Source organism: Cygnus olor, chromosome 10, assembly GCF_009769625.2.
Source record: "Cygnus olor isolate bCygOlo1 chromosome 10, bCygOlo1.pri.v2, whole genome shotgun sequence".
Taxonomy (NCBI): domain Eukaryota; kingdom Metazoa; phylum Chordata; class Aves; order Anseriformes; family Anatidae; genus Cygnus; species Cygnus olor.
Window position 1 is genome coordinate 21795406 of NC_049178.1, and position 139345 is coordinate 21934750.

Sequence of the window (139345 nt, forward strand, 5' to 3'; positions counted from 1 at the left end):
GGGCCAGCCCATCGCAGTGCAGGCACTGGCAGAGTGCTGCCCCGGCACTTCGGGGGCTCTGTGGCACCCCGCTGCCAGCTGTGGCAGCCGGGCACCCTCAGTGCCGTATGGCCTCCTCCCCAGCCCGCGGCGAGCTATCGATGGACAGAGGAGCAGCTGCAGCTCCCTCGCGCACCGCAGGCCCGGCTGGGTTGCTCTTCATGGGGGGAGAGCAAACCTGACGACAACTAGGATTCTCTGCAACATCTGTTTCTGTTTTTCTCCCTCCATCTGGCCAACAAAACCACGAGGGCCCGTGGCTCGGCTCCGGCGCTGCACGTCCTGTCGAGAACGGGTCGGGGCCATCAGCGGCCTTCGGGCCTGCACCTGCGTGGAAGGCGCTGGGTGGTTCAGACGGCCAGAACCGCACCACGGTGAGCTGTGCCCTGCTGAAGGACAGAACGCTCAGGAGTTAAAGCCCATTCTTCTGAAAGGTCCAGAAGTTGACCCTTCTGCCATCGACACGTGAACTTGCGCTAATCTAAACAAAGGTCTGGCCCAGAATGACCATAATTGTGGCATCCGCTCTGGGAAACAAGGAAGAAAGCCCAGCAAGATGCACGCTAACAACCAGCACAGAAGTGCTTCGCCCTCCACCCCACGGCACCCAAGAGGGCAGCGGTGGCGCTTGGGCAGGACACGGTGGGGGGCAGGTGGGGCACCAGCACCCAGCACCACAGAGCCCAGCACCCTGCTCCTGGCGCCCTCCTCATCCTCCTCCTGCTCCTCCACCAGCCTGGATGAAATCACGTCTCACGGCCGGTTTAGCTGGCAGTTTTTTAAATTACTTCCTTGCACTTTCCAGAAGGCCAATGAACTGTAGCGGAGCTTTCTGGGCGCTCGCCAGTACACATCCCTGAACTAAAACAACGCAATCCTCAGCTACATCATCTCCCCCCGGCTGGCGGTGCTGGGGCCAGTCCCCGCCGCCCTGCACCCCTGAGGCAGCTGGTGAAGGCCCACTGCCTCGGCACCCCGCTCAGAGCACTCAGAGCACAGCCGCAGGGCCCAGAAGCTGCCACTACGGCAGCGAAAGCCCTGCTGGACCTGGTTAACACCAGACTCAGCATCTGCCCCGGGGGTCACAGCAGAGGCGCAGCTCAGCAGGGTGCCCGCACCCCCAGCACAGCACTCCCGTGCCCGCACAGCGCCCGGGCAGCGCAGCCCAGCCCTGCCAGCTGCCCGCTGCGTGCCCACAGGCCGTGCTCTGAGAAATGTGTGTTGTCCCGGGTAGGCTGGCTTTGGTGGGAAGAAAATCAGCCTCGCAGCCCTGCCTGCCCACCTCAGGCAGCAGCGGGGCTTGACTTCGTTCCTTTCACCTCCTGTCAGAAGTGCAGGCTGGGCAGCAGAGTGCATTAATCAGTTCGGTTCAAAGTTATTTGTAAACAATGCAAGCTAATGGACTGTTGAATGTGAGATTTGTCCCCAAAAGACCTATGAACAACGTATAACTTCTTACAGGAAACAGCCATTTATATAATTCCTGTGAACTTGTGTCACCGCGCTGGGGGAGGAGGGGGTGCATTAGTCATGCACTAGCAGATGTTTTGACTTATGTAAGGCTTTAAAAATAAATAAATAAATAAATAATCTTTTACTTAAAAAAAAAAAAAAAGACTGTGTCTCACCCTGGAGGCTCCCTGAGTGACGCCTTGCCCTGGGTTGTTTGTTGTCACAGAGCCTTGGGACTGTGGAGGAAATGGCTGACGTGGGGCTCTGCTCCGTCGCGGGTGCATCACATCACAGCGTGCATCGGCCTCGAGACAGCTCGCACCTCGTAAGGTCGCATCTGAAGCCAGCTCACACCCCAGTGCAAAACAATTGGAGAAACCCCGAGACAGCGCATCTCCCTCCTGACAGCCTGCTGCTGTCCCAAAAGCTGAGCACTGTTTGCAAGCCCTGCAGAGTGCCTGTAAGCCACGGAACAAACGCAGGGCTGCTAGCTCCGTTAGCTCCACACGTGCTGTCCTGCTGGTGCTTCCCTCACACCCTTGCCATGCTGCTCCCAAGGCCCCAGGCCTGGCATCCCCACAAATTTAGCAGTCAGGTGGGTGCCTGGGTCAGAATTAGCAGTCAGGTGGGTACCTGGCCTTTGGGTGCTGACCACATGCATTATTAGCTTTAAAGGTCTGGATAAGTTTTGCCCCACTGCTGGTGCTTCAATGCTAGGACACAAACTCCATGGCTTCAGTAGCATCAACGCACTCCGAGTATGGGTCTCAGATTTCTGGGGAGGGAGGAGGTGTCTTTATGGCAGGCAGCAATGCTGTTCTACCTCCAACAGCTACCCTTACCTCGATGTGTGTTTAAATACTTCTGCAAATTCCATATCCTGTGCTTTGCTCCCAGGAAAAACTTAGAACAGAAAGCTTGGACAGCTGCTGTCTTCCAGCTGGGTAACCAGTGAAGCGATTCCACATGCCATCAGCGCTGACGAGTCTTTCAGCCCTAGCCGCAATCATAAACACGTTTCCAACTCCACAGCTCTGCAGTATTTACAGAAGATGGATAATGCTGCAGTCCCTAAAGCTTGCTAAAATCTGGTTTCCAACGTCTCCACAGATAGTGAGTCTATAGGGGTATATTAATTTTTTTGTTTGTTTTCCTTTTCTCATTTAAACAAAAGTGGGGAAAACTCTTACTTTTCGCTTGCAGTGGGGTGTGCCCTGCAGTGCCCAGCTGAGGAGCAGACAAGTTCCCTGCCGGAGCAGGCAAGCTCCGACCCAACGGCCAGGCAGGCTGGAGGGCAGAGGGAAAGGAGGCAGCCTGGGGAGACGCTGTTCTGGTCACGCACCGGAGCGGGAGGGAGACGTTTGAAGAAAAATAAAGCAATTAGAACTCAAAAAAGAACGTGCTGAAACCCAGCACAAACCACAGCGGTGCTAGCTGGTGCCAGGTTTTCCCCACACAGACTACCTGTCTCCAGGCAAACCCAGGGCAATTTGCCATCTGAAGAGTGCATTACCAGTTTCAAGAGTCGACCTCATCTGTCAGATCCTTTCCCCTCTCCGCAGTGGGGTGAACATGTGCCCCCAGGGAATGTCCCCAGGCCGTGCGGCGCAGAGGACAGCCTCAGCCTCCACCCCGCGATGCCAAGGACTCCGCCGGCTGCTGCGGCTGGGGACCGCAGCACTGCAAGCGAAGCATGCTGCATGTGGAAGGCATCAGGGAGAAACGGGTGAGTCCCCACCACAAGTGATGAGGGTGCAACTAACACGGATCCCTGTCGACACACAGCAAGCCACCTGGCAGCAAAGCCGGGCGGCGTGGGCAGACACAGCTCCTGACAGCTCACCACATCCCACCGCCGCGCAGGGGCTGCGCACCCACTGAGCGTGAACGCCCCCGGCCACCGCACCACCCTGTGTGCCGCCCTGCGTGCAGTGGCCACCATCAGCAGCACCCACAGAGCTATTTTGGGGCCAACTGGGCTCACGGCTGCATCACCAGCAAGGCCACACAGAGGGCAGGATGGGATGCATGGCCCTGTGCCTGAGATCACTGCAGGCTCTGGACGTGCCACAGCACATTGCTCCATTTTTGCTCTAAACGTAGATGAAAACTCTTTACATCATTTGCTAAAAGCACTTTGATGTCTTTAAACAGGAGGAAAAAATTAAATATATTACTAATTTGGCTTATTTAATTCAGTCAGCAAGACTGAAAGCACTTGCCGCACTCTGAGTCCAGGTTCAAAGCATTAATCAATCTAATTTCCGCCACCATTTCTTCTCCATTTCACTTCTGTGTCATCTTTTCATTCATTATCTATGAGCATTACAACTGACAGGCTGCCCTTAGGTGCGTCTTTAAAGCACATGCAGTGAATGACCATTGGCTCCACCTAAATATTGAATGATTGGATCCACCTAAATAAAAGGTAAATTACCCTGAGAGCATTTCTTGGCAATTAATTATCCAAAAGATCATTGGAGGAGGCCAAGATTTCATTCCAGTGCTTCAGAGCGGGCTCATGGTGTATCACGAGCCCTGCAGCGAAGGGAAGTGCGGTGCTGCTGCGGCTCCCCCCCTGCGAGCAGCGGCCGTGTCCGTGCCACAGGGATGCCACAGGGATGTCCCCGCACTGCCTGGTGCTGTCCTGCTGAGACCCCGGCCCCGCAGGGAGCAGCGGCCCTGGCAGCGCGGCTGCTGTTGATGTTTGCTGCTTTGCACCCCGGCAGCCACGGCACCGCCCCGTCCACGCAGACCCCGTTCATCCTCCTGCGCACGACTTGCATACAGAACCAGAAGAGGCTTCCTCCTCTGCAGCTCCTGCCCCGAGAGCTTTCCTGACCCTGGCTGCTCCAGCTCACCTTTCCTTCACACCTCCATTTCTGCCCCACACTGCCCTTTTTTCTAGATCACTTGTGGCTTGCAAGTCTTGATCACATTAATCCCTGCGGGCCTGAGTCACCACACATGGCCCTGGACAAGCTGCCTCCTGCTGCTTTGGTGCCCGTAGACTCTTTGGGCCCAGATTAATCTCTTGTGTTTGTACAAATGGCAGTAATGGGAGCCACTGAGTGGGTCTACAATGTGATGCAGATAAAGATGCCCATCTTTCAAAAACAGTTTTAATTCATTTGTGAAGTGCTTTGAAACCTTGATCTAAAGCCTTGCCTCTCTCAGATAAGAGTGTCACCAGCTTCAGTCAAGAGACAGATTGAAGGATTTGTTCCCAAAAATACCATGAGTTCTTCCTCAGTGGTCCCCAGTGATTCAACCAACTTCAAGTCTTGAAATGCCATCTGAAAACGATGCTCTGGTTTCCAGGTGATCGCCTCCCACCCATACAAACATCCTTCCCTGTGCCTACGGCACCCTTTTTGTTTTGTGAACTGCCAGGGGGAGAAAAGAAAAAAGGAAAAAAAGAAAAAAGGAAAAAGCTCATCAACAGCATACCTGCAGGAACAGCTTTGCTCCAGGGTCCGCTTTCTCCTGCTCAGCACAGTCAGGAAGCCCTCCAGAAGCTGGCAGATGGAGCCAGGTGGGCACAGCGCAGCCCACGCGGGCATTGCTGGCCAGGGACACGGCGATGCTGCGGTACGAGGAGCCAGGCTCCTGCCCCCCGTGGCGGGCGCAGCCCCACACAGCCCCTCCGGGAGGCTCAGCTCCTTTCCCCACATGCCCACATCTGCATGTGGCTTTTTTCCAGACAGGACAGGAGCTGCTCTTGCTCGAGACAGAAGGCTATGGGCTTGCACCACGCTCCAGAGGAGAGGGCAAAAATGCACAGGGTGCTGCCCGGCCTGGAGTTATATCCCACTGTTTGGGCGGCCATTCCCACCACCCGAAGCACTGCACAGAGCTGTCCTTTCTTCTGCTTTCGCTTGCCTGTTTTGGCTTCACCTCCCACTGCAGGACTCAAGAGCTCACAGCAGGTGCACTTACACCAATCTCAGCTGCTAAGGCAGAAGGCCCCTTCCTACCCTTCCCCACCCCTCCCTTAATGACTTCCCTTCAAGAGCAGGAACAGATCTCTGCCCAGGTGTGCCGATGGATTTCAGGTGTTTCAGAAGACCAGCACAGGAGACGGCCCTGCCCCGGGGTTTGCTGGAGGCTGTTCTCTGGGAGCAAGGAGCTGTGCTGGCTCCGTGCGTGGGCACTGTCAGTGCTGCCGCAACGCCCAGCCTGTGCCCGCTGCCGCGGCTCCCGGTGCTTCCCTCAGGGAAAGCACGAATCCCGGGGAAGGGAGCTGGGCCACCACCCACATCCAAATACTTTCCCTGACCTCGGCCACCGATCTTTAATAAATCTTTTCTAGGGCTAACTTAATCTTCAGCCCGAGGCCGCCGGCCGGCCGCAGCCCGTGGCCGCGCTGCCACCTGCTGGGCGCGGAGCCGCCAGCGCCGGGCCTCGGCGGCCTGCTCGGCCCCGGCCTCGGCCTCGGCGGGGGCTCCGGGCTCGGCGGGGGGCTCTGGGCTCAACAGGGGGCTCCGGGCTCAACAGGGGGGCTCTGGGCTCAACAGGGGGCTCCGGGCTCGGCGGGGGGCTCCGGGCTCGGCGGGGGGCTGCACATCGGCACCCGGGGGAGCCAGGCACAGGCAGCGCTGGCACCGGCGGTGCCCGAGTTCACCAAAACAAGGATTTTGGGCACGGAGCGCTGATGAAGTGACCGCCTCGACGGCGGAAACACGGCGGTGGGACGGGCGGCCCGCATGGCCTCAGCTGTACGCGTGCTGAGGGCGGCGGCAGCCCCACGGCCAGAGGCCCACCGACCACCGGCCCCTCACGGAGCTCTGGGTGCCCACCCGGCGCCAGCGAGCCCAGCGGCTGGAGGGGCTCGGGAGCACGTACCGCCGTCCCCCTCTGCCCCTCCGGGGATAATTAGTGCACGCATAATCGGCTTTCAGAAGGAAAGCAAGCCTACTCTGTCAGTGCTTCCCTGCCAAAGCAACTCTCTCCATTTCAAGAGAAATACTAATCTCATACTCCTACACAAGCGAGTGCTAATGCGCTAAACTGCTTAGAGGTGCTTACAGAGTGAAGTGTTTGGGGAAAATGTAGGCGCAGCGACAGGCAATCTAGTCATGATCCCCCCAAAATACATCAGGTGGGAGCAGGGGGAGGCACGGTTGACGCTGAGGATGCAGCAGGGGAGCGCTGCGCGGATGCCGCCATGCACAAAGCCTGCTCACATGGGCAGGGGCAAACGTGTCCCTGACAGGGCTCTGAGCCCAGCACAACAGCACAGCCCTACTCAACTTCATGGTTTGGGACAGGGAACCAGAAAGTGCTCCTTGTGTGTCCCACCTTTGCTTCTCTGCAGCCCAGGTCTCCTCACCCAGGATGCTGTGCCCTGATGGGGACAGTGGCTTGGCCCTGCGCTCCCATGGGACAGGCACAAGGGACATGCCCATCCCCACGTGGGCCGTGCAGGATGCTTTTGAGCATTTACAGGCCACCTAAATATCACCTTCCTCCCCCAAACTTAGAGACTCACCAGGTCTTTCAGAATGTATTCAGTGTTTCCATCGGCAGTACAACGGCTTGACTTCAACTCTGGGTCAGGACTGAGGAGGTGACACTCAATGCCAGTGATGAAAACCTCTCCTGGAGGCGAGGAAAGCCCAGCACCAGCAAAACGAGCACTGGCGTTTTTGCCCAGCTGCTCCGGAGCTCATCCCACAGTGCCCACACAAGGGTGGGGAGAAGCCCCCTGCACTGGGGGACGCACCTGGCCCCCAGCCACCCCAGGGGCTGGAGGGGCTTTGGCTGCATTTGAGAGAGAAAAAGCACATCAAAAGCATGACGAGAGCTTGACCCCTCTGAGAAGCCCTATAGCATCCGCTTGGTTTCAGCCAAGGAGGTCCACGATGGAGCTCAGAGCAAGGTCAGGAGGGGAAGGGGCTGCCCGTGCCTGCCAGCCCCCCCCGGACACGGCCCTGCGCGTGGGTCTGGCCATGCTGCTACTGGGCCCCCAGAGCTCCGGTGATGGCACAAATGGCTTCGCAGCCCCTGCTCACTGCCCACGGGCACTGACCATCGTGGCGTAACCGCAGCATTTACTGCAGCACACACACGCACACAAACTTAAGAGTTAAGCTGACCTGGCAGGAAGAGATATAAAGATAATATATAAATACACATCTCAGAGGTGCCTTCACCCTGGAAACAGCTACTTTTTTTAGCAGTTTCACTGGCCAGCGCGAGAAGCAGCAGGGGGAATCCCTGCACTCCTTTTGCTGCCAGAACGGCCTCAGCGCTCGGGGAGAAGTCAGCGTCTGGTCCCAGCGCTCAGAGGCTGCTCAGGCCTCAAGCTTGAGCAGGACACGTTCTGCTGCACCATGCTCTGCACACGTTCTTTAGCCTAAACTGCCATAGGTTCAGCGCCTTTTAATTAACAGGTTTATTTCGTTGATCTTTCTCCATTTCTTTCCTTTCCCATCCCAGCCACATGAGCGTGGCAGGTTTCGAGCCAGCCCACACCAGCTCCGGGTCTCAGGGGGCGCGTGGCGGTGCTGGGGGGGGGGGGGGGGGGGGGCTGGAGGTGCACACCCAGGGCTGAGCTCGGCCTCACGGCATCCCCGGGGCCTCCCCTTCTTTCACCCCAATTCCTGCAGGGAACATCAAGGCAAAGATTGGGTCAAGTAACAGAGGGAGTGTGCCCATTTGGTGGTTTTTGTGTTTTTTTTCAGAAATGCACTTTAAATAAAGAAGAAATGAGAGCTCAGGAATGCAGGGTACATCTATAATGGTGTAAATCAGCACAGGTCCTCCCACATCCATGGAAATGTGCGAATTTACACCCACATAGAGTTTGTGGTGTGTTTTTTTTTTAATTGGCCTACATCTTCTTCACTGTGTATTTTCACCATATGTCCAGAGCTGAAAGGAAAGCGTCCATCTGTGCTCTCAGCGGTTCCTCTAAACAAGCACCCCACCGTCAGGTAAGTCACTGTCACCAACAGTGGGCCTGTCTGCAGGACGGGCAGGGGAAGCAGCCGGGAGGCCACGGGGTCCCTGCCCAGCCCCGAGGCCCAGCTCCGAGCACGGGGTCGGGGAGGAGACGCAGAGCTTGGCAGAGCCACCGGCACCAGGCAGGGACACGCCAAGGAGGGACAGGGACACGGCGCCAGCCACACGCGGCTTCCCGGGACGGCAGCGAGGCGGTGAACACTCTGAAACCACAACGGGTGTTTTTGAGAAAAGTTAAGCAGTTTTATTCAACAGGATGAGTCCACATCCGACCAGTGGCTCCATCTACATGGCATCATCAGCATACAGGACAGAGGACCCAATCAGACACTCTAGCTGAACGGCATCTCACCATACGTTACAGAGACAACACCCACAGGGAGGACGACGACCGTTAGGAAGGGCAGCCAACCAGCAGGGTCCTAAGGTTTCCTGGCACAACCAAAAAACCCCTCAGACTACGCAACCCAGCCACTCAGAAGCAGATCAGACTCGGGACACCTAGTGCCGCACCGTGAAAACCACAACACTGCTAGTTAAATAACACAGCCCAGGATTTACAGAAGTGATCTGTCGGGTGTACTTCAGCCTAAGGAAGGAAAGCGCACTGCCATCACCGCCCGGGGACAGACGTGCTCGCACTCCTCGCCAAAGCCAGCGCATAGAAGAGAGGGGCCGGGGCACAACGGCCCTGCAGCGGCACTGCCGGGCCCGGACACCTGGGCCGAGCACGGAGCTGCCTCGGGAGCAGCTCGGCGGGGGCAGCTGCGGTCCCGGGCGACCCGCAGGGACCCCCGGGAGGGTGGCACCGGCTCTGCACAGCAGAGAAACAACCCCGTGGAGCTGCCCTCCTCTTCCTCCTCGGGGCTTGCCCGGCGTCCCCTAACCGCTGCTAGGCTGCAAATTTTCACAGCTTGAGTGAACAGCTCTAGGAACTCTTAAAGCCTACAGTCTTTGAGCCTTTAAAGAGGTATCAAGGATCAGGATAAAGTCACTCATAAAACGTGAGTGGGTTCCAGTTATGATACTCCTACAATGTGTTTAAATTTTGTGCCAAGTTACAGAAAAATACATTTTTCCCCCTTAAATTTACAGTAGTTAAAACTACAATTGGAATACCGTATTAAAAAGGGGTAGTTTATTCTTCAACAAAATGTCTTGGTTTTTCTTTTCTTTAAAAAAAATTTAAAAGGATTTTAAAAGCAATCACCCACAGCACAACGTAACTGTACAAAGGAAATCATGATGTGTACAGCTCCAAGTACATTAATTCCAAGCATTTGTTCTGGTGCTCAAAAAGGCACTTAAAGATAAGAAAACAATTGTATTAAAAACCCACAACAAAACAAAACAAAGGAAAACAAATGCAATAATTTAATAGAAAAACACTGGAATTTGTACCGTATCTTTAAAAGAAGGGAAAAAAGAAAAAACAATAAACATGGTTTTGCTATCAAGTCGTATTTGAAAGTATATAAAAAAAACAGACGACTGGCAAAGTGAATGTTCTCCAAGAACTAAATGGAAAAAAAAAAGAAGTTACTGGCAACGAATACACAACTCTCGTGCCAAGTGGGTTTCTTCCCTCCCCTAAGAGCCCATTTGCTGGTTCATTGCTAGAACAGACTGTGTGAACATCTGCTGCCCATAATGACAGAGGCGTTGACCTCGGGGTTAGTCTAAGTTTAGGAAAGGGGGGGAAAAACTATGAAGAAAAATAAACATCAATATGAACTAATTGTGGTAATTACAAATGTCAACTATGTTAATAGACAAGTACGTAAACACCATTTCCCCTTATAGCATTATACTGAGGAACAATGACAGAACCACTACATACAGTACTTTTTCCCCCACACTGTACACTGAAAGGTTAGGTTTCTGTTTTTTTATTTCTTTAACATTACTTTTTACATTGATCTATCTACTAAGTGCAAAGATTTGGTGAGTGGCATTGGCTTTCATCTAATCTTACCCTATATTTTGTACAGCTTACATTTTAACAGTTACTTTCCAGCACTGAAGCAAGTACAGCGATACATAAACGGACCGGACCAGGCGAGAGACAGCCGGAGAGGCAGGTGTGGCAGGGACACATGCTCGGGCACCGGACACGGAAAGCAGCAGCCCTCCTGCCCGGAGGGGCTGGCGCCGCGCGCCCGCACCGAGGGCGGCCGTGGCTGTGACAGCACAACCCGGCATCGGCCCACCGGCTCGGAGAGAGGAGAGGAGGTTGACGGGAGAAAAAAAGCTGTGGACGGGGGAAGATGACCGCTAGATGAGGCAGGAGGGCTTGCTGAGGGACAGACAGAAGTCAGATACTGAGAGGAGGGGATGGACATGAAGGAGCTGTTAGCGCAGATTTCTGTGCAGCTGAGACTCACGATGGCCTGTTTCACGCTGGGGTTGTGTGTGATCACGTGGAAGGGACCAAATTAAAGCACAGGTCATTGCGTGGAAATCTGTACAAGAAGAAAAAAACTGCAGGAGAAGTACAGAGTGTCTTGATTTCAGCATTACAGAGAGACTTGGTTATCAGACAAAATACCATGCAATCCCCAGCTCTTTCTGCATATTTTTTTTTCTCTGGGTTAAATGTTTAGAGGAAAAACAAAATGTAAATTATTTTGCATAAACTCAAACTGTTGTATTATATAGTACAGTACAGAAAGTGCAAAATATCACCCCATCAGATCGGTTACGCATCTGATATGGTCAAATATGGCTCATGCTTTTCATGCAAGAAGACGCAATCTGAATCAAGACCCTCATGTACTGCTGTGCAACTTTAAATAAAGGAGCGTTACTGTACCAAAGCCTCCTTGCCTGTTTAGTCCCATTTGTTGAGATATTCATTAGTTTAAAAACAAAACCAAAAACAAAGTGTATGGGGAAAGTGAAATGAAGCATCTCAGAACTGTATGTTACTCTGTTTATGCTTTACCACAGGTTTGTCACCAGTCCTTGTTCATTCTGAAGTCTTCAAGAAAATTGCAGTTCAGAGGACCCCGCTCGCCCCCCAGCGCTGCGCTGTGACTGGGGCAGCAGCGATGCTCCTCGCCCTGCAGAGCCTGGGGAGCGCCCGGTCCTGCCGGCCGGGCCGTCACGGTGCGCACAAAGGAGTCTCAGGACTCGGCTTGAGAAGACTCCCAGCCGGCCTGACGAACACTGCTGTCATTTATGCATTTTCAGCTCTTCTCCATAGGCCAAGTAGTGAATAAAACCCATTGTATCTTCCTTTTTTTTCTCTTTTTAAATGCCAAGAGTTGCAGAATATAACTCTCAGGATCGGCCTTGTATTGCTCGACACACGGTTGCAATGTATTTCCACGCACGCACACGCAAACAGCCTGGGGGGAAAAAAAACAAAGCAACAAAAAAAAAAAAAACACAACCCAGCATCTCTAGCGAGGATGTTTCAGAGCCAGTTTCTGAGGTAAATCTACTTTTTAAAAAAAAAAAGTCACCAAATTCTGTACACTTTTGTAATATATACTTCTACATATAATGTGTATTCTCCAGTGACAACATGTAGACCTGCCGTCTCCTTCTGCCGCAGGGCTGCAAGCTTGGGAAGAGTTTCCACACGGATGGGGGTGTGCGCGTACACACGTGCGCACACGCACACGCACCTAGGTATGTACCACCAGTCAGGCCGAGGCGATGCACTCGCTCCCCCCCCGGGAGTCTGCTCGGGAGCACGATGCTGACCCGCCCTTCGGCCGAGCGAGGCCGGGCGGAGGCGCCGTCCCCGCTCCCCCCGCCCCGCGGCGCTCCCCGCGCCCAGCCTACATGGTGCCCGATTTATCCGCCGAGCTGCTGGGGAAGAGCTTCTCGGTGGGGGTGACGGCGGGACTGCCCACCCCCGAGCTGCTGCTGCTGCTGGAGCGGTGCTGCACCACTGGCCGCACCGGCCGCATGGGCGGGGGCCGCAGCTGCGCGCCGGCCAGCCGGGCCGACAGGGCCGGCTTGAACGTGGTCATCATCTCCGTGGTGGAGCTGCTGCTGCGCCGCATGGCGGCATCGGGGTCGCGGATCAGGATGGTGTGGAGGGGGCTGGCGGGCTCCGAGTTGGCGGCGCCCAGCGGGGGGTTCTTCATGGGCTCCAGCGTGTCCAGCACCACGTCGGGAGCCTGCTTGGCCGTGTTCTGCCGCTCCAGCTCCCGCAGCTCGTTCAGCGCTGTGCTCATGGTCTTCTCGATGTCCTGCGAACACCACCGAGAAAGGGAGGTCAGCATCGCGGCCCGCCCCGCAGAGATGCCCCTATCCTAGTGTCTGCGTGTCTGGGGGGTGGCTGGGGGGCTGACCAAAGATGGGGCCCCTCAGGCTGCTGGGCAAAGCAGGAGGTGGTGAAGTAGATACGGAGCCCAAAGTCTGGCAGCACAAAGGCACCCACTGACTCTGAAGTCAATGGCAGTTCGGTCACCAGCTCCAGAAGCAGCAACTCCTGCGTGCCATGACTGATGCTGTGCCACCAGCCCCGATATCCTGCCCACCGGTCCCTGCAGGAACCAGCCCCCCCAGAGTGGCACCTCCCAAACCACCGGGGCCGCGGTCCTGGAGCACAGCATCCCTGGGTTTGCCCAAAGAGATCTGCCAGAAAGGGAGCCCAGTTCAGTGAAAAATGTCAATTTAAAGCAAATTAGGTAAATTGCCTACAACTGTAGTGCTGATCTTTTCATTCAGAAATAAAGAGACCCTAATTTGCCTTCACCTATTTCAGCCTTAACTGAATTAAGGCAACTTTAACTCAGAGAGACCATCTGCAAAGTGATTGAAGTCAACTGAAAAAAAGTAACTCTAGTTAACTCTGCTCACTGTCCTTGTGTAGACAAGTCCTTCATTTTTCTAACGTATACAGCATACTTGGTAAGCCTCAGGTAATGTTCAGTAGAAGGAAATTAATTATCAAGTTAGCTCCAATTAATTATATTAAACTGTGCAGAAAATGAGTGGAAATAAACTCCCAGAGCTAAGCCTTAGGACTACCAAGTTCAGCAGTCCTACAGACTTCAAGGTAAATATTTATTTACATCAGCTGAGTGAGAACGCTTCCCGCAGCTCTAAAACAAAAACAAACAAAACCAACAAACAAAACCGAGAAGTGAACAAAACAGGGCATTCGCCCATTCCTCCGGAGGCACCCACCGCCCTGCCCTGCCCCGCAGGTGGGAAACGGGGCCCTGGGCAGTCACCAGCACGGGCACCGCTGCAGGGCGGGAGGCCGCTGCCCGTCAGCCGAGCCCCAGGGATCGGTGCACACAGTTACGCTGCCCCAGCCCTGACGTGGTGCCCCCGTTCGAACCCCCCCCCTTGGGATATGCAGTAGGCTACAACCAGAACTTTGTAATTTTGTTCACGCCAAGTGTAAGCTCTTGATGAACAGAGAAGCTGGGTAGCATGCTGCAGAGCAAGCGAACAAGGAGCATGACTGGTGGAAAAGCAGACAGGACAGTAAAAGTTCTTTCTTTCTGCGATTACCATTAATTACCCCACTGAAAACAGCTGATTCTACACATAATAACCTGCCAAACCCCACACAAGCTCCTTCCGTGTGGTGGGCAGTGGTGTCCCCAGCAGCTGCCCTTCTCCACGTGGGCATCACCCCCTGTCCCACCGCCGTCACTCCTGGCTGAGCGCGGCATGAAGCCAACAGCCTGGGAAATGCTGGAACTGGGGACTCTGCACAGCCCCACCCACACTGAGACACTGGAAAATTCGGCAGTCTGCTCCGTGGAGGGACCACACTCCAAAACGTTAATAGGTTTAGTGTAGCCTGGCTGAGGACCCCCAGAGAGCAGTGAGTAGAGGAGGCCTGCAGGCTATGCTGAGGTAACATGCATGGAACGAGCACTGGGGAACTGATGGCAAATGATGCTGCTGCTGCTGAATAGCTGGGGGCATCCTGTTGTGATTAGGATAACGTTTTGAGGTCCTAGCTACCAACAGCCAGAAATTAACCTGAAACGTTTTCCTCCATGCACTGAGCACCTACCAAATTCTGATTTGACAGATCCGGTTTTCCCCTTTATGAAGTGCCTGAAGAAGATAATGCACTTCCCTCCCTGGGGGAGCCAGGGGCTGCCAGCGCATTTCAGTGGTGGATCGAACATTGCTGTCTATTGTCTCGAAGCAACAAGGTTTGTGGGAAGAGGCAGTATCTCTTATTAGACACACCAATACAGCTGAAAAAGCAGGAAGGCCGTTGGCTGCTCTTTTCTGTCTTTAAATCATCACAGCTACAACAGCACCATCACTCTGAAGTGCTTTGAGATGAAAGGGGCTCTGCAGTGTTCACCCAGTGACTTTTATTTTACCTCTGGATCCCTGGGCACCGAGAGCCACTTCACAACCCTCTTACCTCAGCAAGCGCTTCTGCTTCTAGAGATTTCTGATCTCCGAGACTACTGTGTCTAGTCGATCCACAGGTCGATCTCAGCGGGTGGCCATCAGACAAGGCCTTCCTGTCTGGGAAATTGATGCTCCCTGCACTGCCGAATGTCGCCATTCTGCGCTTTTCGGGGCTCTCAATCCTGCCTCTGTTTAGAGGTATTTTGTGGGGGCTGCTAGGGCAGGCAGCTGCTCGAGGAGGAGTGTCTATGCCAGGACCCATCCCTCGGGGCGGGCTGTGGGTGTCCCCCCCGCTTCGACGGCGAGGGATAGCTGCGCCGTCAGACCTCAATCTCACTCTGCAAAGAATTCATCACAAGACTAGGTCACCGTCCGTCAGATAGAAGCATCTGGTTGCATGCTGTAAGACAATCTCTCAGCTCTGAAAAGTCAGATCAAACCGAACTCAAGCCCTTCAGCTCCAGAAGACTAAAGCAAGAGGTGAGACAGACATTTTAGCCAGTGCCAAGAAAGAGACAGCATTGACAGCGTTGTACCTTTTTTAGTTGTTAAGATCTACATTAGCAATCCACACGAAAACCCCTTCCATGCTCACATTATTCCACAGAACACAGTGGAACTTTCCCTTCTGTCTGGCCCTGCACAACACACTGACTTCTCCCTGCACGTGACCGTGACCGCCTCTGTGTTTGCAGGAAAAAGAGTTTCCCTACCGGCCCATTACTCCGCCGAAGCCGTAGTCCACAATATGATCTGTCGGCGACTGGATGTCGTTCTTTGAGGAGGCTTTGTCATCCAGCAGAGGCCCGCTGCTCGCCTCACTGTCTGCCTTCTGACTCAGGCTGTCGGAGAAAGCATCATCCCTGGGGAAAAAGAGAACCCTCTCAGGCTGGCACATGCAAAGGACCCTGGAACCTGCCTAGAGGCAGAGCAAGCAGTGAACAATGCCAGGTACATGCACAGGCTAAGACCAATGTTACGTCTGCATCGAGCCGCTTTGAGTAGTCAATGACAGACGGGGTCTAGGCACACGAAGTACAGTATTTAGTCTTTGTCTTTACCAGCTTGAACTACAAACAATCTACAGCCAATACGTGGAGAGGCATACAGGAACAGATACAGATTTCTCACAGAAGTCATTAAACCTGGGAAAATCTGGCCACCTATTTGGGGAGCTAAAGATGGACCCTGCGTAGGTAGGAGATTTTGACATCCTGAGTCTACACACCGCCTTTACTCACATGTCTTGCACCACAATGTACTGGTGGGGTATGAGACCATCCACACCGTTGTGTCTCCCTTCCCACCAGTCTTCTGAGGCCCGATGGTACAGGAGGAGTGAGGCCCCCTTCTTAAAGGACAGCTCTCGTGGAGATCGTCCAATGTAGTCAAACTTTGCTATGGCTTCAATCTGCTCCACTTCTGCAAAGGAGGGAAGCACAAGCAGAAAAGTTCGGTACAACCATCATGAGGGCACAATAAATCCTAGAAACAGCCACCTCACCTGAACAGCTCTAATCCTGCTGCCCTAGCTTTCCAAAAGCATCTTACGTGGAGCACAAACCACCTTATTTTTAGACTGATCAATTCCTTTTGTTCTTCCAGCCTTCTTAGAATTTCTCTCAAACTCACAAACTACCAGCAACCACAAAAAGCTGCAGACCAGATGGGGAGCAGCTGAAATTTCTCTGTGTGCATATGGCATCCTCAACTGCATTCATATTTTCTTCCAACAAAGTAATTTATTTGGTTACAGAATCCCATTATCTTCCGGATTGGGAACTTGTCAAGCTGTGTCAGATACAGCAATCAAAGCCCCATTTACCTTCTCTTCAATTCCCTCCCTTATCCTGGAGACAGTTTGGCCTGAATTATTGATGAATAATGAATCTCCTTTTGGGGATCCCCACAGAAACGATTATACCAGCTCTGGCCGGGCAGCTGCTCAGCACCACAAACTCATTCACATCTGCAGACCCTTCCCAGCACTCTACCTCACACTTTTTTCTGATTTAAGCTCTACCAAATGCCAAAATTTTACAAATTTGCAGGATTTACAAATTGGGAGCTCAGGGTCTAAATTTCAAGAGGGCTGAGGCAGGAGTTCACTTTAGGAGGTCAGCGAGCACATCGGGAGCTCTGAGCCCCTGGCCCAGGGCATCACAGCGGGAGCTGCTGGCACACCCCAGCACATGCCTGGTTTGCTTTTAGCTGCCCATGGAGGGGCACAGCTCTTCTGCAGATCTGTTTCCAGCTGGGAGCACTGAACCCTAGAGAAACGGCTGCAGTGACTGACTGCGAGGCAGAAAGCATTTCCCTCTGGATGGGAAGGGAGAGATCTATGCTCGCTTCCTTCCAAGACTGAAGTAAAAAAGCAGGCTGCCCCCACCCAGCTAGCTCTAACAGCTAGCATGCAAACAGATAGTCTAACTTCATTGTTTGAGATACCCGATTGGTTTTAACCCTCATGGGGACTTAACGAGACTGGGACACCTGCTAGACAGAGCAAATTAGCCCAGTTCCCTTAGATTTGCCATGCTCTCATTAAAAATAGGGAAAATTGATCTGTTACATCTGCCTCATCGTTGAACCACGGGCTCAGCATCAGGATGCACCCCACCGCTCTGCTCAGCCACAAAATGTGCAGAGGGGGAGCCATTGGAAAAGGACGTGGGAAACACTGGATCTGAACCATACTCCCTTCTCTGTCTGAGGTTGGACAGGTTGCTTCAGCAGACAGGTTTTCCTCAGCTTAAAATATGAGTCTGCACCAATGCAAACCCCACCGTGCTCGGGACTGCCACCGCAGGATCAGTGCAGAATGCTCTCTTGAGGACACGCGGTGAAGGGCTTTCAGAGCCCTGATAAGATACTGAGTTTCACAGCAGGGAGGGTGCACGAGGTGAGGAGAAGGAATATGGAAATTCACAAACTAAAGCTCCTCTTCTCCACACTTGCACTACAGTTAATCACCCAGAAACTCCAATCAGAGCTATTAATGTGACCACCCAAGCATAAAATTGGCTAAACAGCAGCTTGCTCTCCCCCCTTCATCTTCTCATCCTCACGGCTCCCGTTTGTTCCTAACATGCAAAAGCGTGGAGGGCGTTTTGTGCCGTGAGCTGTCTGACCCCCTGTGGTAGCTGGCCAGCCAGCCCTCCTGCCACCCCGGCGAGCCTCAGGACAGCGCCTGCGTTTTGTCAAGGGCAGGGGGCGAGGGAACAGCAGCCATCAGGAGAGGCACACAACGAGGTGTCCAGCTCCACAGCACCCTTCCAAGCAGCAAGGCCCCACAACGAAAACGCTGCCATGTGGCTGCACATTTGCTGTCCCTCAGCAGCACCAGCTCAGCCGCTCCCACCCTGCGCCGGAGCTGCAGGTGCCTCCAGGGGCAAGGCAGCCCATCGCTTTCCTCTGCTCCGGGCACCGCGTTTTGTAACGAACACACTTCTTGTCCGACACTGCCAGCGCTCCATTTCCACGCTCACCTTTGTGATCAACATGAGCTTCAAAGCTTACCGAGAGCTATGAAATGGCTCGTTTACACAGAGGTGCGGGCAGACACCAGCTTACAGAAAGCTGGGCAGGAAGCTTCTCCAGAGTGCTGTGAGACACTGATACACCCAGCCGCAGAGGATGCACAGCTGGGTGCAACCAGCCGCATGCTCCCAGCTCGCAACATGTCCTGCTTTGCCCTCCAGAGCCAGCTCCACAGGTCTGACATGAGCAAAAATGAGCACATGGGTGCCAAAGCACCAAAGGAAACAGAATTGACAGGGAACAAAACCAGGGTGCAGCAATCTGAACACAGGTTCTTTTTATTTTTGCCAAGAAGATGGCTGTTTGAAAGGATATGATCCACGGCCTGACAAAGTCAGCAGACTCCCTCTCTTGAACAGACTTTAAATGGGGCTGCTGAGCTGAAGTTCTGTTCCCACAAGGCATCCCAGGGCCTAGAGCAAGCAGAGTTGGTCCCCAGGCACAGGTAACTCCCCTGGCTCCCCCCTGGCTCTCATGAGCCATTTCACACAGCCAGTCCTTACCAGCACACGGCATGTAAGGAAAGATGACAAGGAGAAGAAAAAAAGTCGTATATGGTATTAATGGAATCTCATAGGATAGCTGCATAAAAACAACCCCTGTATCCTCCCACAGAGTCAGACTGCAGGAAATGTCCATGCACATCCTATGACGAAAACCTGTAAGTAATGTTAGTATGCGTAACCAAACCTACAAGCATCATCCACCACTAACGCTGAGAGACACCAGTCCAGTTTAATGCAATTGAGGGCACAGTGCTTTCCTGCATGCATAGTTTTTCTAACACAGACCCAATTCTCTGCTGCTGATGTCTGTGCTTACCGTCATCACTGGTGTGTGGCTCCGTGCCATTGTCATGGTCAACTTCGTCAATTGTGCCTGGCTCGCTGTGGGGGCTGTCACTGAAATAAAATACACGGTGCTTTAAAAGAAAGAACGAGATTCTGTTCTCAATACAATTAGCAAAATTAAGCTGAGGGAAAATCTGGCCCCAAGAAGTTCTGCTTTTCATTTTTGTAGGACTGAGATACTCATTTTAAATCACAAATCTTTGGACTTGCTTTGAGAACAGCAGACACTTGCACCACAACCTTCAGGCCCAGAACTTCATGTTCTGTTGCTTGTGCATCTTACTCATATTTGGAAAAACAAATCAGCATAAATAAGAAGTAAAATTTTCCACTCACTCATTCACAATGATTTTTACCATTTTATCCTCAACTTTTGCACACCTAATTCATAATGTTTAACAGAAATAGATGTAAAAAGGCATGCTGCTTCTGCAGAGAGAAAAATTCCTCCCAGTGCTGTGCTCAGCCTGGGCTCAGATGTCCTGAATATCAAGTCTGAACTTCCTCAAAGCCCTCTTCATACACCATCCTCTCAGGGATCCCCAGAACCCTTCTCCTATACTCATGTGAGCTGGAGTGAATTCTCTGTCTACAAGGAATCAAGGCAAAGCCCTGCATTTTGTCACAGCTTCACTCTTAATTTACATTGCAAGATAACCCCAAGGAGGGGAGATGGCTTTGCTAAGTTCTGCAAACAATGAAGTTCTGCCCTCACTCCTTACCAGTACTCCTCCCCTCCAGTCATGCACTTCTCGTAGACAGGTCCTTCCAGCTCTCTGTGGCTGGGGAAGATGCCCTCGTGGTTGATGATGATGGTTTTGATGACCTCATTGACATGGGCTTGGCAGGACACCGGATCCTGCCCATCTGGAATGTGCATCAGAGTGGGCCCAAAGCAGATGGCCAGGTTGTAGGGATCCATCATGTTCTCATCGCTGTACTGTGACAAGCTGCAAGCACAAGTGTTAGGGAAGTGCAGTGCCCACTTTCCCTGTCAGCTCAGAAAAATCTCCTGCCAAACTTCCCATCGCCCAAAAATCATCACTGAGTTGCACACCTCCCCTGAACACACTGCAACGGTCAGGCAAGGCTGAGGAAGAAGCAAAATACAATTCTCCATGGCAATACCAAAATGATTCATGCAACAAAGAAAGGGAAGCCCTGAAAAAAGGCAGACATGAACAACTTAGTGAAAGAGAGTAAAAAGAAAGAGACTCACTGATTGAGGAAAGCAAAAAGATATCTCATGACAACGATGACAGCCCGGGGCAGAGTGATGATGATTTGCTGAATCTGATGCACTCTCTCGGTGGGATTCTCAATTTCTGGAACACACAGATAGAAAGCACTTCTTTAAACCTTCCTAGGACCAGACAACACAGCACCAGAGGGACTTGTTCCAGATCTAGTAGCCTACTATGCAAGGAAAACAATAGTACTTTTCCCAATTTGATCCACTGGTTTGGCACTAAGAGCAAGAATCATACTGCTCTTCCACAGGTGAATTCATATGTATGTTCAAGATTTAGCTTAAACAGCAAATAAAGACATGTCCACGGTTACATTTTTAAAATGCCTGCTTACATTTAGTTAATTCCTCAACAACTACCCCATCTCTTAAAAGCTTCAGTCAAATATGGCACTGGAAAATGGTGCCCTGTTTGGTGTTCTAGTCCAGATTTTAAAATTAGTTTTTTATTAACTTTACTCCTTCATGGGTTTAACCATCAGGCCCTCCTCAGCTCTTCTGCTTAAGTCTCCCACCAGCTTTAACAGGAATTTAATCTGAGTTGGCACTTTAAGATTCTCTCCTCCCCTCCACAGCAGTGCACAAAGCCCAGAGCTGCTAAAGGAAAACCACTTCCTTCTGCTGGAAGGAGGGTGACGTTAAGCTGTCTTGCTTTCAGTGCCAGATCCCTCGCTCAGAGCCCTCTGCACACACCCCAGCCTCGCACGGAGCACGCCAGCACACGCCAGAGCCGCCACGCAGCAGCCGCCAGCCCCCAGGAGCTGCAAGGGCCCGGCCCCACTTCCCACCACGGGGGGCTCGGCGCTGCTCTTGCAGGTGCTGGCACCACACGGCCCCCAAGGCTACTCTTTTTTGAAGCACATATCTGCTCAATATGCTATCTAGATACCTAATTCTTTGGCTTCTGTTTTACAAGAAGCAGGCAGAGTACCAAAGCTTTCCTGAGACCAGCCTCAGATGCGTGGAACAAACCACACCAGTGGAGAGCTGCTTACTGCATTGTGCTGGTTCAAACTCTGACATTTGCTCATCAAAATAAAATTCCCTGACAACATGTAGCTGGGCTGCCATTTCTTTGAAAATTTTGAACAAAATTTGGCTTCAGATCAAAAATCTTTATAAGTCCACGCTGGAACTCTTTTCCTTTTGAAGAATGCATTTATCCCCTGTTACTGCTTACTGGGCTCGCTATTTCTTCAGTTTGGTTTTACTTAAGAATACATTTGTTTAAAAAAATCAAATAAACAAACACTGGATAAAAACTACAATAGGTATCTGTTCTGAAACCCAGAGGAACAACTTGTCTTGAAGCACTTGCCTTTTTTCACTCCGCAAAATGTTTCAACTGGCTGTAATTCAGAGGAATTAATGGAGTAACCATCAATCACTTTATAACACAGGCACACCCCTGAGTGAACCTTTGCAAACCAAGTGCCTTTTCTACCCATCTATTTCTCATGTGCATTTGAGGAATGTCTCCATGTAAACTCTCAGTCTCCCATCAAGTGAAAGGAAAAAGAACAGTCTTTCATTGTCATCAGCAACGCCGGCTTCCCGGTCCAATAAAACCTCTCAGCTGAGTTTAACCTTCCCCCCAGGAACAGAACAAAAAAGAATATCTTACAGCGTGGAGGGCATTTTACTAAGCAGCAGTTGGGCACCTATCACACAGCCTGTATTTGGGTGACAGAAAACCAGAAGCGGTTAAGCTCAGATGATTAGTGGGAACACAGCACCTTAAAGCATTTTAAAACTATCCTTAATCTAAAGGTAGCAACAGCAGCAGCAAAGGAAAAGAAACATAAGAAAAGTTAAAATAAATTTAAAAAAATTTAAAAAAAGAAAAAAAAATAAAATGGTAGGAGAAAATACTACCCAGAAAGTAAACTGATTATGTTTGCAATGAAAAGCTTCCAAGAGCTTAGCAAATTGTGCAAATGTTCACTGCCCGGGGATGGCCCCAAAGCACAAGCCTATCTGCGAGCACACAGATAGCCACATCGCTGAGGACCGGGCGCACTTCCTGGCTCCGAAGGGGGCCCGTCCTCTCCCGCTGCGGACTGCACCCTCTCAGGCTCCACTCCCTGCTGCTGCAGAGTCCCTCGGGTGGGCAGCCGGAGCCACCTCACCAGCCAGACTGAAACTCCTGGTCTGGGGCTCGCAGCTAGTGCAGAGTGAGCTTCCCTGTCTTGCCGCGTTACAGGTGTGCAGCGCTGTTTTACACATCAAAAGTGAAAGGCAACAGCAAATTTCCTAAAGCTACTATATAAAACAACTGTTCCTGAAAAATAAAAGCACATTCTGCTCCTTCTGGAACAAGCTCATCCTTGCGTCATTCCCCTCCAGATATCATCTGTCTTTTTTGACGTTGCTAAAGTCCCTAGTAATTATGCACATTGACATTAAAAGTGGGAGGGCGCACTGAAAGCCAAACGAAGGACTTAGCACGTGTTCACCAGTCACCTCCCCCCGCAAGCTACCCCCAGAACGACACTCGAACCCCCAAACAGCCCAGCACCTCTCTTGTAACACAGAGTCATCCTGCGGCCAAAGCGCACAACACCCTCTTCCATCATCTCTGAAGCATCGAATTCATTCTGCCTTTTTCCTTTGCCCTAGGGGAGCAATTTCCATGACTTGCCAATAAATAAATGTCATCGCTACAAGGTTCTGAGAGAAATAGAGCCCAGCTGGGATATTTGTTTCTTCAGTTGCAGAGAAATGAGTGGTGCTGGGAGCAGAATTCAGGACAGAACAAGAAGAAACCAGGCTCTCCCCTGAAATCAACCCTAGACATTCCATGATGAAAAAGCTCAACTTCCACCTCTGTTCACATCCCAAAGCAGTTTCTGTTTTTCCTTGGGACAGGAAAACCAAACAGCAAATACTTTGAGAACAGCTGACTGAGCGAGGTTGAAACCAATTTTGCAGACCTCACACCACAGAGAAGCTTTTTGAGTAGCCAATGGCTATTTCACCTCTACTTTGTTTAGCAGAAGACACTGAGCTAAAGCAGCAGAACCCAGCTAGATTCCAGCAAACACAGCTGCATGGCACAGGATGGGAGCACAGGATGGGAGCACAGGATGGGAGCACAGCACCAGCTGTTGGACATGCAGAGGGAGCTGTGCAGGAAGCCAGCTGCCCGCTATGTTCAAGCAACTAATGACCCCTCAAGCAACCTAAGCCTGAGAGTGACTCTCGGGTGATCTTCATGGTACTAGGAAGACTTCAGAGGAGCCATAGCAAGATGTTTTACCTCTCGCTCACCTTCACCGCTGCTAGTGCACATCCTTAATGCCTTTTCCTCACAACTTCCATTGAAGTCCTACTGCCCTTCTTACAGCATATGCTGCAAAACACAGTTGTATTTGCCCCCTGTTTCTAGCTTTCCTTGTCCCACCTATTCTTCAAAAAGTCATGTCACGTATACTTACTTATAGTAGATATCAAATCTTGAAACCTTTCCTTAGGAAAGAGGGGGTTTTCCAGTCCTCGGAAATACAGCTTCAAGACTCCAGCCACTGAGTTAATGTCACGTTCATTTTGATCATCAGCAAGGGGATCTTCACCTGCCCAGTAATAAATAAAAACAGTTTTTATTTCCAGCTTTACTGTCAAGTTGGACTAACACAGCAAGGGTTTTTCCTAATTCAGAAGAAAAACAAAATTTCCCACAGCTCAGAAAACCCTCCTGTCCGTAGAATGGTAACTCTGCATTTTCCCAGCAAGTGAAGAGTTTAATAAGGTATTTCATTGCACAGCATCATGCTAAGATATGTGATAGCCTTACCTATAAAAAGTCAGGGTATGTAGTTTATTGTGGAGATGTTAAACCTTTCCTGAAGGTGCAGATATTATTCATCAGTTCTATTTCACCACTTCCACCCCAGTGCATTTTTGCACTTAAGACAACAGCTCGGAGAGCTGAATAGATCTAAGTTATGGCAGGTGAGCCTGAGAAGACAGGTTTGCCTAGAGTATGCAGTTGTGCCTCTGGAATAGACCAAAGAGTTCTGGATAGCACTTTATCAACTTAAATCTATAAACGGCTTTCAAAAGTTACGGGACTTGGATACTGATTCCTCTAACTGGATGTGCAAATCCTCTAGTCTTTGGAAATCCCACCACTACCTTTTTCACTGGCCTGGCCACCTTCACTCTGATCCTTCCAAAGCTGCTCAAAGCTCAGCGCCACAGAGGCCATTACCCTCCTCACTCAGACACCCATTTCACAGCTTCAGCTTTCCTCGGTGACAGCAGGATCACTCTGCTCTGACTTGCCAGCCTTACACCTTTGATGCTGTTTTCCCAACAGAATTACTAGGAGTTCTGTAACCAACACTGTCACCAGAGACACGTGGCAATGCTGCTCCTTCTGTGATAAACCACTGCAGGAAGGAGGCAAAATCCACGCAACCCCCATGTGATTACTGTACTCCACCAGCTAGAGCAGTCGATGTCATTATACCACGTGAATATTGTTGGACCATTAAATACACACTCAGAAGCAGAGGAATAATGTTCCTACCTTCTCTGATACTCTTGCTTGAAAATGGATCCTCAACAAACTATTTTACAGCTCTCATCTGAGGCTGCCATGCTTTTAAGTAAAGGCTGGGGAAAGGATTTCTGCACCTCCCTGTTTCTGATGTTCTTTCCCTAGGTGACTCTTTGCTATTGCTGGAGATACATTGCTAGGGTATCTAGAAGAAGAGAAAACCTCCTGGTTTCTCTTCACAGAAAGATCCTTAGCATGGGATTTACAAAACATCCAGTGCTCCAGGTCAGCACACACTGACACCCCCACGACAGTGTCTGCCCCCCAGAGGCACAGGCAGAGGGGTCAGACACGGCCATCCCAGCTGTACCCACACACCCTGCCAACGCACCTCTTTCAAAGGAATTCTTGATGTCGTTGACTTCGACCTGGGAGCCAGGAACTCTAAAAATACCCTGTTGTTGAAGGCCTGGAAAAGAACAATTCGTTTGAAAAGCTTTACCTAACTGCCATACAGTACCTTCTGGTAAAGAGCAGCAGAAACTAGAAGTCGATGCTCTCAGAGAGAAAGGCTCCGAGAGCAAGAAGGGGACCGAGCAGGCTACCGAGAGGCATTTCTGCTCGTGTTCTCCAACCAAGGCCACCTGTATCAAAGTGCTGAAGAGCTCCTGTTGGCCTGGGGCCTAAGCAAACAATTTAACCTGAATAAGTACTAACAAGACCTAAATATTTGTCAGTCATCCAATGTTACATCACAGTTAATACCATTGTAATTATAACCTGGGCCCACGTAGCAAGGGCTGAGGGCACCTATTCTGTATTTCACTGCTAACTGCAAGTACCTAATTACCTTTGCAGGACGTTTCTCTGTTGATACTACTGAATTAACTTACCATACAAGTTGATGTAACGAATGCAGCTTTCTACTACAAGTGGAATAGCTTGTCCTGAATCCTTCAGGAAAGAGAAAAAAGTAAAAATTTTAAAATTTACTGGTGGATTGATAACATTGCACTGAAAAAGCATTAAAGATCGCAAAAACAGAGATTTGAAAAATCAGTGCCATTGAATTTAGTAAGAGAAAGAGGCAAGAGAAGGAGGCGTTACAAACATCAAGCCATCTAACTGCTGAATACACTTAGTGCGCTCAATTACTCACAACAAAAAGCTTTCACTAAAGTGTATGACAAAGACTTGCTCACTATCTGGTTGAGATAGGGGACTGATGCAACTGGATCACAGCTACTCCATTTCAAAGGTGTAATGCTGAGTCAAAATAAAACTTGCACTGCACCTGTCTGATGAAATAAGCTTCCAGTAACAGAGCTCACAACAGTATTTCTACCTGAAGAAAGAGCTATTGTCAGCAGATGCTGAAAATAAAAGAAGAAAAAAAAACCACAACCGTGTGTGAAATGAACTGCCTGGGTCTGAACCTACAATGGGTTTTGGCTTTTCTTTCAAAGCTGCTTCTCGCAAGGTCCCTCATGGAAGGAGCCAAGGGGAACGTGAGCTGTGCCTGCCTTCATAAGTGCATGTTTATTTTCCTTAGGGCCTTTGTTTGGCTGTTTTTTCCAGTAGAGTACAGTTGCATCTCTCTGGTTAATTTACTCCGTCTCACAGACGGGCCTCCAGTAAATACCTGATTTCTCGTTCGCGCATTCCTCCTTCCTCTGAGAACACAAAAAAGCAGCAGAGCGGGAAGAAAAGAAAAGATTAAGCAAGGATGAGTTCAGTTAGAGGTAAGTATCTGTTCCGGAGGCCATGAACGCTCAAATGCAATGGCAGCTTAGCAAAGTCCAACCCCAGCCTTCGGGCTGCCCGCCCGCCCTCCCTCCCCAGTCCCGTGGGCAACGCGCACTGCACCCAGGCCCGGCGGCGGCCAGGAGCGGCCTCTCGGATTTCCTCCCTGCCTGAGCCGCGCCACGACCAGCGCCGGTGGCACCAGCAGCCGCCCAGCCCCGTGCCGGGACCTGGGGCCGTGCCCCTCGCCGGCGGCTCCCCGGAGCTGGCACAGGGCTTCCTTCCACTGCAGCTAACTCCTCCTCGGTGACACTGAATAGCAGGGACTTTGAGTATGCTTTTTGAGAAATCAGTTCAAATATGGAACCATTGCAAGTGTTAAAGGGATTACTGGCCTGTGTACTACCTGTGACAGGACACTGCTTATAAATACTGCTTTTAGACTTATGGTTGCACTGAAAGAATAAATCAGAGCCAAGCAATGCCTACAAGTTTACCTAATCCAACATTTTCGTACTGCTGTCTCTTACAGTATTGCTGTTAAAACTTCCCTCACTGCAGGCTTAAAACTGCACACCTGGAATGGCACTGCTTTCTTCAGAAATCCTTCAAGTAACCAGACAATAGCAAAGTGCAAGAGGACCAATGGTTAGACAACTGGATGCATCCTTTGGGCCAAATCTCTTCATCTTTCTCCCCAAACCTCTCCTTTTGGGTAATTTCCTGGGACAAGCAGGGCCAAAAGCCCCCTTCCCTGGGACCGCGCTGTGATCAGCTGAGTCAGTCTGAGTTCATCCCCACTTAAATACAGAAAACACTCTGGTCAAGAATTACCGGGGCTGCATGGTATCGGAGATGGCTTGGAGGAAGCCACCCGACAGCCGTTTTGCTCCAGCACTGGAAGACAACCTTACGCTTCCCTGCCAGCTCTGACCACGCGGGACTGGAGCCAAGCAAGTAATGGGCACATCCCTGGGAAATCCACCTCAAAAAACCTGTTTAATCATCAGTGGTTTCCCAACCTCAGGTCTACGGGATTGTCAGAGGTTAAAAAAGCATTTTTTCTGCACCCTTCCACGCTGCCCTCCATTCCTCAGGTACACAGGCTCAGCAGATATAAGCGGCGCGGTGCCTTGAGGGCCGGCCGGGTTCCTCTCGCTGTCTGAGCTTCTCCTCCCGCTGCCAGCGGTGCCGAGGGGGTGTGGGGCAGAGGCGGCAGCTCTGCTCACCGCCCCCGGGGTCAGACCACCACTGCCCCCAGGGGACCCCCTGCCTCCCCGTCCCAGGGTGGGTGTCCTGGGACAGGTCGGGTGAGGAGCGTGCCGCGGGCGAGCACGGCTACGGGGAGAAATCGTCACGGAGGCAAAGCGCACGCTGGCCGCGCCGAGTGGGTGCAGGCGGACCGGGAAGCCCCGTCCGAGGAAGGAAGCAGTCAGCAGATAGGACAGGAAAGCCACCATTACATTCACAGCGTTCATAAACTCTTACTGTCAGCCAGCAAGTACCTTAATGAACGTTTCCATATTGCCGTTAAAGAGTTTATGATTATAGACTGAGAGAGGCCTAGGTCTCCTCATTTTCTGTGGCTTAGGGGGAAGACATGGGGGCCTGGGAGAAAATGGAACAAAAGAAATCAACAAAACACCAACATAAATGCAATGAACGGGTGAGATCTCAACGGTTATGACTGAGAACAAAAAATAAACCGAACAGAAAACCCCCGCTGCGAGGACTCGGCACGGGCTCCAGGCACTCTGTGGCCACTCTCCCTTCGGCTGACACCGCGAGGAGCTCGGTGTCACCCTGGGGACGTGCCCTTTGCTTACCCTGAAGCCCTGCCACGGCCCAGGGCAGGCAACTCTGGCACTAACTAACGTTGGACCCACTGCCAGGTGACCTTGCTTTCCAGATCCCGAAGGCCAAGCTGAGCTTGGATGCGGTTGGAAGGTGCCTGAGTGTTCAGTGGAGCTAACGTGTAGGCAGCCCGGAGCAAAGTCAGGGCTGTTCAGTACAAGCTGTGCATACGTTCAAGTCAAGGTCAGGACTGCATTCAAGAATGCATTCAAATTAATCTCAATAATATAAACAGTTAACAGCAACAAGCCAACCTGCCTGTTACTTTCCATCCCTATAATCTCCTGGTATTTGCCTGTTAGACAGGCACTGACCTCTGTTGCAGTCACACAGCATCTAATTGCCTATTTCTACAGGTGTGCTGAAGGCTCCTAGTTCATGCCACAAAAAACAATCGTTTCCAGTGACAAAGCAGTAGGCGTACCAGCAACCTCAGCCTGACTGAATGACGAGGGATCAGGAATTTTCTTCACGCAGAATTGGCTTCATTCAAGCAAGAGAATAACGGAGCTGCTAAACACAGCTGGTCAGCACTGCCCTCGGCACCCACACCCTGCAGGCACAGGTCTCCCTCTTCGAGATGCCAGCTACCACAACTGCTGCTCAGTGTTTGTGCTAGTGCATGGGATGACATTTTAGAAGTAAGAGATGAAGGCGGTGGTGCTCAGCAGGAATTTTAACACCTGCCTTCTATTTCTACCACTTCAGCGCTCTGTCAGCCTTAAAAAGCACAAAGAGCAGTTACAGTGCTCAACTGCTTCCTTGATATATCCCAAACAAACCACGGTTATGCCTTGGAAAACCCTGCGACAATCCCACTTATTCCTAAATGGACCTCGTTCTGCTCAGAGATTGTCCAAAAGAGGTCAGTGGGAACACCTCTGTAGCTAACTTGTCTGGGAGACATTCTCAGGAATGTGAATGGTCTTTAGTCCCTCTGGCAGGCGTTCATGAAGTTGCCAGTAATCCAGGACACAAGCAAAACAGTGAGCCCAGACAACACACAACACACAAGAGCAAACCCACCCACACTTGTGTAGGAACAAGAAAGGCAGGCACCCACATGGGGAAGTGGTGTGTCCCCACCCCTACCAGCTAGGGACTACGGGCCTCGGTCTGAGGGAAGAGATCCCGGAGACCCTCCTGACTTCAGCGAGAGTTACGGACACCTACAGCTTCTGGTAACGCAGCCATGGAAATGTGTAACATTTTAGTGCTATGATCAGGAGTCTGGAGGGCTGCTTCCATTAATGATAATTACATTTTGATTTCTTCTTCTGATAACGAAGGACATTAAGACTCAAGTACACAGATCTAGAAGAGGGAGAAAAATAGCATAAATTCTCTAAGCGATTTCTGATCTGTCCTCTATCCCCAGGCTACACGAACATCTGTAGAGGACAGATCATGACTGCAAATGAAAATGAGTGCTAGGAGCCTTCATGCAAAAGTTCTTGCAGAGCTGAATGGACACATACTATTTACACAAAGCTACAATGCAAAGATGGCAATTCCAATCCTCTGGTTCCTTAATCAGATGCCTTTAATTAAAATAAAGGATTTGACTGTACACTCCTATAGCTTATAACCATTCCTTCAACTTTACAACTCTTGATAATTGAGGAGCAGAAATGATGACTGCCCAGTGAAGCGCCCGCATGACTCTCAGCTGAGCAGCCGTGTGCTGCAAACTAAAAGGACCCAGAGCCGTTTGCTGCGGTGTAATCTCCTCTCGCTGGGTGATGCCCTGGAGCCAGGCAGCCAGAGCAGCGCGGCCTTGGGCTGTATGTGGTGGGAAGGTTGTTCTGACCGCGCTTACAGTGCTGCCGCGCACAAGGAGGAGATTGTCTCGTGTTTATTTTCCTTTGTGAAGTAAAAGCAAATACTGAAACAAAAGCAAACAGAAGCAGCAGGGAGTTGTGCCATCATCCCTCATGTAGGAGGCTGTTACTCATTCCTTTGATTGTTTTGGCCTGCTACACACACCACCAGTCCACAGGCACCCGCTCCTGAGAAAGTACTCAAGAGCAAATTCTGTGAGATTTTATACCTAGTTGTGTCGGTGTGCTTTCATCTGCCAGCTCTGCAGACAACCCTGCGTGGTGCATCCAGAGGACCAGAGCTCAGCTCACCAGCCAAGCACAGGCGAACACTGGGGCGCTGAAGACGTGAGAGCCCCGCACAGCAGCTCTGCTGGGACCCCCCGGGGAGGCAGCGACAGCAGGGAGGGAGCAGCTGCCGTAACTGCTGATCCGAAGGGGACCTGGGAGCACCGGGCTGGACAAAGCCAGCCGCCCGCCCAGGGCACCCAGCAGTGCCATAGGCAGGCACCTCTCCTAGCACGCTCAAGAGCAGCTCCTTGGAACATATTGCTGTGGCGAGACATGAGGATATCTGGGTTTCTCAGCCTGTGTCCCCACTCTCTTGCCCACTGAAGGCTCGAAAGGCCGCTCTGTCCCAATGGCACCTCCCTACCTTGCGTTGGAGCCCCAGCGGGCTCCGGCTCTGACGCCGCTCCCAGCCTGGCACCGGCAGCACAGCCCACCTCCAGCCAGAAGGAGGCAGACCAAGGCACCCGCTGGCCTCTGCCCTCTGCCCAGGCAGCCTCTTTCCTGCCTGGAAAGGCAGCCCAGCGATCAAGTCATCACCATCTGCTTCAGCATTTCTCACATGGAATGTCTTTTTTTTTTCTTTCTGGTATTGCAAATTTAATTAAACGCTGAAATAGGATTGTAAAAAGATGACACAAAAAGAGGTTCTGAATGTTCTGGGGAGATTTTTGCAGGCTTTGCTGGCCTATGTCTTACTGTTCGGAAACCAGCACACTCAGAGCAAGCCACTAGAGCTCTGTGGAGATGCTTTATGGACTGGACACAGATCAAAGCCTCCTGCCTGCTACATTCACCCCTAGCAATATCTCCTGCTGTAGCTGGATGAAAGTCTAAGAATAAAAACACTCTCTGTGCTCCTGGGTAAAGAAGCCAGAGCTGGGAGAGGTTTTCAGGAGACATATCAAAGTCCTTAAGTGAACAGGGATGGCAGGGAGCAGGTGGGCACACTTGTATTGCACTGTCTGAACACAACACAACCTCAGCTGTGCCGAGAAGACGCTGCAGCGCACCGTGCTGACAGAGCACTCCCAGGCACTTCCAAGCCAGCCAGCTAGAAATTACACTGCAGCAAAAACAAGGGCCTGTTTGTCATCACCCTAATTACTCCACTTTAGGCCATACAGCTGAGAAGCAGGTCAGCGATCTGGAGAGCCTGGGTTTGCCCGCCCTCCAGCCTGCCAGCACAGGGCAGCTAGAAGATAGCTGACTCTTAACCCCACCAAGCTGTATCAGTAGCAAAGAAAACCACCCTCCTCCTGCCGGCACGAGCTAAAGGTCCTTCCCAAAAGCAGATGAAATAGAAGAAACTTCTCACCTGGTTGTTCCGCATTCTGCTCTTTCACCTACGAAAAAACATAAGTTTCCATCAAGTCTGCAAATTAGTCACCAGAAAATCACTGTTAAAACACAGATGCAAAAGCATTCACGCCCCTGCTTCTGGTTCTGTAAGCCCTGAGTTAATTGTTTGTGGCAAAGCTGAATGAGCCTGAAAGCCCTGCAGGTTGCAGGAGATGCCGAGCTGGTTGCCATGCGAACCCTTTCGTCTAAGAGGCACATTGCAAGTCCAAGGCTCAGTCACAAGGGAGGGAAAGCATCTTCTATTCCCACTGACATTAAAGGTTTATTTGCAATATGAAGCTCATCTTTAAAAAAATAACCAAATGCACCACAGGTCCTCTGCAGTAAGTGCTCATTTACACTAGCTGGGGATTGGCCAAATTCAAACAGGGAAGGGGGAGTCTGATAAGGGCTAAAGCCCCCGGGGAGGCTGTGGAGATTATCCAACTGCCTCGTGGAGGACCACTAATAGCATCTGAATACAGCGGAGTAATTCTGCTCCTTGGCTTTTCCTATGAGATAACAGCCCATCTAATCGTAATCAGGCAGACGCTCTTCTGGCTGTCAATATTCTCATTCCCTTCGTGTATTTTTAGTGCTTGGATTTCATATAAATGGCAGCATATTACCAGTGATAAGATCTGTTCATTTTTTAAAGTATTTGTCAATCCACTGAAAAAACTGAACTCATTTCACATGCTGTTTATTTCTCCCAAGGCCAAGAAAGCTGATTTATTCTTCCTTTTTCTAAGGCACATAAAAGCAAGCATTTGGCTTCACATGCCTCCTTCCTGTTCTCCCTTGGCACCTGCAGAAAGCAAGCTTGCAGCCAATTCCTCGCTGAAAAAGCAAAGAATTCCACACAAGTGTTTTGCAAACCCAGATTTTTTCCTAAGGAGAATCAGCTCATGCTGAAACACAGCATTCTGCATTTCTGGGCTAAGCATTTGCTGAATGTCTACATAGCAGGACAATCCCATGACCTGGAAGAAATTCAGAAAGTTTCCACGTGAAAATGTTCCACAGCTGCTTTTGCACAACTCCCAGAGTTGATGGGACATTTCTCTCTGAACCTAACTCCGCAACTCACCTTCCCCAAGAGTCTGCTTCAGCAAGTCGTGTTTAGCCTGGAGCTTCGTGATAAGATTACTGCCATTCAAATACTCTTTAAATTTCTGGAATTAAGAACAAAACAAACAAGGTGGGTTAAGTCTCTCAGCAAAAATCATCTGTAACTGATGTACACTTTTGCCTGGGGCTTCTGACAGGGACTCCGAGAGGCTGTCAGGCTCTAACAAACGAGGCGTCAGATGCACCGCAGGATGGAGCACACTCTAATCGCTTCTCACTGCCCAAGCCCCAGTCCTGATGATCTTATTAGCCCAGTCTCCTTGGTGCTGCACCTCCTGCCTGGGAACGCGAGGAGCTCCAAAGAAAAGAGTTCAAAGCAAGCTTTCTTTTGTCAGGCTTCTGAGAACAGGCTGGAAATTCAAAGAGGTTTTCCCTGCACTGACGGGGGCTTTGCCTTTGTGCACGCAAGCGATGCAGCAGCGAGCACACCCGGTGTGGGAGCCCAGCCCAGCCCAGCCCAGGCAGGCAGACACTGTGAGCTGGGCGACACAAACTGTGCAGCACAGCTTCTCGTGCCATTGTCAGACTGCTGTACACCCAGTAACACTCCAGAGCAAGTAATTTTATGGACAAGGAGTAAGGGAATCAGACGTAGAAAATGAAAGTCAAAAAAATGGGAAAAATCCCAAATTCTTGCAAAATTAATCAAAAACAAGCACAACTCAAAACTGTCAATGATTCCCCCCCACCCCCCCGTAAATTGGAATAATAACACTGTTAGAGAAATTAGAAGCTTTCCTATGCATACATATTTATCACAGGATGCTATTAATGTTAGCCTAGTAACCACATTTAAATGAGGGGTGCTTCTGCTGAGCTGCTGTCTTACTATTTATACTTCAAGTATTATAACAGAGAACCTTAGGACCAGCATGGCTGTGAAGTACTGGACAAGGCTGCAGGGCACACGCAGCACAGCTGCCTCTATCCTGGCACACACACACAGCAGCAAAACAAGGCTATCACAGCTTCCTACAGCACTTGTGTGAGATGCAAACAACTGTTTAGTTCATCCCCAGGGCCAAGGGCAGATTTTAGCTGTGTAGACCAGAAAAGCAAGGTTTGACTAATGGTTCAAAAGAGTGAAGGCCTCCAGGAAAGGCCATCGGCTGGCAACGCACTCTGAGTCTGGCTGGGGGCTGCTGCCCAGTTCTGAGCCACTCCTGCTGACTTCTGTAAGCTTTTGGTCACAACTGGTTGCTCCAGTTGCTCCTTCAAAATCAAGGCAGACACTGAATTGTCATTCCCTATGCATTGCCCTGCCACTGTGAATTGCATTCCAATCCCAAATCAGACAGAAGACAAATACTTGAAGAGACTGAATTGGTTCTCGCTCTTCACTAATGAGCATTTAAAACGGGACTCAGCCCTAGCAATTAATGCTTTGTGTCCTGTATCACATGAGATGAGACTCACTGTAAAATAGAACATCTCAGTTTCCTGTTGGTTGGCTCTCCTCTTGGCGATGTTTATTTTACTCATGTAGGTTTCTGAAGCAGCTGATTTGACCGACTCAGTGGAGCGGCTATGCTGGAAGGCATCTGAAACATCAAAATCTTCCACTGTCAGCATGTCCTGCAAAGTCTGCATTGTGGCATCCAGAGTTTTTCGTACCTATCAGACATAGAAGACAGCATGTTCTTGAAGCAGACTAGAAAACACCACATCTTGAGCCAAAACAACTGGCCAACAAGCAGCTCATACTGGGCTCACTCATGCATGAGCTGCAAAGGGAGCCCTCAGCGCCGCCACCGAAGGATCCCAAACCCGACCCCACCAGGAAACCCCCCGCATCATGGGCTGAGCAATGCTGCCTGTGAGGCCGCTCACGAGACCCAGACAAGTCCTTACCTCTTCGTTCTCTATCTTGAGGGTGGCCAGTCGTGACTGCAGCTGGTGGTACCGCATCAGCAACTCGGTCTGCACAGGCTGCTGGGCGCTGACCTGACACACCTGGGGCAGAGCCATGCCAGAGACAGGAGAGGATTCAGTGGGTCACGCATCCACCAGACGCACACATTTAATACCTAAACGATTCTCTCAGCTCCTCACATCCCCCAGGGCAGCGTGGCCCAGTTTCTAAGCAGCAGTGCCCTGGACCTGGGCCAGCACAAGGCATTTCTACCCAGCATTTTAAAGCTGTGCTCTAAAGTCTTCCAATTACAGCAGGTAAATCAAAGCCCCACTTTACAAATCTGTTGGGCAGTTCAGCTGAGGATCAAGCCACAGGCATTCTAATTGGGAAAGGCAAGAAGCAAGAGGCACACTGAAAGGAGGAGCCCTAATGAGCTAAACGTCTCATTAAGAAAGGAAACATGAATAGCAGCATGTGAAGACAGAACAAAAAGGGAAGGAATAATGTAATGATGATGGTAGAGAGACCTAGCCCAGGCCAGGCTGCGAGGCAGCCCCACAGCCCTGGGCAGCAAGCACAGTACCTCGTCGCCCATGTGGGGCTGGAACTCGAACTTGAGCGGAGGACAGAAGACCTGGTTGCACATGTCCATGATGGTGTGCTTGTCACTCCGTGCATCCAGGTTGTCCACGGCATTCTCGATGATGTCCAGGCCCTCGTGGCGGGAGGTTTCCAGGTTATACTCTGCAGACAGGTAAGTCCTGAACGTCCGAGCGAGGCTGGCATGGAACCCCAGGTCACAGCACTGAGAAACACCAAGCACAGGTATCACACAAGTACTGCCGTCACTGTTCTGGAGGGTCACGTGCACATTAAACACACAGGAAAGCAGTGTATGGCCCAGGGAAACATCAGCTCTGTTGTACTGGGGTATATTTAATTGCATACTGCGATACTACATGAAAAGGTGAGGAAAAGAAGACTGCAGGAGAACAGGCACCAGGGGCACAAACAGCCAGATGGTGCAACTACCCTGCGTAGGACCTTCGCCGCAGCACTAGGGTTTAACGTCCTTGGCTTTACAGGGAAAGACACGGGTGGTGCTCAGGCAGGAGAGAGTTAAAAATCAGGCGAAAGCACGGTTCTCCTGCGCCCTGCAGAGGTCCCCAGAAAAGAAAGGGCTGGAGGACCCACACCACGGACTGTCCCAGGGCATCCGTTCTCACCTTGGCAACAGCCCTGCAGGTACTTTTTACGCAAAGAAACCATTTCCCAGGTTATCAAACACAGACGGGTGCTCAAGCAAGGTGGCACTGAGAAATGCCCTGCAGTATGTGCAAGCCCTTCCATCCCGGCTAGCCAGTTGCCTTCCTCTCTCACAATGGAGCAGTTTCTCATGCATAACTGATCACTCTCATGTTCACCTTGGAGAAAATGATAAAACTCTGAGCTAATTGTCTAATGTACGGTATTTTGGCAGCAAAAGCCTGCTTTTAAACTCTCTTCTCAATATAATTGAGTTTGGCATGCTAAGTATAGCAACAGCATGGGGATTTGCTGCTATGAATGCATAATCACAGCTGAGCAAAAACCACCCCTTAGCAGCTCTCCTCCCAGTCCCCAAGGGAGCCATGTGGGAGCCGCGGGGCAGTGAGCCCCCGCGCCGCTGGGTGCGACCACCAGCCCCTGCCCGCGGCACCGCAGCGGGGGCGCGGGCAGGCCCGGCGAAGCGCCCAGGATGTGGATGCCAGCAGCGGCTCCGCAGGGAAAGGAGGGGCAAGGCGAGACAGACAGGAGGGCCGGGAGTAGGAGGAGAGCAACGCGTCAGACCGAGCCGTGCGAGAGGGGCTGCAAGGAGACTGCAGCGGAACAACAGGGCTGCGATCCAGAAATGCAGCACATCTATTTCTGGGACGTGAGAGAGGGCTGAAGCTCCTGGGAGAGGACAAAGCTGGACAGTTATGGCTTTATCCATCGCTGGGGGTTTCATAATCAGATGTCCCCAGGACGCTTGTTTCTGCCTCCCGGCGCAGCAAGGTCCAGCGGCAGAGCCCAGTGCCGCACTCCCGCGTCAGCGCAGCCAACTGGCAGCTCCCGGCCTGACGTTGTGCACACAGCTGCGAGCTGCAGAGATGCATCCCAATGCAGGAGGGATGCGGGTCACAGACGTCCGCAGGGCCTCGAACCCCACGCTTGCGGGACACTAAATCGCTCTGCTGGCAGGCAAAACATGAGGGTTTTTGAATAAGCGAGGCTGAAGTGGTAGAAAAAATGAAATGCTGTCTAAGTTACCAGTTCATCCATCTCTTTCTCACTGGTTAAAAGATATTTAACTTGCCTGTTGCAAAGCACGAAATCACGTTTTACCAGGATAACATTTGCCCTTGGCCATGATAACACCGGGTACCACACTAGAGCCTAACCGCACCTGAAAGCATCTTCAGACCCTAGGAGGAGCGTCCAAAGGGAGCACACGCTGCTTCTGTTCTCAGTCACTTCTGTGGAGAACGGTTACTTGCCGGGTATTAAAAATGCAGAGAAGAGAACAGCTGCACCTCTGCAGCCTACAGTCACTGCACTTCCCTCAAAGCAACACAGCACCGAAACGATCTCGGTTACACAGGTATCCTGGTCAAGGCACGATGATAAATGGCTGCACAGAAACACTTGGCCACAGCAAACCGGCTCCGCACGCTGTAAGGTGGATCCGACAGCACTGGAAATTAAACCGCGCCAGGAGAAGGCAGAAAGCAGCGAGACGCACCAGCGGGCACAAATAATTGCTCAGAAGAGATGGGAAGAAGCAAACCCACAGGAGGGCTGCCTGCCTCTGGTGGACGTTTCCCCCACCGTTTGCCGGCCAGCTCGCCGCTGAGCAGAGCCACGTGCCGAGCGCGTCCCCGGGCCCCGCCGCAGCCCTGCGGCACCCGGGCTGCCCGCGGGCGGTGGCCGCCACGGCAAAGCAGCGGCAGGCCTCAAAAGCACCCTGTTCTGAATATAAAGGCAACAGGCCCCAGACTAACCCCATCTTTTAAGCTTTCGCAGTAAGAGGCCTATGCAGCGGGCTGCCTTTCTGCCACAGCCCACTGACACGTCCTTCTAAAACGCGTCCTGAACTGGGTGATCGTGTCCCCAGTGCGAGCCGTGCCCGGGCTTGCAATTACCAGCAGTTACTGTAAATCTCTTCCAAAGGAACAGTCTTGGCCCATCGAGTGCAGTGCTTTGCCTGAGGCAGCCACGGAGACGTGAAACCCCCTACACACCCCATTCATCCTTAGCCAAATATGAACGGAGTATGTAGAGGGGTGGGGGCAGGGGAAGGACGGGATCCTTCCCGACACACAGTAATCAACTCACACCCTGAAGCGTGAGATTTGATTACTTCTAATCAAAGGTTCCTTAACTACAAATATTACAGAGCCGAACGTTATGTAGTCCTTTTCAAAATCTAGCTATAGTTAATTAACTCTATGGTCCCTGGAGCGGGTTTCTTTCTGAAGGATTTTTAACCTACATTTTATTTTGCTCCTTAATCTCTCTATAGCAACCCCTCTTCTGTGTACATTTTCTTAGGGCTTTTGTGTGTGTGTTGTTTTGTTTCTTTTTCCAAGATGAACTCATCGGTAAATTAATCTTTTACAGGACATTAAAACCTCGAGGCTATTTTTTCAAGCCACTGGGAAAAGCAGCAGCAAAAAGCATCGAGAGGGAATTCTTTTTTCCAAAGGAATGTTGTTACTTTTTTGTACCAAACTGCAAGGTCCATCAGACAAGACTGCTCACTATCTTCAGGCAGTAAAATTGACAGCCTGCACGATACTTCTAAGCCATAAAACAATCAGCACAAGGGCTTAATTAATTTAGCAAGCCAATTTCAATGTCCAGTGTCCACATGAGGAAAAAATTGTTACTAGGTGCAAACGTCTGCAAAAAATGCAGATTTGCCATATTAGTAAAGCCAGGACAGACAAAACGTAGGAGATCTGTATTGGTTGGATTCTGCTAGTTTAATATAGTGCTCTAAGAACAGCTTAGAAAAAGACATTGTTCTTAGAGTACCGCGATTTACGGTTCCCCTAACAAATGGGTAGCTCTGGCAGCTATTATTAATTACCTGCATGTAGAATTAGAATGTAAGTTTACTAAAGCAGGGTACTAGTATACGAACAAAAGATGCCAAACTCCTGAAAGAAAATCAAGCAAGCACACCTCTTTCCGCTCCTCTTCATCCACACAAGCCCTGTTTTGAAAGAGATCATACGTACCTAACCACTTATTCTCTTACAATGCATAAAGCCCCTAACAAACCAGTTATTTCCGATTTCATCACCTGCTTCCACTGACAACCTCAGCCCTGGCTGGGCAATCCATGCTCCAGAAATGCTGCCTGGGGCTCTCTGAAAGGCCAGGCATGCTTTGTCACAGCACTAAAGCTCACAGGTTACCTCTGCAACCGCAACAGCTGAGATTTTTGTTCTCGACTCTGACTCACAGCACCACGGGAAATCAGGCACCCCAGAGAGCCCTGCACCCCCGGCACGTGCCCTGGGATGCCCACGGGTGTCACCGAGCGTCACCGCCACTCGCCACAGCCTGCCAGAGCACAGCACTCGCGCTGTGGGGCTGCGTGGCACCCCCACCTCCCCCCAGCCACAGCTCACTGCCACCATACTTAGTGACAGCGCTTCCTAAAAACACGTTGTTTCCCATAGCTCCCCCCCTGCAGCAGGGGGAGCTGCCTGGTTCGGGTGCTACGGGCCACCGGCAGCATTCCCAAATGGCCTCCTCTGCAGGGAACCGGGCAGCATGGACACAGCAGTGAAGTGCACCGAGCCTCCCGAGATTGCCAATTCCTCCTGATGACAGCTGTTTATTCTCTTTATTGCTGTGCTGTTGACTATTTCAAAGTGCCCTGAAGCCAGATCTCCCAGCTGCAGGCGTACCGTACATCAAGCTGCAGCACAGGCACTCGCCCCTCGGAGAGGTTTGAGCCACAGAGGCTGCTCCACGCGACGGTGCAGTGGCGGCTGTGCCTCGCGTGGCACCTGCGTGACAAACTCACCCGGCAGGAGCCCAGCACCTGGCAGAAAGCCTGCTCGAAGGACAGCGTAGGCGGCACTTCTGTACCTCTGTGCAACTGAAAGGCTCTTCATGCTGAAAAAATGGCTTCGAGCACCCCCCCAGAAGAGACCTTCCACTCGTCCAAGCCAGTTGCAGTTGTTAAAGCCAGCAGAGGCGCGTGCAGCCCCCAGGCAGGGGGAGCCGTCCCCGTGCCACCACCTGGGGCGAGCACTGCCCAGCCGAGCTGCTGCCCGCGCTGCGTCTGCAGGCACAGACGTGCCCCAGCAGTTAGCCGACGATGGAAACGACAACAAGGAGAGCTGCAAGAGACGCCTAAAAATAGATCCCAATGAAATGGCACCCGGCCTCAGCACCCCTGAGCACCCCTTCTCCCCAGGAGGCCAGCCCACGCGCACGAGGGCAGCCGGGTGTCCAGCAGCCCAGCCGTCCTGCCACCCACCCCGTTACTCACGCGGGGACAGCAGCCTTACCCAACCCCTGCAGTCCCCAACAGTAGCTGGAGACAGACAGTCCCCTTCATTTCCTTCTACTCTGTTTCTTTTCAACACACAGGTATTTTCTGTTCCATTTTCTGGCCTCTACGTTGTTGCACTACCCAAAGCCTTACTGTGATGTAAGCGAACCCAACTGAAGATTCCTGGCGTTACAATTCTGACGGCCGTTTCTGTTTCCTCTCTGGGCTAAACAGCACCTGACCGTAAGAAAAATGGCAACGCCATCACCTAACTTTCCTAGTGTCCAAAAAATTTGGCAGTAATATTAAATTCCTAGGAATTCCTTTCCTTTACTTGCTTGTTTCTCTCAGCTATGGCAAATACACCGATCTACAGGGAGGCAAGCTGCGTTTCACAGTGATTTAACAGAGCCTGAACTAGCGTGGTGGATTGGCTTGTATTCACACCGACCCTTACGTTGTACCTTCTAAATCCAGCGTTATCTTTTGTGTGAACACTTCAAAATATTTTACAGCCATTTCACACAGAGCCCCAGAGAGATGGGTAACAGCTTTATCTCCACTTTACATACGCGACCAAAGAGATTAACTCGGTCATATAGTTAATGGCAGAAATGAGAGAAGAACCCACGTGTTTTGATATAAACGTGCTTCTTCCAAGGGAAGAGGCAAGCAGTGTACTTTAAGTACAAGTCTCATTTGAGCTGTCTCCATATTCTTTTTCTCCTTTCTAAAGGAGGAAACAAAAAGGCCGCTGGAGACAGAAGGAGACAGACACGCCCTGTGCCACTTCACGGTTCCTCTGATCGAGTTTTACATTTCTCATTAAAACCGAAGCCCTGGGAGGACTCTCTGCTCTCCCAGAGCAGCTGGGACCTCGTTTTTCACCAGAGCAGGAGATTAGCAGAAAGGCTTTGTTATAAAAGTCACTATTCTGCGGTGATGTTGAGGGCAGAAGAAATGTCAAGGCTCTGCCTAATAGATGACACCAAGCCATCTGGGATTTGGGGAAAATGCTGCTAAATTAGCTGCTCCACTGTTCTGACGGTTCGGATTTGCGTACAAATCAAAAAACTGCACATGGCAATTTGTGCTTGATGTGAAGGGTGTGCAAGAGCCCCCATCACCCCCCCGTGTCCCAGAACAACAGCCCGTTACATCGTTAATCATCCCTCTTGGCGAGGCAGGCTGGAGGAGCTGGGAGAATTAGCATAACCGCAACGCACCGACCCTGCTAGGATCCCATTAAAGCACGGCCAGCCAGACTGCAATCTGAAACAAAACAATGTTCCTACTCTGAAGCACCTTCACAATCACTCTCCTTTTCCAGACTCGCTCCTCCCATCAGGCGAAGCGCCCAGCACCAGGGCTCAGCCCTGCCGAAGCCGCTCTGCTGGCTCCGGGCACGAAGGCCAAGTTCACCTCCCTGCCCTCAGCCCCTCTGCTGCGTCCCACGGAACAACAGGGGGATCCTTCGTGGGGGACATCATCGGGGATCCTTCGTGGGGAACACCATCCCCAAAGGGCGGGTGGCCCACGCCCAGCATACTCCAGTGGTACAGACCTGATGTTTGCAAGCAACACTGGGGTTCCAGAGTGAGAGGCACTATCCTCTTATTGTTAAATGTACTAAGATTAAAATGCTAACTTTAAAATCACAGCTAAAACCACCTCTTTTCTCCACTTTCCTTTACATGCATTGCACACCTACAGAAAGCCCAATGTTGCGGGCTCTGACGGCTGTCTTTTCTTTCCATTGCTTTCAGTATTAGTGGAATGCATTAAACGGGATTCCCTTCTTCTGGACCATGCTGAAAACCTTCATGACATGCTCTTGCAAAATATATTGAATTTCTATAAAAGTCTGTTCAAATAAAGCGCTCTCGCTTCGGGGATTTAAAATTAGGACACCCACATACCACTCACACATACAATATTTTGTTTTCATTGGTTAAGAGGATATGTAACTGGGGGGAATTTAGTTGCACAGAGTTGAAGATACTTTAGTTAAAGTCCCCTGAAGGGACTGCTGGAGCACGGAAGAAAAGCCATATGCTGACTCCAGTGGAAGTGTCAGCACAAGGAAATAAAGTTGGGAGGAATAATATAAACAGCCAGAACTAAACTGGAACTCACCAACTCTCCAGGAAATATAAGTTTCGAAAACTCCACAAAAATAAAATTAAATAAAATGAAAATGAAGGAGGGAAGGGTGTGTGTGTGGAGGGAGAGAAAATACACAACAAAAACCAGAAACCCCATGAATAAATCAAGGTGTTATCATACCTCACTGTTCAACTGTTTCCGTGACTGAGTTATTCAGTGTATTTTTTAAGATGGCTGAACACATCTTAAATAAAGCGAATAAGGACATACTAAGAACATATTTTATTGTATCTTAAAATCTTGATATTCCTCAGGGGTTTTGCATCAGACTTATTTTAATTAATGATTGAAAGAATAAATATACATTAATTGGTTAGGAAAAAAAAAATAAACACTGCAGCACATTTTTAAATTATACATTTAGGTAATGATGAAGCCAGAAGGCTAACCCGGTACTTAAAGATTAGTTATTTATGTGCTCACTGAAGCAACTTCAGAAGGAAGAAACTGCGTAGTACAATCTATACCACCATGAAGACACCTATCAAAGGAAGAGATGGAAAACCCTTCTCTTGAATCATTTAAAGGCAGCTTGTAGGAGTCACTGATAAACACACAGATTCAATTCCTGTCATCACTACAAAACTTGCTTCCAGGAGTCACTGCCTTGAGGCTATGTTGTGCAAGGAACACTTTGGATTCAGCTCAGCAAGTGCTGCCCCTAGCTAGGAAAGCACTTCCACGTGTGCTTAACTGCCAGCACGTCTTAACTGCCACCAAAGCTAAAGAGTGCTGAGCACCTATTCAAACTGATAAAAACTGCATATATGTGTAACAGAAAGATTTTTTTTTTTTCTGTTTTCACCAACAAAAATGAAAATGTATGCAATTTCCATGAGAGCACCTGTTTGAAATGCAGATTAATCAATGTGCTAGGTGGAAACCTCAGGATCACCTGGCTTGCCCCACGGCAAATTCTACTCCAAAGGCTCTGGACTTGGAAAAGCTACAGCTGCAGGAAATCCTACCCAGTGAAAGCCACAGATATGAAGCTGTCACTTTAATGTAAAGGAAAGCACTGTTTCTACACGGTCCCAAAGCAAGAACCAATACAATATACACTGACAACCAGACCGCAACATGCTTGTGATATGACATGAAAGATGAAGAAAACATTCAAGCAGTTTCTAGTTTGTAACTGTATATTATAGGTGCCTGAATCACAGAGTTGGATCCAAATCTGGACTCCTTGCTTATGCACTCACAAAGGTGTTGGCATGTATGCCAGTTCATACCATGCAGTTATAACAAAAAAACTCCATCTTTTTTTTTCCAGACACTGATGACAGAAGGTTCTATGTAGCACAAATAAAAATCAATTACTTTGTTGTGTGATCATGTGGCCACCACAAAATTCAGAGAAGGCTGACTCCCATATAATGGCAGCTCCAGTTCTACCCATATATGCCTATATCAGCTGAGGGGGAAGTCAAATGCATGCGTGTAACTGCAAGGGAAAAAAACACAGGGAAAAAAAATCCAAGTTTACAGCACGTTATCAGGCCTCAATTAAGCATATTTTAAAGCCCCGACAAATCCCCCTTCATTACCATCATGTACGTGTGAAAGTGCATTTAAGTGAGAGTGCATTTAAGAACCAAACCATGCCTAAGACTTAGCTGTGCACTTGTCAGGGGAAAAAAACAGTAGGATGCATGCAGAGGGAGGAAGCACTTACATCAATGAGGTCGGAGACATCGTGGATGTAGTATTTACTGACAGCTGCGTTGGTGGCTGCCAGGTTCAGCAGGTAGTCATTCCTGGCTTTTGTACACTTCAGCTTGTTTTCAGAATATTTGGCTTGTCTCTGAAAAAGCAAAACGGAGCATTAGAGCATAAATAGGATGCTCCTTACACAGCTCCTCTTGCTGCAGGGCCCCACAGCATCCCAGAACCTGGGTGTGACACGTTAATTAATAAAATTTGGTATCAGGTGTGATAACAGACACCCTTGCCAGGCTGGAGGAGAGCACATCTGAGCATCGCGGATACAATCAGCCAATGCACAAGAAGTGCATTCTGCTCAGACATACCCCGTGCATCCGAAGCACAGCTGTTCTTCCTTATCTGTACGTTCATGGAGGTTTTGGCATCAATCAAAATTAGAGGGCCAAATTTTCCTCCCAGATATGCTGACATGCATCTGGACTTAATCCAGATTTATGCAGCTGTATCAAAGTGGAATCCAGCCCAGAGGCCCAAGCTACAGAATTTAGAACAGGGCCCAGAATTCGAGACTCTGTACAATAGCAGATGCGCTTGGATCTGGGGCGTTTGTTCAGAAAGATCATTAGTCTAAAGGTTTAGCACAGATTAACCCTTCACAGAGGCTTGCTGGGGGACAAAATGCCAGTGCTGGGTCAACACGCATGAGAATGCTTCCCAGCTGAGGAAGCTATTGCTCATTCTCAGAAATTAACACAGGAATTAAACAGTTTTGGAGATTCCAACATCCAGGAGGATTTGCAGAAGCTGGAGTGGTGTTACGTGTAAACGAAATGGGCCGGAGCCAAACTCCCCCCACTGCACAGGGAGCCCCGCAGACAGCCCCCGCCTGGCTCCCCCACCCGTCCCACTCACCCACCTTCTCCTTCATCTTCTCGATCTTCTTGACGGAGCTCCGCCGCTGAGGCCTGTCCTCGTGCCGCAGCAGATTCACACTGATGTCCCCTGACTTGTTGAACTGCTTTTCCTCCTGCTTCTCTGCCTCCTTCAGCTTGCTCTCAGCACTGATGCTTTCTGCATGATACATGTGGTAGGTCTTCATCACCTGAGGAAATGAGACTTTGTGAGTCACCAGTCACCTCCTCCGTGACCAGAAGATGCATCAATGCGCGAGGTGAGGACAACAGCCATGGGCGGCGTGGAGCACAGTCTCTGCTCTGCCAGGGCTGTCTGAGCTCACTTTGGCATTAAGGAACAACAAGGTGAGGAGAAAACTATCACAAAACTACCTCATCGCTATTTTGAAACAGCACAGTGCTGGTGTAAGAACCACCACACCCCGCTCAGTCCCTGCTGCAAGAACAGACTAGGACATGACTCCAGCACACGCCTGCACTCAAAGAGCACTGTTCACCTTCCTGTGGGGAAATGAGAAATCACCTCCAGTGCTTTGCAGCTGGGACAAGAGTCTCCATGACAAGAGACTGTGAAGAGGCAACAATCACCCTGATGCTACTTTTGGCCCAACTCCTCTCTTCCTACACCTGAACTTATTGAGCCAACCCATCAACGTAATAGAGTAAATAAATCCCTGTTCTACCGTTCTGACAACAGACCTCTTCTTGAAGGTGGAAGAGCTGCGGTTTTCAAGCAGAAATGGAGTTTGTCTCTTATCATCTCTTAATTCCCATCTTACTGCTGCCGGTAAGCACAGTCAGTGCCAGGGTGGATGGCAGCAATGCCTCTTCCCCTAAATTCGAGTTCGCCGTCAGTGACCGGATACACGATACTGATCTATTGCCAGGAAAACTCCTGCAAGGCAACTTCTACTACAGAATTTCCTTTCAGATACAGAAGCCCAGAGGGCACATTGTGATCATTTTAATAGAGCTGGCAAGAGGAATGCATCTGCTCTTCTCCATTTATGCCTTTAGTCACATTGTCCCCTTTTATCATCTCCCTTCAGGATCTGGATGTCTTATTTCACACTGCCTTGACAAGGCTCGAGATGCCTGACTTCTCACTGAAGATCAGTCTCATGCTAAGTGCCTGGGCGCTGACAGCAATGGGCCTGGGGCTGGTCCAGGTGTCGATGCCATGGCTGGACAGAGCAGAGGTGCAGGGCAGCCCACAGCAGCAGCCCCCTGTGCTCCTGCCCTTCCACAAACTCAGCTGTTACTGGTGCTGCTGCTTCCTCACTGGGGCACGTCATGGCTCTGCCTCCTGCCTTTTGGTGAGTCTTCTGCCCAGTACAGGGGAGCTGTGGCAACAGCCACGAAGAGGGCTCTCCCAGTTATCATGTACAGTCACTGCTGCGGAGAACATGATCACGCACATAAAGGTGTCTTATCCCAGCCCTACTAGCCTGCACAGCAGGGTGTGGGTCATTGCCATCAGGTCTAAAACAGTAATGACACTGTAATAGGGTTTGATCTACTGAAGACACTCTATCCCCTTCTCCATAGCATCATATGACTTCATCTTACAAAAGAATTCCCCTGAAATGGCCCAAGATTAAATACAACTTCAGATCAACAAGGTTTATGAACATTTCAGCCCACACGTTAGTCACCGTAGTGAGGAAGGCATCAGAGGGGAGCAAGACCACCAGGCAGTTGCCAACTGATGGCGCCCCTCTGAGAGGTTTAAAGAATGGTCCAACGCCTCTCTCAAAGGGACTTAGCCAAACTCAAGCTAGTTAAACAGACCCCCAGACACTGACGGTATTCCACAGCATGACGTTTACCCCTGCAAACAAGCAGCTAGCAAAGCAAAAATAATTAAAGCCTCCAACTGGGTTTGCTAGAACAGCTTAAGGAAGGTGACTGCAAATGGGACTGAAACCAAAACAACTTCTCTTGCCATGAGGTTTAAGGACAGATTGTAACCCCACAGGCAAACATCCTGATTCCTTCCCCTTTCTGCACCATTACACAAAGGCTTTAAGAACATCAAATTATTCAAACTACTACAGAACTGTATCTTTCATTCTGCCTTTACCGATTACCACGATGCCAACAGGACCCAGACTTTAACACGCTGAAGGCAACCAAGCGCTGCAGGAAGAAGAACCACTGTGGCTGCCGTCAGAGGGGCCGGGACGCTGCCTGTGCCCCCATAGCTGCACGCAGCATCCTTGCACCATGCCCTCTGATGAGCTTTTCCACCTCAACGTTTCTCCTTCTCTGACTGGAATAGGACAACACTGATCCCTTGCAAGAGAAGTGCTGTCACACCGCAAGGAATGCGACCGTGCCTGTCCCGCGGGCAGGGGGCACATCGGCTGGAGGGGAAGAAAGCACGGCGTGGTCACATCACACCCAGCGCCGGTCGGCAGACGGCCGAAGGCAGAGCTGAACTAAAAGGACGCCCTCCTCGCTCAGCAAACGCTCCCCTCAGATGTCGGCTGAGCGTCAGCACCGCAAGGGAAATGTTTCCCTGGGCTCCAGAAAAGCAGCCCGGCACCGAGCCCAGCACCGCACAGCAACGCCACGGGTGCCAGAGCAGCCTTGAAGGGTCAGAGACCCCCGAGTTAAAAAGGAGCACGAACCCACAAATGCAGAGCAACTTCACGCAACCCTGGATGAAGAAAACAGAGTTCTCCTCAGCTGCGGTTGTCAGCATAAACTGCGGTGCTTTCAGCCTGGACAAGCTGAGGCTGAAACATAGGATCGCCTCCCCCGCCAAGCACAGATGTCAGCTACAAATGAGCTCCAAATGCCACACCAAAGACTGCACAAACGTGCCGGCTCTGGGATTTATAATTTTAGGCAACTGCAAGGGATAGCAAGCAAAGGCTTGTGCCTTATTTCTGAGATGGTCAGTTTCAAAATCCTGCAAATGCGAGCCACATATTTCAAACTGCAGTTTTGGCAGCGAACATCAAAGGACACACATCAAACAGGCACTTTCTGGGTTCTTCCTAAGGAGAAGGACTGAAGGGCTTCCCTGAGACCTCCTTATCATCTGCCACCACCTTTTTGTGAAAAACTCGGAGGAAAGCGAAATAGAGAAGCCCCGCACTTCAGCACAGCCTGGCAATAATGAGAAAGGTTTCTCCAGCACCCAGAGAGGCCAGAAAGCAACACAACAGCAAAGCCCAGCGTTTGGGCGACGGACCAATTTGCACAATTTCTGTGAGATCTCAAGGTTACGACCCAGTTACCTAACAAGAAAAGCCTAATTACTTCACCAGCTGCCTGCGCTCACCCCAGGCCACCGCAGCCCCGACCTTCACGCTGTCACAGCCCACTCCTGGCTGCCCCCAACGGGACCGGCTCCCGCACCGGGAGGCAGAGGCCAGGCCGTGCCGCCGGCTCCGAACCCCACAGGACCCCGGCAGCCCCAAGCAGGCCTCTGCGGCTCTGCGATGGCCAGAGGAACTCCACAGAGGCCCTTCCTCCTCCTCCGTGCCTGACCCTGAAGAAGCACCATGGGAGCCACGCTTACAGCTTCCCTGAAGGTCTCTTCAACAAAGTGCGAAGGACTGAACACGGCCGTCGGCTAAACCGCTCTCCTCACACCTCAGAGCTCACACTGCTGCAACGGACACCTTGAACAGCTCGCTGCCAACCGCGCTCCTCGTCTGCTGCCATGTAGCGCAGCTTGTGCTTGGAAATGCAGGGGATATTTTTGATTGTTTTAATATCTGCCTTAATTTTGAATGAGGTCTGCCCACACTGCAGCAATCAGCCCTTTGATCCGCAATTCCCTGATGCCTTCCCAGCGCCCGGAACAAAGTCACGCTGCCCCTGTCCTGTGCTATTGTCTCATAAAGAAAAACTGCCACAGCTGCGTCCCTGGGATCTGTTCTGCAAATAAGTTAATTAGCTGCAGTGGAAGGAGAAAAATATGTTCCAATATTCATTAGTTATTTAACAACACAAGTTGTTTTCCGATATTAATAACAAGTTCTGAATAAAGGCCGCTGCCAAAATACCAGCCATAAATGGTACTGCCTGCTGTCTGCAGCTGGAAGCGCTTCATCTTTCCCAACAGCTCATCCTTAGGTCCTGACCCACAACTGCAGTCAGACCAGAGGCTGCCTGACCCCTGCTAAGCGCAGGCTTGGGCCCTCCTGAGGTCAAGGGGCCCCAAACGGCAGAGGTGAGCACAGCCGTATGGGAAAGCCAGCCCAAGACTCCTCTCTCCTCTTCTCTGGTCTAAGAAAGGGGCGCATCCACCAGACCAACAGGCGCCGCCTGCCATCCTCCCTGCCCGCGATGCAGCAATTCCACTCTTATAAGAAAGAAACACAAGGCCTTTTCAGTGGGTTTCTGTGGTGTAACAGAGCACGATGTACCACTGTATTTCTACTGTGTGAGCCAGTCAGCGACTTCTGTAGCACGACCCTTGCAGAAAATATCTGCTCAGCAGGGAGGCATGGCCTGCCACGTCACAGCGCTCGCTGCGGGAAGGGAACACCTCCACCAGCCAGTTCATGCTGGCACACAAAGACTGATGGCTTATTTTTAACCTGGGTAAGGAATCTGCAGATATTATTCTAATTAATACAATTCATTTCACACTTATTAATCCCCTTCCGTAACACCTTCTGACAAAGAATCACCCCAGTTCGTATCACAGTATGGACACGAACCTGAGTGTGCCGCCTTCAGCTAGAGCCTGTCTGCATTACGGCTAAGTCCCATACATCAAATAGCACGTCGTTACTTCCATACATCAAATTGCACATCATTACACAGAGCTTACAGGAAACACTACTAGAACGTTGCTGTGGGGCCATTTTTTTCTTCTTACCCTAATTTTGGCCTGAATTCTTCAAACGCAAATGCTTACAATAGGGAAAGCGGCCCCTGAGCAGAGGCATACAAGAACATCAGACCTCTGCAGACTCTAACCTGACAACCTATCTGCAGGAGTCTATAAACAAGAATCAAATTAATGAAACCGGCTTTAATTCAGAGCTTATTTCTGTACAAAACTGCTCACAGGTACTCCTACTTCAGAATGAAAGTCATCTACTTCCTATTTAATTAAAATCAGAGTGGTTTGGGGGGTTTATGTCTTGCCACAGAGAGAGTCTGCAGGGAGACTTGCATCAAAACAGCAACGAGGCTGAACTAAAATGAATTTAGTTATTTTGACTTAAGTTTGAGACAGTGAATGCCTCAGAAGCCTGTAAAAAATTATATTGTTTCCACACACTGCACAGAGTTCTCCTCTCAAAGCCCGAGAAAGCGACCTAACCAGGGCACAAATGTACTATGGATACATGGTTCAGCCATAGGCGAGATAAATGGTTTCCTTGTGCGGCCTACAGATGAATGACATTTTACAAGAATAAGCTTTGCATCTTTGAGCCAGTCGTCCTTATTCTGCACCTGATTTTGTCAGGAGTCACGGTTATTGAACGTGCAGCTCCTGAGTACACAATATGTTGTGATGAACATGCCAGCATCAGCCCAGCCCCAAATATGTCCCAAAACAACACTACCACAGTGGACCAACCTGCAAGCCAAGCATGCAATTAGGCCTCTTCCACCGGCTATCTCAAGGACAAAAAAACATGGACTAGAGGAAAGCTGGTCTGTACTGAAGAGATTTAAGATGATCTTGGTTGCCTGATAAGGCCTCCTTTCATTCATATTTCACTGTGATTTCTGAAATCAGCTTGTCTCTCCCCACACTTTTCCAGCGGGATGACATACACCAGAGGGCTGTGCTGCCATCCAGCACGTGACTGTCCCCCTCTACTCTGCCCTCATGAGGCCCCACCCAGAGTACTGCATCCAGAATATGAGAGGGCACTTCATTACTGGGAGGGTGATAGAGCACTGGGACAGGTGGCCCAGAGAGGCTGTGGAGCCTCCTTCTCTGGAGATGTTCAAAACCCGCCCAGATGCCACCCTGCACAACGTGCTCTAGGTGATCCTGCTTGGCAGGGGGGTTGGACCAGATGATCTTCAGAGGTCCCTTCCAACCTCCGCCGTTCTGTGATTCTGTGACATAACTGCTTTGTTATCTTAGCAGCAAGGTCAGCTCAAAAGAAACACAAAGCTCGTCCACCCATTCCGGTCTGTTTGACCATTCAAACACATCCTGCTCTGCATGCGGGAGCAAAGCAGTAAATGGAGTGAAAATTCAGTTCCTCTGAAGGTGAGTTTTGCCACAGACCCAAGAGGACCAAAATTACACTTTCTGCTTTTCTTTGCAGTTTCCTTTTCCTGCAGTTGAGCCTCCAGTTCACTTCTGATCCTCAGACCGACTGAACTGTGTCCTTCCAGTGATGCTCCTGTCCTACATGCGGGTTACGAGTACACCGGTCCACAGGCACCAAGGTCAGCCCAACCCCTGTTATTCTTTGTTTTGCACCTGCCGTGCTGCTGCTGCAATTAATCTGGATTAGTCACTAGCGCTAACACACCTTGTGACATTCAGCCACCAACGATGCAATCCCAACCTTCCCGCAGGCTTTTTAATCCAACCTGGCTGTCCACCCCCACTGCAGGACTCACAAAAGCCGAGTCCTTCAACAACCAGTGCAGAAAAAAAACTATTAAGAGGAAGATTTGTGGCAGAAATTTCAAGTACGATCACTCGTGGTCTATTGTTTAGGCCTATTTTTCAAAAAGATGGAATAAAATCATTGTTTAGGAGTAAACCTACTACAATGTAATTTATGTACCAGTAACAGTTACAACTGAAGAAAGCACATGTATCATCTCAGTTTTCCTATATAAGACAGATGTTATATTGCTTCATTAAACCTAAAGTACAAATAAAATAAAACAAAATCCTATGGGGCAAGAGACAGAAGCAACACAAAGATTTTTACTATGAAAACCTACTTGAAGAGTGGTGTCCTGAATAACGACATATGATTTCATCTGGAGGCACAGACTGCGTTGCCACCAAAGCGCTCCTCAGAGCAGCGAGATGAAGGGGAGCACATGCTAGTTAGAAGTTCTGTGAATTCATCAGCAGAAGGTATGTTCAGCCAGCATCCACAGGCCACCAGACTCATAAGCAGGTCAAGTTTCAGCCACAAATTAGCACTGACAACTCAGAGCACAACTCAAAAGCCATTAGCACCTGGCAGAAGGCACCAAGCAAGCGAAAATTGAAAGGGGCAACACTGTGTAGAAGGCAGAGCAGGTGAGAACACTGCAGACACCAGGGATCGTCCTGGATCATGCCCAAGACATCTCTATTTGTGCTCAAGTGACACAGTTAGATGGCATGATCCACTGCCTGACGAAGACATGGAAGCTCTTCACTGCAGGACAGCTGGGAACTTCTCCTCTGCTTCCACCAAAACCAGCGAAGAGCGAAATGTTTCTAGCAAGCGTGTTGTACTGCATGATGGCACGAGGGTGAGAGAGACTCCTAAAGTACCTGTAATGCTTAACAGACATTTTGTTCTAACAAATCAATTTCCTGGGCTCCCCTCGCTGCACAGGTTAGACGTGAGTAGGATGAGTTCATCCCTTACCGTGTAAAGCTCGTTGGTGACTTTCAAGAGTTCTTCATGCATCTGTAAGCCAATTTCCTTGCTCTGGAAGACAAAAAGAGCAAAGGTTGAGACTCCGTTATGCTCACAACATGCATTTTGGAAAGGAAAACACATTTTGGAGCAGGCAGTAAAACTAGAGGACTTCCAGCCATTCCATGCACCTCTCTCAATCCCGTTCCCCTGGCATGGTTCCCAAGGACCACCCCGCTGTGCCAGCCCGACCCCACCGGCCCACGCCCCGCTCAGGCGCTCGCCAGGCCCCGCGCAGGTCGGGCGCTCTGCGACGGGCTCACGGCCCCAGCACAACGAGGCCTAGGAGGACTTCATTTGAAGGGCGCCACAACAAACTCCGGAGGCAGACGTAAGTCACGTAGAGGAGGAACGGGAACCACACACGTGTGCGGCTCAGGCTGGGAGGAGGCAAGGTGACAGCCTTTTCTCCTGACGAGCCGAGCAGAGGCGTGCGGGAGGCTCCGAGCGCTGGCAGAGCACTGGTTCGGCACATCGTGGCACGTCGCGGCACCGGCAGCGGGCGCACAGCCCGCGAATGCTGGCAAGCTGGCCGGGCAGGAAGCGGGGAATTGTTTTCCCCCGACTTTCATAAACTGAGGGCGAAGCCGATCCCTGTGAAGCAAGAAGGGTTTGTTCCAAGCCCAGCCAGCTCCTGCGTCCAAGAGAATCCTGGTAATCCCCAGCCAATGCGTTCACACCCATCCCACAGAGAACAAAAACATAGCAACATATTTATGCCGCCACTATCTAGCTGCATTTTTCACATTGCTTTCATGCCTGTAGGGTTTTTCTTTCCTTCTTTCAGTTTACAATGCAGTGGGTGGACCTTGGCAGCACAACTGGGTTTTGGTAATGCCTGCCTTAAATGCCTTCTGCCCCTCTGAGACCTGCCCTCTCGTGGCTCCCCTGGCAAACACACGACTTCTCTGTTCCTTGTTCTGCACTGGAGTTAACTAAACTATGCACATTTTAATTACAGACTTTTTTTTTTTTTTAATGAAACAGCCCCGCAGCATGAGAAATGCCCCAGGGGCCTTATTTACGACACTTCACAAATCCTGTCTAATATCCTTCCTGCTCCAGAAGCTGAAAAGACAGCATCAATAGGGCTGCCAATCCACATCTGGGCTCTGTTTTTTCCATTTCTAAACATTAAAACCAAAATACAGATGGCCTCTTCTTCCAATCTGCCTGTGACAGTGAAGTTTAGAAATAAACCAGCATTTTGATTTCCTTTAATTTTCTACAAATCCTTTTCAAAATAAAATGCGTAATCACAAACACGAATACTGGCAGTACGGCAAACCCTCGTGCTATTCCAGAATTGCTGCATTTTCACTTGTGGTCTGCGTTTGTCCATGCATCACCCAACCTGGGCTTCCGAGCCCATGATGCAGAACCTCACATACAATTTAATTTATGTATCCTGCAAGCACACAGGGATGAAACTGGAATTACCAGCAATCTTTTTTTTTTCCCTTCCATTGGCAAAATTTATTTCCAGTCCACAGTCAGCTCCCCGTGTGGCTCTAGCATGTGTACTCTCCTCCCTTTTGGTGACCTGTTTCACACGAAGACTGGCAGCACGCACGAAAGCAGGGCCTTCTCTACCGCCAGAAGAGTGTGTTACAGCTCGACTTTGCCTATTTCCCAACAAAAACTGCACTACTGAACGTGGTTAAGTGGCTGCTGCATTCTCCTCACAGAGCTGGCTGTGTGTTAGCACTAGATGAACTCTCCTGTATAACTTAAATCGTACCATAAACATCCGTGGGCACATTAATCATCTCTGTTCACAGTCTCCGGCCGTCCAGTATCACCTGTCAATCTATCTTGATTTGATAGGTTTATTAAAGACACCTGCTGCTAGACTTGCAATCTCCCACCAACTTTGGTATTTCAGAATGAAGATTATCAGGGCTTCCTAGCCTGAGTATTTCATTTTACTTTCACCTCGACCATGACCTAACCTCCCTCTTCTATTTGTCTTCAGTAGCTCATTTTCACTAATCTGACCTGAGCAAACCAAAGCCTCTCTCAGGCAGGACACTATTATGAAATGACCATGCCACGGTTATATAATGAAGCTTCCAACTTCACAACAGCCGAAATTCAGCAAGCTTAAGACAAAGCTCACTGCGAGATTAAAAGCCCACGGCATCCTCCTCCCTCCACCCCCTTTTCTGTCGAAATCCCTTTATCAACCTGCTTTTCCACCTTTTCCCAGCAGGACGAAGCAGACCTCGTCGCCTACCTCCTACAGCTCACGGGAGCAACCACAACGGGGGGAGCTGCTGCTCGTTTAACCTTGGCTGCAGATCAAGTCAACTCCTACTCAGCAATCCAGTGACTGGATGCTGCTGCAGATGCGCATGCACTGCCTTCCTGCCTTCCCTCGTAATTACACCCCAAATCTCTCTGTGGAATTTGCTTGGCAAGGAAACATTAATTGCAACTTGAAGATGTGTTTAAACTAAGTATAGATCCCCACCAAAACACAAAACAAAATTTAAAAAAAATAGTTTCTTTCAGATTTTTCTCAAATAAGCTCAAACATCTTTGTGCACAGTCAGAAAAGCCAGCCGGCTGGTTTATTGGATGGGTGATGACCCAGAGGTCTGGCCAACCTACACACATGAAAAGTTTAACCTTAGACTATTAAAAGTTAGAACTTAATGCAAAGAGGGAAGTGAGGAAACCAAAGATTAGAAGCACTCCGCATTCAGCGAATTATGCAGTAATTATAGTTTATCTGTGAACTAGTGTCAGAGTACTTGGAAGAGTCAGATCTTGAGAAGCCAGGACTGATGCATGCTGCTCCCATTCACACTCGCGTGAGGTGCCAAGAAGATGCCAATTAGCAGGAGGTGCTAAGTACCCCCCACCATCTGGAAACCTCATCTGCTAGGAAACCCCAGCCCCTCTCCCCTCGCACCAAAGCCAGCATTCACTGGCTCATCTCGAGAGTCTCACTTGTGGCTTGCTAATAAGCAACAGCGCTAATGGAAGCATGCGTCACCCCCAGATAAAAGGGGACTTCCAGGATACGACTTGTTTAGTTAGGGGTCTGTAGAGCTGGGGCTCTCGGACCCAAAGACCCCGCGGCTGTAAGAGATCGGAGCAGTCGCATCTAACCCTTCCACTGACCCCTCTGCACAAACTTAAGCCCCCGGGTCCTGAACCAAGCCCTTCCCCAAGCCGGCAGAGGACAGGCCTGTGGCCAGAGCCAGGGCCCAGAGCCAGCTGCAGCTTTTGCCCCTGCCCCAGGTTTCCTGTGGGGCAGTCCCGTAGGGTTGCGGGGAAGTCCACAAAGCTGTAATTTTCAAACCTAATTTTGGACTCTTAAATAGAGTAACAAAAAATGGCTCAGTTGGCATTCACATGAGTCACATTGCCATTGAGGGACCACAGGTGTGTACTACATTTAAAGACCTGTTTGCTTATAGACACTGTAAACCGGTCTCTGGAAGCCACTGATGGAGACCACAGCGATCTTCGGCATGGTCAAAAGCCCCCCAGCACCCAGGAGAGCAGCATCCAGCCTCGTAGTGCTGGAGCCTCTCCCGAACTCTGGCAGGCAGAAGCTGAAAGACTCACCTCTCTTCCTAGTTTGCTGTCCACCCTTTTTGCAACAGACAAATTACATTTGTATATTTCTGTGAGACAAAGCCAAAACATCCTGCAGCACATTCAAGCTCCCTGGCACCGTTCACCAAACCCAAACTCTAATTTAGCTGTTTGCTTTATGCCTGCCATTCCCACTAAAAAACATGGCTGCTTAGCGGAGTAGCAATTCCTTCAGTTTAGCAGGTTTATTAAAAGCCCTGCTGCTGCAGACACGGTGACAGGAAGAAGCGACATGACTACGGACAACAAAGAATACTTGTGTTAAAGAAGAAGAAAAGAACTCCCTTCCAGACAGACACCACTTCTTCATTAAATCTCCATCCAGGGCACCGCAGTATGGGACATAATTAAATTCACTGTCATGGCACGTAATTAAATCTCACACTGGGGAACACCGCGGCACAGTTATTTCGGACAGAGCAATGCTCTGCCTCCAATGTGTATTTTTCTGTCCTGTGCCGGGAAGCAGCAGCCGCAGCAGGAGGCAGGACGGGGGAACGCCTGCCCGGCCCCGCTGCGCGTCCCCTGCCCAGGGCTCGCCAGGAGGACGTGCTGCAAGGCTTCGTGGTGACACGATGCAGTCCAGCGAGGGATTCAGTCGGATCTCCGCGGTTATGTGCCTTAGCATCTCCATTTATTGCCTGCCTATTGCTACGCTAATGTTTGCCTTAATAATCTTCTCCTGCACCAGAAACGCAACTCGGACTGGAAGCTCCAAGGAAATTTGCCCAAGTGAGTTGCTATTTGCTACGCTTCAGTTTGCAGGGGTTCAGCTGCGTGACATGAGCTCGAAGGATGAGCCAAGCCATACCACGTACCCAGATCACAAAGGACAGGAATTCCTATCCTCCACAACCAGGAGAGGCGGAAGAAAAAAAATCACTAGATGGGAACAACTGCCTCTTTTGTAACAAAACTAAAGTCCAAATCCAGATCTAAGTCACATTTTGCACATGGTTCCTCTCTTTACCAGTACCAGTTACAGGCATCTCTAAGCTCAGCCCTGAGACCACCTCTGGGTGAATCCCCAGTTCAGTACATTTTTTCTGCACGTGCACAAGAAGGAGACAAGTTTCCACAGTTAAAAGTAGGATTTCCTCGGATGTGATTCAAAAATACCAGGAAGGCCAATAAAAGGGCTAACGATTGCTTATGTGACATTTATCATTGTGCTTAAACAAAAATGGTGCCAACAGTGCCTGTGCAGTCCCTGCAGGCAGGCAGAGTTCTTCCTTGGAGTTCTCCAAGCCTCTGCTCCCAAATCCGCACCTGGGGGGACACAGCACCCCCGCAGACCAAAGTAACCCCAGTGCAGCTCCCGTCCCCAGGGGATGCCTTCTGTGCCCCGACCCAGCTGATGCCAGCCGGACCCCTCACGTACTACCCACGGCGTCGGACTTGCAGGCCTCCGTCCTTGCAAAGCAAACGCGTCGCTGCCGTCTGCCACCACCCAGCCGAGCGTGCCTCACTAAGGATTGGCGCAGGTGTCACATCAATGCCGTGCTCCCTCACTTGATGCCACCGGGCACAGAGCAGAAGGGCAGGGGCTGGGCCTGGGGGACTGCACTCCCACCTCCCCAACAGCAGGGATGAGGAAGAAAGCAGTGCAAATGCATCCTGACAGGTACTGACCCAACACGTCCTCTGCCTCTCGCAACTTACAGTGCAGGTGCTGTCTGAATCAAGTGGTGCCTTCATATTTTATCAGCGACTTTTCATGGCTTTCTTCCTTTTTCCCAGTACTTCTTTGTAATACACAAAGACACACAGACACACAAATACATTTATGCACATACCGTACGTGTGCGTGTGAAATGAGGGCACTTTTGCACGTATTTTGTACTAGTGCACACTTCTTTTTTAAAAGTTGTTGCTTCTATACTTAACTGTATCTGCCAATTCTAGGAATTCAATCCCCACCTATTTTTCTATTTTCATTAAGCTTTACTTAGCTTTGACGGTTTTCTTTCTGTTTGTTTTGTTTTGTTTGTGTGTGTTTGTGTGACTTAGGGCCAGCAGTTTCATTTTTTATTTTCAACGTCAAAAAAAATTTAAATAATAATAAAATTAAAATAATAATAATAATAATAATAATAATAATAATAATAATAATAATAATAATAATAATAATAATAATAATAATAATAATAAAAGCTATTTCCACATATCAGGATCACCTTACTAACAACTTTAAAACATAAATGCTTTAAAGGCACAACACTGGATATATATTGCCTGCAGTGCCCATGGACAAAGTGGGTCCATTGATTTCAGTGATGTACACTGATTTACCAACATGACATCTGGTTTTATAATTTCTCTTTGACTCTGTATAAAAATGCTCAGGGAGGAGCAGTTTCAAATTCTGGCTGCAGGAAAACACTCATGTTCCACCCCACCAAACCTCATCAAAACCCTAAACCTCGTCACTGTCCTGAAAAACCAGCCCTTGCTGAGTCCTCCGCGGACTTCTACAACTTGCGGTCTAACTTGATTCCCCAAGGGCTGTAGTCTTTTTTTTTTCCCTCTATTTCACAATGCTCTGTGATATTAAAAAGAAACGAACAATGAGAGGAGGGGTTGCATTTTTCCCTACAAGGCTTCCTCCTTACTTTCAAAGCTAACAAAGTTGTCACTTATTAAGCCAAGAAGGAAGTGGAAAATATGGAAGGGACGCAGCAGGCAAACTCCCTGATGCCAAGGTCACCAGCCTGAGCTGAACCTCCGCAGAAGAAACCCGCAGCCTTCAGTTCAGAAGGGAAGCTGTGTTCTCTCCAACGCTGAGAGGAGCTCGCAGCTTCCCTTCAGGGCAAAGCCACTGTTGCTGCAACTCGGAGGTGCACCTGCAGCCACACGACCTGCACGGCTGGCCAGACACAGCCACCGCCTGCAAGAACGGATTTAGCAGTGATCCGAGCACTGTAAGCCATCACCTTCTCCTCTGGCGTTTGATAATCACCTTACACCTTCTGCAGGGCCAGCGGCGGCCGGCACAACCATCACACGGACCGCAGCTGAAGCGAGGTCAGGCCTGTAGACACTCGACTGAGCCAGCCGCAGCTCACACGCTGGAAACCTAACCCCACGAGCTCATACTTCTTCCTCTCTTGGATTTGGGTCATTCCAGAAGGCTTTCTGGCCGCTCACCACAAAACGCGCGTCCAGCCGATGAATGGTGAACGCCAGGATGAGGGGAAGGGAAGGGACCGTACGCTGCAGGTCACTGGGAGGGCACAACACTCGAGTGGAGCTGAACAAAACACGAAGGCCCAATTTACTAATGAACAGCCCACAGCAGCACTGAGCAGACTGGGGGAAATCACGGGGAGAAGCATCTCAGCACTCAGCACCTTTGTTGGCAAATTACCACTACGATGATCGATTGCTTCTCAGTTATGCCCATCCTCAAACCCCAGACATTACGTAGCTGCTGCTTTGCTGCGATTGTTTACATTTACATAATGGAAGCACAATGCACAAAACCTTCCAGTTCCTCCACGTACCCGCAGCATGTCACAACCCATTAATAAATTCTAGATGGGAGGAATTAAGAGTGACATCTCTGGAAAAAAATGTTACCCTAATTTACCATCAAAAAGCAATCTGCAACAAAACCAAACAGCTGAACCACAATGCGGATGCCTTTAACCCTTCTGGTGTTGCTTTATTTGCCTATCAGCGCTGTGCGGCACAGTCTCCCCAGGAGGAGCGCTTGATGAGCTTTGGTCATTATACTCAAAGCCAGACTGGATAAAATACTGAAAGACGCCTGCTCTGAGCAATCTAACACCAGCTGCAAGGCTGGACTGCATACCTAAAACAACCTTTTATCAGGATGCTCTTATTCCCACACGTTTCTCACCAAGCACTGCTGCAAAGTGCTGCCTGATTCCACTTTGGGCGCAGTATGCAATAGGTTAAAAAAATAACCTTCATATCGCCAAAAATGTCAACCTTCCTACCCACATTAAAGGCAAATGATGACACAAAATAAGCCTTTTCAATGATTTAGCTGATCATTATTCCTGGGGACGTGTGAGTCCCGCTACAGTTTAAGCCTCAAGGGACAAATGCAAGTGAAATCACAGATCCCCACTACCCAATTGCAAAGCCTCCCTTTGATTAAAAGCAGGGCTGGCTTTTGCAGGCTGCAGATGAAGTCGGTTCTACTTCACCTCACTTGGCAGAGGATGGGGGAGGGATGAAAAAGGAGAAACAACTTCCACACAATGTAAGTGTTGTGTCTTAAAATTTAAAATCAAAAAAGAGGAAGAAGGAAGAGGACTGAGGAAAAACAAAGAAATAATCCTGCTGACTGGATGAAATACTTTCATCGTGACATGGGAGAAGACTGACTTACCACAGTCAAAATACTTCATTTTACGCCCTTGTATAAGCGATGACTGGATTTGTCCTACAGTTTAAAACAATATGTACTATCACAGTCTTATGAAGCGGAAGGATAGTCTTAATATACGTCTCAAAACTGGGTTCAGAGTAAAATGCAAATGGGAGGGAGACTGAGACCAGCTTAGAACTAACCAGGACGGGAAAAGGGATGACATCCCGTATCAGAAGACGAAGTCCAAACCTGCCCTTGCAGTTTAATTGCTAGGTCAGATACATAAACTAGAGGAAACTAGCCACAAAAACATCACATTAAATTTAGTGTCCAGCTGGGCTAAAATTTCAAGATAACCAGTGACTTCAGAGCTCCTCTCCTGTGCAGTCAGACATCCCGCAGGGCTCGCCCTGCTCCATCTCTTCAGCAAGTTGCCTCTGAGAATTTTACTTGGCCTGCCTTACTGTGGTTTTCCATTTTCATGTTACAGAGTTCAAACTCCTATCTCAGTGAGAAAACCAGAGGTGACGTACACTTCTTAAAAAGTCTCATTACCCTTCTCTGCTTTTTAACAACGCTGGCTTTCTTATACCCATTTACACCATCGTTGGGCAGAGGGGACAGGCTGTGCCCGGACACCAACACTGCTGGCTGCAGCTTTGGGTGCAACTTTGACTCCATCTCTGTTGACAAATCCCCACTGCCTTGCTGGACCACGATCAAAAAACAGCAATTCTCCAACTGATCTCAAGTCTGGCTTTTCTCTAGGACTTCTCCGAGTGTTTTATAATGTTAAACACTCCCATGCCAAAAATATAGGAAAACGCAGTCTCAAAAATTCAGATGCCCAGTAAGTAAATTCATTTTCCATCTTCAAAAAAAAGTCTCCAACTTGTGTAGAAGTTCACAAAAGACTTCTTTTTTAAAAAAACACTTAAAACATAAGGACATATTCTCCCTGTGCAGGGCTCTCCAACACAGCTGGGGTTACCTTTTTAAAGAGCCTGATGACATCCTCACTGATCTGCGACAGCCGGACGATGACATTGTTCATGAAGATGTCATTCAGGGTGGCATGATCTCTGCTCTCTCGACGGGTCTGTGTCAGAACCAGGTACCAGCAGTTCACAGGGGAAAGCAGGTGCTGATCTTTCCTAGGGAAATTTGAAAAGAAGCAAAAATGTCAAGCAGACAAGTCAAGAAGGCACACGATTTTCAAATGAACGCTGTCAGCATATTAACGTTGCCTTCTTCAACAGCACAGAGCTGCTAGAATTCACCATGCCCCCAGAGAAGAGCGTGAGCTCCTCTCGTCTTCCCACACAGAAACCACTGCAGCAGACGGCCAAGCACTTGACCCTGCAGCAGACACAATGCCAGCCTGCTCCTCCAGCTCTTCCGCATCAGATGCCGATAGTTTGGATCTCTGAGCTCACTACTAGTTATTTTTGTGGTATCGGTATGAGGTCTTCAGCGGCGTGCAGGGGTTTATTGTAACAGCCACAACGTAAATATGTACCGGGGGGAAAAAAGTGGTAACTCTCGTCTCATTGTGTTTATTCAGATTTGCTCAGATCAGAAACGATCCATCCCCACCACCACCACACTGCTGCGTGATAACCCACACCGTGCTGCCAGCCATCAGTCCTCCCGCAAGTCCCAGGACATCTGGTTTTTCTGCAAGCTCCATCTCCCAGATACAAACGTTGCAGAGAAGCAGTTTTCATTAAAAAACGGCACCACAAGTCTCATGTTCGTCACTGCAGAGAAAGAAACCACGCGGCAAAGCGGAGGCGACACCGGCTGCAAGGCGCAGCCCTGCGCCTCCATCCGAGCCCCCGCGTCCTGGCTGCCACCCCTCGGCTCCCTGCGGCGCAGGCTGCACGGCGCAGCTCCCAGCCACAAAGCCCAACTCAGGGCCTCGCCTCGCAGGCACCAGCTCTCTGCCAGCACCCACCTCGCAGTACTGCAGGACCAAAGCTCCCGAGCAGCCTCCCCAGCTCAGGCGGGACACGGCCCCAGGGACGCGTGCAGGCGTTGCCCCACTCTCAGTACAACACGCAAGGGTTTCGATCAAGCCAAGGAATGCACACCTGCTGCCCTAGGCTTCCCTCTCCCACGGCTTCATCCTTACCTACTAGCCTCCCTTGGCTTCCAGGGCAGGACAGAGGCTTTTGTGCAGAGGAGATGGATGCTCTGATGCTCACCATGGGCACAGCCCTGCACTTCACCCCACTCAACAGAAGAAATATGTGCATCTTTGTATGCAATCTGCCCTACCTCAGCAAAGGGGATCCCGCTCACCTGCTGAGCTTTCTGTTCCGCAGCTCCAGAACCGTGCTTTAAAAAGGCACGGTCTGCAAAAGGCTGGCCGGCAACATTGCAGCAACACGGTGCGGGTGCTCTGGGCAACAGGTCTGAAGACCTAAAAACCGTGCGAGTCAGCCCCAAATCACACACGCACCGGTCACCCACTCCTCTCGGGCTGGGAGCCAGGACGTGGCACCCTGCTGCGAGAACACCGCCGCCGGTCCTGGACCGGAGCGCGGGGCTGGAGCCGACGCTGCCCCTTGCAGGCAGCGCCCCGCGCCCCAGGCAGCCACACCAGCACCCTGCCACCGGCAGTCGCGCAGGGCAGAGGGGCGGCCAGCGCCGGGGCACCCAACCACACGGATCCTGCGTTCGGGTCTCTTCCCTCTCCCGGTACGTGCACGCAGCCAGCAGCATCTGTTTGCCAGGGAGGCACAACAGCGATGTGTGAACCTTTCCTGAGCTTCACGCTTCACTTGGTTAGTAACAGCAAATCCTGAATGAGGCAACTTGAACTGCAGGCTTACGCTGAGAGCGGAAGGGGAAAGGTCTGGTAATATATTAGACAGTACGTTGCATCCGACTAACTAAACGCATACAGTAAGCTGTGCATTATCCCAGAAGTAAACAGCCTTGAAGTTAAACACACAAGACAATGTGATCATTGTCACTAAACCAGGTGGCTAGATCTTGCCCTAATTGTTTGGGAGAAAGCAAAGTCTTAGAGCAGTTCCACAACTTCCCCAACCTTTGGAATCTCAGACAAGTAAGACTACAGCCACCCGTTTATCTGTAATACTTTGACAAGTTTTATTTTGAACACTGGACTTGTCCCAACCACAATACTGATATGGCACCAGCCACAGGTGAATTAATTACCCTGGCGTGACGACTTGCAGCCTATCAGCTGAACCCCGTAACTGGCTCCAGCCAACCCACCCCTGCCCCAGCGCCAGTGACTCTCGCTGGCCCTTGCTGAAGGGCAATACCTGCTTAAACTCACGTCTCTCGATCGCTGCTGCATCTGCCCAGGTGAACTCTGACCTGTAGCAATGCACCCACCTTGTAACTCGGCTGCTGAGGCGGGTGTACCTGGAACCGCTCCCAGTTTTGGTACGGGTCCAGAAGAAATGGCCTGGGACGCGCTCTCTGTGTCAGCCCGTGAGCTGCCCTGCACGGCCGACAGCCCCGGAGCTCAGTGCCCAGGGAGAACACGCGTGTGGCCACGCAGCTCCGCGGCCCCGAGCAGCACCCGCTGCGGAGCCTGGCCCCGGGCGTGCCTCTGGCAGGGGCCCGCTCGCAGCAGCTGGGGCAGAGCAGCAAGCCATTTGGTGGCCACTAGGAGAGCGAGGGCTCTTGGAAGGCAACCAAAGCCTGGCAGAGCCAGTTGGTAATTCAGGAGCGCGCCTTTCCTCACCATCCGTTGGTCTGGATGAGATGGGAAACCTTCCTCTTCCCTAAGACAAACCAGTGAAGTCAGGGAGAGAGAGTAATCCCTTCAGCGCTTTGCCAGGGAGGGGAGTTTTGCTGCTTCTTTCCGCTTCGTGCTATTAATACAGCCGTCACTTTCCGGTCAGAACAGAGCCCGTTTGCCACGCAATCTGTTACATCGCATTTAGTCCGCTAAACAGTGCTGGAGAAAATGTTTTAAATCCAATGCTAACATGAAGCGTCTGTGCACAACATGAAAATATTCATGTATGCTGAATATTTACCGCCGCGTTAATCCAGCCCACGCTGCAGACAACAAAGACTTCCATGAACTGCAGCACATGTCGGGTTGGGAAACCCAGAAGTGCCCCGGAGCCAGAGCGCCATGAGAGCGAGCACGTCCACGCCTGGCTCTGCCGGGAGAGAGCATCCGAGGGGCATCCGAGACCCCGACCTGCCTGGAAGCCAGAGGTGGTCAGAAAAACTCCTCTGAGGGAAATTTCTGTGAGCATTTCACGCATAATGAGAGCAAGTAATCTTGACACATTCCATTTCAACAACACTAAAACAAGCCTGCGCTGCTTTCCCACGCATTTTATTTAGTATTAAAGCAAACCAAAATTTCCAAAAATGATACAACCAAAGCAGAACACCCCTGTGCGACAGGGACACGCTGAGACCCTCTAAACAAGGCAGCTGAAACGATTCATTGCCAACACTTCACCTACACCGCTTCCCTCGGTCACACCAACGTGTTGCTACGGGGTGTGCTGTGCTCGGGCTCTGCTCCGAGACAAGTGGGCGCGTGCCGCGGCAGAGCAGTGCCTTCCTCTGCGATGACCACAGCGCAGATGAACCTACTAACAGGTAGATACAAAGAGGTTTGGAAAGAAAATGTTGCTGTCCCTCTCTTGAAACGGAGCGAGGCATCCGAGGACTGGGCAGAAGCATGCACAAATCCAGCTGACCCTATTAACGCTACCAATACCACTGCAAAACACTGGGCCCTGGGGCCTGCGTGTTTTATAAAGTGGAGAATCGCTGTCACCTGCAGATGCTGCGCGGTACAGAGCACCTTTCTAGCATCTTACCTAAAACAAGCAACTCCCCCAGCTCTCTCAGAAGTGCCCTGATACGGCTCTCAGCTGACAGGAGGCACACACACAGGTGGCCTTCGCAGGTGCCCATCTTTTGAAGAACAACTGTGTGAGCCCCAAACCAACAGCTCCTTCCCCAGGATTGTTATCCCTGACGTACCAGACAGCAGCACACAGCTGGCAGGCAGCAGTCAGCTGCAAAAAGGACAGACAGAACCTGAACGGCAATTCGTTTTGAGCAGACTTATGCGTAAGACAACAGTAAATCCTTGCTCACTAGAGAGACCGAGTAAACAGATTAAATGGGATTTAGTAATATGGAATAAATAGGATTCGGTAATGTAACAGCAGAAATTGCTGCTGTTGTGGCTGAAATGGGAAAAAATAATCACAGGAGGTTAGAGAGATTGTAAAGTGCCAGGGGCTAGCAAGCTAAGTGCATCCAACAGGCAAAAATCTGTGTTCTAGGAAAGTGGCTGTAGTTGTTGGCCAATGGGTTGAATTACACCAGTTTCATCTTCAGCAAAGGACACACTCCCTGTTGAAAGAATATTTTACAGATGCAGCTGTCAGTGGGGAGACAAAGGCAGGGAATTTCAAAGCGCTGCAGGGGAACCAGCCACAGGCCTCCGTGCTGCAGGCGCTGCTGCGTGGTGCTGGCACCCAGACCCCAACAGCCAGGGCACGGGGGCACCGCTCACGCCGCCAGCAGGAGCCCCGTGCCCGCAGAAGAGCCAGGGAGGGCCGGTCCTCGCGAGGAAGGCGGCCAGCTGCTCCGACAAAGAGCGTGGCGGCTGCTAAACTGCACGTGTGTTCACGGAGCCTTGTCCTGCAGACCCCAGCCTGCCGTCCCCGACAGGCCCCGGGGAGCACACCCGTGGGGGAGCAGGAGACCAGTGAGCAGCTCCTCCGAGAGGACCGCGGTGTGGCCGGGAGCCTGGGAGTCCCAGCCACCAGCAGCACAGACTCCAGATCCTCACTGCAAAACCCGCTCACCTCCAGGCTCAGATCCTGCCTCAAGTTTCCTTTTTTTGGATCTCTCGTTTTAGCCAAGCTTTAAAGTGTGGTTACACTGGAGAGAGGCTGCTTTTGAAAACTTGCACACGTTCACACATTCATGGATTTTATAATTTTCATCATCGGTTTGAGTTTCACACTATTCCAGATCCAACTCATACGTCCTATTTCAAAGCTTTGTTTTAAAATATTTACATGGAAAGCATACATATTTCATTTTCAAAAAAACTGTAATAAATTAGATTTCCAGAAGCTGCTTCCAAGTCTGAGCCTGTAAGCAGATCTATGTGCAATGTGAAGCGTTCTGACACTGAAAGATTGGACTGCGCACAGAAACCAGGGTTTATGAAATGGGCCTACCGTTATTCACACAATCAAATCAGCGACCGAATTCAAGCCTTTAAAAAAAAATACAAGGCCGTGACTCCTTCCAAGCCCCTAATTCATATTTTTTATTCTACTGCTCAAAGAAGTACCTAGCAAGTCCAACTCAAGCAGCACAGGACAGTATTGCTGCAGCGAAAGTCCTGGAAAAACTATCAGACCTAGTGCTTGAACCAGTTCCTGGCCCATCATTTTGCACCCCCCTGCTCCTGCAAACGCCTCCTTACTTGAACTGGTGCTCTCTGGAGCTGCGTATCTTGGAGGAGAACCGCTCAGCCAGCTTCTCCAGGCTCCTGGAGTACTCCAGCTCTATCTCAGCCTTCCTGCGGAAGAACTCCTGCAGGTCCTGCAGCAGCTGCAGGCGTGACTCCGACTGCTGCTCCAGGCATTTGAACTGCTCCACCAGCTGAGTGCGGATTTCTGAATGCACACAAGAGGAAAAGAAAACACAGCGTAAGCAACAAACACCCACAGGAGGATTGTCTGTCTTGTCTTAGAGGAAATCTCACTGGCATTGCTAGAGCAGGCTCCCTCACGCGCCTCAGATTTAATTCAAGGCTTATTAAAGTCAACAGATTTTTTTTCCAAGTGAGAGCTGAAGAATTTCATTCACCAGTCTCATATTAAAAACTTGTTCTTTGTCAAAATAAACAGCTGCATAAGTACACAGACCCTCAGAGCTGTTCAACTACCTTTTTGAAACCAGACAATGATGCTTCAATTTATCTATTACTACTTGAAATTCTGAATTCTTCACTTACAAACCAACACACTGTTTGCTGACCGGTCACCTGAACGCCTCCAGAGGACCTGACAAGGAACTGCAGAAAGCCGGTGCTATAAAGGCACTCCTCCTCACCCCCTGCCCTGCAGAGCTGGTGGCTGCAGTGGCACATCAGCAATTATTGTTCCATGCTGGATGCTGAATTGACAAAGTTTTATGTAATAACCGTGCAGAGCACTGACTGAAATCATAAACAATTTATGGACAATTCCGAGCTCTTTAAATTTGCAAGGATCCCACGTGGAGGAGGTTAAAACTGCTGTGGTAAGAATGTGTTCTTTTTCAACATCCCTTCACATACCGAACACCAAGCCACTCAGAGCCTGGCAGGTGAGCTCAGAGAGCTGCAGGAACAAGGACACCTGCAGCAACCTCATTACTGGCTCATTTAGCAATGGCAGGAACGGGACCGGGGGCTGCAGGCTGCATGAAGGTCACCTAAAAGCAAAAGCTCCTTGGAAATAATGAGTGTGCTGAAAACAGAAAGGTAACTCCAAATTTAATCAGTCACCTGCCGTGGGATCCCCTTGGGCTTCCACACAGAGCCAGTGCTGAGGACACGCCGACCTCTTTGGGATTTGCCCCACGGCCTGGCCCACACGCAGCTTGTGGTGCTGCAGGGTTCCTCTGCAGGAGCAGCACAGGGGCACCCGGAGCGCTTCACTGCTGCTTCTGCTACGTGGGGGGCAAGGGCGCTTTAACACCACGGGGCAATATTAACCCTGGTTTTGCTACAGAGATGGACCGCGACGCCTGGGGAAGCTGGGCTCCACAACGCAGAAGTCAGTCATCACACCTGAAGGCTGGTCCTGTCCTTGGTAGCTGGGACTGCAATTGCTGCTGAAAAACAGCCCAGGCCTTACAGAAAGGTCTCATGTACACAGCACTGCAGCTTTGCTGTCATCAGAAAGCCTGCTCTGAGCTGTGACACCTCACGGCCACCTACGCAGCCATGGCTTCCTACAGCCCCCAGCTTTCCAGCCGAGCAGGGACAGGATGCAAGATGGCAAGCTGGTGCTGTCATCCGCAGAGCTCCTCGGAAATGGCTTCCCTGGATAAGCACGCCTGGTTACACATCGCTGCTCCACGCGCACCCGCCCGCAGCCAAGCCCTGGGCAGCGAGCGGTGGCATTCACTGGAGCTCGGGAGGCAAAGGGTAACTGCCTGTGGATTAAGCCTCCTAAAAATCTCTGCTACGTTCCTCTAGGATACTAAGGTACCAGTTTCGTAACAAAACATTTTTAAAACCTTCACATTCCCCTGCTGACAAGAGTTTCCTTCCCACACAAGGTCAGTGAAAATTTCATTACATCCCATATGGATTTTACATTCCCACTCCTGCTGGTGCCAACACAGGACTTGCTTTACAGCTCTCTGCTTTGCTGAGCAAGTTTGATAGAGATTTTTTTTTTTTTAACACAAATTTGGTCTCTAGTTCTCTTGTCATAGAGGATTACAGCCTGAGGTGGTTTCTAGAACAGTTCTTAACAATTGTGGCAATGCACAGAAATACAAAATATCAATAACGCTTCTCCACTCTTTTTAGTTCCCTGCCTCTCCCTATTTTTTCCCAGATCTGAGCTTCTGCTGCCCATTTGATCTTCGTGTCTGACATGACAATGTCTCCTCGTCTCTGGCAGCGGTCATTCAAGGCAGTTCAGATGACAGCGACAAGCAGCACCTCAGCAAGGCTGCAGCGAGGGTGCTCTTGGTCATCCGGGCATCAGAGAGGCACATTTCGACTGTCTTCAACAGAGTTTTTGCTGTTTCCCCACTCCTGTAAGGCACTGCTGTGACATTTTCAAGCTCCCCTGCACAAGTTCACCCAGGCCAGCGCCATCTCAGGACACAGTGGCAGAGAGCAGCCCCTCCAGACACAGAGAGCCCATTAACTGTGACCCCGCAGCCACTCAGCTCTGAGCTGTCACACAGACAGGTGGAGACGGCCACTGACCCTTAGGACTTGTGGTGCATTTTAAACGGAAAAGGTTTGCAGTAGAAAACAAAATTAAGGGTTACTGGCATCATTAATGCAGAAGACAGCAGCAAAAACACAGAAAACGACATTCTTCAGAGCTCCAGAGGTCTCCATGAGTCAGTCGTTCACGAGCACAGCACCTGACAGAGCCTTCATTGTTGCTCCCCGGCTTCCATAGTTACTTTTCTGCTGCATGCATGAGGCACCCTCGTTTCAATTAAAATGCACTTGCTCTTAAGTAGCCTTTTCAGATAATAATGAAAAATCCAGGCCGGCAGGAAAGCCTTTTTCCACCCTTCATGCCTGCTGCCTAGGGAACACGGCACACTTGGAGGACACCCGTTTCCTCCTGCCTCGAGGTGGAGCTGGGGCCCAGCCTCGCCAATGGCGCCCGATGCCCTCCGGCCTCCCTCGGGGCCAGGAGCCGGGCAGGAGGACGAGAGGAGGGCAAAACCCAGCGCCCCGGGTGCGCCGTGACGGGCGCCAGCTGAGCGTGCAGGCCTCAAACCGCCCCGGCTCTACCAGCGCTGCTCGCAAGCGTTTTCTGACCAATACCGCAAGCTGCATCAGTCCCGTCTGCCACAGGGGGATTAATAGCCCTTTAATTATAATTTTCAACCGAGGACCAATTGTATTTTCAGCATCAGACAAATGTCTCTTCGGTGCCTGACCCCAAAGCCTTGAACTCTGGGGGACAGGGCTAGGGAGACAGGGACGCCCCCGGGAAGAGGTGGCTAACTGCGTTCCTCTCACTGGGCAGCAGGCAGCCCTCTTCAGGCACTCGGCTGACTTGCCTCACGGAAGAAATGTTTCTTAGAAGAGATCTGAGCGGGACAAGCCCAAAGGACAGGCAACTGGGAACAGGACAGCTCACGTTCTCTGGAGGCACAGCGAAGGCCACAAACCAGGAGCCGAGCTGCTGGAAGCCCGTCGGGTGCCCACTGCCACTCAGGGACCGTCCCCTCCACCCCGCAACTCACCGCGACAGCACCCCTCCTGCCAGTACCCGGGCTGGCCTTCTAAGCATTGCTAAACGTTTCTCAAAGACACAGCCTAAGCTTGGCTTGGACCCTGTCTTGGTTCCAAAAAAATGCATTTATTTATTTAATTTTAAACCCCACGCTTATGGCTTTCATTGCTAGAATGAAAAAAGGCTCCTTGCCATGACGACCAAACCTCACTACAAAAACTCTCCAACTCTGGCTTTTATCCAGCACCATTAGGACGTAAACACAAACACCACAAGTCTCCACCAGGAGTATAGCTGCCTCACAATTTGTGTTTCTGAACATGAAATTTACAGGAACTTTTGCTTTAGGAAGAGCTAAAAGCGTTTGCCAAAAAGCAGAAAGCAAAGCATTAAGAAAGTCGTGTGGCTGGTCACATTTCCACACCAGTTTGTCTAAAATAATCCCACAATTTGATACATAATATATGAAATCACAAACAGTGCCAAATAAGAAGGCCAAAATGAGCTGTTCTACCAACAAGTGTGCTAGAAAGCCCCCCGAGTTCCCCTGAACTCTGCTGAACAACCAGCTTTCCACGTTTGCTGCTTCTTCTCCCCAGTTTGTTTGGTTCTGGTCATAAGAAAGTAGTTTGCAGTGTGAGCAGTCCTGCTATTTAAAATGCAGAATCAGAGGCAGAAAAAGCAAGACAAATTATTTCCTCAGCTCTTCTGAAATACAATGGCAGGGATATCGGAGAAAACAAAATTCCTTGGCAAACGAAGGCACAGCAACAATGCTTAAGACGAACGGCAGGACTGCTAATCCAGCCGAGACACGGAACATCTGTACTCAGAAGTCCTGGTGATTTGGCTTTGGTAACTGTTTTCAAATTAATTACCCCACTCCGCACCCGCTGACTGCTCGTTACTGTTAGGCCACGCACCCGGCCACGGGAGATGCCAGCAGGGATGGGGTTTTCAGAGGGGACGCAGGGCAGCCCCGCAGCCCTCCCCGAGGACAGGCTGCTGCGGGCGCAAAGGGCAGCCAGCAGGAAGGGATGGGATGGGGCAGGACAGGACACCCCACCAGGCAGCATGGAGCACTGGTGTCTTCACACCCAATTTTAGCCTGGCAAAACCTCAGCCTCCAAGACTTTTGAATCTCCCCAGGCAGGAGACTATGGCCCTTGCAGAGCCTGGATGACAGATCGCACGGTCAATCCAAGATTACCGGAAAATCTTATTACAAGAAAAACCTCGGACATCTAAGCTTCAGCGGGTTTATAAATTAATGGCAACAGTAAAAATTGCAACCCAAAAAAAATCTACAACCCAAAAACTTGGAGTTGTTCAAAACCTTTCAGAAAACTGACAGCTGAGTGGGTATACGGTTGTAGGGTACAAATATAGCAAGGGGAGTGGAAACAGCCCCAAGAAGGCAGTGATTTAAATCACAGTACTAGCATGAGATGAACAGACTGGCCATGAAGAAAGTCAGGTTAGAAATCAAAAAATCTTAGTGTCCTAGGTCAGGCAGCTGGAGGCGTGGGACACGATGTCGCTGTTCTGAGGATGGCAGCCGATGACACTGTGGTGGGGATGTGAAGCTGCTCGTAGCCAGCAGCTGGGTTGGATGTCTGGGCAGCACGTCCTCGGCGCTCCTACACGCGGATGGAAGGAGGCCGGGGGCTCAGGGGAGCCGTATTTTGACATTGCGATTATTATAACCCAGTTACAAAACTGAACCTGGCTGAAATCTTGTGCATGACTTGCAACAAAACACTGTGCTAATACAGACAACTGCAATGAGCTACACAGAGGAAGCAACCCTTTCTGATACGGCCTTTGTAACATCAGGCGCTGCTCCCACGCTGCCATACAAGGATTTACAGCTGCTCAGACATCTTCTACCAGACATCAGCCTCCGCAATGCCAGCGCGCAGAGGCAGAGCTCAACCAATGTCAACAGAGAGGTCCGTTGCACAAAGTGGGAGAAAGATCTCTGGGGAAAAGTGTTTTTGTCATTGTTTTCCTGACACAGCCCGTCTCAAGAGCGCTCTCTCTGGCTACCAGCGGCCCCAGGCACTGTGGCTCTCTCCACGCCAGCTGCAGACAGCGATGCTCTGCCCAGCCCCGGTGGCTGCGGCTGCTCCCTGTCCCCACGGCGCAGGGGGTCGGCAGCACGACGATGGCTGAGCCCCACTCTTACTGCGGCGGCCCTTGGTGAGGGCAGCTCGCACCAGCAATGCAACAAACTGAATCTGAGGTACTGGTGTTTGACTTCTGACACAGACCTTCAGAAATCCTGGAGCCAGTGTGACTACATCACAGTAAGACCAACCCTCCCATCTTGAGAGAGCTCTGCATTTGGGCTAGAAACTGGTATTCACAGGCATGCCAATGAAAAAAGGCACTTTCTCTAGCTTTTTCAAGGCTTCAGAACAGTGCTGCTTGGGTTGATGCTGACATGCTGGCCAGTAGATCAGGTTAAATCTCATTTTTTCCTATCCTAGACTGCTCATCTCATCCCTTCCCCAGTGAGGACAATATTGGCAGGATTTACAGAGCCAGAGTGTGATTACACGCATTCAAATAACATACCTCTGACAACACAGATGATGCAGTGCTTTACAAAGAACAAAATTCTTTGGGACTAACTGTGGCCAATTTGAGCATTCAAATTAGAAGTAGCATGCTTGTGTGGAAAGGTCAAGATGAACACAGTACGCTCAGTTCCAGTTCATTATTAACGTGTTGCTACTTCCACCGGTTCCACCCTCAGTTTACTGAAGGTTATTTTCCTTTTTATTTTTTTTTAATCTAACAATGAAACCCCCAGATGAGTGCTGCTAGTTTAATGCAACTTTTACCAGTGGTATCTGTTATTATTCACTTACCGTGTCCTCATATATTTCATATATTCTCCTGGGCAAGAGAACTCTGAGTTTCAGAAATTCATAAACATGATGTTGAAATCCTGGCCATGGCCGAAACTGTGGCAAAACTCCCACAAACTTCAATGGAGCTAGGATTTCACCCTAGCAAATGCAGTAAACGAGACAACCAAACGCGTTCTCCAGAAGTTATTCTGCAAGTCTCTCCCTCTTCCAGTAACCCCTGGCTCCAATACTTCTTACCTCAAATGCTGATAAAGGCCAGGCTCCTTAATTGGCATCAACCACAATGGAAACAAACACACATCCACAAAATCCAGGGTGGACTTGATGATGTTATGGGTCTTTTCCAACCTAAATGATGCTATGGTTGTAAGCTGATCAGCACCCTACTTTTCCATGTACATCTACTCTAAAAATTACTTTCTTCATAAACAGTAAAATCTTGGACAAAAAAAAATGAAATAAGTTCGAGTGAAACAACTGTAAGCTAAACAGCAGAATTACTGTTGGTAATTGCACTTTTCCTCATCTCACCTTAGGGCAAACAACCAGATAACACGAATGGCAGTGCTTTCTGTTGCTGTACCTTCAACACGAAGCTCGCAACCTGACAACACACCTTTACAACGATCTATGCATTTACCCCAGTGTGACAAATTCAGCCAAATCCCGACAGAGCCTGCTGCCCAAAGAGAGCAGCACGGGCACTGGAGCAGGACCAACCCCACCAGACGGTGCCCCCTGGAGCTGTCCCTGGCAGGGGCACTCGAGATTGTTCTGACCCATATGAGCTCTCTGTTGTCTAGTAAGGAGTGAGCTCATGGGGGAGATATTCCTGGTGCTGGTTTGTGGAGGAAGTTGAGACATTTTTTTCCTCCCCAGCCATATCTTCTCATGAATATCCCATACATTAGACAGATACAAGAACCCTGGTTTTGGCCACCAAAGCTACTGGCGGGCGTTGCACATGAATGCAGAGAAACGGCCTGTGCTTGGCTTCTTTAGGAATCCAGGGTTAAAAAAAATGGCCTCACGGGGAGATGAGGTAATAAGAAACACAGAAGGAAACACCCCTGAGTAAGGCTTAGAGCATTCGCAAAGGGCAGAACGAGGGAAATTCCAACCAAGGCAGCCTTGGTGATGGACTCACCAAGCAGAGAAACACAGCTCCCTCCTCCATAGCAGCTGAGCAACTTTCATCTGCAGAAAAGTGAACTGAAAAAAAAAAAAAGCAATAATCTCCCCAGACATGAACTGCTACCGGCATGTGCTGGCAGGTCACCTCACCTTCCAGAAATGCTTTATGTTCTGCAGGAGTTATCATACCTGAATAGTTCTGTCTGTTCTAGAGACCGCTCACTGGCTCAGAAATGTGATAAGAAGGCATTTCTCACAAAGTTTATCTAAGCAAAATTTCTAATGAGGAATTTGACTAAGGTAGTAATTCAGAATTTATCTGAAATAAAACAGACCTGTTACAAAGTCCACAAATGAGCAACATATCACAAGTTTTGGACAGGCTTATTAAGCAAAACCAATCATACACAGGGAAAAGCAGGTAAAAAAATTACAGTGGAAGAAGCCTGAAAGTTAAACCTCATGAGGGTCGATAGCCTGAACTGAAACTGAGAGGCCACAACAGTTCAGCACAAGCCAGGAGGGAAGCCTGAGGCCAGCGGCCCGGTCCCCGCCATGCAGCGATGCTGCAGCCGACGCGACCTGCCTGTCCTTTGGGGGTTGGACCCGATTGTCTCCTGAGGTCCCTTCCAAGCCCTACAATTCTGTGATTCTGTCTCGCCCTGCGGGGCCTCCCAGCAGAGTCAGCCTCGCCAGCCGGGAGGCCGAGCACGCTCCTTCCCCAGGAGGTCCCATTGTCGGCAGGCCCCCGCGGCAGGGCCCCGCCAGCGCCAGGCTCGGCGTCAGGCAGCTGCTCAGATGCCAGAGGACAAAAGCGGGGTTTCTCTAGCAACAGGGTGCGATGAAGGCTGCCAGGCACCTCCTCCTCCTCTGGCAGCAGGACCAAGCTGACGGCACTCAGCGCCGATGGGTTTTCAGGAGCAGGCCTGGGCCTGGCTGCTGGCCCCGTCCCCTGGGCAGGAGCAGAGCAGCGGCAGCACCGGGCCTCTTCTGGCCTGCACCACACCGTCCTCCGCAGCCCAGAGCTGAGACAGCCAGGTTGCTTGCAAAAAAGCTCAGAAATGCATTAAAAAAAGAGATACCTACAATATTATTTTTAAACACTGTAAAAAGAGAATCGCCTCTAAGGCTCAGAGATCTCCAAGAGCTGCGGCATTTACCGCCCTGAACAATAAACACAAAGAACATAGGTGATTTTGAAGGAAATTTAGTGCTTGAGAAGATGCTGAACTCTGTCCAGGAGAACAATGTCTTCAGCTGATCTTCAAAATGGACAGTCTAGGAGAGTCATTCCTGTAACATATGTTTCACCCCACTGATTCGAGACAAGTGAGAAAATATGCCTGGCAACAAAAACCATTATTTTCCTCACAACTGGGATTAGACCCAATAGTTTATTGCAAATATAATATGTCAAGTTGGACTCAAAGGAGAATCCAGTTCTTCTACAAATATGGAATACACTGCAAGGGCTACTTGACTCCAAGCTTCTTTCATTTTCTCCTCCAGATTGCGCATGTTTTTCTTTCACTAAACACCCAACCCTCTTCCACACAGAATTGCCTCTTACGTACTACCTAGCGCTTTGCCATCCTGTTTTTCAACTGTATGCACCATTTCCCCCCGCAGAGCCCTTGCATGCACAATCCAACACATCACTAGGCCTGGTTCAGAATTAAAATGCCAGTGGGGCCACTGGAGCTACACAGGCGGGAACACCTGGACCAAACCCCTGCCAGCTGCACCTCCTCCTGCAGTGCCCCAGAGCCGGCCGGGAGCACCCCTGGTAGTGAAGGCGCTTAAGAGACTCAGGGAAAGAGCAGAGCAAATGGCTCAAGGCGAGTAAACGTGCCTCCCTCCTCACACGTGCTGCTATTAGCAATCCTGTCTAGAAGCAGACGAGATATTTGGCTCTTAGCAACACAAAGAGACAAGTCTTTAATCCAAAGCTAGAAGTTTCAGATTTTAAAAAATAATTTAAAAATAGGGAAGAAAAACACTGCTCAAGTCCAAAACCACCTCCTATAGCATTGACTTTCTTTCGTTCAACTTTTTTCATGCATTTCTTTAATCCCCAGTTTAGGCGGGTGCGGCAGGAGACAGGCCTGCTGGCAGGCGCATCTCCGACGGAGGGCGGCTCCATCACACATCACACGGCCGGTTTGTGCCTTCTTGCCCACGGGGGGCTCTTAGGGCACCATGTGCTGGGCTCTGAGGTAATCTCCTCACTTGTTACTGCTGAAAAAGGAAGTGAAAACGTGTGAAATTAGATCTTAAATCGAGTAGTTTCCTCCTCAGAAGAAACTCTCTGCCCTCCAGGCCCCGCAGGGCGTGGGGAGGCCGGGGGCAGCGTGTCCCCAGACGAGGCTGCAGCCACGAGGAGCGTGCCTCCCGCGTGGTGCCGCAAGCCTCCGCGCCACCGCCGTGCCCTGGGACACGGCTTCCCCGCAGAAGCAATGCGGCTGCGGTTCTCCAGCTACTGCTCATGGCTCGTTTTCCCCCCTGCTCTCCACAGTTACCTACCGGGTTTGTTTCTAATGAGACTCCCCTGCACAGCTAACGCCTCCGCAGAAAAACCAGCCCGTAAATAAACCAGCTCAGCTCTTTTCCACCAGCCACACTTCCTGGAGCAGCAGCCCTGCTGACAGATGCACACAGACATCAGTGTACACGCGTGCATAGCAGGGCCTGCTATTCAGAGTTTCACTGTCCATCGTTAGGCTTTTTCTGTTAACAGCTAACACAGCAGTCAGACGGTCATACCAGTGGCTACACGAACTCCCGCTGCCTGCATCACCCTTGAGAGGTCCAAGCGGAGCATGGGTAAAAGTCAGCATAAGATGGATTTCCAGCACTTTCCACAGGTGTCGTTCTGTCTGTCGCACTGCACTCCCGAAACGGCGACCTGGCATAACCCCTGCGGGCCTGGCGTCTCCTGAGGGCATGGCAGGGGCAGGCACTGCTACCATTTTCATGAGATGTTTGCTCCTCCATCCCTGTACAAACAGATTCTGCACACCCACAAGCAACCGCTGGTCAGAAGGGTGCAGGGAGACGTCCGTGCCTTCCCTGACCAAGATGCCGATGCCTCTACACTGGGGCAGCACGCAGCAGCTTTCTGCGAAGCAACACGAGCCAGAGGTCTGCCTGTGCAACCCTCCAGTTCCCAGGCAGCGGCACCATAACAGGGAACGCCACGTGCAGAGAAAGCCCTGCCAGCCACGCAGCCTCCTCTTCCTATCCCTTCCCCTCCAGCCTACAGAAACCAGACCAGGCACCCTGAGAGACCAGAGCTGCGATCAGCACGGCGATCTGGAGAAACATCCAGAGCCGAGGAAGCTCCAGAGCAGTTGCCTGCAGCCACCTCGCTTCCCACTCCCCTCCAGGCCACGGGCTGTGCGCCTAACAGTATGCGAGCCCAGGCCATCTGCAGGCACACAGGAAGCCAGACAGGAGCGCTCTACGCCAAAGAAAAGTTGGTGGGAACAGATCTGGGGCAAAAAGTGATTTATTTTGTAAAAGCCACCTGTGATTGTCACTGTTCCTACAGACAAAGCGGCATCATGCTGCTTTGGCAGATCCAGCTTCCAGGAAACTGTGTTCGTTTCTTTCTGGTTAAAAGAAGCTTCACGTTCGCCTTATCTTACTAAAAATATCTCTTTCTCATCATTGTTTCTTCCTTCAAAGAATTTCAGAGCATTTTGCACTAGCACGTCTAACAGCCTTCCTTATAGGCCAGAAAGGAAATAAGCACTACAAGAAATGATGAACAAAGAGGAACTTTATTTTTTTATATACAAGCTCAAATGACAAGGGAACGGTAGTGAACCGCAGGGCTGTACTTCTGGCCTCCTGCTCAGAAGCACATTTAAGACCGCCTTGCCTGTAACACCTTCTTGCAACTACCACCAGTGCCCCAGTACAACTGTGTCCTTCCTGCTTCAGAGATGCACTTCGTTAGTCAGCCTCCTAACGAACACTCCCCCGCACACAGCAGATGCGTTGCAGCGTCTGTGTTCTGCAACGTTAGTGTTAGAAAGACAAATGCCAGCCCCGTTTTATGGCATTACTTCAGGAAGGAGAGGTTTGACTGAGCTTGCTGCAAAGGCTGTCAGTGAGAGAAGATCCTGGAGGAAAAATAATCATCCTTTTACTGCTCTGTATGTGCCAAAAAGCATCACATTTGGTCTGCGGCCACTGGCTGCCTCAAACCAAAACACTCTTACCAGAGCACAAGAAAACTGCTGGCTTGAAGAAAGCTTTGTAAAATAATTTTTTAAAAAGGGGGTACGGGGTCAGGGCTGGGCAAGTCCTCATCACTCCAGATGTCTCTGACAAGGCAGAGCTGAAATGAGAGTTGAAGCTCTACACTTTCCCTTCCATAAAGCCCCTGTCAGGACCTAAATACAGTTATGATTTTATGAATTAAAGTACTGATAGAAGACAACTGACAGCAGAACATGCCCAGTTCATGTATCGGAACACTATCACTTGGGACGTAGGAACAGTCCTAAAAAAACATGGTTTTGCTCAAAACAATGTGCTGGGACAGTCACAGCACCCCCAAGGTCGCACTGTTCTGATGAGCCTTTAAACGCCGAGCGGACTTGTCTGAGCCTCTGGAGATGCTCCAGCACACCTCTCCCCCACTCCAGGTAGCAGGGTGAAAGAAATCCTCACGTACAACAGGATTACTCCCAGCAGCCTCCCCTCCCCACCAGGCAGGGCTCTCTACCCCTAACAAGAGCGGTGCTTTGCTGCAGGCCTGCTGAAACAGGCTGGCGGCGTTCAGCCCTTCCGCAGCTGGGGAGACGCTCCCCACAGCACCACCCGTTTCATGTACGGAACAAAGGCAGAGCGGGGCAGCTTCCAGACAGCTCCCGGGGAACACAGATCAAAGCTGAGGTGGCGACAATGGAGGCTTGAAGCAATTAAGCCGGTCAAGCACTCAAACGAGTCAAAACTCTCCCACGGAGAAGGACCACGGCCGAGGATCTCGCAGGCTGCTGCTCACGGCCTGCTCTGCTTGCGAACCACGTACGCGGCAGCGCTTGCTCGGCCGGCGGGGAGGTGGCGTTCGGCAGGGGCTTTGCAGAGCTGCAGAAGTCACCGACAGCATGCTTTCCTCGCACACCGACTGTCAGCTGGAAACAGACTTGCTCGTGCTGGAACGGCACCGTGCAGCAGAAACGCAGGACAAGTTTTGAGCGAAGCAAAGCACCCGGTTTTCTTCCATCAGCATGCAGCATGCCCAAACGCATGCAACTTCACCCTGCTTGGAAAGCCTGCTTTCCTTGGACAGCAACTGGGAAAAAATAGTATTTTATTCTTAACTCCAGCCTAGCCTCAAGACCAAAACTTTCCACGGATCAGGACTGTCTGACAACAAATGTAATGGTGTGTTGCAATTATGTTTGATTTAAAAACAGAAACAGAATTTCAAATTTCAAAATGAACTCAAGCATAGACAAAAAAACACCCAGATAAATCTGTACGCAAAACTGGTCCTCAAGTGAACGTACTGCAAATTTTTCCACGGGGCGTCAGCAGCTCTCACATACTGAGCATCTAAATGCCAACCCCTAATGAATTCAATGCGCTGATGACTACACGGTTTTCTAAAGAACTTGGCAAGATGTTCAGCATTATTAGAGAAGAGAGGAAAAACATAAAGTGGAATTTAGTCATTTTATACCCTTTCTTCCAATAACTGAAGAAACATCCATGCTCTGTCAAGGTAACTGCAGACATTTCCATCAGCAGATGAGGCAAGGAGGGCCTGACGCGAAGAGGAGCCAACTCCACAAACCTGACTCCAAACTTCCCACCAGAAGCATTCAGGGATCAGAGACATAGGCAGCATCCCGCAGTTTTCAGAAGTCTCTCAAGAGAGGCTTTTTCTGTCCTCCCCCAGCAGGGAGTCACTCCTCAGTGCTCCATCCCGGCGAGCTCGGTCCCACCTACAAACTGGGGCAGACCAGCAAAACCCCTGCTTCGCGGCCCAGCTGCCCATCAGCTCTCAGAAGCCCAGTTTTCAGTCTGTACAATATCGAGTTTACCTTCGCCATAAAGAAGTTTTCTTTGATTTCAGTCTCCAACAAGCCTTGGCCAAAACTGTGAGCTGTCCAGAAAAGCCAACCGTATGATACCCTCCTTCTTGTAGTCAGTAATTCTTTCTGGAGAGTAATTTTCCTTCTTTCTTAACAATAATTGCCATGTCAGTCAGAAATGACTCAGGATTTTGCAACAGCTTTCTGGCACAGAAAGCACACCTCCAAACCGGGCGGTAACGCAGTAAGCAGGAGAGGAGTCGGTGCACGTGCACGTGTGCATACACACACGGGTGCGCACGTCCTTCTGCCGGCAGCAGCGAGAAGCCCAGACGCCCGATCCCTACAGGGCACGCAGAGCAGAACTCAACGCAAGCACAAGCGCTGAATCGGTAGGCCAGGACAGGGCTCGCAACGCCCCGCCAGGAGCACGCCCGGCAGCACACTGGGCACACGGTGGGGAAGGGCGAAGGGAGGGACACGGCGAAGGACGGGGACAGCAGGGAGCACCCAACGACCAGGCCCCCTCCTCCAGAGCAGGAGGGATGCCGGCGGTGCTTTGGGTTCAAAACACACGACCCCCACAGCAGCGGATGAAGCTGGCAATGTATATTTAAAGCCACGAATCTTTACTCTTGCAGGGGAAGGTGCCACCTCGGTGCATCACATCAGCTGCCCGTCCCCGTAGCACCTCCGTGCCCAGGGGGATCGATGCCCTGCCGTCATTCCCTGCGCAACCTGGGCACTGCAACCCCTGCTGCTGGCAGGGGCCGAGCCTGTGGGCACCACCAGCGATACTCCAGGAGTACCCCAGGATTGCTGAAGGTGGGGTCTGGCCCAAAAGAACTACAGCAAGAAGGCATTTAAACAGTGCCTCAAAATACAGCTACTTTTTATAGCGGTCCCTGGGCAATATGGGATATACTTTAGTGGCAATGCAACCGTTTAAATGGAAAGGGACAAAAGCGCAAAGGAACCCCCCGAGAAGCCAGCCAGCAGTGACACGCAGCAGCTCCAGGAACCGCCTGGATGCGGCCGGACCCCAGCCCCGCCGAGCAGGACGCGCGGGCTGCGCTCGCGGCGAGATGGCCGGGAGGCACCGGGCCAGCCCTGGTTTGTGCTCGGAGGGGACCCAGGGCTGGGGAGGCTGCACCGGCCAAAAATAACATCTGCAGCAACAGAGGAGAACCTGTGTGCGCTGCGATTTTTCACCAGAGCATTACCCTTTTCACGCTATTAGCATGGCACCGGAGCCAGCGTTCTCAGACCCAGCCTGGGGTAACTCCTGAGACCGCCTGGCATTCAGAGTAGGGTCTGGTTTATTTCACTGCATACCACAGAAAACTAAAAAATTAACCTGAATTGGTTCTTTTCGCTTCCTCTCTGCAGGAAGAGAAATACGTGCTCAACCAGAGCCCCTTCCGCAGGTAGTCATCCACGTCCTCGTCGGAGATTCTCAAGGTGTGGCTGACCCTCACTTTCAAGCTGCGGTTTACCACGAGCTGCTTCCGAGACCAGACAAGCTTCAGGGGCTAAATTTAGGCAGCAAAAGCACATATTTTCAAGTTTTCTCCTGCTTTGTAAGGAGACCAGCCAGAAGGGGGATTAGTCTGGTACCTCACAGAGCACAGCCAAAGCTCACGTAAATGTATTGTAAAATGTAAAAATGAGCACAAGGACCTCAGACCCTGACACCAAGCCCAGGAGATGAATGTGGGAGCTCAGTAAAGAACAGGACTTGCAGATTATGTTTTTAAATTATTATTTTTTAAAGAAAGCAGGAGCAAGAACATACGTCTCCCTGAACGTAGAGACAAGCAGTGTTTAGGAAACGGGTCTGCTGTTACACAGCCAGAAGAGTTTAGGTGAGCACGGTTACTGAGGATGAACTCCATCATTTTCCTTGAAAATGCCATCCCACTCCCACAGCCGATGGTTTCTCCCCTTCGGAGCGTCCCCGGAGGGCAGAGCGGGCCCACTCACACACACACTGCCGGTGCTGTCTGCCCTCCCCACGCCTGTGGGGCGCCGGAGTCCCAGCAACTGCCCCCACGGCACCCGGCCATGTCCCTGGAAAGGGACACGCCAAGCGGGACCGTGGGGAAGAAACGGAGAACACCTCTGCCCTCCTTTTTCCATTTTCCACCCAAAATTCAAATCTGAACTTAAAATAAGGAAACTCTTTCAGGAAGCAGCCCCCAGCGTGCGAGGGGCCGTGCTCCCCACCAAGCTCTCGTGCCACCCGCCTTGCAGCTGACGGTTACTGCGGAGGAGGATGGAAACGGTGCGATCGCACGGCAGGAGCCGTGCCCGGAGGAGCCCGAGGGGAAGGACAGTCGGCCGCTCTCACAACGGAGCACCAGCCAAAGCCCAAGCACCGCAGGACTTCCTTACGGCCACGAGCAGCACCTCACTCCAGGGCAGCCGAGACTCCCACCCTACATCACGCCGAAGCCTTTACAAATCACTCGTGTGCTGTGCACGCTCTGCTTGCACGCCCCTGAGCAGACCAGCTGGCCACGAACCAGAAGGCGATTTGTGAGCACGGACAGCAAAGACCAAGCCCCGCTGACACACGGGTACAGGCTTCCACAGCTACGTCACGCTTTGAGCACACCAGCACGGTAAGCAAGTGCCCTACTGCTGCCAGCTAGGAGATTGCTGGTGCCCCGTTCCAAACACACCTCCCATCATCCTGCTCGACTCAGACACGTCTTTCCTTTATTTAACCATCCCCGTAACCACCATTGTCTCCATCTTTCCTTTCCTTCTCCTTCCTAGAGACAGCAGTGAGGACACAGCACAAGAACTTCCTGCGTGAAGGAGAAAAGCGTTCCCTGACAACAAGGGACACTGCGCTGAGAACACAGCTGCACGGCGCACATTTGTCCGTGGGCAGCCCAAGTACCCCCGTGAATTACAGCGAAGTTACCCACGGACTGAATCGGCTACAGCTGTCTCCACTTTTGTCTGACCATGAGCAACACGGAGGACGTAAATCTCATTTACTCCCTGGTACACTTTGTTGTCTGGGCTACGCTGCCCTGCGCTGATTACACTGAAATACCGGGAGCTGCACTTTATGGGACTGGGGATGGAACGAGCCCCAGGAAACACTTAGCAATGCAAGCCATGGCTACTGTTCTGGTTTGTCTTGTTCTCAAGCAAGCCGAACTCCTACCAGCCCACGGACACCAGCCCTGGGGAAAGCAGTCACCTCCGAGCCCCCGGCCCGCAGACACTCCTGAGCATCCTCTGTGCTTTCCCCAGAGGACCCCGCCTGCACCAGCACCCTGCGCACCGCAGCGAGTTCGGTCCGAGCACACCAGCCTGCTTCCTAGGCGGGTTTTATTCTGGGAGCCCAGCTGCAGCTCAACCTTTCGGGGGGGAAAAAGCAGTCCCCGAAGTTTTTAAGTGTGTTGATGTAGCAACAACAACAGCACCTTAACAGAACACAAATCTGCACAAACAAAACAAAATAAACACAGCAAAGAAGGCGAGGCAAACACTTCCCAGACTAGGTTAGGCTGATCCCTTACTAAACACAGCCAGAAGACGACAGATCCAGCAGCAGGAATGCTTGAGACATTGATTCAGATCTGGCCTAAGCTACAGGAAAACATTCCTCTGGCCACCTTGGAAGAACTGGTGGAGTTTACAAAGGGGCAGAGGACGAGTCAGAACAGGTCCGGCTGAAAGGTTTTGAACAGATTTGCAAAGATCTTTGCGAAGAACAATCCCAAATCTGTGCTGGGGTCGGTGCATCTAGCGTCTAGCCACAGCTCTTCAGCGCACACGTTCCTGTGCTGCTGTGCGAGTCTGACAAAAGAAAGAGAGACAATCACGAGACCCGTCAGTTTTCGGAGGACATGAACAGCTCAGTCTGTTGGACAGGAGCGAGGCCACGTTACAAAGTCAGGCGCTTTCCTGCGTGAGGGATGCGGGAACAGGAACACGAAGGGGAGGTGGAAAGCCGAACAGCCGAGCAGCTGGCTTCTCCACCTCTACTTTTTCTTGGTAGGAATACAAGAAAGAAGCAAGACATCCATAAGAACCGGTTAAAGCATTAAAAAGAAGGAGCCAAACAGCCTGGTTGTCGTGTTTGTTCAAGATTTAAGAAGAACAAAAGGAAGTGCCACAAAACCAGATGGCGTGCCTTTCCCTGGAGAGCAGGGGCATGCTGGCCGCAAACCTCGCGGGGTGCAGCAGCTCTGAGGCTTCGCCGCCCCTTCTTCCCCGCTGAAAAACCAGCGCATTCAGTCCAGGGGCATTGTCCCTGCCAGCTCGGATGGAGGAAGCCTTTCACGCGCTGAATGCCCCCGCTGCCGTCACCAGAACTCTGCGTTTTGGGCTATTAAAATGCAAAAGAGGGTGTATTTAAACTCTGAGAAAGAAAGGGAGCTGCACAGGAATGTGAGTCACGCCCTGAGCCACCGAAAGGGAATACAGAAGATCATTAAATGGTTCGTAGTCCAGGCAGGGGAACCTTCACAGCCGAGCGCAGCCGCAGGGGCAGGCTGCTGGTGCCAGCCGCGGGCACCCGCGGGCAGGGCGCTGCGAGGCGTCCAGAACAGCCCCAGGTCTGCGCCGGTCACCTGAGCGCCTGCGGCAGCCGAGAGGTCTGAGCGGCCGCGAATCCACCGAACGGTTCTCGTCGAGGCAAGTGCCTTGCCCCTCTGCACCTATACATGAGTAACGTATAATAATTCCTCGGAGAACTTTTCGTCTAGCATCTCAAAGCAACCTGCAAACTGCAGCGATACGAACCTCGCGCAGCCTCTGAGGAGGAGGAAGGGGTTACTGCACCAATTTCACAGATCGGTAAAAAATTGTTTCCTCGCACTTTGCCACTGTTCCTGCCCCCAGCTGTGCCATTCTGCCGCGCAAACACGCTCCTGCTTTGCACCAAGGCCAAACGGCTCACAATCTGTGAAGGCCGCAGAAAATGACAAGTAAAAACCAACTGCAGAACAGTAGTCTCCAATTCAGGAGCACGAAGAACTTGGCATGTCTGACAACAGCCGCTGCCCAAGGCCGCGGGCGCACGGGGAAGCTGCCGACGGGGGACGGCCGGGCCATCGAGCAGCACGCGCGGCGGGGCTGCCGCCCGTGCGCCCTCCGTGGGAAACGCGATTAAAGCATCCTCCCTGTGACACCTCCGAGTGAAATGCTGAGTAGGAAGGTTTGTAAGGCAGACTCCTAGGAAATTCAAGAAATGGGCGTATCTTCCAGGAAGAGCGTTAAACCAAATCACCAGGAAGCGTAACTGCTGAGCACAGACCCACACGGAGGGGAAGCCAGGCGGCACGGAGTGACCCCTGCAAGATGATCGTGCCCCCGCTCCAAAACATCCTGTGCACCGCCGGGGCTGAGGGTACTTCACTTGAAGCATGTCCTTATCACCTAGAAATGCTCTTCTTTCACGTCCTCTTGGTGAATTATCCCCACTGTGTGATTCTAGCAAAAAACACATCGGACGCTGCCTGTTGCCTGGATCAGCACGCGCCCTTCAGACCTCCCTACGGCACACGCGACCACACGCAGTCATCCGCTGCCGGGGAACCGACGGTGCCTCCTCCTCCTCCTCCTCCTCCTCCTCCTGCTGCCGCCTCAGCCAGACGTCAGGCCGAGGCTGACACTCCTCTGCACTCCCGCTCCTTTCAGGAAAATAGATAACATTGGAATAAGTAAGAGAAAACCATGCCGTGACCAATAAAATAACATTGTCCTCAGGCCCAGCCAGCTTGGAAACTGCAGAAAGGAACCACAAAGATAAGGAGGAATTTCATCCTCGGTGCCTTTCTGTGAGAGGAGAGAACCGGCACAGCCCTTCCCTAGCACCTGTACGTTCAGCTTCAGCCTGTGAGTGCAGACACTGGTCAGGAAAGAATGAGGAGTGAACAGACTTTACTTTCGGCTTTGTAAAACCAAATGAAGCACAGGTTTGGCCTGGGGCCCCGATCTCTTCCAGTCTTCACCTAGGGGTGCCCAGCACAGGCAGCGTGTCCCAGCACACCGCCCAGGGCTTTCCATGCCGGACAGGATCCCAAACACACACTTCACCTTTTCATGATGACTCCATCATCTACCACAGACCTTGAGTACGTTGCAGGCTGCAGACAGCTCAACTGGAGGCTAATAATATGCTCTGCGTTGGGATCGTTGGCTTGCGCAGCTGCCACCCACAAAGCAGAGGGACAATCACCCTCAGCACTTCAGTTCGGTACAAGTCATCAGCTCCCGTGGCACGAAGCGATCGCGTTACTTCCTTCCAACAGGAAGATCAGTGTAAAGCACATTGTCTCCTCTCCCCATCTTCCCCAGCATCCCAGGCTTTACTTATTAGTGGGCACAGAACCAGCCGGTGATAGATAAACAATACAAACGAAAACACAGAAATATCCTGTCAGTACAGAGCTCTTCCTCCCCCCAGACAATGCATCCTCGAGAGCAAGAGGAGGAGGGGCCGGCGGAGAGCAGACACCAGCAGGACGGACGCCTCCCCACCCAGGTCCGTTCAGCTCCAGCTGGCCAACGCGCCCCAGCGCTGCAGCGGCCAGGTCAGCCTCGTGCCTGTTTTGTCTTCGCCAGTGAGATGGCACGGATGCACACCGTGCTTTTGTCCCCACCACCACGCTGGTTCTTCTGTACTTACTCTTCACCCGTTTCCTTTTCCTGGCACCGCCTCGCCGTGCAGAGACCCCCGAGCTACTGCAGGGCACGGGCACGCTCCCGCAGACCCCTCCCCAGGCCAGCAGCGAAAGGAAAGTGTTGAATTCCCACCCAGAAAATAACAAAGGGCATTAAAGCTACAAAGGTAATAGGGCAGCTCACGCGAGGCAGCGAGTCAGCAGGCAAATGCAACCGATGTGCACCAACACGCGCGGGTTTCCCTGAAGAACCATGGAAGCGGGTGTGCTCCCAGCAGCTACAGCTCTGGCTCAAGTCAGCTGGCTCTGCAGGTGTCTGACACTTCTAGAAAATAATCCCTCAAATATTTTACTGTATCCACTTGGTATGCACATAGCCCGAATGTCTGCAGTGCTATCTCTGGAGGGCTCTCCTGCCATGCTGTCCTTTAATCGCACTTGCGGGGAAGACAAGATTTGGATGTAAGCATTCCTTCTGTTGAAGCGCAGTTGAAAAAAAGAAAATACCTTCCTTCTTTTCCGCTCACACTCGGATGTGCAGAATTCTTAGATTCTTTGAATTCATATCCCTTCATGCAAAGCAAAAAAATACAGGGCTTTCAGGTTGACCGAGGTACAAATCAAATAACGTTGCCTTTAAAGAGAAAAAAAAAAGAACGTGCCATCCTAGCAGGGTGAAGCAAATAAAGATTTTAATTTGTTTCTTTGAAGCCTTTGTTTCTAACCACCTAGAAGCAGATATAGCCTTCATTCAAACACCCTACACAGTGTCAACCCGAACTTCCACTGCCTGACTCCCCCCGTGAGCTGGCGCCCACCCGAGCTCTGTGCCGGGCAGCGCGGGGGACAAGCACCCCAGCGGAGCCTGAAGCAGCCCGTGCCCTTCAGCTGTTTCTGCAGCCCTCTTTGAACCCCAGGCTGCACACACCTGAGCAGCACTGCTGCCAGAACTCCCTTCTTGTACCCCAGACTGCGAAACTGCACCTTGCAGCTAAAACACACGAGAAAAAAAGCAAGCCCAGGGACTCCCACATCAGTTATTTGCAATTGCTTTGTTTCAGCTGCCGGCTGTCAGCAGAGCCGATAGCAGGTAGATGCCATTCTGACTTTGGGGGATATGCTGCCTGAGAGTTAGCGAAGAGCCCCGCGCTCTGCATGCGACACAGCTGGTGTCTGCTTTTTATAAATTCCTCCCGAAGCAGATTGCTAATTGCTCCTGATTTCTGCTCTTCTAAAATAAGCTCAGGCTGCAATCTGCACCGATGCTGCGGAAGGACTAACGAATTGCCCGCCCACCTGGAATTCAAGCTTCAGCAAGACGCAGCGGCAGGCGGGCACGGCTCCCTCCGCCTGCGACCCTCGCAGTCCCGCTGCCACCCGGGGCCAGCCCCGCGCGGACACCACGCAGCGCCACGGTGCAACCACCTTCGGAGGAACGTCGAGGACCCTGCGACGGTCAGGGAGCACAGGGAGTAACCCCACGCCGATGCCGAATTGGCTGCGCCCTGCGTGCGGCAGAACACCCCTGGCTCGTATCAGCCGGTGCCGGGGGGCTCTGAGCACCCGTGGCACCGCCCGCGGCCCTGCTGCCGCCCCGAGCAGCGCCCCCGGTCCCCGCGACGCGCTGGCAGGCTGCAGGGGCACGCGGGCACCGCCCTCTGTAAAGCCACGGGTTTTACCTAGGGTAAAACAGTGCTGGAAATGAAGACTAAAAGGAAGCGCAGGAACCCACATCACTGAAACGAGGTTGGGGAAGCACAGGGAGGCACGTCGGTGGCACAGCCCCGCAGGGAAACCGACCTGCCGGCCGCGGGGCTGTGCCACGCACTGCAGGTTCCAGCTGCAGACGGCCGCTCCAAGCAGCAGAAGCGGTTATGTAAACAAACCTCGCTGCAAACAAACATCTCACACAGCACATTGTGTGACTGTATCGCCAGATAATCTTCAATAGCCAAAGCACATCAAAACACTGTTTTCCCTTTATCTTCCTGAACTGTCAGCTGCGATTGTGACAACTTCAACGCACACCCACCACTTAGCACGAAGGCACACTGCTCCAAAATCGCTGCCAGCCAGCTCCGCTTCCAAACACAGGAACACCACCGATTCCTCCACGTACCGCCCTGCAGGAGGACCAAAACATCTTCCAGTCATTAAACGCGACAACCTCCCATCCAGCAGAGACCTGCCCCCATGTCGAGGCAGGAGAAACTCACGCGTGAAGTCGGGAAGCCCTTCGTTGTCAAATTATCTGCCTCACACAAAACATGCGCGGTCATACCTGCACGCTGCTCCTTCAGCGAGAGCAACTGTGCATGTAAACCACCCGAACGCCTTCCTGACTGCACAGCCACGGCAAGCACACGGCGCGTGCGCAGGCGGGCACACGGGTGCCCGTACGCGTGGCTGGGAGGTGACCGACACTCAGGCTGAACTCGGGCCACCGGCGCTCAGCAGGGCAGCGCCACGGCCGGGAGGTGCCGGCACACCTGAGCTGCGTGCCCTGCCCGTGTGCCTCGCCCCCGCCCGCCCGGGCACCGCGACACCGCGACACGGCAGCCCTGCTTTCAGCGCTTACATAGGCCAGCGAAAGCACAACAAGGAAAGAATAAGCGATGCAGATGCTTTCACCATAAAGAAAAGCCCTAAAGTAAAGCAGGGGTAACAGAAAAGCAAGTGCTCCTCTGGACAAGTTCTTAGAAATTCCAACATCCAGCACACACGGGAGAAAAACGCTCTCTAGGCACGCATTAGCCGCGCCCGCCGCGCCACTGCCCTCCCCAGCACCGATCTCCCCGGCAGACCACTTAACGTTAAAACCACTGCTGCCGCGATCTTGGCAGGTATTGGCACGTCTATAGCCGTTCGGACCCTACGCATTACTGGTTTTAAGACCAGGCAACGCTTTCAAAAAACAAGCCCACATTTCAGCGTTCACGTGCCTCCCCGGCCAGCTACGGCAGGAAATCTGAGCTGTCCCCAAAGGCAGCGCTCCAACCTCCGAGACAGCTGCAAAACACAGCACAGCAGTACCATGCCGTATCCCCAGCCTCCAGCTTCCCTGATGAGTTTTTTCAGGAGAGCAGACAGCTCTCTTCCTTTCTCCCCCGCTCCTTCTTGGTGCGAGCACAAATTCCAAGCCTTGAGGATTAGTCAAAATATTCCCATTTATCTAATGTTCGCTGTACTTCCTTGTTTTGCTCTGTGCTTTACTTTGAAGATTGCTTTCAGGGATCTCCCAATCCTCTCCCCAACTTCAGGACTCTTTTTATTATTTAATTTTTTAAGGCTTCTGCTCCCTTTCCATGTGCACGTTTCCCACCCCTGCTGCCCTGGCTGTAGGGCACCGCACAGGCCACGTGCCAGGGGACCACAGGCGGGCACCGAAATGCGGTTCTCACGGGAACCTTGCAGCAATGAGGCAAACGATGGCAACACTCGATCCTGCAACCTTTGCTCGCATGGGCAGCCTCGGGGGCGCTCTCAGTGCAGTGCAACACGAAGGGTCAGTACCAAATCCGTCTGTTCCCCGGTTCTTCCCCGCTGAGCCCACGGGAGGACGGTCAGCCCTCCCAGCGCCCTCCTCAGCACCCCCGTTTGGCATTCCCTCCTGCGTTCTCCTCGGTTTCCCAACGTCCAGCTCTTCTGTTGCAAGCACTGCTGCTCCAGCACACGGGTCAAGCTGAGCAAACGGCATTTGCTGGAATTCAGCACAGGCTGCTCTGACATCTATCCCACTTACCTCATCTATTTGTCAGAAATAATTAAAAGATTCCAAATTCCATTTTATTTATTCAGATTAGACTTTCAGTTCCAAACACGTTATCCTTCCTGCGCTAGCTGGTTTTTGTTTTGAAGGCATCAGCCACAACTTTACCCATCCTAAAACTGCACAATTCGGCGCAAGAGCTTCTTTGTGAGCACCCCTCTCCAGCCAGCAAGCAGCTGCTCGCCGGCAGGCTCCATCTCATCTTCCTTCTCCTTCCCGGAGCCCGAGTTCTCTGTGCACATCACTTCATCACCTTTTATTCCGGCGAGCAGCATCACAGCGGGCTTCACCCCGCTTCTCGCAGCAGGCACACCTGCTCGCTCCATAGCACCGTGCCCCTCTGCCCTTGAGAGCCCGATCGCTCCCACCCTGGACCAACTCTCAGGAAAGGGGCATCCTCCAGCTCCTCGCTGGCCAGCACCTCCTTGCTTTGCTCCGCACGTAATTCCGGCTCTTCCATGCATCGACTAGCCCAAATCCGTGTGACTGAGATTTGTGTGGAGCCAGCTCTTCCCCTGACAGCTAGGCCTGCCCGAAGGGCTAAGCCCCGGGCCCACCGCGCGGTTGCTGTACAGACCCCTCTCCAGCAGCGGGGAGCTGGCCCCAAAGCAGCGCGGTGCCGCCGGGATCGGGACGCCGACCAGGCTCGGTGCCGGCAGGATCGGGACGCAGGACGCAGAGCAGACTCGCCATCGCAGCGAGTTATTTTAGCACGCGAGCTGGGGACGCTTCCTCCCCGCCCCTGCACCATCTGCTCTCCGTCCCCTCAGCTCCCAGCGCAGGAGCGTGCCCTCCTTCCTCCACCGCAGCGCTCTGCCCGCCGCTCGTGGCACCTTCTGGCACACGCGGCGCAGAGCCCCGCGGCCCCGGCCCCGCGGCCCCTCGGGTGCTGCAGCCCCTCACGTCCGCTCCCGGGCAGGCAGCCCCGAGCAGCTCGGCGTGACCGGCGAGCCGCCGGCCTGCACGCTGCTGCCGCAGCGGTGAAGAGCTGGGAAGGTGAAGTCTGGAAGGTTCAGGAGACCACTACGGAAACTGAAGAGAAAGCCTTTATGTCGAGGTCACCCAAGGTCCCTCGTATCCTTACGCTGCATACAGATATTTGTTTTTTTTAATGTAAAATTTTGTACCTAGATGAAAACATGCTCTGAGCGCTCCTCACACAAATTCCTAATTTTATGATTACATCCTGCCATCGAGGCTGGGAATAAACAGAAGACTGTAATCGCACAATAACTGTGATTTTCTCTTAACACCAGCCTCTGTGGTGGAACGATCAGCACATCTCCGGATATAGCACACCGTTCCAGACAGCATCCTGATTTGCATGTGACAGCACAAAGATGAGGCAGTGAACCAATACCCCGACGGCACTTACTTATTTAGAGACCAATAATGAACGTGGGACGTGCTACCGCCTGCTAATGAATTGCAGCAGCATGCACTAACCTGGTGCGAGCACAGCCGGCCCCGTCCCGCTGCCACACCACGTTATCTGAGACAAATCAGGCTGACACTCGGCGGCTTCCCAGCACGGCAGGCGTGTAACCAGCGCGCTGACAGAGGCTCCCGGACGGAGATTTCTTCGGAGTTACTACAATTTTGTTAATGTCAGCAAACGAATCCAGGAACCATCCGCGATACAACTCGCTGGTAGTTGTTTTCTGCGCAAGAGCCGTTCCTTTTCCCAGACGCTCATAATCAAAGGCAATTTGTGCAGCTACAAACAGCCGATACTGACCAACATCACGGGAAGCTGCCCGGGCGCTCCTGCAGAGCGGCGCCAGCCCATCAAACGCTGACAGCAGCCGTTCACTGGGACAGCGTCAAGCTCGTTGGAGAAACAGGAGGGATTTATCTCCCTGAACTGAGAAAAGCTTTTAACTGCTGAAGCGTACTGAGCGCTAAACCAGGACCAGGCCATTATTCTTCGTTTCCAGTACGCATACGAGCACTGAAGCCTCCACCCGTACGCCATTGCTCACTCTGTCCTTTGACCTAGACGTAATCTTGCTGTTTCTGCCCTTCTCTAAGGATTATTCACTCACTTCCTCTGCCTACCAAGGCCCTCTTTGCCTCGGTAGTTCATCACATCACATCACGTGTGACTTTCAGAACAGCATCTACCCCCTGCAGCTCAGAGCAAAAAGCTTTGTGCTTATTTTCAGGCCACATGTTTCATGTGACACCAGGTTTTTCACGTTCGTTGCCCAGTTCAAAGCCAGGAAAGACCAATGACCTAGAGAGGGTACCATCGAACAGCCCCCTAGTGAGGTCTGACCGCCCAAAACAAAACGCCCCGATCTGCCTGTCACGCCAAAACCTGCTCATTGTTTGCACCACTACGGACAAACGTACTGATGGGGCAGCGAAGAGGAGACTTCAGCGCCCACCCCTGTGGCCTAAGGCAGGCAAGACCCTGTTGCAGTCCCAAGTTTCAGACGCTCCTGACAACAAAAGCAACCCAGAATTCAAACCTACCTGTTCAGGGACAGGCAAGCAGTGTCTGAATGGCAGAATGACCTATCACATCTTTGTCCGTTTCCATATTGGGGCCCCGTAAGATAACATTTTTCCTTATTGAAGACAAACGTGAGATGAAGAGCATGGATGGACTTTTGGAACAGGGAATGCCTTTAACTGGTGGCCTTCAGCACCAACCATCAAACCGAGCTCAGATAATTACAGTTCGAAGGAAAAGGCTAACAGTGACTTGACATGGTCGCTTACATTAAAATGCACCATATTTCCTTTGTGCCATATTCACTTTGATGTATTATCATTCCCTGCTCCTCTTGATTGCTTTTCAGAAGCGCTCTAAATTAATGTGAACTGGTAAAGGGTAATTATCTCTATGAATAATTAGTGCATGCTAATAAATGCAAAATAGGACAAAATGCTAAGTTTTACTGCCACTAACAGCTCCTCCTCATGACACCCTCTCTGCTAAAAGAGCGTCTACTGAACACTGGCAAAGGAACGCAGAGGACAGCTGTGTCCTTATTGCAAGCGTGAAGGATTCCTCCATACGGCAGAGAATGACAGAAGCACAGTCCCTGCCTCCTTGTCTGAAGCATGATCTTACAGTGGCCAAAGAAATACTGTTTTTCTCTTAGCAAAATGCTGCAAGAATATGTATTATTAAAAATACGTAGCATTACCAAAAAAGAGGAAGAAGGTATCACCGAGAAAATGAAGCAGACATCCCCAAGAAAAAGAGGACGTTTCCAAGCAGAGGACGAAAAGGGAAGGTTGCACTCATGTAGACATCCGTCAGTAACTCTCCGTGACCCAAGTGCCACTGGATGCTGTTCAACACAAGGTTGGTATAACCAAGCGCCACTCACGGAGCAGAACCACGCCCCCCCCGCAGCATGCCCTCCACCCGAGGAGCGCAGACCAGCCCTGCGGAGCACAGCCACCAACACTTTCTCCCAAGTAACCCCACCGGCCCCCGTGCCACCCAGCTGCCTCGGTGGCAGCGCACGCCTGCGCCTCCGCCAGCCTTTGCTGGGGACGCCAGTGGCGAAGCGGGCTGCACTTTCCAATCCCTCCGGTTTTACACGGGGTTACTGCTTTGGAGCGCAAACAGCACAGCAGCAAGACAAGACAAGCTCCTGCTGCTGCCGCAGGCCGGGATTTCTGGCCCAGGTCTGCCTTTCCTAAGAGCCAGCCGTAAGCTGCACGAAGCGAGAGGGGGGCCCTGCACCAGCTGGGGGAGAAGGTCTCCGGAGAGCTTCCCTTGTCCAGCCCACGAAGCGCAGCGTGCGGTGTCCGACGGGAGCTGCCTGAAGGAGCTCGAGCCGCAGGCGGAGCCCCGCGCACACACCGGCACGGCACGGCACGGCACGGCGCCGCCACAAGCGAGCGCTGAACGTTTGCAACCTCCGTCCAATTTTGTTACACTGGATAGCTTCACACAGCACTGTTTTAGAGGGACCTGCAGCACACTGGTTGGATTTAATGGCATAAAAGAACAAGAAGAAACATTTCAGCGCCTCCTTAGCAATGGTAGGAAGCTCCACCAGTAAAGACCTCATTCAACCCACAAATGTGGGAATCTTGCTTGGAACTCCCTCCAGACTGCACTTGCTACCTCCCCAAAGTCGTGACACGTGTTCTGGCATCACGACAGGACAAACACTAGTGAATTCTGTAAAGTATTTTAAATCCAGATGGAACCCAGCCCATCACCAGTCTATTAGTGCACATGTTAAAATTTAACGTATAAAGGTGTAATGAATCTAAAAGGACTGTTGCCTCTGTCTTTTGAAAAAGGAAAAAAAAAACAAAGCCACACACAACCTTCATATTTGCGCTGCCTAGGCACATCTCCTTGCCAAAGAGAATTATAAATATGGTACAGTAAGTCAACTTGTCAGGAAGGAGGATGGAGAAAGAGACTCAAGTCTGTCTATGAATTTTTATCAGACACTATTCACTAAATTTATTAGAGGCTGAAACACCCTCAGATCATGCTCCCTGCCGTTCTTTCTGTCTGTTACTAAGCATGTAAAACCACCCCCGTTCCCCACACATTGCCCCCACACCTAAAAACCAAGAGCCAGAGCCCACCTCACTCTCTCTAAGCCTAAGGTCTCAGAAGCTGCCTGGAATAGGCACTCACCTACGAAGGTCCAATTCCAAAATCATCTCTTAAAAACACATCCTCGGCTACAAAGCTGCAAGTGTCCACGTTACAGTCTGGATCTGAGCAGACTGCTTTGAACTGACAATTTCAATCACGCTTTAAATAAGCAAGCAGGAAACCAATTTCAGTATTGTTTACATTTGTAATCTGTAGTTATTTTTGTAAGGAAAGAACAACTGATTATCAGCAGCAGGCATAAATATAGTTTCCTGCTACACTGGGAGATCCACCTCTAATCCTCCGTGCATATTGAACCAATTTTGTGGAGCACACTCACTCTGAGATCTAACGCTTCTGTCTGTGTTATGTTAAAAGGTGCTCTTGGCACATGACTTCTTTTCAAGCATGAGTTCTCCAAGCTGCATGAAAGTACTTCAAAACTATTTAGCAACATAATTTTGCCCTATCTCCCCTAGAACAGCGAGGCGGGCCCGAAGCTGCCGACAGCCGCCCAGTGCAGCGTGTGCTGGGGGAGAAGGCGAAGGGGCGCGGGGGGAGGCAGCCGGCAGCGTGCCACGGCTCCTCCACCACCAAGCTTGGTGGTTTTCTGTTTCCAGACGACGATCCGACACTGAAGCGGGCTGCCCAGAGCGAGCCGAGGCTGCCGCTGTGCGAGCTGCACAACACGCGGAGGGAAGGGCCGCGGCGGCCCCCAGCAGCTGATCCCGCGCGCCCCGGCAGCGGCTCAGCGCGGGGAGGCACAGCGCCGGCCCCGCAGGAAACGTGCTCCACATCCGCAGAAGACTGCAGGTGCAGGGGGAGCCGAGCAGCCGCTCAGACCTGTGTCCTCCTGGCTACGTGCAGACTGACGAGTTCTCGTCTCAGCCAGGAGCACCCACAGACCTCCGGAGTCACCAGAGGGTCCCTGCAGACCCTCCGGGGCAGTCCCCACGGATGGGGACCTGACAACCCCTCTGGGCAGCCACCTTCCTGTTCAGTCATCATCTAAAACCGTGCTGAGCAGGGGGAAAGGACCACAGCCCCCTCCCTCAGCCTGCCCGACAAGCCCTTCCTAACGCAGCCCAGGGTGAGCCGGCCTGCCAAGTGGCCAAGGCAGACTGCTGGCTCGCGGTCAGCCTCCTGTCTGCCACGACCCCAGGGTCCTTCTCGCGAGAGCTGTTTTCCAGCTGGTCTTCCCCAGCCTGCGCTGATGCCTGGGGTTGTTCCTCCCCACACACATGACACGGGGCTTCCCTTCGCTCAGCACCACGGGACTCCTGCTGGCCCATTTCTCCAGCGGGTGAGCTCCCTCCGACCGGCAGCACCGGCTGGTCTATCAGCTGCTCCTGCTCGAGAACATAAAGCCTTCAAAGTGTCAGTCAAACATTTCGGGTAGAGGATCACCGTGACTATTTGCTTGCTTCACCTAGGCTATAGCTGGACTCGAATAACAGTTTAATGGCCTCTCTGAAGCGATTTTTGCCTTGGGGCACAGTGCTCCCCTGTGCTGCCCTTTCTCTCCAAGTGCAGGCTTACTCCAAAAGCTGCTCGTGTTTTATTATCGTGTAATTTCCAGCCACGGAGGCCAGGCCACATTTCACTTCTTACCAAGTCACCAGAGCACACAGCGCACAACAGCCAATGCAACTAATGATGCTGCTTTAAACGAGATGATAAATGCACATGCTGATGAATCAAGGCACTCCTGGGTTTCCATTTGTGCACCTCCATGAATGATGAGTTGTGAAAGCATCGCCCATCATCCATCACAGCGAAACCTACTCATCTGGTCCACCAAAACGATTCAAATTTCCCCCCCTCGGCCACAGAATAGTAACGAGTATAAAAGGAGATTTATACCACCTTTTAATTCTTTGAATATCAAAGTAGTAACATTTTAACCCACGTAGCTACCTGCTTTTGTGTGTGTGTGTTGTGTTTCTTTTCCCAAAGGATGTCTGTTCTGCTCAGCACACATCAGTCTGAACTACAGGAGAAATAAAACATGCTCGGCTTAGATCCATGTCGTACCTAGCTGGTAAAAGTAGCGTGTGCTAAAAACACAGCTCCGGTGTTCACGGCTTCCTTTCAAGAGGAAAGTTGTGCTCGCCTGGGAAAGGCAGGACAGCAGTAAGGCGCAGCGAAGTGCTGCTTTACAAGGATGGCCAACCAACTGCTCTTCACAAGCACACAGGGAAACGCATGAAGCCAGCTTTTATTTTCAGAAAATACGTTTTAGTTTAAACACTGGGAAAAAAGTGGTCTAATCAGAAAGAGTTAAGAGACTAACCGAGGAGGATGTTAGTTAGATCTCCCGTCACGGAAGGTTTTTAATTGATAGATTAGATGAACATCTGACAAAGATGTCTGAGCTGCTGGGAAATTCTGAAGGCAGAGCAGAGAGAGAGTTTCTTGGGGAAACGAGGCACGGTCTGTTAACCGACGGGCAAATACCGGCCGGGACAGCGGAGCTGGGTGGGGAGAAATCTCTGGGCCAAGCACCACCTGCCCCGGAGCTCGGGGCTCCCCAGGCCTGCCTCCGCCCCGCACCCCGGAGCCCCTGCGAGCCGGGGCATAACGCCCGGCACCGGCCGGGCACACGGCCACCAAGGGAGCTTCCCCCCGAGCCGCGGGCTGCTCCCGCACCGGGAATAAAGGCAGGGAGGCAGGAGCCAGGGAGCGCGCGTATGTTAATGCAAAACAACAGCCAGAGCAGCCTCAAGGTCTTTATCATTTTGATGGCCTTGTGCTCATTCCCTTTTGGGGAGACATAGCACATAACGGCCTTCGGGGAACTAATTAAGTCGAATATGCTGAAGCCGGGGAAGGCAGCGGGGTAGGGACAGATAAACTCGGGGAGGCAAAGAGCATGAAGGAAAACATCTGAGACCTCTGCAAACAACCGTGTTCTTCTAACACTGGTCAAGTAATTTCGAGGTCAAAACAGAGATTTAGACTTTCCTCAAGACTTTTTAAAATTTAAGTTATAAATAAGAATGCTGTCACGTTAGTGAAAAGGAGGAAGGTCCTGCATTAATGTTTCCCTGGAATAACAGAAGTATAAATGTTATGCGTCCGTCTTTTTAGGGACTGATTCCAAACCCTTGAATTCAGTCAAAAATCTCCCTTTAACTTCAGAAGCCTTTGACTTGAGTCTTATGACTCAAACACAAGCTGAGTATAAACGAGGTAGGGAAACTGTCCAGCCAAGTCATAAGCAAATACAAAAGTAAATTTAGCCATAGATTGTATTAATAGTTATAAGCAAAGTAACTTTTTTCTTAATATCTGGATTTTACCCTAACAATTTTACCGTAAGTGTTAATAGATTATTTTCTCTCCCACCAAAAAATGTCACAAGATCCCTTTACACATAAATTAGTGTCCAAAAAGCTGCCTCCAGCTAGGATATTTAAATAACTACTGGATGAAGAACAGCTGTATTATACAGAGATATAATTATGTTTCAAAGAAAATGGTTTTCTATGTAGATTTAAAACTAGTGAACAAAACTAACCCCCAGTGCTAAAGTGTAGAATCTCTTATTCCGAGTATCTCCACGCTTCTGGCCTGCTTGGAGAAGTTCAAGCAGACACACTCGTTTGCAGGGCTGCAGTGATTCAGCCAAAGCTAACGCATGGTGATCCACTGCAGAGAAACAGGAGGTTAGCCAAAATTTTCACGACCACCTTGTGGTGTCACCCACCCCGTGGGACACAGCCACCTCAGATGGGCAGCTTCTCACGAAGAGAAGGAACAGAAAACGCGGTATTATTCAGCCACAAGAGCTGAGCCCTGACGCATGCTGAAAGCTGGCCTTGTGAGAGATGCCGGCAAGTTCCCCTTCCCCACCGCTATCCTGCGTCCTCCTCTGCACTTCCCCCCTGCTTTTAGCTGTCCGCCCAGCGGTACGTCCTTATCCGATATAAATTTCCAAAGGATCCGAGAGAGGCCGGGGGCTGCAGCCCACACCCCTGCCAAGAGGCGAGCAGCAAAGCGTCACCCCAAGCAGCGACCCCGGGCAGTGACACGCCCCAGAGCTGACGGTGTCAGGCGGGCACCCGGAGCACCCCGTACCCCCCGAGCACCCCATACCCCCCGAGCACCCCGTACCCCCCGAGCACCCCGTACCCCCCGAGCACCCCGCCTCAGGCCACCGCCACGGCCCTGCCCTGCGAGGAGGGGCTGCTGCAGAGCTCGCTGGGTTGCTATGGTGATGGAGAAAAACCCAGCTCGTGGAGACCGGGTTCCCGAATGCCGATTTAGCACTGTGTATTGCAGTTCGCACTGGTTTACCAATCTGCAGTTATTCAGCCAGCCGGCAAAAAGGGGGTTATAAGTACGAGCATTAGAGTTCATCCCCAGATGCATCACAAACGAAAATAGGCCCGAGGTTGTCATATCTACGTTGCTCGCAATAACTAACCTCCAACCTCATCACGTTGATTTTGATTACTTAATTTAGGGGGCAACTCCTCCCTCTTCCCTCTTTCCCTCCTGCTACATCTGTTTACACACCAGTCTGCCTTCTACCCCCTGTGGGCAGCGCACAGCAAACAAGGGATAGCTGCTTAGGGAACGCCTCCGAGCTTCGCCGTGTCCAGCTGCGGGCTGCTGGCCCGAGGGTGAGACCCGGGCTGGTTCGCAGCGCCTCACGTCTCTCTTTAGCTGTAACCGAACGTTCACGGAAAAACTAAAATAGCCTGAAACTGTCTTGGCTACCAGTTGTGATGGTTTTTAAGTTCCAACGTCCTGACACCAGCCATCCATTTCTTTCCTTTTTTTGAGCCTTTGCAAAACTGATTTCCAGGAACATGGAGACACACACACAGACACACACAGAGACACACACACAGAGACACACACACAGAGACACACACACAGAGACACACACACACACACACACACAGAGACACACACACAGAGACACACACACAGAGACACACAGAGACACACGCAGAGACACACACAGACACACACAGAGACACAGGAGTCTCACTCCTCACACTTCTGCCTGCTTCCCTTGCCATGTTCTGCTCGAAGCCCGTCAGGAGGCTGCAGCCCGCAAGCAGGATTGCGGCCCTACGTCAATCACCGAGCAGGTTTCTGGAAAACGAGGACCGAACCGAATGTGTCCCACGCAGGCGGCCTGGCTCCAGCAGCAGCCCTCAGCACGGAGCGAAGCCCCGGCCAGCCCGCAGCACACGCTGCTCCGGGGCCAGCAGCCGCCGCCGGCCCCGAGGCGCCGCGCAGGGGACCCACGCCCGGTACTGGCACCCGGAGGAGCCAGGAGCCGCCTTCAGCATCAGCGGCCCCGGCCATAACGCACACACCAGCTGACGATGAGCTCCAGCACTCTAAGTTCTCTCTACTTTCATTTCACACAGAATTTATTATTAATTTAGAAATCAGTTCCCTCTATCCCACAAACCCCACGCACACAAGCCACGGTGCGGCTCTGGGCGGTGCCAGCACCCTCTCCAGCAGCTCAGCAGCGGCCCGGTGTTATCCTGCGCTGTCCCGGCAGCGATAGCAGGCAGTCCACGACCAGATGGATGTATTTGTATATAAGGCAGATCAGTTTTGTCAGGTTGTAATTGGTTTTAGAACAAGCAATTCCCACGACGACAAACAATGATTAAAGAGCGCCGAGCTCCCCCAACGAGCGTCTGAACGAGTTTTACGGCAAGGCCAGGAGCCGAGGAGGGCACCGGGAGCGGCACTGCCGGCACACGAGCGGTTCCACCCCGGGCGGCCCGGACAGAGCCGTCAGGAGAGAGGGAAGAGCCGGCCGTGCCGTCAGCGCGCCCGCGGAGCAGAGTGCGGCCTCTGCCCCCTCCCAGATGCCTCGCGCCCACCCAGGTCACCACGGGAGCCACAGCAAAGGCGTTGGGCATTCAGAGCCTGCCAAGCGGCTGTCCCTCCGCGGGCAGGTATCGAGTCACCTGGGGGCAGGCTTACAGGGGGCGGTTAGACACTGGGAAGTCTGAGAGGCTGCACACAAGGACGGGGCTGGGGACGAGGAGCCGAGCTCCTTCCCGCGAGTCCTGGGCACGTGCAGTCTGGTAAAGCCCGAAAAAAGCTGAGGAAGTGTTCACTGGAGATTTTCCTTTCTTTCAAAGGCGTATTGCTATCATGAATTTCTGCAGGCTTAGGAGTTAGGTTGGGGGCCATAAATGCCTTTTGTTTTTTTTAATTGTCATCACGAGCTACACCATGCAGAAGGACGCTGCAGCAACCGCTCTCACCAGTGCCGTGACCAGCCTCCAGATAAATCCCTGGCACGCTGGCGAGGCTCAGCGCTCCGGGAACCAACTGGGTGACCAGGCTGGTGCCCTGCTCTCACATGGCGGCAGGACCCGCGGGAAGTCCCACGGCTATTGCCCCGACCAACAGCTGCCCTCGCACGGAGCTCATCTCCGCTGCTTTGTGCAAACCAGCTGTCAGAGCAACTGGACTACCTCCACAAGAGCTTGCTGTGGCTGAGAAAAGAGCCCTATTTCACCAGCTTTCACCCAAGGAACCAGTTCTGCTGGCGTGCCTCGTTGTTAATACGACGCCTTAAGCCCTCAAAGCACTACCTACCCCCTTCGTGAAACCTCTCTTCCGAAGAGACGGCATCACTAACCTCGTCCTCCAGGTGCTCCAGAACAGCACACAAGCGCTCCTATCTATGAATTTGTGTGAAGTAATCTCCAAGAAGGCCTCTTGAACATTTTTTTAAAATTCCCAATAAAAGTTTATTCCTAAAGACATTATTCTCTGCTTTTGTGACCTGCAAAATTATCTCCTGCCCCCAGTCCTCGGGAGCGACAAGCCGTCTGCGTACGGTCCTCTCCTGCCTGACCCGGAGTCAGCTCACTGCGCTGGAAAGCACCTACAAGGCAGTAACACATATGCCCCTTTCCGCAGCAGCTGTAGGGAACCACATCAACAGCACAGCCCCGAGATGGACGAGAACTTGCCGTGTGATAGGAGAGGCACAGAAGGCGTGTGTGTTTTTCTTCTCCTCGCCCTTAGTTTTGATCTGACCTCTTGTATGAAGCAGAGCACCTCCAACTGCCATCCCACAAGAACAATGGCTATGTAAATACTTTTTTTGTTATGGTTTCACTTTCAGGGGTTTATAAATATGACATTTTCACTTACAGTATGTTTGCTTATTGTCTCTTTAGGGATTTTAGCAAGAGTAGGTCAAGAGCAGAGAAGCGCTGCACAGGAAAAACTGCTTTTAAAACATGAATCACTTGGAATGCCATCATGTAAAGAGTGTTAGAAGAAACAAAAAGGCTTTGTAAGAACCTGCTGCTGAGACCGTGATTCCCGATTCACTTGGCGTGCTCTACGTTAAAAATGCTTCAACACTGCTATTTTATTTTTCTTCAGCTTTTACCATTCCTCCTCAGGTTTCTCCTTAACTACCCAAAAATACACTTAGAATCTCTGTTGTAATTCCCAGTTTCATTTATTACAGCAGTAGAAGTTCCATTCACTTCAGTAGTAAAACGAACGGGCAATATGAAAGTCCCAACAAAACATGGGCTGTATTCAGCGGAAAGTAAAATAAAGAGTGGTTTAAGGAAAATCTAGCGGAGTAAAAGGTTGCAAGCAAAAACTTGCAGAGTTTCTATATATGACTGCTACAGCCATTTCGAAGAGTTCCCACACACAGAGACGTGAGACTGGGATGACAACAGCCCGAGCTTCTCTGGGCACACTGGAGGTGCTGACACCTGCACAGCACGCTTGGGAGCCACGTGCTGCAGAAAACCGACACGAGCACCCTCTTCTCCGTGTCTCTGGCGGATGTACACAGGCAGCCCCAGCCACAAAACACCCTTCAGTTCCCCCGAGGTGTGAAACGCTCTAGCTTCCAGCAGAGCAAGGCTGGCTGTCCTGAGTTATCGGGGTGTCGGTACGACACCTACAGAACTCACGCCTCCCCGCCCGCGATGGGTCTAAGCCCAGGCTGCAGCTGCGGCAAACCCGGAGCACACGCTGACACGTCCCTGGCGCGGCGGGGCTGAGGACCCGTCCCTGCCGCTCGCCCCGGCCCGCACCCTCGCTCGACAACAGGAAGCGGCGGCTGGGAGCGCTCACCTCGCCGGCGAGGGCAGCGGGGCCGCCGGGAGCCCCATCACCGCCGTCAGCCCGGGCGCTGAGAGACCTCACCAACAGCCGGGCCCCGGCAGCAGGCTGAAGGCAAATCACACAGCGCACACAGCACCCGGCCGCCGGGGCGCTTCAGAGGACACACCTGATGGAAGCAAACCGCTGGCACCCGAGCAGCCTCCGTCTCTCAGACGCGAGGCAGAGCTCAAGGAGCCGGCTCCTGCTCCTGCCGCCCGACGCTGCCCTCCTGCCCCAGCCCGCGCCGCCGCCTCGCCCCAGAGCTCAAGGCAGCGCTCCCGCCTGCCTCTCGAAGCAGGGGAACCAAATCTTGGGTGCTCTCGCGTATTTTGAATCAATTACATGGGTATTTACAGAAACGCCGGTGTTATTTAATCCGGCGGCCTCTCTCGGAGCATCACTCTGATGCTGCAGGGGAAGCTATAACGTATCCAGCCGATTGTGTAATGCTCTACATGGGAGCAGAAATTGTTTTCTGATCTCTCCAGCAATCACATTCAACCCTGGAGCACGATGTTTGATTGTGCTGACTTCAGCATGCTTAACTGTACATAATATCGACTGCAAAAGTACTCAGCCCTTTAAAAATGTGCCCGTCTCCAGAAAGAAACAATCATTAGGCTGCACTGCAAAATCACAACACATCACAATACTCCAGCCTACTCTTGGCAGATTTTAACCCTACTGAGCAGCAACGTACAAACAATTTCCCAGCAAGAGATCAGCACTCCTGTACACGGCGCTGTCCCTGGAGCACTGCTCTCCGCAGCAGCCAGCGAGGCCTGCCACCGCAGGAAGAGGAGCGCCCGAGGAGGGGACCCTTGCCAGACTCCCCGCTTTCGCTTTACGGAGGCCGAGGCCGACATTTCAGTGGCCGCGGTACAAGCAGCAGGGCGAAGGATTCATCGGGACTGCTTTCGAATCTCGCAGTTACACTGCGTGACTCCTCCTGCCGGCAAGGATTTTGGCACGCGATCAAGGGCACGGAGCACCACGTGCCAGCACTGACGGGAGGCATCTCACCCCTTCGGGGGGACTCGCCTCAAGCCCTCCGGGAGGAGCTGTGCTCAGCAGCAGCCGAGTCATTTCCAAACAGCACTTAGCAAGAGCGGGACTTGCCCACCCTTACGCTGTCACGTCGGGCACGCTGTCCCCCAGAGGAGTTACCACATCCTCCCAAGGGCACAGAGGCAGAAACAGCTGCCTGCAGCAATGCTTTCTTGGGAGGCCTGATGTGTCTCCATCAGCTGTCACCGTATCCTCCTCCCCCGAGGCCTCCGCCGAGCGGTCCGAGCACCCTGGGGACAGGGCAGAACAGACGTCCCCACCCGGCCCCCGCGCCCCCAGAGCCAGCTCCGCAGCCACCGCGCGTCCACGCTGCAACACCGGCGTGAACCCGCAGCACCACCAGCTTCACCCTTGGTTCTCACTCTTTTACACGTTGTTCTCTAACGTCAGTGATTAAATTATAGCACCAGAGCTAACTGTCCTTGAAGAAAGAAAAGCAGAAAGCGGGGACTCCAGCGTATTTGTGTTCCGCTTTCTTTTCAAGCATTTTATCTTACCAGACAGTAAAACAACACTGACTCTCACCTAATCAGCCAGCTTTGCTGTCTAGATAATAACCAAACCAAGTGCTTCCCAGATAAAATCCTTGCCCTAAAGAGCTGCAGCCCTGAGCAGTCCCAAACAGCTGCACCCCCTCTTCGCCATTTGTTTTGTACGCAGGCCCCCGATGCTCAGAGGCTGGGGCACTGGAACAAACCTAAAATCAGAGAGATTCTCCTAAGGAGCAACCCCCTCTCCTCTGTGCCTGTCCAATGAAGACACAAGCAAGGAATTGTAGCAATGGTGAGTGCACAGAAACTCCATCTTTTTCTGTTAGAACGTCTGCAAAGTTGAACTGCCTACAAGACAGAGCAATGTTTTACAGAGCTTCTTTAAGCAGTAAGATGCATGAGTGACTGCAATCCCTGCGCGCATGACAGATCCTCCCAAAGGCCTAGGTGATAAAGTAAAACCTTTTTTTCTTCCCTCCCTCTTCAAAGCAATTCTTTAGCTCCAAAGGAAAGAAGAGTAATAGACACTAATGCAAATTCTTTCCCGGGGCTGTTGGCTGTGCAATTTTCCTAAACTTTCAGCGCCCAGACCAAGAGCCTGCAGCACTAGGTGTTGTCATGGAGCACCTCCCCTGCACGTCAGCACAGCTTCAGCACTCAGAGGAGGACATCAGTAAAGTTAACAGAAACTGTTTTGTCATTAGTGTCCACCATTTAGGGTGTCACATTGTTTTAAGGCAGCACCGCAGCACAAGATGCATAAGCAAAAGAATCTCGCAGCCGTACCCTTCTCCCAGTTCCCAGATCCCTGAGCCTCCTGACCTCTCCCATAGCAGGGGCTCCCAAACTGTGGAAGTCACGTCAGTACGGACGGACAGACACCACTCCACACATCCGAACAAACCCGCCAGCACCAGCGCCTGCATGCGCAGGCGAAGCTGCCCTGCAGCTGCTGCTCCCCTCCGACAAGGCTGTGCCTGCAGAGCTAAACCTGGGGACCAGCTTTCCAGAAAGCATGACCACAGAAGCATCAATTTCCACATTGGAATTGTAACACTACACCTCTTTGCATATCTTTGTTTTTAAAAAAAGGCTACGACTTAAAATAAAAAGGATGATTTAACAGAAAGTGCATGATTTAAAACAAAGAGGATGATTTAAAGCCTCTCCCTCCCTGCCATGGACGGGATCCTAACAGCTGCCTCCTCATTGATGAATAACGACAATGCTGGGATAAATAACAAGGCTGTATATCCCCCGGCCTGGCACATGAGGGATGCTGTGCTGTTGATGGTGCCATTTTTCACATGAACTCTAAAACCAAGGTGCTGAGCGCTCGCCATCACTAACAACCTCACAGCACTGTGGCACTCGGAAGCACACTACTCCTATCACACCAACTCCACCCCAGACTGGGGAATAATGCTACAACCCTGTAATTTCCCCAGCAATTTCATTTTGATACTGCGCTTCCTCTCCTAAAACTGTGTGTTGCAATATGCTGCTCAGAGCTGCCTCTCCCCAAACCACTGCAGCTGCCTTCCAGAGGTGAGAAAAGGGACATCAAAATAAGTCAGCTCGGGCCAGTTTTCCAGAGAACAGCTTACGAGCCAGGCTCTTGGAGATGTGAACAGCTTAAAGTGCATCCAACAACTGCAGGCACAAAGCAGGCGCACTGGGAGAAGACTGGAAACCCGAAGGAGGTCATCAATGATAGGCATAAACTATTATTACCACTGTCATTGCGTGGGCTCATACTGTTTATTCGTTTCTATGTCCTCCCTTGCTGCTATGATACATACTAATAAAATACACAGAGGTGGGGCAAACAGCACAATGCTTATTAGTAAGAAACACTCATCTTTTTCAAAGAGGAAGGTTTGCTGGCAGCATAGCAAAAGCCTTCTGGGATTAAATGAATATTCAGGATTAAATTGCCATGCAGGCTGTAAGAAGGGGGAGATCACTTCACACTATCTGCTGGAGGAGAGCAGTGACCAACACCCCGTCGCTGCTCCGCTCAGCCTGCAGCCACGCGTTTCTCGCCTGAGCCGCGCAGCCACTGACCGCACGTCGGGTCCATGAACGCCTCTGAAGTCGGAAAATGCATTTCAGAGAGTGATTGATGTTGCTGCTGTGGGTGGTAGGCTGGAAAACAGCTACTGACACAAGGCCAAATTCAGGCAACAAAAATTTAAGAGCTCAAAGGGTTGGGTTTTTTCCCCCACTTTCAACGGGCCAGCAGAATGGGAGTAAATCCTGCTCTCAACAGATGCTGAAACCGTGCACGCAGAAATTCAAATATACCCCTGGCAGAGGCTTATAAATGCCTGGTAACTGCCCGAAGCACACTTGGTGCTGCACTGTTACAGCCCTTAAAACTCTTCGCCTGGAACCAGGACCAGCTGCAGGCCACGAGGAAGGGCTGCAAGAGGTTTCCATTATCGTCACAAGAAGGGCAGGCTGGTAAGTAACACCTACTACACCCGGACACCCATCAGTTACTAAAACAGAAAGTGACTGGGTTTACAAGCTCAGAACAGCCTTGCTTTCTGTCAGAGCACGGCACTGAGCAGAGGTGCAGCAGGACCACAGCGCTTGTGCTCCGCCGGGGCGGAGGCTCGCGGCGCGGACGCCTTCCCGAGGACACACACACCTCGCAGGAGCTGCCGAGGGTGCTCCAGGCGTGTGTGCGCCCACCCCTGGCTCCACACGAGGCCTTGAGCCCGAGGCAGGGGCTCAAGGGCATAAAGCAGGCCTCCTAAACAGGATAAAGCCCAAGGGAGCCCTCTTCACCACAGCATGGCTCCAAGCACGGCTGGATTTCACTTTTCCCATGCTTCAGAAGAAAGTCAGTGACATCAAGGCTGAACGGACCCCAGTCGGCAGGGCTCTGACGGCAGCACCCAGTCTCACCCCCACAGCCCCATCTGCCCCCAGACCTCCTCGGAGGCCATCCCAGCCCGAGCGAGGGCTCAGGGACACGAAGGCCTCACACCACGCCGTGGCAGCAGGAGCCTGGTGGGCTCCCTCCAAACTTCGGCCTCGCCGTGTGCCCCTGGCCAGCGGGGGAAGGGGGGACATGCAGCTTCCCCCTCCACAGCCCGGGGAGAGGAGGGCAGCGAAAGCAATGAAAGCGTGAAAGCTCTCCTGGGGAGGCCGTGCTGGTCTCCCTGTCTCTGCCAGGGATCATTTTCACCACCTCGGCCAGAACACGGGTAATTCCTCTCAGACCCCCAGGAACAAAGACCAGGCCAGGCGGGACCTTTGCAGCAGTAAGCGCTGATCCTGGAGCTCACAGCCACCACCGCGGGGACGGGCTGCTCCCCATGGGCAAAGGTCTGAAGGACAGAAGAATCCATATCGTACAAGAGATTTCTTTTTAACCCAAAGGAAAAAGAAAATCCAGAAGCCAACAGAGCCACGCACCATCATGCCCGATCATGGCGGAAAGCCCTCGTCCAGCCAGCAAGGGCCCACAGCTTCCTGCATCCATTTTAGACAGGATCCCCCACGCACAGAGAGGCTTCAGTCCCGCTGCTAAATGCCACTCCTGCCCTGCTGCGATGGGTCAGAGCACACTACAGAGCTTTAATCCAGTGCTTCAGTTTCCCCCTCCAGCTCAGGACGTGGCGAGGAGAAGCCCAGCCTCCGCTCCCTGCGCACATAACCTGGCTGCGGGCACGAGTGACGAGGTGCGTGCAGAGGAAGCACAGCCCCGCAGCACGCCTGAGGACCCGGACTCATCGCCCGTCCCCTCCCCAGCTCCTCCATCTTCAAAACAAAAGCAACACTTCCCTGTTTCACCCTGCCAGGGGCACTCTGCAGCATTTGCTTAAAGAGCTTCAAAAACTGCTAGTGCTGAAGAGCTGTGTACTATAAGGAAAAAACACTTTAGTGATGTCAATCTTTTCCTTTAAAACCAATTAACCCAGTACCGTCCCCACACTCTGAGCTGGCAGTGAGAGCACCTGGCCACATGCAGACAGGTACACAGACACAAGGCACACACACACGTCTAACCAGGCCCCGTGAGCCGCTGGCTCTTTCTCCCCTCTGACTGCGGAACAGGCCCAACCCCACAGCCTTTCAGCAAGGCAGATGTACACCGCCGTCGGCTTCAGTCTCCTGCAGGAGCCTGATTGTTCAGCTGCTCTGTCCCAGCTTCTGCCGATGCACGCTGGACGTTAGCATAGCAGGAAACATCTCTGATAGATTCAATCTGTTCCCATTAGAGACCACCAATTAATCTTTATTACGAATTGCATACATGTTCGCCTCTGCTCTTCTCCAGACGTGGCCTTCCCAGCCCTGGCGGGTGGGGATCCCGTGTAAAATCCATCTGTCAGCACCACGCTATCAGACCCCAGTGAGGAAACACCAAGGATAAATGGCAGGTAACAAGCAAACCTATACTGCAATCGGCTGAACAAGGAGCAACGCCGAGTGCTTATTCTGAACTCCAGTGGCTGATTCTAATGAATCAGATCTCGTTTCTGTCTGTTGCAGATGGCTCCACAAGTAAGGCTCCACAAATGTTTAGCAGTTATGTACAGGACAGTCCAGAGGGTGGAACTCACCTCTCTTTTGCACAGAACTGTCAGGTTATCTGGGCCGTCGAGTTTCAAGCCTCGATGCCTCCTCCAAGCGCAACCAAGCTTTCCACCTAAGCAGGCCATAACCCCAGAAAATAGGCTGGTATGGAAGTTTTCCCAAAATTCTCTGAGCAAAATGGAAAGAGGCCATTAGGTAGGAAATGAGAATAGACATAAAAGAAAGGATGCAGCTGCTGCAATAGAAAAATACAATGAAGCTAACAAGCAATGATAAATTAACCTAACCTGTAGTTCTCCTGTGAAAATGGGGAAGAAAACCACTTTGGTTCTCTTTGGCCCCAGGTTTGTAAACCTTTTTAATATTTTTGCATGCTAAATCCATCAAAACGCTAGATCTACTCCCAACTCAAACAACAGCTAAGAGTCCTTAACGTACGAGAAACTCTCTTTACCACTTTGCAGCCAGACGCACCATTTGAAGCCTACAGTCTTGAGGATCGCCGTGGATGCTTTGCACCTGCCAGCCGTACAACAGAACGAGATGCTACTGAATCACAGCAGCCTCCCTGCCGACAACAACCAAACAGATCACACAATGACCCGAATTTTGCTGGGGTTAAAAAAATAGCTTCAGGAGGCAGTATGAAAGTTAAGAGACAATCAACAGGATGCCCCGTTTTCTGCAAGATTTATTATGCTCTACCATAGATGGTTCCATCTGCGTAATTAAAACTGGTTAGTTTTGCTGTATTTAGAGCAACAAATCATGCATTTGACAGTAATGAGGAAGAAAAGACATTTGTTTATCACTCTGCCCAGATAGACCAATTAATATGTCTGAAAGCACGCATCTACGGATCTCCTGTACTCAATATTCCACAAGCAGCTTCACCGTGGTAGCTGTAAATATGTGGCCACATCTTTATTAGTATTTATTTTTAATGCAACCATTCCTGTCCACGAATCTAAGACAGACAAATAAGAAAACCTGCCTCCTAAGAAGTCCACTGAATACCGTCTTTCTTGTATCGTCACACAAGCATCTGCTGCCAGCCCTCTCACCTCCTGAGAGCTGAAGCAGGATGCGGAGCAGCAGCAGAAGGGAAAGCAGGGACCCAGCTGACAGGAGGGAGCGCGCCGCGGGAACGTGCCTGTCGGCAGCGAACGGAGTCAGGAGGGGTGGAGGAGAGAGGTCCCCATCCGCAGACAGATGGCACATGCTGCAGAGAGCCAACAGGACAGGCAGCCTGCAGCAGCCACCCAGGCAGCAACGATTAGGTATTTCCGCTCCTAAAAACGAAGAGGCAGCGGCCCAAAGCCTCGGGCGCCTTGCCTCGCTCCGTGCCATGCGCAGCCGTGCCCGCGCTATCAGCCCCCAGCAGCGGTGTGCCCAGCAGGCAGCGCTCCCCACCAGCGCCCCGACCCCTGTGCACGTGTAGGCGCACGCGCACACACACCCCGCGCACCCTTTATCTGCTCAAAGCACTTTCAGGATGACTCCTTCCCGCCATGAGAAAAGCAGATACGATTCTCCAGAGAGGGAAAGAAGATACAGAGTCATCATGGCTGATAAATCACCCCTGTGCACGATGATTATTCACCAGTTAAATTCCACTTACGCCAATCGCGCTCCCCACACAAACTGTGGACTCATCGATTTTTACCGGCACCGCAGCGCCCTGGAGCGCAGGAGGTCGGGGCAGGGCTCAGCTCCGCGCTGTTATCGACACGCTCTGCACGCCCCGCTCGGGGCCTTTGCTCTGCTCTTCAACAGCCCAAGCAGGAAGGTTTTCAGCAGAACTTCCCAAAAAATCAGTCTAAGCAATATATATATATATATATATTTTTTTGCCATGTTATGCCTAGTTGCCTGTCAGGTCTTTAGCTGCGGAGCCCAGTTTTTCTGCACTTCAGCACTGCTAGGTGGTTACTGCCCTGCGAGACCACCCCGCACGCCACTGGACACCTTGCAGAGTGCCCTGCAGACCGTGCTGGCCAGGACCCAGCCATTTCTATCTCCGACACCTTTTAAAGGCAGCGCCACTGTGTACTGCTTTCACCTCCACCCACACAGACGCGCTCCCCGCAGCTCACATGTGGGGTTTTCCAGCTTTCCCCCTGCTTTTCGCCCAGCCGCGCCACGGGGAGCGCCGCCGTGCTGGGATTTCAGCCCCGTCCCCCATTACAAGACACCACTTCCTCAAGTTTTCATCTTTTATCATCTTCATCTGTCAGTTGTTCTGTGCCAACATCTCGCTTCCGCTGGCCTCCTTCACTCTCATACCTCCCCTCCCCCATTTCTTTTCCTTTTCAGTCGTTCTCAGGAGATTCGGGTGTCCGTAACTCTTCAGCAGGGCACTACGGGCTTAGGTAAGACCAGAACAGGGACTAAACCCCCGGGCAACCAAACGGGGCAGCCGGGACGGCGGGGCGACCCGCAGGGAATCCCCAGGCGGAGCCAGGCGAAGGGCAGCGACCCGGGGCACCGGGAGGCTGGAGGCCGAGCAGCCCTGCGCCAGCCCCACCGACACCGCCGGCAGCCGTGTCACGCTGGCGGCACACGAGCGCCCACAGCGCACGGCCCCGCAAGGAACCCCGCTCCTCAGGCCCTGCAGCGGCCCGACAGAGGTGTTTCGCTCTGCGTTTCTGCCCAGCTCTGTTTGCCTCCTCGAAGAGGAAACGCAGCCTACGGCAGAGCTGCGGCGGGCCTGGAGCGCGGCGTTTACCCCAGCGCGACAGCCGGGTGAGGGGGAAGGCGGGGGCTGGCCCGGCTGGCAGGGGGACCTCGGGCACCGGAGCCCCCTCGCCGCCCCGCCATGAGCCGACGGGGCGCAGAGCTGCTCCTGCCTCACCGGAAAACCCTGTCCGCACCTCAGTCAACTGTTACTCAGATGAAAATGCAGAGCGGGTGCCCTCAGACGTGGATGTTTCTGGAGATGCAATTAGTCACAGAATAGCATCAAGACAATTATTACGATCCCACCAGCAAACTCTGCCTGTGTTACTGCTGCCCAGAGAAGTGGCCCAAAATGCGATCGCCGCGGTGCAATAAACCACGCTTACCCATAAGCCCGGCATTAATGACCTAGCATATGGAAACCATGAGGCCACGACAGATGTCAGGCCAAGAACGACCACGGCAAATGAGTATTCCTGTTATAAGCAAGACAAAAACTATCAGCGACGTCTGCAGCAAAACTTTTTGGAACAGACCAGGCGCAGTCCCGCCTGCAGCCGAGAAGCACACCTGGCCCGGACGGCGCGGCGACGCGGGGCCGCGTGGTGCGAGAAGGCGACTTCCCTCCCCTCCCACAGAACGGAGCAGCACTGCAGCCTAAAAGAATATTTCATCTGCTTAACTGCAGGGTGCAATAACATCAATTTGCCCAAATTATACACAAGCAGAAAGGTAATTGGCACTGAGCAGAGCGTGTTGTGACTGTTACATCATTCCTCAAAGCCAACTACAAAAGACTGAAACGCAAGGAAGTAAACAATGGCACAAAACCAACAGCCAGCCCCCTCCCCAAAACCCTTCCATCTGGCATCGCACTGCAGGATTTACGCAGCTGCTTCCCCAAAGCAGGGTCCGTGAAGACAAGGCATCGCCGAACGGAGCTCGAGGTCCAACGCGCTAAGTGACCTCTAGAGCAAATGAAGTTGAGTTTACACACGCACAGATTAACGTTCAGAAAAGCTATTTTATAGTTGTCATTAATTTGGTCTTAAGCGGAGACTTAACAGAGTAGCGCCCACATACCTTTGTGGAGCAACCAACCCAAAGGACATGGGAGGCCCTTCCATGTAGCAGCGGGGGAGCCGAAGGGGACAAGGTAACGGAAAGGCACTGAGTAGGCACTCGGGCGTGCTCACGCTGGACATGGAGGTGAACGGCCATCGGCTGCCAGAATCACTGACTGTTACGGTGCCGACTACGGCTACAAATCGAAGCTCTCCATGAAATCGCAGGGTAGCCAACGATACCGGTTTGCTGCTGCTATGACCCCTGCATCCGTCACGCAGGGAGCGCGAGGCTCGCTGCTCTGCCTGGCCGCACACCCCGGCGTACCCTGCCGGACCGCGCGCGGCGAGACCCCGCCGGGGGCACGGGCTGGCCCTGCCGGCTCCGGCTGCGGCACGGATGGGTTCGGGGCCCGGCACCGGGCGCGAGGGGCCTCTGCAGCCGTGACCTCGGTGCGCAGCCCCCCGCGCTCCGACACAAAGCGCCCCGCTGCCAGCGTCCCCCCGCGGGCGGGACCCGCGCGGCGTGGCCCCGGGAGCCCCGCAGCGGGCCCGCAGGGAGCAGGCCCCGCGGGCGGGCGGAGCGGGGCGGGGGGCGGCGGCAAGGCCCGAGGAGCCGCACCCGGGGACCCCGAGCCGCGGCCCCGCCGCCCCCGCCGGGCACCTGCCGGCCCCGCGGCACGGCTCGGCACGGCTCGGCACGGCCCCCGCTGCCCGGCCGGGAGCGCGCCGCCGGCTGCCCGCGGCCAGACCCGAGCGGCCCCCGGCTGCAGCCCCCGGCCCCCGGCCCCCGGTCCCCGGCCCCGGCCCCGGCCCCGGCCCCGCACACAAAGGCCGGCCCGGCGGCGGCGCTCACCCTTGACTTGCGCCTCGTACTCGGCGATGATCTCCTTGTCCTTCTTGAACCTGCCCTGCGAGGACATCTTGCGGGAGGCCCAGCGGCCCCGCCGCGCCGCGCCGCCGCCACCGGCCGCGGCCCCGCCGCCACCGGCCCAGCCCCGGCCCCGGCCCCGGTCCCGGCCCCGGCCCCGGCCCCGGCCCCAGCCCCAGCCCCTGCCCGCAGCGGCGCCGCCGGCCCCGGGAGCGGCGCGGGGCGGGGCGGGGCGGGGCGGGGCGGGGCGGGGGGCGGGGCCTGGCGGCGCTCAGGTTGCGCGCGGGGCGGAGCGGGGCGGGGCGGGGCGGCCGCGCCCCTCCTCCGGCTGCCGGCCCCGCCCTCACCGAGAGGGGCGGGGCGGGGGCGCGAGAGGGGGCGGGGCCAGTCGCTTCGCCCCGCCCCGCCCGCACCTGCGGCCCCGCCCCCCCGCGGGGGACGCTCCCGTCACGGGCGGGCAGCGCGCGGCGGGGCCCGGTGGCGGCTGCCGCAGGGCACGGGGCGCGGCGGGGCCGGGCGGGGCGGGGCGGGGCGGGGCGGGGCGGAGGGCCGGCCGTTCCGTGGCGGCTGGCGGGGAGCAGGCGCTCGGCCCTGGCCGGCCCCAGCTCGCCCAGCGCCGCCCCGCGCGAGGGTCCCTTCTGTTGGCGGCTGGCGCGCGGCGAACGCGCGGGGCCGGGCGAGTGCCGGTGAGCCGCGGGCTCACGAAACCCGGAGCGGCCCCGCACAAACCGCGCGCCCAGCCCCGGCCGGCGGCGCAGCCCGGCGCTCTGCGCTCTGCGGCAGCCCGAGGAGGCCCCGCGGCAGGAGCAGGCCGCCGGGAGCAGGGCGCTGGGGCACCGCAGGGCCGAGCAGCCGCACCCGGCCGAGGGCCGCGGCGGCTGCGGCACGGGGGGCGGAGCGCCCGCCTCGCTCCCCGACGGCCGTAACGTTTGGTGTCGGAACGCCTTGGGCGCTGCGCCTTGCTCTGAGCGGTTTGGCGGCGCTGGGAACCGCGGGACGGGACGAAAGCCCGCTGGCAGCGCGGCGCGTTACCGTCTAACGGGACGGTCCCAGACGGTGCAGGAGCCGGGCAAGAAGGAGTCGAAGCGCTTCGTGCTGGGAGCTGCCTGGGAGATGAACCCATCTCCAGCTTACCTCACGTGGCTCAGGTGAAGAATTTTGGTGTGACAAAACACGACAGCTGACATGGGAGAAATGGAAGAGAGATCAGATCTACCAAGCTTCTAGCGGTTGTGATAAAGGAAACAGAAAAGCAACGCTATTTTGTACAAAATGGGAACACCGCAAGGTTTTCTGTGTAGCGGGTTCTGTCCACGGTCAGATGTGTGAGGGACCTCGGGAGCAGAGGCCGGGCAGGGATTTGAGCTGGTTCTAGGGCGTTTGGGTGCAGACACAAAAAGGAGAAAGTGTTAAGACACTGCAGCTGAAGAAAGGAGAAAATGGGAGTGTCTCCGGCGTTTTACTGGCCATAATAAATCACGTACCAAGCCAAAGGTTCAGGAGGTAAACCTCGGTCTGTTACAGAGAGCCTGCATGATCCCCTCCGTTAACGCGCTGCTCCTTGGCACCGCTCAGACGGAGCATCTATCTGCTGCTCCAAAAGCACGAGTTAGGCGGTAAATCCTGCTCCACACAAAAACATGGGGTTTGGCAGCACGACTCCAGTGAGAAAGAGGAATAACCGGAAGCATTTTGCAAGCGGGGCACAGCCCTGTGGCGGTGGGGCTCGGCGGGACCAGCGGCGGTCCTGGGGCGCTGAGCAGGCTCCCAGCGCCCGGGCCCAGGGGGCTCGCGGGGCGGAGCCCGGCCCTCGGCCCACACCGATGGCTGCCTCCGGCACGTGTCCCGGGCAGGCAGAAACCTGAGTGAGCAGCAAACATCTGCTGCGTTACCCGCCGGGAAGCCTGGCGGAGGGCTGGGTGCCTCGCCAAAGCCTGAGCCCAAGCCTGGCGTTAGCCTGAAAAGAGGGCGCCCAGGGCGCTGCTTGGCACGGGGCCGGGCAGGGGACGCCCAAGGACACCGAGAGGTGTGAGAGCACCCTCCTGCAGCAGCACCGAGCCGCCGGGGGGAGTGCACGTGGGAAGTGAAACGAGGGTCTGCCGTGTGAAATAATGCTATACAATTTCCCAAAGCAAGGAAAGCCAAGTAATGTAATAATGGCGTGCTTTTCTAGTACAAAGATTGCCATTTTGTATTCCTTTGCAGCAAAGGCTGGTATGGTCGGGACCTTGAAGTTCGGAGCTCTGCCTCCTCCCCCCCCCTCCAAAAAACAAACAACCACGCAGGAAAAGAGAAGTATGGGCCATTTTTTAAATATTCATCCCTGTGTCGGTTACTTTTCCCTGCAACATTCACAGTTGCTAGGAGAGTAAGCAGCAAAATTTTCTACTGGACAGATTTTGATTTTCTTGCCAGATTAGTTCAAGTTTGTGGTCTTAAACATCTTTTATCTAAATAATCTGCAATACAAAGGTGTAAGGAAAAAAGCAAACGTGAAATTAGGTTAGTCAGGATTTTCTCTTATTCAAATATCACTAAAAATAAAAAAGCACCAACGCCTGAAGACAAATAATCCAGCCAGAAGTTAATGATCTTTGCTACGTATCAGTCTGAGATTGTTTGTGGAAATTTTACTTAAAACAGCTTTCTAAAAGGACGGATTAGATTGTAATTCGCTTTGTGACACCTTCAGCACAGAATTTTTACGCGAAGAATGGGATGGGATTTAACCACAGTAAATACTTGAAGCTCGAGGTATAGAGAAACCACCAGTAACTATGGCAACGTGGTCACTCCAGTAAGGCTAATGCAGATTATTTCCAGGGCAGTAGCCTTGTGTGTGCTCAGGAAGCGGAGGTAATGTTCGCTTAAAGCAATTCCTAAATGAAGGAAAATTCTTGAGGCAGAAGCTGCCTTGCAGTCTTTGTTTCCAGCTCTGGACTGTAAGTGTTTCGCGAGACGCTCCCCGCGTGCACGGCTGCCTTAGACCAGCAGGCGACCGCTGCTCCCGGGGGACGCCGTCCTGCCGCGCTCGGGCCGAGCCCTGGCCACGCCAGCCCTGGCCGTAGCGAGGCTGGGGCGGGCAGGGCACGCCAAGCCTGAGCTGACACAGACGATAACAGGTCTGTGAGAACCCTCTGCGTATTTCGCACACACCAACAGCTGCTCATTGCCGCCAGCTGTCTGTCCCAGAGCGTGGCCGCCGCACCACGTGGCCCCACAGCTTCCTTGCTCTCCCTGCCTTCTGAGGTCTCCGGGAGGCGGAACGCGCTGTTACGTCCTCATGCTCGGTGTGCGGGGGCTTGGGCAGGGGGCGGCCCTCACGTCCGATGTGCTGCCGGACCCTTCGAGACCCGTCCGGAAAGCCGCCGTGGGCCCCGGCTCGGCAGCCGCAGCTCTTCCAGTTCAGGAGATGGGGCTCGTCCTTGGGCTCGCGTGACCGGCACCAGCCTGCTGAGAGCAGCCCAGCCTGTCGTCACGGCTCATGCAGGGACACCCCCGATGTCAGTGGGATCATCTGCGGAATAAAATCTACAAAATGTCAAGCAGGGAACCGGAACCCAGCTCTGGTGGTTGTCTGCTCCGCATATATCTGTAGGGCGATACCACTGGAAAAAATTCCGTGTAAACATTTCCCAGCGTAAAAATAAACCAGTTGGAGGCAGGCAGTATGGAAGCTGTTCGCACCACACTACATCACCTTTGGTTTTGAGAATCTTATGTACTCTTTTCTGCCAGCAAAGTTCTGTTATCTTGTCATGTTAACAAGTAAGAGAACCAGTCCTCTCTCCGTGCCCTTTTTTATCTGTGTAGTAAAGTGCCATCGTAGCTTGGCACTGACATAGCTGTATGGATGTATCCTGCCTTTGCACCCAAAATAGCTGCGTACAAAAGAAAAAAGCAGACAAATCCTGATTCCTGCAGGCCTTAGGTTCTCCACGTGAAAACTCCGGGAGGCTGCAAGGCTATAAACATTCTTCAGTCATTTGAGATGCTCAGATGAGGGAGGAACAAAACAAAACAAAAAAGGAACCAGAAGCCAATTGCTATCATTTCCATCTATGGCCTTTCTTACAGCTTTTCCAGCACAGACCTACGAGCTGTCCTGAGAGCAATGCTCGGCGCGAGCCACGCTGACACGGCTGGCGGTCCCGTCAGAGGCCGGCCTGCGCTGGAGTTCTGTGCCCTGCGACGACGGCCGCGAGCCTACACGTCGGCAGCGCTGGGAATCCTTCTGTGGACAGCACCGAGCAAGACTTCTTGCAGCAAAGTATTATAAGCAGCTAGCACCATCTATTCTCCAGATGATTTGCATTTTACCTTCACTAATGTCCATTGGTAACAAGCCTATTTATACTAGGGACTCTAAGCAGGGCTTCTTTGCCTTCCAAACAGCTTGTGTAGGAGGATGTAAGCTGGGAGCCAATATGTTCTTCTTCAGGTAAAGCATCCCAGATGTTTGGTTTTGGTTTTGGTTTTGGTTTTCCTTTGCGCTTCCAACAGTTCAATCAGAAGTAGAAGGATATCTTCAAATATATGAGTGTAGCATCTTCAAAAGCATTAATATCCAGAGAAGCAAAACAGAGCTCCAAAAATGAGCCCGTCTGTGTACCCGTGTTTTTCACTGTTACCATTTTTAAGCCTTTGTAGTAACAGTAGAATTTAGCATTGCGCTGGCCAATAATTCAAATCACTAAGAAATGGAGAATATTTATTTGTGACCAAAAGCATGAGGTGTTATGGTAAACAACTTGCCAACAGCAATTCTTTCCAGTAGCTACAATTCTCCTGTAAAAGGCGTTTGAGTCATAATGTACGCAGAATTTGGCGTAACTATACAAGGCCAAAGTTGCCTTGCATGTTGCTTAAGCCGTTGTGAAAGGTCTCTTGCTAACAGTTTCCTGCAAAAGATCTGTTACCTCGCATTTCCTCAGGGAGATTACAGAGACCATGCGGTCAAAGCTGCACTTCCGTTTCTCTGCTGCGATCTGCAGATTCTGTTGGCGATGCAGAGTTTATTCCTCAGGGAAGTGGGTGCACGGAGCGCAGAGGAGGCAGGCGGCAGTGAGAGGTGGCTGAAGATCTGCTCCCTTCGCGTGGGAGCGTTCAGAACAACCCCATCATCCCTCCCTGGGCGGGATGTTCAGAGGCGTCCCGGCGAAAGATGAGAGCATTGCTTGTCTCAGCCTCTCTAGGAGGGGCATCGTCTGTACAACACTGTCGTTTGCAAATTAATATGCAAGGTGTGCACTTGAAATCCGCATAGCTATTTAAGTCCTGCACATAGGACAGGTGGGAGTCCTTGTCCCTGTACTGTTTAACCCTACAAATAAGTGCTTTTGCACAACGACTTTCAAGGGAAGGACAGAGGAACCTTGTTTCCAGTTCATCCTATTGCTCTACTTCCTTAGATTTAATCTCGTACTAAACCCACCTGTTTCAGTGGCACAGACCTCTGCCTGGGCTGGTCGCTCCTCTGCACAGCGTGATGGATCTGAGGATGCCAGAGCTCTATTGTTACTAATAATTTATCTAATTAATAGTTAAGTAAATATGTTACATTTGATGTGCTAAGGTCAACCCCTTTCTCCTTATGTCGTTGTTCTTCCTTTCCCCCCATTCTCTCCCTCTCCTTGCGGTGAGGAATCCCACAGCCGCGTTCCCGGGAGAAACGCCTGCACGGCAAGGACAGCTTCCACACGCACGTGGCACGGGTACGCCACACGCAGGCCTGGCTGCCCCGGGCTTCAAGGCTTTGGTACAAACCTAAGCAATTTGATTGAATTTGTTGTTTTGATGGAATTTGACCTATGCTTTGCCAACACTGCATGCTGCTACTATTCTCTGCCAGATACTTGTGCCCGGGAGTCCATCAGAGTTTTAGTAGCAGTGCAAGTTTTGTGTCACCGAAGGCAAGCTTCAGCAAGCTCTCTTCACTTTGCATCCATTTGCCACGGCAACGAGCACACAGGGAGTCCTGCCCAGAGAAGTGCACCGTAGCTGACAGGAACTCAAATGCAGGGCGACAGGACATTTGCTCCAGTGGTTCAAGTTTCCCGCTCTTCCTGCAGAGGTTCTCGGCCTCAGACAGCTGAGGGCTGGGACTCCGAAGATGGCAGTTCCGCTGCAGACTGTGTGGGCCGGTAGTCATACTGCATCGCACCAGGATTTGGTGAGTTCGCGCATGCAGAAGTGAACCCAGAAATACCGAGAATGACCTTCTCATGGTCTGCCCTAAAAGAAACTGAGATTGTGGGGTAGGGAAAATGGAACAAAAAGGCGCTACTCCTTTAAAGGCGATTTTAACACTCACAAAGTCAGATGACCTCTGTTACAGTGATTTTGAAGATACGTTTGTGATCTATGCCATTGGCGTGAATTGTACTTTGACAAAAACAGACTTGCCAAGAACCGCTTGTTTCTCTGTAAAGAACATTAAGGCTTTGGAGGTTTTGGTAAAGAATATGAGTTGTGGCTTAAAATGCGTGATGTCCACATGTGAAGGAAATAAACCCAAGAAATCTAGCGTTTATAATCACCCACTGGATTTAAGTAAGTTAATTCAATTTAATTGGTTTCTAAGGGGAAGGAAGAAAAGGCAACACAGGAGTTCTTGCCACAGGAAGGCATGATTTCTATCTGCAATCTAACACCATTAGTAGAGTAGGGTTCAGTTACTGAAGGCAAAAAAGAAGGCAAATCAAGAGTCAATTGAGTTGCTGCAAAATTTAATATCTTGCTGTCATCTTTGTTCTTAGTACAGAGTTGCTGTAGCAACAGACCAAAAAAAGAACTTGCAGTAGAGGAGGAGCTTGCTGCTCTTTTAACAATGTCTTTTTATCATCCCTGAATTACTGTTTATGAACAATCAATCACATTTAGCAGTACCAATGACTACAGATACAAGGCCGGATCCCGCAGACATTAAGCCTATCAGAGCTATGTTTTCAGCTGCTTTCTGCAGGTTGTATGATAGCAATTTTCTTTTGTAGGATTGAGCTCGTTTTTAGCACATGCAAGATGCAGCTATTCCTTGATCCATTTACATCACCACTGGCTCTGCACCTTGCAGATTAGGACTGCTTGTGACTATGCATCGTATAAATAAGAAACAGCTTTTCCTACCACTTTCTTTCTGGATGTCTTTCAGACAGCATGGTAGCTCATGAAAGCAAGGCATGGGAAAGCAGACGACAGCAGTTCCTGGGCTCATTCTACCAAGCAGACCTTTCAAAATGGTTTGCCTCAGGGTCAGCTGCAGCCCAAGAAACGCTCTCACATGTCAGCGGCTGCTGGGCACTGACTTGCCTTCTGACATCTGGGTCGCTGCTGTTTATTGTCTGCAATTAATTTAGTCCCACATCATCTCTACTTCTCCATCTGGAATGCAAACTTACTAATTGTATTTTTAAGCGCTTTGGGATCCATAACGTATAACCACAGCCTCCTGCAGCCGTGTGCCCACCGCAGCCACTGGGAGCTCTGCACGGGGACGGGGTGAAGCTGCCCCTCAGCGCCCCTCCCGCCGCCAGCGGGACCAGACCCCTCGCAGCTCGTGGGACCCGCAGGGTGACAGGCTCCTGCTCGCTGCGCCTGAATCCACTGCGAGCACAGCGCGTTTCGCTCGACAGTATTTGCCAGCAGTGCACAGAAACAGCGGCTGCCAAGGACCCCGCGCCGCACCACGGCCGGGCTTGTCCAGCAGCAGCGAGGGGCCTGGGGCAGGAGGGTGGCTGGGCACGGGGCCACCGGGATGGAAGTGGCTCTGCTCCGGGCCACCGAGCCCCTGGGCACACCCCACGTCCTCCTTGGCAAACGGCGCTGGAATTCCTGCCCCGCCGCGGCACGCTCACGCCCGTCGGCGCAAAGCTTCGCGCTGCTGCCGGGCCAGCGTGACCTGAGAGAGCTCCCGCTCCCGCATTCGTGGCACCGCTACACAGCAGAGCACAGCACCGGTGACTTTTCCAGAGATTCGCCCTACATTTGTCTTCTTTTTCTAACTTCACCCCGTCACCCCTCGCTCCAGCTCCGCCAGCAGCCCTGAGCAGCGCTGCGGGGCAGCGGCACGGTGCCGGCAGCGCGGGGATGGCTGCGGCCGGAGGCCTGGCAGGCAGCAGCCCCGCGGCCCCGCTCCGCTGCCCCACAGCAGCGCCCCGCGGGCACCCACGGCCGGGCCCGGCGCTCAGGGACGCCCAAGGCCTCGCCCCTTTGTTCGGCGCCCGGCCACGCAGCTCCGCGTCGCCAAGGGCTTCCAGCGGGAGCGGAGGAAGGGAAAGCCTGGGAAACTGCGACTTCAGTGTGTCGCCCAACAAAGCGCTATTGTCCGGGGCTCAGAGCTGCGTTTTAGTAGGCCAGGGTGTCCTCTGCGGAGCGCAGCCCGGCGAGGCACACAGGCTGAAGGGAAGCGGCACGCAGGGCCTTCTGTTCGGAGTGACAGCAATTGATGGAGGAAGGGGGCCAAATGGAAAGCACGCCTTTCAGGGAGAATTCAGCCCTCTCATTAGAGCTGAATAAAGCCAGCCAAAGGGGCCTTCTCCCGGTGAAGCCCAGGGCTCCAGCTACATTCACAGCTTCATTGTAAATTCCAGCACGACAGTGTCATTTCCTGAAATGAGAGTGGAACGTTTGGGGTTTTTTTCTGAAGCACCCCTTCTCAGTAAAACACGCCCGAGGAGGAAGCCCTTCCTCTCTTTCATGGCTCAACCACACAGTGCTCCAAATGTGCGAAAGGAGGGGAAGGAAAACGGTCAGGGCTTTTGCCCTTTTTTCTTAAAAAAAATAAATCTCTTCTTGGAGAAAGGTTGATCGCAAAGGATCTCACTTATCCGTTTAAGCTAAATTTCACCTGGCAGAGGAGACTCGGTTCCTGTTAAAATTTGCTGTGCTGCTTAGGACAATAAAAAGCATTCACAAAGGGGAAAACGCGAGAAAGAAAAGTGCAGTGAGGAAAGAGATCAAAATGAGAAATGCCCGTGTTGTCACGCCGACAAGCACCACACAGGGCTGGGAGACACGCGTGTGCTGCCGCCAGCAGCGACACGAGGCTCACGCGGCCAGCTCACCCCCGTGCCCCGCTCTGCCCCAGCTCCCAGCACGCTCCTGCCCCCGCCGCGTCTCCCGCGCGGCCTCCGCAGGCCGAACGGCCTCGCTCCCGCCAGCACCGGGGCAGCACAACGCGGGTGTGCCCGTGTCAGCGTGCCCTCATTTCTCGTGCTCGTGGCAAACAGCGCGGTGCCGCAGGTACTTTCGTGCAAGCGGGGTGTTTGCGGAAATCTCCAGGTTAGCGGAACCTAAGAGCGACAGCGAGCTGGGAACCCTTCAGGTGCCCAGCGGGCTTGGAGGCAAGCTCTGCCGAGCGGCGAGGGACGCGGCTGCTCGGCTCTGGCACGGCCCCGCCAGGCAGCACTGAGCCCCCCGCGCGTCAGCAGCGGTCTGCCCGCGGCCGGGGCCGGGCCAGCTCAGCGGGCTGGGTGCAGCTACGGGGCATCCGAGCGAGGGCTGGGCGAGGGGCTGTGCAGTCCTCGGTGGGGTCCCCCACCCCTCCTCAGTGCCGCCCGAACACGGGCTTTCCTCCCAATTAACTAGAGCTGAAGCTGCTGCTCTGACGAGGTAAGGCGGCAGGAGCAAGACGCAGGAGGGGTGAAACTCCCCAGAACCAGTGAAGAAGCAGAAAGGAAACATGATGAGCAACGGAGGCTGGGCAGTGTTAATTATATCGCTTGATCAACGGCAGCTGTGGATTGATCATCCCCAAACCAGATCTGTGTGAGTCCTGGAGAACCCCTCTGATTCTCCTCCAGCTCCTGTTCCTGAGCCAGCGGCTGCAAACCCGGACTGGAAAATACAGAGAGGCTCTGGGCAAAGGCTCCGGCAGGAGCTGGACTTGCAGCCAGCACCGTGCTGTGCCTCGATGCCTTCACAGAGACGGCAGCAGGGCAGTGCTGCAGAGACAGCGTGGTTCAGGGCATCGCTGGAGTCTGGATCCAAAGCCGCGGGAAGTCCACAGATCGTCTCCCGCTGACTCCAGCTGGCCTTGGGTCAGCTTCAGGCGTATGTCGAGGGGGGCCTTTGAGAAGCTAATAAACTCTCACAACCCGAAGTATTGGATTTGGCTGAAGAAAAGCTAGGCCCTCGTCCCACACGGAGATACTACGGCAGGCACTGCTGCTGTTCCTGCACCACTCGGTCACAGCCTCTGCTGAGGGCACTGCGGCAGGACCGCACCACGCGTCCGGGGCCTGGCAAAGCCCAGGTCTCCCAGGGCTGCCCCGCTTCCAACAGAGCCCGGTTAACCCACGGCATTACACGTCCGCCAGCATGAGCCGGGGGAGGCCTGGCTCCCTGCCTCGCAGCGCAGCTCACGTGGAGCTTCGGGGTCGGCACTGGCACAGGGGGAGCTCGCAGACCCCACTCTGCTCACCACCACCTCCACCTCTGTCTCCTCCACCTCCACTATCACCAGGGCAGGTGCTTCTGGCACAGGAGCGCTAACGCCCAGTTGGTGAGGAAAGAAGAATTAAAACTGCCACCATACCCAGCCTGGGCACAGCTGTCCGAGCCCCAGCTGTGGCCTCTGCTGGTTGTGACTGCAGCGCGCAGAGCCACACCAGAAGTGAGGCAAGGGCGGCAATCTGCCTTCACGCCTTGTTTTTAAAGCCCTGTTTGCTGCCTCTGTTTCCAGCACCGCTGTGCTTTGGGGTTGACAATTCGCGTGCACAGTGAATCTAACTTGATTTTTTTCACCTTTGTCTCCCTGCCTCTCTCTGCCCACGGCGCCGGGCTCCTGTTCCACTGCAGCTAGGGGCAGATTCAGCGTGGTGGGACGCTGCCTGGCAGCGGCTGGCAGAGCTCCAGCGTGAAGGCAAGTGTCACACGATAAATATTCTGTCGATAAGCTGAGGAAGCTTTCACAGCCCTGAGACGCAGGGAGGACTTTTAGCAATAGCACAAAACCAATTTTATTTCAGCAGGCTATTCTGGCTGGGGAGTTGAACTCTGCAAAGAGGACACGCTGCGTTTGCTGGGGATGCTGCAACTGTGTGGGACTGGGTCAGGAAGGCTCAAAGCCTCCTGTCAAAAATAGCAGCCCCGCTGTTGTTCAGTTACACCCTGATGTTTGGTTTCTTTTTTCCCTTTTTTTAAACTCATCATGTGTCGACTGACTGTGCTTCTTTTGCAGTTCTGTGAAACACGAAGGTGGGTAGAGAAACTGAGCTTCAGTTTGTCACCCAAGGTCTGTCCCTGCAGTCAGCCACCTGCAGTGAGCTGCGGCGCCGTCCCCAGGAGAGGCGCACGCTGCAGCTCCGGGGCCCACAGCGGGTCGGTCCCTCTGCGGTGCCATTCGGTGAGGCTCATATGAGGCTGTCAGTGTAGCCCAGATCAGGAAAGTCCCAGCATGTGCTAAGAATAGCCGTGACTGCTTTCCAGAGAAAAAGCTGCACAAATTTGTGTTGGCACCGATTTGGCACTCACTTCTCATGTGCCAATTATTATATTTCCTTCCTACCATCCGCCTAATCACTAAGAAAAATCTGTTTATGGTGACTGTGGCGTATCCATTTGCTATTTCTTAAATTGTATAGATTCATAGACGCTTAAATGTATTTTGATACAATGCCTCGAGGAGGAAAAGAGAAGGAGGACAAAAGATATTTTGTCGTAAGACAATAAAAGATGTGCAGCATGAGAAAAGCTACTGGCTTAACAATACTAGGGGAAAAAATGGCCGTGCATTTTTAGTATCTGTAGGTAGCCACCTCAAAAAGAGCACCCTCCCAAAGCAGGCAAAACGACGCTCAGAGCAGCAGTCCTCGGGGAACGAAAAGCCGAGGCAGACCTGCCGTGATGAAACAGCCGGGTGCGGGAGCACCGGGCCCCAGATCACCGCCGTTTGTTCCCCTGCCAGAAGAAAGGTGATGCCCGCAGGCAAATCCCCGCTCGGGGCTGAGGGGCGAGGGCAGCGCTGCGGACCAGGGCGCTCTGCTCGGCGCCCTCCCGCCTCTCCCCGCGCCCCTGCAGGTGGGGACCCGCGCCCGTGGCTGAGCCCTGCCCGAAGCAGCAGCCGCAGGCGGGCAGCGCCGCGCTCGCACCCAGGGGAACCTCCGTCTGCTGGGGGCTCCCCGGAACCGCGGCGAGACCGCGGCACTGACCTCCCTGAAAGCCAGGGACGAGAGCTGGAGCTAGCCGCCTCCGAAGGCAAGGCAGAAACACAGCTTACGTGTTGTAGCTTTCAACTTCACGGGCAGCCAGACGGATGTTTACATTAATTTCACTGCTAGAAAATATGGCAGCAACCCTGGCTACCCGCAGGAAGCTTAAGAGCGAGCTGTGCCCTCCGCGCTGGGATGTCGCAGCACCGCAGGGCTCAGTCAGCTCTCTGTAAAATCACGCCTCTTGTCAGCAAGGACATGACCCCGCGTTATGGGGCAACTGCTCCAAAGCACCGGCGTTTTGTGGGTGTCCATGGGATGCAACAGCTCCAAAACTGGAGGAGAGGAGTAGAGCACACATGCGGAACGGGCATCCCCAGCGCTCCACCAGCTGTGCGTGTGCCTGCCCACAGCAGTGCAAAATGTTGCTCTCCGATCCAGCTGGCAACTTCAATGGCCACACAAATGACAGCACAGCCTGCGTGCTCGCAGGGACTCAAGGCCAGCCTTGCTTGTACGAGAGGCAGTATTTCAGAGGAGATTTTAATTTAGAATTACTTTAAATGCTGGTGTGAAGAGAAAAGATCTCTCTCCTTCTATTTAAAATATTTCAAAGAGGCATTTAGCTCCCGAGGAAGAGATAAGCCTGAAAACCCTGTCCTGACAAAGGCAAATCAGAACAGACAGGAGGAGGTGAGAGAGGAAACAAGGGAACAAAATCTGGAATCGCCCCACGCTTCAGCGTCAGAGCCCCCAGGCTGAGCGCTGGCAGCGCTTTGTGTCCCCACGAGGCACCGAGCACCACCTTGCCAGGCAAGGCCGCCCCGTCCTCCAAAACGGCCCCGGCACACCGGCCCCGTGCCACACAACAGGCTTGTGCAGCCTCAGGGGGCAGGGGCGAATTTCACCCTCCCCTTGGCCACGCTCTGCCGAGGTGGGTGCCCCGCGGTGCCCGACCAGGCCGTGCCGGGGAGCGCGGCTGCCGCCAGCTGTGCAGCCTGGGGTGGCCGAGCCAAGGACGGACGTGCTGCGGCTTTCCCAGCCACGCCAGCAGCGACACAAACGCTTCTCAGCCCCTCGTACAGCCGCCGTCCTTAGCTCCGTGACCTCTCTCCGCGAGGGGAGGAAGGCCTGCAGTACCCTGCCTGCCGGCACCGCAGCCTGCGGCGTGCGGGGCTTTGCCGTGCTCCTCCCGCGGCTCCGCAGCGCTGCTCCCGGCACCGGCTGCTGCAGGACGGCCGGTCACCGAGCTGCTGCTCGGGGCTGCGCACGACTCTGTCTGAAAATGCCATCTTCCGTGTTATGCTAGAAAAATGCTGCTTTCCTCTCATCCCAGAGAAGATAATTAACCGTACCTAGATATTATTAAAAGGATTAATTCATATGCAGTTGGCCGAATTAAATCTCCAGCCGGACAATATTAATGGTACTGGCTTCCTCATAAATTCATTCAGAAGGGTAACAGACGCTGTGGGGCACGGACAGCCTGTTTGTTCAGTAGGTAAGTCCTGCTCACAGCTTTCTGTACCGTTGGCTGTATTTTTAGGAACTCTTCTGCTTTTCTTCGGTTTACGTAGCTTTGCTGCCATAAATTCCTTATCAGTTTGTATTTATAGCAAGAGAGTTCACCAGCTCTCAGCCGAAAGTCCCTGCTGTCCTCCCAGCACACAGAGGTTCGCAGGCAGCCTCGGGCAGGCTCGCCGTCTGCCCAAAGCCTCCTCGCCACCCCCCACCCGCAGCGAGGGGCGAAGCAGGCACCCGGTCCCGAAGAGGGCGCAGGGAATGGCTGTCAGCGCTCCCGAGGTGCCTCCGAGGCTCCTAACTGGGGCTGATCCGAGAGGCTGCAAGATCAGTTATACGAAATTATTAAAGCGTGTCCCAGACAGATGGTGGCCGTGGATGCGATGTGGAGACAAAATCTGACAGCAGTGTAGAGGAGGCTCCGGCTCCGAATGACACGCATTTCGGGTAGGTGAGAGCACATTGCAACAAAGCACTGAAACTTCACTGACTGCTTGCGTAGCTCTTCTCACGCCACAGGCTGAGGGACCTACTCAGTCCCCGCTCCTGCTTTATGAGCAAGCTGGAGGCCTCCTGTTTGCGGGCAGCATGGACCCGACCTCTGCAGGTGCTTAGCGCATCCTCGCTACCACGTGAGCAGCTCCACTGCCCTCCTGCAGTCATCGCACGGCATCACCAACAGTAACATTTGGTCCTCTTCTCCTTCTCTGTTCACTTAAAAGGACGTCTGGAACTGGGTGTTTTCACAGAGGTTTTGTCTGGGATTTTAGTGGGTTTGGTGTTGTTGTTTGTTTTCCCCCACACAGATGTGCAGATAGCCCAGAAATAGTCAACAAATCATCGAATACTTGCAGAAAAAGTTGCGTCTAGCATTAACAGTTCCTTTCTCTTCTGCAAGGCTAAGGAAAACAGCGCTGGGAGACGCATTTCTTTCTCGGTCACCATCCCGATGGCTGCATTATCTTATTTCTTTAAGCCTTGGCATCCTTCCCATGTCCTCTTTCATTCCTGGTCTAGGTTCTTCTGAGCTGTTTCCTTGCCAGCCTTTGGCAGCTAGCCCTTGGCATGCACTTAAGAGGAGGAAATTGAGCTGACACCAGCATCAGAGCCTGCTGCAGCCTAATAGAGAATATGCTGTATGAGCACAGACCCGGCCAGAACAGAGGGAGCGCTATTTCCTGAGAAAATCAGCAATGTCACTAGTTTCATAACCAGCAGACTTGAGCCAGGCCATAGAACAGCATGCAAAACACTGCAGCCGTTCGACTGCAAATGCTTTTTAAAGGTTCCCAACACTCTGCATCAACCATACAAGACTTTTGCTCTAACATACTCTGCACAAAATCAAATATGACTAATCTATAACTGCCTGTTCACAGAGATGTGGTTCGAGTTTGAAATTAAGCTACGTTTTCTACATGGGGAAAGAGTTTTTGCTCCTTGTTCCCCCGACCATCACTTTGCATCCAAAACAGCTGCAGCTCACAAAGCACCCAGGTCGAAAAGGAGAACGAGGTCATCAGAAATACAGATGCCTGCATACTTTCCTGTAAGGTTCCTTCTAGACTCCGCTCCCCGTGGAAATGCACAACTTTCCCAGCTCCGCTTTGAAATACCGTCACCATTTAGTGCCAAGTAACTGGGGCTCGAGGGAAGTCCAGCTTCCCCACAGTGAATTTCACCGACTGAGTCCGATGGTACCTAACTCAGAAGGCCTCTGCCCTTACCTTTTGAAAACACCGTTGTAGAATTGTAAGTAATGACGCAGGCACCTCTTTAAAAGGAGCATTGGTCACAACAAAAGCATGCAAGGGGATTGTTTCTGGCCTTAGAAAGGCACATAACTGTGTAAAGAATTCAAGCAGACCAGTGGTGCTTCCTGAGGCTGTAGCGGTGGCTGTAGGTTTGGAACGAGGCCCCTTCCAGCCAACAGCGTTCCGTGCTTCCATGACTCTGTGATCTTTTAAAAATGATTTAGCATGAAGGTGTAGCAGTAAGCATACACGTTGTTTGGGATTATGTCCTTTCCTAGACAAGGGGAGTCAGCGCGGCACAGAAACACGGGGCGCATGCACTGCCCGCAGCTCGCTGTGTGCGAGGGCGAGTCCCAGGGACCTCAGAATTGCTGTTTGGAAGGAGAGCGAACCGCAGAAAATGCAGCGTGCACACATTGCTGTTCCTCATCCTGCGGCTCCCTACACAGCGCTTCCGACCCAGAAGCAGTGCGGGGCTGAGCCGGAGACTCCATCAGCTGGTGCCAGAATGTACAATAAACGCGACTGGGAGGGAATGGTGGGGAAAAGAGCCACAGATTTCCCTCCAGAAGCATCCCCGGCCCTGCGGCGGCTCCCCTCTGGTGGCAGGCAGGAGCCGGGCCCCGCGGAGCGGAGCACCAAGGTCCTGCGGCCCCGCAGCCGGCCCTGCTGCCCCGCAGCTCACCTCAGGTGCCCGGGAGCAGGTACCCGGGGCTCTGATCGCTTCCTTCTGGGCTCTGAGTGGTTTAAGCCAGAACTTACACAGCGGGAACTGAGAGCCGTTAATACAAAATGCAAGCTGAGACCAGTTACAAAGTCCTGGTGTCACTGCAGAAGCAGTGGTGCGGAAGAGGAATCCCATTGTAACGGACGCGTTCAGACTCAGAGCACGTGCAGCCAGGCTACAAAATCATTCAAATGTTCACATTTGTTGTAGAACATTTTCAGAATCGTACCCAAGTGTTAAATTTTGTTGTTAGATCTGGTGAGCAGGCAGCATTAGAGCAGTTTGGTTTAGAATTGTTTCGTCGCTCTCTGTGTCAAACTGAAGCCAGTCCCTCCTGAGCCTGACCCCAAGCCCCACCCTCCCTATTTCTCTCGGACAGCAGAGGCTTCTTGCCCACTGAGCCATTCACATTCCGTCAGCCAAAACACAAAAGCATTCGCATTCTTCCCATCTTGCTATAGTCAGGAAGTAAGCTAAATCTCTCACCAGCTCCTCCTTTTATCCTGCCCAGATATAGAAATTTCACATACTATTACCATTTTGTACCCTTAGAATTTCACATTCTTCTTCCTTCTCACCTTCCCTAAGGAGGTGGAAGCACTAAAACCATTATCTATTTCTTCTCTTCCAATTGTCTTTCCACGTGCAGGAGACAGGTATTCTCTCCCCATAATAATTTCTTTTCAGGAAACAGTGAAGCACACAGATGGAAGCATCGCCTGGATCATGATATAGCTTTCACTGTTCTTCATGTACAAATACTCATAGAAAAATATTTTCAACCCATTGGCACAGATTTTTTTCATCCAGCAATCTCAAAGCACAGAGGAATGCTAGCTCCAAGCTAACGCGGATGTGATGTTAGCCTCATGCAAGTCTTTCCACCACACGTTCTTCTCACCTTGGTTACATTCTCTCTGTCATACATCTGCAGCACTCAGATCTCTCACTGTGAAGACGGTATTTTCTCTTGAAATGCTCCTCTGGAAATTATATTTCTGATCTGTACATGTCAGTGCTTCTAGATGTGAAAACAACTGTGTTAGCAAATGAACATAGTTCGCTGGGCCAGGTGAAGTACTTACCATACCCCATTAAAGGGCATAAATGAATCTGAATAGATCTCGCAATGCGAGTGTTGTATCTAGTTTCTTTATGTCTGTGATACGGAACCGCAAAGGATAAGTAGCCTTTTGTCATTTCGTTCATGGAGACTCCCTCCCATAGCGACTCACAGGAGGACCAGCTTCCTGCTAGCATGAGCTCCTATTTGCAGCTCCTTCTAAGCACAAACTCTTGGACTATGTGAAATCGGAAGTACAGGGATGCAATGCCAAAGGTACTTTTTTTGTGCAAAATAGAATGCAAGTAGGCAACCAAACTCTTTGCTTCACCTGTTAAACGACAAAGCAGGCTTTCCACTTAAAAACAGTTATGCTTAAAATAAATCAATTTTTACTAGTAAATCAGTTTAATTGACTTTAAAAAATAATTTAAAAAAGAAGGCTCCAAAAAAGTATTTTAAGAATGTTGCCAGTGTTCTTTCAAACACTTTCTTAGCAGAAAGATTTCCATTTGGTAATGTAATTCAAATCTCCTCTGTACGAAAAATATTTGAAGAATCAGATGCAGCTGCAGTGCACATTCAGGTTATACGCAGACTAAGATCATTCTCAACAGAGTCCTCGTCACAAAGGTCCCTCAAGTTTCGCCGAGCTACCTTTGGTTAAGAAGTCGTAATTGCCCCGTAAAGCCAGCGGCGCCCCGCTGCACCACTGGAGAGAGGACGAAGCCCCCTGCTCCCACAGTTGCCGCCCGCGGAGCGGTCCCCGCACTGCTGCAGGGCGTGCACAGCGCTTAGCACTCTGAACACACACGTCGCCTCCGATGTCACTGCGGCCATCCGGAATGCACTACGACAATTTTGCTTTTCCTACCACGGAAGAGACTGACGGGGAGTTGGAAACAATTGACTGCCCGTGGCCAAAGGCCCGAACAACAGCTTTTACGTGTGGCGAGTTACTGACAGGTGCTCATCCCGCTGACTTCAGGGAAAGAAGGAGGCCAAAGCACGTGTGTGCCACCACTTTGAGTACAGCGGTCTGCTTCTACAGAAAAGAGGCTGAAACTGTTCTCTCTCAGCTCAAGTTATGTGAGCTAGCAAGATTGCTGAGCATCTAATGCGCTTCTGAAGACATGGTTTAACGTGACAGACATTAGAGCAATAGCCAGGAGTCTCAGGAATCCCTGCCTCCCCACAGCAGGGTCACGGAGAGCTTAACAGCGGGTAAATTCGTAGGAATTGTTTGATATTATGATATGTTACGGATCTCGTAAGAGTGCATCCTAGAGAATAAATAAAAGGCTTCATAAGACTTTGTAAGATTTTATTTTTCTGAAGGAAAAAAGAGAGAGAGAGAGACTTTATAATTCTATTAGAGTCTATTCTGGCCCCCAGGTGACATTTGGCAGGTCGTTTAGTATGCAAGCTGCAATTTACTTGCTAATAAATTAGCTGTTAAGAAAACAAAGATTCACATGAAAGGTATTAGTAAAACACAAATGCAAGCTATGAAGACGCTCATCGGCATTCGTGGTACCACACAGAAGCTGTACGTTCTCGTAGCACCGGTATCCTTTTGGAACTACTCAAACATGTCAGGCGCTAACAGAAAACGCGACGATGCACGTCATGGGGTGCTTGCAGTGTGGGGAACAGTCTTTGCCTTGCACCACTTCCCATTCTCTTTCCCCATTTTTTAAAGAATATACAGTTGCATTTTTGGTGAAATTCTCTTAGAAGTCATGCTTTTTAGATGACGTTATTTTCTCCTGAATGCTCTCCCTTTTTTTGGAGGTGCAATGCCCAGACCGAGCAGCAGCTGGGGGCCTGCCGGAGCCCACAGGAGCAGGCTGGTTCCGCCACCTACGTGCAGGTCGTTCCCTCTGTCGACCCGTCTCGGTGTGAGGGTTGCCTTCTTTCACGACACAGCGCTGGGGACTCACCCCCAGCCGGTGACCCCCGCCTGCGCTCACCTCCCACTGCACCCCGCTTCTCGAGCTGCATTTCTGCGCTTCAGAAGGGCACACCTGGCCCTCATCACTGCAGCCTCCTTTTCAGTTCATTTCAAATCCCAACCCTCCCCTCCAACGCTCCCGGTGTCCCTGCAAGCTTAGTGTTATCTGCAAACCTGATAAAGCCTTATCTTTGGTCTCTCATCCAACCCGTTAATGAAAATATTGAACAGAGCCAGAAAAGCAGAACGGTACGACAGCGGGACGCCACAGGCTGTGCAGCTGTGGTCAAGAGATGCACTAGGAAAGGGACGGAGAATAACGCCGAGTACCCGCCCTCCCTGCCCACGCTGCAGGAGCACCCCACGTGCAGCCCCAGCTCGCAGGAGCGCTGCTCCCACAGCCCCTGCTCGCGGCTCTGCCGGCGCGGCACGACGCAGCCCCCACATGGGATTTTCGGGCGGCCACCGCGTGACAGCGATGGGCAGTGTTCTCCTCCGGGAACACAGCGCTGCGGCCGGGCGAATGTGCAAAGCCCCCTCTGTGGTACGGCCGAGCACTCACAGTTCTGCCGCGTAACAGGGGTGCCTGCTTTTTGATCGCGAAACGGAAGAGCCCTGGGGATGGGACAACCAGGAGCAGGCTTCAGGCCAATAATTCTTCATGGAGTTCAGATCTTGCTCTTGATGTCAGCAACAACACCAACAATTAAAAATCTGCTCCCTACCCCCATAATATGTACACAGGCTGGTGAAAGCATTGCCAAAGAATATTGGAGGAGAAAAAAAAAAACTCAATTTAATAAAAAGAACAGAATGAAAAATATGAGTGGATGCTGAAAGTTTTAGATGAGAGATTAAATTTTATTCTTCATGACTGAAATCAGCCTAATTAGTGACAACTGTGGGGTTCCCTGGCCTGCTACAGAGTCCCCCAGTTCTGGTGGCTGACGAAGCTTATACTGACCTAAAAATTCAGAATTTCACGCAGGACCAGGCTGTTTCAGTGAGGAGAAATCATCCAGGCTTGGTGTGCACTTGAATCAGTTAGCATGGGTATTTCAGTTAAGATGAGGAAAGATATCCCTAACAGGCATAGCTAACCCACCGCTGACACTGATCATTTATACCAATGAAAAGACCTTTGCTATTATGCCCAGGGAACTGCTTTTTTCCCCAAACCTTCTCATTTCTCTCCTGCACATACACACCGATCTCCTCCAGCAGGGCTCAGCAGTCTGGCTCTGCTGCCTTCACTTGGCCGGCATGCCTGGGGAGGGCAGGCTGGTATAAAGACGGGGCTCTAAAGATGTCAGTTTGGCAGAATTTCTTTTATTAGAGGACAGGAGCAGGTGTAGCTGGGGGAAACATGGCTCAGAACAACAAGTTTCCATGAGCTGTGTATTCCCCTCTCCTCCCACTACCGCTACAATTAGACCAACTGATAATGTTTGGCCTTAAAAGGTTGCCTCATAAAAAAACTACACAGATTTCATCTTCGGGAATGCACATATCCTGTGATAGTTGGTGCACTCATCAGCACAGCCAGAGGCTGCAATTTGTACAGCATTAACTGGGGCGAGCGTGTCTCCATTTCGGATTCCATTATTACAGCTCCCTTTCAATTAAACTACTCCGCTAAAGTAGCAGAGAGAAAGCAGATTTGGTTCCTTTAAATTCTCCACCAGTCCTTGGCGGTGGTCTCATGCTGCAGCCCTCGCGTGTGGTGTCCCACACAAGCCACGTTAGCTAAAGCACACAAACACAGCCTGTTTGGTCTGCAGTGCTGACTGAAACATGAAAGCCCTCGGCCGCAGGAAGGCTTTGTCAAGCCGCTGGGACTCGGCCTCACGAGCCGGGACGCCGCCGCAGGAGGGGACCGCTGCAGCTTGCCGCCTTATGGGGCACGCGTCCAGGGACCGGGGTGGAGGAATCAGCGAGAGCACAGAGCGTTGGGTAAGCCTCGGGCCTGTGGGCAGGCCGCAGCCAGCAAAACTCCGCTTACAGACGGGCAGAAAGCTCAGACGTGGATTCTGTCCCAGCTGCGCGTGCTGGTCGTGCGGGCAGGTTCTGGCTGGTGACGGAAGGACCTCGCGGCCCAGAGGAACTCGGAGCTGCTGTTCTTAGCAGCCACCAGACGACGTTTTGCCATGCCCATTAAAAATTCCTCACGAGACAAACTTTCCTCATTAACAAGAAACATTTTACAAACACAGGCAAGTCTTGACAGTGGCACAGCAGACCCACTGCAGTAATTTAACCGTCTCCTCTGCTCGCAGTATTGAAGCCTGGGTTTGTTTTATGGTAATTTATGCAGAGGGACTTCCTTGCTGCCTCAGTGCAGGCAGGGGAGCCGTCACATCTAGAGAAGGCAACTTCAACAACAGATGGGCTGAGCATTGCATAAACCTGCCTTGGGTTTTGGAAGATGGTAGATGAATGACCCTGTTTACTCAAAGACGCTGTCACAGGGTGTCCTATCACAAGAAACACGTCTGTGTATGCCACTCTTCCCCTTCAACTAGCTCAGCACGCATTTTGACAAATCTCTATTTCCTGCCTGTCGAAGCGGGCTCCAACCACAAAGCTGTACCCCAGGCTGGAACAGCGAGCGCCCCTGAGCTCCGCGACCTCTCCTTGTCCCCACACAGGCCCCTGAGAGAGCAAGCAGGTCTTGAGCCCATTAGCCCCGTCTGGCTGCTCTGCAGCTTACACCAGGGGCTATCTGGCCACACTTCGTTCAGGCAACGTTACCAGCGCTGTTTGAAGTTAACATACCATGAAGAATCTGGAATTGTAAACTACTTCCTCCATCCTCGCCTTCTTTTTTATTCCTGTATGTCTGTGTAAGAATCACCTGTTTACAAAGTTATCTTGAAGCAACCGTGACTGCCGGTCAGTAAGTAGGTGCTTGTAGGTTACAAGGTTGCCTACAAAAATCCTGAAACACAACCCTGACTTCGGTGTTAAATCCGTGGAAACTTTCTGCGTGGCAGTGAAGTACAGCAGAAGAGGGATTAAAAACGGTACTGAAAAGCACGCAACAAAAGCAGCATTTGAAGAGGAAGTGGTAAAACTATCACCCAGTCCTCTGAAAGCTGTACTTTCTTAAAGAGGTTACAGAAGGGAAGAGCCCAACACCCCCACGCACATTATTCACCGAAACACTTTCTATACAGCTCATAAGCTTTTTATATTGGAAGAGCAAACAGTGGATTTCACTTCTCGGTGTGTATGCCTCAATCCAAAGCCAGATGCCTGACAAGTTTGGTACTACTGCAGCAGGAATGGGAGCAACGACAACTGACAGAGCGTGGATCAGTGCTTTCAGGCAGCTTGTTTCTAAAGGCACTTGGTAATCACACCACATCGGAGTAACCACTGACGTTCCACCAGAGATGTGCATAGCGATCATAGTGCCGGGAGAGAAGAGGTGACGGGGAGTTAGGAACAGGATTCAATTCTCTAAACCTAAGACAGTCATTCAGGACACCTCCAAAAGCAACAATCGGAGAAAAAAAGAAAAATGATCCATGGATCCAAATGATCCATGGTGCAAGGCCTTTTTATGGAGTCTTCACGCTGCCAACAAAGAGGCCTTTAATCACCATATCCATATCTGGGTTCACTAACCCGTAAGTCCCAAGGTCTCCTTTCTAGGTGAGCAGTTCTGCACCTAAGTAAAAAAAAAAAAAACAACACTGCACCCTTAGCCATTCCTGGTAGAAGCACCAGCACCAAGAAGTCTGTGTGTAGGAGGCTTGTGTAACTTTCTAGGAGCGCTCAAACTACCATTAAAATCAAACTAGCTAAAATCCTTTGGGGGTGGGGATCATGCCAGTGATGAAAACCTTCTCATAAAGAGACTGCGACTTGACAGATTCAGCAGAAAGAATACAAATGGAAAGATGTGAAGTGATTCAAGGAAGGAAACTGGGAAAGTCACAGCTCCAGGGTCCTTTTCTCTGCCTTGTCGTTGATATCTTGCGTGACCCTCAGCAGGCCACGAATCAGTCGCTCAAGCCTCGGCGAGGACCTGGGAGCAGCTGTCCCATCAACACGCAGAGATCAGCCAGGCGGTTTCTAATAACAGACCTAGAACACGCCAAGGACTTTGGCTGCTTCTTTTGGAGACATCCTAACTATTAGGGAATGGAAAGAAGAGGGAGGTCAAGCTTTGGTTTTATATATCAATAAATCAACATCATCATGGCAATAAAAGCAGCTTTTGATTTAGCCACTAGCTCACTCTGCAAGAAGCTCTAAGTATACCTTAGCTTTTCATTTCCCTTCAGAAAAACAGACCTTATTTCAACAAGAAGACCAGGGCAACTCAACTTGGTCCCAGCAGAGCACGGTTTGTGTGCTTTTTGCTGCCTTCCCCTCTTCTGTTTCGTAATGAAGACACTATCATTGTCCGTTCCGTCCGAGAAACCTGCCTTTCTTTACTATCAATTCCGCAGGCTTCGGCTAAGCTCATGTCCAGAGCACCACTCACAAACACAAGGGGAGCTAAGTGACTACCCAGCAGGTCACCGCTGTCGCTCTTCAGACCTAAATTGTTTTATTCCCTCCGCGTCACGTGCAGTGCAAACTGCGTACACACCTCCCCTAAACCAGAGTGGCAGCGCTGCATCGCCTCTTGGCATTTGGCTACACAAAACATCAGCCCGAGGGAATAGCTGTTCAGTGACCTCTTCGAGGTCCGATAGTCCTCTGCCGCCACGTGGTCACTTCTGCTCCCTCACCCCCTAACCAGCATTATTTCTCTGCCAGGCTTCTCACCGTGCAGAATGTCCCATTCTGGACTTTCACTTCCCAACCTCACAGACTCACTGTGGGTGTTATTATCACCATTGTTACTGTTGCTGCAGAGAACTTCTCTGTGCCGAATGAACAGATAAATGAAAATTTCTGCCAGCAATGACTGAATGCACAGCAAGGCTCCCCTCAGACACAGAGAGGATGGAGGGCAATGACAGGTTAGAGGAACAAGAAGGAACTAGTGTCCAGTAACATCCAGAATGTCCTCTAAAACTGGTCTGGTGGTGTTCCCAAGCACCAGAAACATTTGTGGATGTGAAACAGTAATAGAGTTAAACCTCATGCTTGCAGTCTGATCAACTGCAGAAGCTGGAAGAAAGAAATCTCTCCGCCACATGTCAGAGTCCGGCAACATATTCACAGGGGAATGAGATCAAACATCGGGTTATATCAGATGTTCCTCTGTATAAAAGATCCAACTTACCAGGACCAATAACCTGACCCAGTATCAGGAATTACAGCGTGGCTCTTCTGCCTGGAACATTCTCCTTTTCCTATAAAATCATTTCTCGAGTAGAGAGCTTGGACTCTGCCCAACAAGATATGAGAAAGAACTCTGCTCCAAAGCTTTGGAAAGTAACATCAGGCGTGCACAGTATTTAACAGACCTATAAAATACTGGGTCTTGGTTCAAGCTATTGTAAAAAAGCAGC

At 51.9% G+C, this 139345-nt stretch overlaps 1 protein-coding gene across 4 annotated transcripts; it reads right to left on the reverse strand.

Annotated features, from left to right (window-relative positions):
- Window positions 1-8676: 8676 nt before the first annotated feature.
- On the reverse strand, window positions 8677-114840 carry SRGAP3 (SLIT-ROBO Rho GTPase activating protein 3). Of its 4 annotated transcripts, none has more exons than XM_040568317.1 (22): window positions 114689-114840; window positions 67272-67464; window positions 61797-61959; window positions 52804-52866; window positions 45268-45453; window positions 44362-44490; window positions 35565-35786; window positions 34978-35079; window positions 34543-34740; window positions 33086-33170; window positions 31973-32000; window positions 26592-26622; window positions 25843-25903; window positions 25341-25418; window positions 23886-24020; window positions 20419-20524; window positions 19922-20149; window positions 19171-19250; window positions 16050-16230; window positions 15522-15671; window positions 14819-15146; window positions 8677-12662 (listed from the first exon to the last, which is right to left on the reverse strand). In XM_040568317.1, exons 1-22 carry the CDS (start codon window positions 114753-114755, stop codon window positions 12246-12248), a joined length of 3231 nt encoding a protein of 1076 aa, XP_040424251.1. In that variant the 5' UTR covers window positions 114756-114840; the 3' UTR covers window positions 8677-12245. The 4 variants fall into 4 exon arrangements, with proteins under 4 accessions (XP_040424251.1, XP_040424250.1, XP_040424252.1 ...); XM_040568316.1 differs by lacking the exon at window positions 26592-26622 and adding an exon at window positions 28198-28300; XM_040568318.1 differs by lacking the exons at window positions 26592-26622; window positions 114689-114840 and adding exons at window positions 28198-28300; window positions 90068-90196.
- Between the last annotated feature and the right edge of the window lie 24505 nt (window positions 114841-139345).

Coding starts and splice junctions, on each gene's coding strand:
- SRGAP3 (XM_040568316.1), bottom strand. CDS start 114,755: ATGTCCTCGCAGGGCAGGTTCAAGAAGGACAAGGAGATCATCGCCGAG. Junction 61,960..67,271: donor TCCAGAGAGCACCAGTTCAA/GTAAGGAGGCGT, acceptor AAATTTCCCTAG/GAAAGATCAGCACCTGCTTT. Junction 15,672..16,049: donor TACATTGTGGTGCAAGACAT/GTGAGTAAAGGC, acceptor CTTTTTCCCCAG/GGATGATGCTTTCTCCGACA.